Source organism: Meles meles, chromosome 14 (genome assembly GCF_922984935.1).
Source record: "Meles meles chromosome 14, mMelMel3.1 paternal haplotype, whole genome shotgun sequence".
NCBI classification, from domain to species: domain Eukaryota; kingdom Metazoa; phylum Chordata; class Mammalia; order Carnivora; family Mustelidae; genus Meles; species Meles meles.
The window spans coordinates 59,579,744-59,723,922 of NC_060079.1; positions in this window are offsets into that span (position 1 = coordinate 59,579,744).

The window sequence follows — 144,179 nt, forward strand, 5'->3', positions numbered from 1 at the left end:
GATCTCATGGGTCATGGGATTGAGCCCTGCATCAGGCTCCATGCTGAGCACAGAGTCTGCTTGTCCCTCTCCCTCTGCTCTTCCCATGACCATTCTCTCTCTCTCAAATAAATAAAATTAAAAAAAAAAAACTAAAACAAGCAATATTCAGAAAAATAGTATTTTTTTATACTTTTAGCATGTGTTAAAAAACTTATGCGTAGCACAAGAAACAGTTGACAGAGTGGAAAAAACCTAAGGAATGTGATTAAATATTTGCAAATAATTTATCTGGTGTTTATTTAATATACAAAATACACAAAGAACTAATGCAACTCAATAGCAATAAAATAAACTGATTAATTGATGGCAGAAAAGCTGAATAAACATTTCTCCAAAGAAATGTTGGCCAAATCCAGATGGCCAACAGATATGTGAAAAGATATGTGACATCAGTAATCATTAGGGAAATGCAAAATGAGATATCACCTCACACCTGTTAGAATAGCTATCATCAAAAAGACAAGATATAAATATTGACAAGGATGTGGATAAAAGGCAACCCTTGTGCACGGTTGGAGTATAATGTGTATAGCCACTGTGAAAAACAGTATAAAGATTTCTGAAAAAAATTAAAAATAGAACTACCACATAATCCAGCAATCTGTACTTCTGGGTATAGATCCAAAGGAAATAAAACAATATCTTAAAAATCTGTTTGCTCTCCCTTGTTCATTGAAACATTTTTCACAATATGGAAACAATCTGAGTCCATGAGTGAATGAAAAGTTGAAGATGTTGTATATACAAAGAAATACTATTCTTCCATGAGAAAGAAGGAAATGTTGCCATTATGCTAAGTGAAGTTAAACAGAGGAAGACTGCATGCTCTAACTTACACGTGGAAACTAAAAAATGTCAAATTCATAAAAACAAAGAGTAGAATGGTAGTTACGAGGGGCTTTGTAGGGGAGGACATAGGGAGATGCTGGTCAGAGTGTACACACTTCCAGTGATAAGATGAATTCTTGTGATCTAATGTACACCATCATGATTTTAGTTAATAATGCTATATTTAATATTCTTGTTGCTAAGAGAGTCGATCTTACATGTTGTTTCTACACACACACACACACACACACACACGTACACATGCAATTATGTAAGGTGACAGAAGTGTTAGCTAATGTTATGGTAGTAATAATCATTTTGCATTATGGTAGCGTACCAAATAAGCATGTTGTACACTTTAAACTTACATTATATGTCAATTATAGCCCCATAAATCTGAAAAAAAGTAGTAGCAAAGACCTCAAAAACAGTTTTCAGGAACAAATATGAAATCAGTAATCAAACACACAATTTAACCCAAACATTGATATTAATGGGCTAGGCAGTTATGCAGACAACAGATAAAAAGCACACATAAATTTTCAAGGTAGCAGAAAAAGCAAGCAGGGTAGAAAGAGAAGGTAAAAAGCAAGCTCCTTTGAAATATGGAGCCTGAAGAGATCCTCTGAATTGTGGGAAGGTAGTCACTAATCACGTTTGATGGGATACTATTCAGTAGGCCTAGTGTAACCTCATTAACATTGATATGTTCTTTGGGCCTGGGAGAAGACTTTAATAATACTGTGACTTTCTTCAGTGAGTCAAGTTTTTGTCAGTTCTGAAACCAACTTCATTTTTGGAGCCCTTTCCTAACAAAAATACTGAAAAGTTGAATGCAAAATGAGATGAAGATCCTTAGATATGCTCCTGGCAATGAATCATTTTTGAAAAGACACTTTCTTTATCAGTTATTATATCAAAGAGAATGCGAGAGAGCCTGACCATTTACCTAGGGTTGCAAGAGGCTATGTAAGATTGATCATTATTCTGTTTGATTTTTGAATTGTCTAAGAACTTATTTCTTCACTAGAGAACATGTGTATGCTTTCTCTAATGTCTTCTAAACTTTGTATATATCCAGTGTGATTGAATTTTTATGGTTGGTGTACTTTGAGGTTTTACAGTACTTTGAATGATAAGACAGACACTGTCAGTTCCACAAAGCATTTAAGAGAGCAGAGCTTTTTTCCCCCAAATTAATGAGACTTACTATGGTATAAGAGAAATTGGCTATTCTGAGAACTAAAGCAACAAATTAAGTCTTTCATGCCCATGTTTTAAGTTCCTGTCAAATGAGTCCACAAAAGATAAAATTAAAGGAAAAGAAGTAATTTTCAGATAATTTCAGACTGTGAAGGCAATCAAAATACTTGTCATCCTGTCAATACTATGTGTTACATCTAACAATTGGAACTGTGGAATTAAGTATTTTAAATTACTAATCATGCATATTCACTAAACAGCAGCAAATATTTATTTTATTGAGCACCTATTCTGTAACAGCTACTTTAACAGAGGTTGCAAAAAAAAAAAAAAAAAAAAAAAGAAAAGGGAAAAGAAATGCCCCCCCCCCCCCCATTTATGGAACTAACAAGTGGAAACAGATGTTAAATAGCCGAATATCTAGTAAGGCTTATGGTTATAGTTGCATTGGAGAAAAATAAAGTAGGAGAAGAGAATAGAAAGATCTAGAGGATAGCATTTGAGCTATATTTTAATATAGGCAAAAAAAAGCTTCCCTGAAGATATGGAATTTGTGCAAGACTCAAAAAAAAAAAAGAGAAAATGGGTCTTGCAGATATTCAGGAGAAAGGGTTTCTAACCACACAGGGCAAGATCCACTGATGGCAAAGACCAAGGCTCAATTTTATAATGTCAGTTATAGCATTGGCAAATCTTTGACCTTTAACTAAATGCTTGCTTAGTAGAGGTAAAAGCCAATCTGCTGTCACTCTTCAGGAATTGTGATTGTTATTTTACTTGTATTCATTTTCCTCCTAGACTCTAAATATCTTGAAGCTAGTGGATCTTCCTATCTTCCTATCTTTAGCATCTTTCCAAGTTTGCCTGGGTCCTGCATATAATTAGTTCATGTTTTGATGTTTCAGCATTTCCTTTAAAATAGAGTTCCTTTTCTATCCTTCCATTCGCTCAGGTCAGTTTTTGCTCAGTTTTCTCAGAATTTTTAAACTGTGTACTATAAATTGATCTCTATCCATTACCCACCCCGCTTATCCCCATATTGCCAAATTGGTCATAAACACTTGCACTTGAGGCTTATTTATAATATCTGTAAGTGTATTAGAAAAATCAGTAAGTCTTTTCACATTGTTTAAACATTACCATATTTGAACAATAAATCCTATCCTTATCCTGCTTAAACTTATTCAAATATCTTGTCACAAGTAAAAGGGTCTTCTCACATGTTTCCCTGCATGTATCATGTGTGTTTTATATTGATAAATTTCTAATTTGAATTACTAAGCCCTCCTGCATATAATAACAAGTGCTGCAAGTACTATAGACAGAGAATAATACATTTGATACTTTCCTAGTCCCTAAGATCAGGTCCAGAGGTCTGTATAAACTGAAATACAGCATTTAGGAGAACTTGAAAAAAACAAAAACAAAACAAAACAAAACAAAAACTAAAGCAAAAATGATCATCACGATCCATAAATGTCTTTAGATAAATCTGAAGAATAAACTGAGTCATAATAGGTATTTCCTGTTTTGGAAATAAAAACTCAAGAGAAATGAAACCCACTTCTACCATTCCAAATCATTTATTCAGGAATTTTCTGAAGGGATCTTGATAGTATGGCCTCTATAGAGGTCTTTCTTGAATTTTTTACTACTTCAAGTGATAAAAATTGAGCCTACCTGAAAGAGAAAATTTATTCTAATGGGAATCATTAGGAATATAGTAGATACACATTAGGTGAGAAGTAATAAAAAATGTGCAAATATAGAGATGAGAGAAGAGGGATGCTAATTAACAGAGAATGTGAATGAAAGTACTGTAATGGGAAAATAAAGATTGTTTTCATAAAGTAGCTGGTAGTCTGTTTTTGCCCACAACTGGTAAGTTAGATAAAGCCCAAATCATAAGAAGAAATAATTCTGGACATAGTGCTTGTAATTATCTTTTCAGGAACTAGGTAACTATTTAACGCGAGTTAACCTTGTGGCATAAGTGGGAAATACATTGGTAAAAGCGATCTTTGAAAACTACTTCAATAAAAACTGGATTTCTAAATCATTTACCTATTATATATTTAACTTCATTTCACACCATTAGGAAGGCATTATCTCTATTTTAAACATGTAAATATGTGTACGTGAATAAAGACTACTTATTTTTAAATATATTCTTTGATGTCAATTTGCTGTTAATTAAAAACAATACATTATTTAAATACAGTGTACTGTTAAGAAAAATGGTAAATATGTATTTTGAAATATAATTACAAAAATAAATATATGACAAAATAGCACAAAGAATATTAGGAGTGCATAGAATTAACTGTTATAAAGTCACATTACATGTGAAGTGACATAATATTAATTCAATGTATATTGTAATAATTTAAGGATTTGTACTGTAATCCTTAGAGAAACCACCATAAATTTTGAAAAAAGGCAAAGAGAAATCATGAACAGAAGTGAAAAATAGGGCAAACATTAAACTATAGATTTACAAATATATCAATACTTACATTAAAATAATGGATGTAGTTCTCCAATTATAAGGCAGTGATTTTTAGATGATTTTTACATTGAATAGAAAATCCAGGATTTAGTGGATCAGGATACAGAGCTGTTGAAGTAAAAGGATGTAAAAAGATATACACACATTAGGCATAAGACAGCTTGTGAATCTGCTTTGGTAGCAGAAAAAAAATAGTAAAGAAAGAAGATAACCAGAGAACGTGAAGCTCATTTTGTAATGATTATAAAAGATCAATTTATCTCTTTCAGAATACAAAACAGAGAGAGTGCATGGTAACATGCATGCTGAATGTGTAACTCTTCAGATAAATACATTTATGAACTTTCCTAAATCAGTTCCTTCTCATGTAATTTATATTTGCAAATTATTTTCTCTTGCTACGGTAGTTGCTATGGTAGGCCGGCAACTTTTTTTTTTTTTTTATTAATTTTTTTTTTCCCTTTTTATTTATTTTTTTTTTTTTCAGCGTAACAGTATTCATTCTTTTTGCACAACACCCAGTGCTCCATGCAAAACGTGCCCTCCCCATCACCCACCACCTGTTCCCCCAACCTCCCACCCCTGACCCTTCAAAACCCTCAGGTTGTTTTTCAGAGTCCATAGTCTCTTATGGTTCGCCTCCCCTCCCCAATGTCCATAGCCCGCTCCCCCTCTCCCAATCCCACCTCCCCCAAGCAACCCCCAGTTTGTTTTGTGAGATTAAGAGTCATTTATGGTTTGTCTCCCTCCCAATCCCACCTTGTTTCATTTATTCTTCTCCTATCCCCCTACCCCCCCATGTTGCTTCTCCATGTCCTCATATCAGGGAGATCATATGATAGTTGTCTTTCTCCGATTGACTTATTTCACTAAGCATGATACGCTCTAGTTCCATCCACGTCGTCGCAAATGGCATGATTTCATTTCTTTTGATGGCTGCATAGTATTCCATTGTGTATATATACCACATCTTCTTTATCCATTCATCTGTTGATGGACATCTAGGTTCTTTCCATAGTCTGGCTATTGTAGACATTGCTGCTATAAACATTCGGGTACATGTGCCCCTTCGGATCACTATGTTTGTATCTTTAGGGTAAATACCCAGTAGTGCAATTGCTGGGTCATAGGGTAGTTCTATTTTCAACATTTTGAGGAACCTCCATGCTGTTTTCCAGAGTGGTTGGACCAGCTTGCATTCCCACCAACAGTGGAGGAGGGTTCCCCTTTCTCCACATCCTCTCCAGCATCTGTCATTTCCTGACTTGTTAATTTTAGCCATTCTGACTGGTGTGAGGTGATATCTCATTGTGGTTTTGATTTGTATTTCCCTGATGCCGAGTGACGTGGAGCACTTTTTCATGTGTCTGTTGGCCATCTGGATGTCTTCTTTGCAGAAATGTCTGTTCATGTCCTCTGCCCATTTCTTGATTGGATTGTTTGTTCTTTGGGTGTTGAGTTTGCTAAGTTCCTTATAGATTTTGGATACTAGCCCTTTATCTGATATGTCGTTTGCAAATATCTTCTCCCATTCTGTCAGCTGTCTTTTGGTTTTGTTAACTGTTTCCTTTGCTGTGCAAAAGCTTTTGATCTTGATGAAATCCCAATAGTTCATTTTCGCCCTTGCTTCCCTTGCCTTTGCCGTTGTTCCTAGGAAGATGTTGCTGCGGCTGAGGTCGAAGAGGTTGCTGCCTGCGTTCTCCTCAAGGATTTTGATGGATTCCTTTCTCACATTGAGGTCCTTCATCCATTTGGAGTCTATTTTCGTGTGTGGTGTAAGGAAGTGGTCCAATTTCATTTTTCTGCATGTGGCTGTCCAATTTTCCCAGCACCATTTATTGAAGAGGCTGTCTTTTTTCCATTGGACATTCTTTCCTGCTTTGTCGAAGATTAGTTGACCATAGAGTTGAGGGTCGATTTCTGGGCTCTCTATTCTGTTCCACTGGTCTATGTGTCTGTTTTTGTGCCAGTACCATGCTGTCTTGATGATGACAGCTTTGTAATAGAGCTTGAAGTCCGGAATTGTGATGCCACCAACTTTGACTTTGTTCTTCAATATTCCTTTGGCTATTCGAGGTCTTTTCTGGTTTCATATAAATTTTAGGATTATTTGTTCCATTTCTTTGAAAAAAATGGATAGGATTCAACAGTACATTAAAAGGATTATTCACCACGATCAAGTGGGATTTATTCCAGGGCTGCAGGGTTGGTTCAACATCCGCAAATCAATCAATGTGATAGAACACATTAATAAAAGAAAGAACAAGAACCATATGATACTCTCAATAGATGCTGAAAAAGCATTTGACAAAGTACAGCATCCCTTCCTGATCAAAACTCTTCAAAGTGTAGGGATAGAGGGCACATACCTCAATATTATCAAAGCCATCTATGAAAAAACCCACCGCAAATATCATTCTCAATGGAGAAAAACTGAAAGCTTTTCCATTAAGGTCAGGAACACGGCAGGGATGTCCATTATCACCACTGCTATTCAACATAGTATTAGAAGTCCTAGCCTCAGCAATCAGACAACAAAAAGAAATTAAAGGCATCCAAATTGGTAAAGAAGAAGTCAAACTATCACTCTTCGCAGATGATATGATACTATATGTGGAAAACCCAAAAGACTCCACTCCAAAACTGCTAGAACTTGTACAGGAATTCAGTAAAGTGTCAGGATATAAAATCAATGCACAGAAATCAGTTGCATTTCTGTACACCAACAACAAGACTGAAGAAAGAGAAATTAAGGAGTCAATCCCATTCACAATTGTACCCAAAACTATAAGATACCTAGGAATAAACCTAACCAAAGAGACTAAGAATCTATACACAGAAAATTATAAAGTACTCATGAAAGAAATTGAGGAAGACACAAAAAAATGGAAAAATGTTCCATGCTCCTGGATTGGAAGAATAAATATTGTGAAAATGTCTATGCTACCTAAAGCAATCTACACATTTAATGCAATCCCTATCAAAATACCATCCATTTTTTTCAAAGTAATTAAAGTTTTTATCTCAGCACAACACTGCATATGAAAATATATTTTATGAAGTAAAATAAAACAAATATATGCATGATTTCTTTAATGTATATTTTAAGGGGGGAAAGATGAGGATTATAATCCGTTAAAATAAGATTGCCATAATTTATATTGCAACCCTAATATATATAATTTAACCCTGGTGTGTGTGTGTGTGTGTGTGTGTGTGTGTAGGTAGGTAGAGTGAGGTAGAGAAATCTTACAGAATTTATAAAGTTTATAGGTAATGTTATGAGTGAATAAATAAGGGAATCAATCAATAAAAACACCTGTTGGATTTTTAGTAAATGCTCTAGATTTTCAAATAATAAACATGGTAACAGTATAATGTACAGTATAGGTTAAATTTCACCATAAAATGGTATTTTGATGAATTAGTAAAATAAATTTATCTCTCTGTGTCATTGGTTTCTTTTTTTTTTCATCTTAGTCAAAGAGAAAAAACTCTACAAGTTCTCAAAAGAATTACAGCCATATCATTAACAGAAATTATATTCTACAGAAAGAATAATGTGATGGGAGAGTGTGTAGAGGATTTACATACCATGGATAATCACATTTCTCTACAAGATTGTAATCAAAGTGCCTCCCTTGAATACATGTATGTTTTTGCGTAATATTTCATCTTTCTGAATCAAGCCACAAGGTATAAATTTCATTGTTTCCAGTGTTTTCATAATATAAAATTCCTTGGAGCTTAGTCTATATATGTTTTGAATTCTAGCTATGAAGCTACCTGTTTCAAACCTGTTAAACAAATTTTAATAGTCATTGAAGGATTTCAATCAAAATGATGAAATGACTATACACATTTGATTTTACTCTCATACCTAATGTAATTTAATCAATATCAATAGTAGGTAACAGGAGAAACATCAATTGATAATTTAATTTCTCAGGTAAAAGGAAATGGGATCAAATAGTAAAATGATCAAGAAAAATATATAAATATATATCTAACATGTGTATTTGATATATATATATGATGTGGATATATATATATATAAAACATACCCATACATATGTATATGTATATATACATGTATATATACATTTTATGTATATATATGTTATGTATATATGTTATTTATATATATATATATATATATATATATATATATATATATATATATAAATGATATGGATGAGCTTCTTCCTTCCTTTAGTGGGAATCAGTAATATTTTGGAGTCTTTCCCTAACACACCTGTGGTCATATTCATAGATGCTTCTTAAAGATATACATTTGGACTGTCTGTGGCTCAGTTCAAGCTGGAGAAGGAGATTTGATCAAAACGTCAGTCCCCCTGAACATTTTTCTGCAGTTATTTACACTGATGATATAGTAAGTTCCCCACCTGTGCTTTGTCTATTGGCTCTGAGTTAGAACTCTTCTGCTCTTTTACCTACCTGAATAGTATCCCTTTTCTGAGTATATTTTGGAAAGAGTTTTTCTCTAGGTATTATATTTTAAATTTTTTCTTTTATCATAACTCCATTTGATCCCAAGGTGTTCTTTGAAATTACCAGTATGTTGTTAGTAGTCTTTTTTCCTCTGTGGGATTTTTATGTTGTTATTATCTTCGAAATACATTTTTGTTATGGATTAGTGAATAAAAGCATGGGCAGAGAAATGGCCAGATGTGAAAAATGGGTCATCTTGATCCAATACCAAATAAGTATGTTTAAAAAGACAAAATTTAATGTAAGTTAAAAGGAATGATATAAAGTGTATATTCCTTATAATAGCTTCTTATGCACTTTTGGGATATCTATTTTATCTTCATAAAATATTTTGGTGTGATTTAATTATTTCCCTCAATAATTTACTGTCTCCTCTATGCTTTATTTTTCCTGTAATTTAATCTCAAAATAAAGTGAAGTCAACACAATCTATTCCCAAGTGGAATTGTATTAGTTTTCATGAAACAAATTAACAGCTCAGCTTAGCTGAGTCTTACTGCTTGATCAATTATAATACTATTTGTATATGGAAAGTGAATAACTGATGCATTATCTGTGTACAAGTTCCAGCCTCATTATCAGTAACTCAGTTTCTGTGTTAATTGGTCCTACTTTGTACCATGCCTGGATTCCCTGCTAGTACTTCCAATCATAAGTACATTTTCTATTCTTTTAGCATCAGGATGCATGTTTGCTAGCGTTATCTCTCTTCAGTGTCACCTACTTAAAAATCTCACTCTTACAGTATCTATAACAAGTTTTTTACCAACCAGTGCCTCAATGCTAACTGCCCTCCTCTGTTTACTTTGTCATATTATGTGCTATCATATTCCCCAATAATTGTTAAACCCCTGTGTACTTTAATTCAGAACTTACAGAAAAACCTATGTTGGTACACATCCCTGCTTGTTCAGCCTTATGATATATGCTGTATGTATCAAATGGTATCCAAGAGTGAAAAGTCTACCTATTGAATATTCTGATATTTTCCAAAAATTAAGTTATGGAAAGCATCATAGTAACATGATGCATGCTGCATGTATACATGTACATTTCATGGTACATTATATTCTATACATATAAAAATTCTGCAGTTTTATGATGAGATGTATTTATAAAATTATATTATGTTTCTTTAAGTAAAAATTGCTAGTGAGATTTTCATAAGCTTTCTGTTAGTTAAGCACATTAAAAACAATTACATGAATAGATTCCATTCAGAATGCCTTCTTCTATAAACTGGAGATTTTTCTCTTTTCCGGTCTGGTGCTGCTCTTGACTTTCAGCTAAAGTCGATGACTTTCTTTAGTGATAATTAACTTGATCTGGTTTATCCAAGCTGTTTTTTATCTTTTCTTTCAAAATAACACGTGCAAAGTATTTCTCTGAAGGTAAAAATCTCTTTTGAATCTGTGATCTGATTTTTTCCCCATTAACAAGGTGACTGTCCTACTCTGAACATATTTTACTGTAATATTACCTGATTATTGAATGTATTTTTGTTTAGCCATTAAACACTTTTTATTGTGGTAAGAACAATAAATACTAAATACTCTTAACTACTAAACTAAACTTATACTAATGACATATATATTATATATATACACATATATATACTTTCTCTCTAGATATATAATTATTCTTATAAATAAACTTATACTAAATACTCTTAACTATTAAACTTAACTAAACACTAAACACTAAATATTCTTAACTACTTTCTAAGTGTACATTTGTTAACTATAAGCACTATGTTGCACAGCAGTTCTCTAGAACTTATTTATCTTGCATAATTGAAATGTTTTATCTGTACTATTTATTGTTTATTTTATATATACCAGCAAGATACTGGTCTCTTCTTAGTAACACCTCATTGTTCTGCAATCAGTCTTTGAAGACCACTAAAACTCTATCTCTTGAAGATATCTTTGAAAACCAGTAAAACTCTGTAATCCCAGATGATCTGTGTAGTATAACTCAAAGCTGGGATGATTATTGACTTTATAAATAAAGATCAGGACAGTATTGTGTATGTTGCAAATTATAAGGAATCTGAGATTTTATGCTGAGTACTAGCCAGCAATCTCATGAATGAGAACAGAAGACACGAGATTCCTGGGTCAGAGATAAACAACTTTATTACTCATTGTGTAGTAATTAGAATAAGTTTGTGATGGTACCAATTCCCTTGGACCCGAAGTTCCTGGGCTAGGGGGTGGGGATGAGGAGTCCAGAATCGCTAAGGTCAGTACTGTGCATGCTGTTGGTTTGCATCACAGTTGAGGAACCCCAACTAAAGATTCCAAATCTTTTGTGATAGTCTGTAAACAAATATGCCTGACATATGCACCAGAGGGAGCCATTGTCTTCATTATACTGGAGAATAAATAATCCTTCCTTTTGCTCCAGTGGAAACCCTTTCTATTCAGTCCATGGGTATTCACTGTACACAAATTCTTGAAAAGATAGTAAATCTGTGAAAAAAAGGGGGGAGGTGGTTAGTGCCTTACTTACATGGCATGAAGAAATACAACATAACCAATGGGAACAGTCTTTCAGTAGTATGCATATGTTCTATGCTTCTATCATAGCATATATTATCTTATACTGTAACTATTTAGTTGTGTTTCTTTTTAATATTAATGGTTATCTATTTCTTTACTTATTTTAATTCCTGAGCATCTGCAACTGAATTTTTTAAAGTAAGTGATCAATATTATTAAGTGAATAAATGCAATTTTATCTAGTTAAATTAAAATGAGGAGTAGGAATATAGTAATTTCAGTGGCAAAGTAGCCTGATTTCCTTTATCTAGAACCATTTCTGTTCTGGCAATAAAAATAAATACAAATGAATTTAGCTTTTTTACACTGAAAGTTGTGAATATGAACAGACTTGGATTTAGAAACAGCAAAAACCATGCAGTTCCAAGAGCACATAAGAGTTGTACATCCTGTGGCTTTTTTTAGTTCTGAAGAAAGTGGTTTCTTGTGAAAGGGATTGGTAGCTGGTTGAGTGCACTGATCTCTAATGACAAGAAGATAGCATCAGTTCATTTCCTGAGTTTCAAGAATGAGAGGAAGAATACTATATGTAACACATAAAGGTAAATCATATCCTCTCAGTTCAGGGCACAGAGTTCTTCACAGGCTTGTCTTCCGTATTTTCCTCTAGCTAATCTAAACTGAACTACATGCATTACAAATATAATATCCTGCTTCTATAGCCTGACTCAGGATTTTTTTTTTTTTTTTAAGATTTTATTCATTTATTTGAGACAGAGCACAAACATGGGGGAGGAACAGAGGGAGAAGCAGACTCCCTGCTGAGCCGAGAGCCCAATCCTGGGATCCTGGACTGATCCTGGATTGATCTCAGGACCCTGAAATCATACCTGAGCCAAAAGCAGACGTTTAACCAATTGAGCCATCCAGACACCCCCTAACTCAGGATTCTTCACTAAACAAAGCAGCCCTTCTGTCTCCAACAGGCTAAGTATCTTAAAGGTTTAGTCAGAAATAAATTTTCTTCATTCTAAGAGAAGCTCATCTCCAAAATTGGTAGGTGAGCTTCTCTTATGGAGTACATTATTCTTTTTTCAAATTATAAATATTTGCCTATGTGTCATATCTTTATACTAGACATTAAGTTGCAATAGTAGTGGTGCAGAAAATGCACAGTGAAGACTCCAGTGAAACTATGTCCCACTCGAAAGTATATTCTTCTTTTTTTCTTCCACCCAAAATAACACTGGGAATAAGTGTTCTACTTGCCAATTAATGTGAAGAATCTTCAATTTCCATGAATTCTATATTAAAAAATTTTTTTGAATATGTAGAGAAATATAGTAGATTTGTGGGGAGCTAAAATAATAAACACTATAAACACTCAATTTAGCTATATTATTCTACAACTTTTTATTAATCTAATTAAAAGCAATCCTTTTTTTCTTTAGCTTTGTATGGTATCTGGAAAGAAGAAGTTCAGTGATTTTTATAAAATAATAATTATTTCAAAAATGGCAAATATTTCTATAAACAATGAAAGGCAGTGGATTAGTTCTGCCAGATATTTGAATATATTTATAAACTATAATCATATATAAATGTTAAGGGGTGTCTGGTGGCTCAATTAGTTAAGCTCTGACTCTTGATTTCAGCTCAGGTCATGATCTCAGGGTCATGAGATTGAGCCCTGCATCAGGCTCAGTGCTCGGCCTAGAGCCCTTGAGATTCTGTTTCTCCCATTGCCCCTCCTCCTGCCTGTGTGTGCACATGCATATGTGCACTCTCCCTTTCTCTCTCTCTTTCTAAAATAAATCTTAAAAAATATTAAATGGTATTTAGAATTTTTAAAATCAACATATTATTCAATAAACACATTAATAGAAACCAGTATATGGATATATATCATATAATATGCATTTATATATGAAATATTTATAGATGACAAAGGTGGATTTCTAGTCAATTAATATTAAATGGATTGTTAGTATTTGAGGCTAATAGAAATTTATTGCTATAAAGATTAGTCTTATCAAATTCTTTATCACAAAATAAATTCCAGATGGATAATATATTTAAATATAAGAAGTATAAGAAGAAAGTCTTTTCTAAGCAACTCACATGATCTGCAATTGAAATGAAAGAAAAAATATGTGTGTGACATATACACAAACATACACACCCTCAAAAAAAAAAACACAACAGACCTTGTGTTTCATAGGGAATATACCATGAAATCAGAATAATTAGAACTAATAATAATTTAAAATGCATGTTAAAAGAGTACTCTCCCTTTTTTATTATGATATAGAATAAAAATCAATCAAAATGGACTGTGCGTTTTCAATCTGAAGATATCCAAAGCATATTAAAATATATTCAGCCATTACTTGACAAACAAAACAAAACAAAATAACCAAATTGAGCAGTATTTAGACATGTTGATATTATAAGGAAAATTTATACAGTGCTAGCTAAAATTCCTACAATTTCTGGATATATGTGTGTGTGTGTTTGTGTGTGTTTGTAGATACAATCTCTCTCTCTCTATATATATATATGTGTGTGTATATGTGTATATATTTTAGTATGCATGAATGGGCAACTGGTTAAATACATCAAAACTAATATTTTTTTAATTTTTTTTTATTTTATTTATTTGACAGAGAGAAATCACAACTAGGCAGAGAGGCAGGCAGAGAGAGAGGAGGAAGCAGGCTCCCTGCAGAGCAGAAAGCCCCATGTGGGGCTCCATCCCAGGACCCTGGGATCATGACCTGAGCCGAAGGCAAAGGCTTTAACCCACTAAGCCACCCAGGCGCCCCAAAACTAATATTTTTTAGCAATTTCCAAATGGTTAGAACTTTTTCTAAGCTTATTATTATTCTTATTTCATTTATTTTCACAATAGTCATTCTGACTGATCTTAGCAGTATCCCAAAAAATTACAGATTTTAAAACAAAGGCAGTAAGATTAAATCATGGTGAAACTGGTAAGAGATTAATTCTTAGTGAAACTAATAAGAATACCCATACAGACTGATTCCTGAATTCCTGCTCCTTTTTATTATATTTTATGGCACATTTAAGGTACATCAAAACAATATGGTAATATTCATCATTAAAAATAATAGCCTCCTGAGTTAACCTCTCTCTCTCACACACACACACACAGAGCAAGGCACTAAACTTTTTTTAAACTTTTGTTTAAAATAGAACATGCAGGTTGGGTGTGGACTTTTTCTAGAAGAATATATAATCATGTACATAGTTTGTAACTCTGAGGAAGAAGCTGGAATGACTGGGTACCAGAGGAGAATGAGTGAGGAAAAAAAAAGAAGTATACATGGTTATAGTGTATTTATTTTTAACTATGTTATTATGTGAAATTTTCTTAAAAATGTGCACACTACAAATATGAAATAAAAAAGGTAATTCAAAGAACAAAATTTTAATAAAACAGCATATATCTTGGTGCCTACTATTATGATTAATGACTAAATGTGTAAAATGGGAATATAATTGGCTCTTTGCTTTTAGATATTCTTTAAACATTTCTTTAAGCTACATTTAACATGTAAAGCTTTATATTTTGTTAAATTATTTTAGTAAAGAAACATATGCTGAATAATGAAACATGCTCTTATTAGAGTTATGCATATAGGGAAGGATGGGAGATGGATTTTCCTCCTTAAGTAGAGTAGAATCAATTTATTGGCTGCCTATTATCAGAAAAGAAGAAAGTATTGTAGCTCCCTATGTGAAAGATATCATGTAGTATTTGTCCTGTGTTTGGCATACTTCACAAATCATAATATCTTCTAGATTTATCTGTGTTGCTGCAAATGTCAGGCTTCCCTTCTTTTGAAAGACTGACTTGTATTCCATTATATGTATATGCCATATTTTTCTTATATTAAATAGTCACCCATAGAGACAAAAAGTACAATATTGATTGTCAAGGACTGGAAAGAGGGGGATTAGGTAAAGGGTACAAGGTTTCAGTTATGTAACATGAATTAGACCAAGAGATCTAGTGCCCAGTATAGTACTATAATTATAGTGAATTATATACTTAAAATTTTTTCCTAAGTCAATATTACTTTGCAACCAAAATTCAGACTTAGGTTTATATAGACTTTTTAAAAAAACGTGCTTATATTTCTCAAAACTAACCAAGTTAAAACAAAAAAAAAAGTTTTTTGGGGAAAGGGCATCTGATATGACCACATATCCCTAGGTAATGTGTTAAACTGGAGTCTGTTTCAAATCACTAATTGTACAAGCAGTTGTTGTTGAGAGAGGGGATATTGTTCCAAGTGCTCAGATATCTTATTTCCCAAGAGAGTTATTTGTAGGATAGTTGAGCATCAAAGGCAGCAGTGAGACCAAAGTCATTAAAATTACTTGTTGCAAATAAAAATGGCTTGTGACCACAGCACTTTCTTTTTATATTTAACTTGCATTCATGCTTCACAGACTTCGTTACAGTGTAATTTGGGAGTCTCAGCTGTCCCATTTAGGGTGTCCACTGTTCAATTTTGTAAATCAATGAGTTTCCTAAATGTTGATTGCAATACTCTAGGTTAACATATGACTACAAAATGATCATTTCTACATTTTTCATTTCCAGGATAAATGAAACCACTGGTTTCTCGCCTTAGAACTCTTAACACTCCTTCCCTTTACTAATTGTATGATTGTGCATATGGCTAGGCAGACTTTTGGAAGAAAAGATTTTTGCCTGAGTGATTACCATTTAATTATACTTTAACAGCATGCTTCCTTCTTAAGAGTCACATTCATTGCTAAATCCTGTCTTATTTTCAGCTTTTAGGAAATTAACACTGAAGTAAAAGCAGGTAACGATTATATAGAGTCCTAAGTAAACTTGCTTGGAAATAGGGATTGTTCGAAGACTGAAAAGCTTCTGTGACCCACTGGATTGAATGTTAATGCTTGTCATCATTTTAGGTGCTATGCCAAAAGGGGTGAGGATATCAGGAAAGAGTCATGCAAATGGGATATAATACTTAAGACCCCCAGGTATTTGCCTTGTGAAAGCTGCTGCAAGAATTCTCTATCTGTGCCGTGTGTAGCAATGCCAACCATTGCGTTTATGTTTTATTACCTCAAGATAGTGCCAGCTCAAATTCATGGCTTTAGTTGCTACATAGTCAAAGCCTTTGGGGTATTTCCAAGAAATAAAATTTAAAATATAAATACAGATGAAAATCTTAAAATGGATACTATTTATTGCTTAATTAACATAATTTATCTTGCTTAAAGGTGATCTTAGGCAAGTCACACTACATTATGTGTCTCAGTATTTTAATTTGAAAGTGATGGCAATAGTAGGTATCATTCCTTTGAATTATTTTAAGAATTGAATATGTAATAAAAACAAACTTAACTCTTTGTAATGTGTTATCATTGTTACTGTGAAACAGGTCTCCCTGTAAGTACTTTTTTTACATTATGATCTATATGTTTACATTTACATATAAACATGTATTTGTATGTAATATAGATAATATATTTACTTATATTTATTTACCTTTTGCTTTGTAGAAGAAAACATTACACATTTATTAAATATCTTGCTCAGGAGTGGTAAGATACTATTAGTGTCATTATTACATCATTATTACTTATTACTAAATTATTACTTGTTACTAAATTATTGCTATTAGATATATATTAATGTATTCAGCGTTCATTCAGCAACTACTGAGTGCTAACTAGATGTTTGGGACTGCTAATCTTAATGCTTGAAATATATCAGTCATGTTACTTATGTACTAGCAAGGAAGGATAGATAACTGATAGTCAATGTAATACAATGATATGATACGTTGACTTTTATGTGTATTAGTTACATGGTGTCAGACATGTATCAACTGATTTCACTGTTCTCTCTGACTTCTGATTAGATTCAGCCAATGGGGAGCTCCTGCAGATTATAGGGAAAGATGGGGAACAGATGAGGGTATTTATTCCTTCAGATTTTCCCTCTGGATCTAGCTCTTTACTTTGGGCTGTGTCCCATGACGAATGATCACTATGTCTGCCAGCACTTCTAACATCTCTGTGATTCTTTCCATTTTCTATAACTATTCTTTTGTCTTGTGCTTCTGAACTTATTGGTTTTAATAATGTAGTTCTATACCATAACTTATAGTTCTGTCCACCTGAAATTCCTTTGTAAAAAGTACTTGCATGAAATTCCTCTGTAATTATATAATGTAATAATAAGGCATGTTTTTCATGTTTAAGGTCTTAATTGATACTAAAATACAGGAAGTAAAAGTTATGAGGAGAAAAAAAACAATGAAAAAGTATAGAGAAGTGAGGCTGATGTGGAGTGTTGGGGCCATGTTGCAAATTTAAATAAGTAGTTGAATAAGTCTTACTGATAAAATGGTTTGCAAGCTAAAATAGGAGTAGATGAGGACATTAACTTTTCATTTCTCTTATGAAAGACCATTTCAACTGCAGGGAACAGCTGGTGAAAGGGAGATCTAGGCAAACCTAGAGGACCAATGGTGTTTGGAGGTCAGAGAGATGAGACAGGAAGTCAGATTATTTACAACTATACATGCCATTTACTCTGGAAAGAATTAAGGGTACGCACATTTTGGCCCAGTGAGTAGTGTGAACTGACTTATTTTTAAAAGGATCACTCTGACTTTTTTATGAACCCACTGTCGGTGAACTAAGGTAGAACCATAGTGACCTCTTAGGAGGCAAGGATAAAAATGAGAATTTATACAAATAAAAAATAATTTCATTACCATCTTGGGAAGTTTCAAGTTTTCATTCATTCCCAATAGTATTTTATTGGTGACCAAAAAAATGGCAATGTAAAGAATAAAGCCACAATGAAACTTGGCTAATAGGAGATAATAGCAGATAATCAAGAGTGTGTATGTTGATCTCTACTTCTTGAGGCAGTGTCAACCATACAGAATAAATGTATATGGATATTTGTGTAAAGATATTTCATTTTATCTATTAACGGGTTAAATATGTGATTCAACATGTGTTGAATCATTGTTAATATTTGTTTATAAAAAAATGACTGTATTGCAGCTAGATACACGTTCACATTTTAACATGTTGATCTCCTTGAGGATATACCAAATAACAAAGGAGATTTAAAAGGATGATGTTCACCTGAAACTAATAAAACACTATATGTTAATTTTACTTCAGTAAAAATAAAATAAAATAAAATTAAATTAAATTAAATATGAAGTTAAGCATCTCCAGTAGTAAATATGACCAGTACTGATCTCTTAAATGTTAGAAGTTTTGGTGTGGAAGCAGTGGTACCTCAGTAACATTTCATGTATTTCAATCACCAGACAAGTACTGTATTCATTTCTCATCTTTTCTGAATTAAACATAGACACACACACACACACACACACACACACACACACACACCTCAATATTTATATCACATAGCAATATATTTTATGCTTCCTTAATAATTTTTAATACTTTTTCTCATTTTATATTTATAATTAATGATTTAAAGTAAACATTTTGATACTACATTTTAATTATATGTTCATTTTACAATCCAAATTATTTAAATTTTTAAAAAAGATATTATTTTAGAGAGAGAGTGAACACATATATACACAGGGGCTCACACGCATATGGGGGGAGGGATGAAGGGAGAGGGAGAGAGAAATCCAGGCAGACTCTGTGCTGAGTGCAAAGCCCAATGCTGGGCCCAGTTTCACAGCCCTGAGATCACACCTGAGGCACAACCAAGAGTCAGATACTCAGCTAACTGCATGACCTAGGTGCCCCTACAATCCAATATTCATAACATATATTGAAGATGTATACTTGAATATAAGCATATAATTTGTAAAAGCATAAAATGTAATGAAAAATGTAATTTACCAAGAAATAAGTGAAAAGTTTACCCCCAAATAATTGCAAAATAAGATATGTTCCTTGTTTTAGGGACTTAATCTAAATATCAAAAGAGGGTAAAATTTAAGTATATGTTAAGTCATTAAGAATATGTACTACTGAGGCGCCTGGGTGGCTCAGTGGGTTAAAGCTTCTGCCTTCGACTCAGGTCATGATCTTGGGGTCCTGAGATCGAACCACACATCGGGATCTCTGCTCTGCAGGGAACCTGCTTCCCTTCCTCTCTATCTGCCTGCCTCTCTGCCTACTTGTCATCTCTGTCAAATGAATAAATAAAATCTTTAAAAAAAAAAAAGAATATGCATTAGTGCTCTTATGATTTTTTTTTATTTTACCCTTTAAATTTATGTTTAAATGTTCCATTTTTATTTTCTTATTTTTATTTGTTTTCTTTTTTTAGGGTTTTATTTAAATGTTGCTTGTTAACATAGACTGTAATATTCATTTCAGTAATATAATTTTATGATTCATCACTTTTTTTGTTCTTTTTTTTATTTTATTTTTTTATTTTTATTTGTTTATTTTCAGGATAACAGTGTTCATTGTTTTTGCACCACACCCGGTGCTCCATGCAGTACGTGCCCTCCCTATTACCCACCACCTGGTTCCTCAACCTCCCACCCCCCCGCCCCTTCAAAACCCTCTGGTTGTTTTTCAGAGTCTATAGTCTCTCATGGTTCATCTCCCCTTCCAGTTTCCCTCAACTCCCTCTCCTCTCCATCTCCCCATGTCCTCCATGTTCTTTGTTATGCTCCACAAATAAGTGAGACCATATGATACTTGACTCTCTCTGCTTGACTTATTTTGCTCAGCATAATCTCTTCCAGTCCTGTCCATGTTGCTACAAAAGTTGGGTATTCATCCTTTCTGATGGAGGCATAATACTCCATCGTGTATATGGACCACAACTTCCTTATCCATTCATCCGTTGAAGGGCATCTTGGTTCTTTCCACAGTTTGGCGACCGTGGCCATTGCTGCAATAAACATTGGGGTACAGATGGCTCTTCTGTTCACTACATCTGTATCTTTGGGGTAAATACCCAGTAGGGCAATTGCAGGGTCATAGGGAAGCTCTATTCTTAATTTCTTCAGGAATCTCCACACTGTTCTCCAAAGTGGCTACACTAACTTGCATTCCCACCAACAGTGTAAGAGGGTTCCCCTTTCTCCACATCCTCTCCAACACACGTTGTTTCCTGTCTTGCTAATTTTGGCCATTCTAACTGGTGTCAGGTGGTATCTCAATGTGGTTTTAATTTGAATCTCCCTGATGGCTAGTGATGATGAACATTTTTTCATGTGTCTGATAGCCATTTGTATGTCTTCATTGGAGAAGTGTCTGTTCATATCTTCTGCCCATTTTTTGATATGATTATCTGTTTTGTGTGTGTTGAGTTTGAGAAGTTCTTTATAGATCCTGGATATCAACCTTTTGTCTGTACTGTCATTTGCAAATATCTTCTCCCATTCCGTGGGTTGCCTTTTTGTTTTGTTGACTATTTCCTTTGCTATGCAGAACCTTTTGATCTTGATGAAGTCCAAAAGACAAACAAAAAACAGACAAACAAAAAGACTGATAAAAGTATATGACAAGAGAAAAAATATATATATATGTATATAAGCAAAATAAAAAGGAAGAACCTCATCAGAAAGAAGCCCAAGTATAAGATTTATATATTTTCAGGACAAACACAAATTCACAGAAACACTGGCAGAAGGAAAAATTGGGAGAGTGGTTATAAATTCTCAGTGTGGTCAAGGAAGGTTATTTTGATTCTTCCTGAATGTATCTTGATGTTTTTGTTAAGGGACTCAGCTTTCTTTCCTTTCTTTCATAAATGTGTCAACTTTCCTTTCTTTCATAAATGTGGTGTATCACGTTGATTGATTTGCAAATACTGAACTACCCTTGCAGCACAAGAATAAATCCCACTTGATCATGGTGAAAGAGAATTTTAATGTACTGTTGGATTCAGTTTGCTAACATTTTGTTGAGTTTTGCATCCATGTTTATTAGGGATAATGACCCATAATTCTCGTTTTAGTTGGGTCTGTGTGTGGTTTTGGAATCAAGGTAATGGTGGTTTCATAGAATGAGTTTGGAAATTTTCTTTCTACTTTTTGGAATAATTAAGGAGAATAGGAATTAACTCTTCTTTAAATGTCTTTCCCTGGGATGCCATCTGGCCCTGGACTTTTGTCATTAGGACATTTTTTATTAATGATTCAATTTCTTTTTTTTTTTTTAAGATTTTATTTATTTATTTGACAGATAGAAATCACAAGTAGGCAGAGAGGCAGGCAGAGAGAGAGGAGGAAGCAGGCTCCCAGCTGAGCAGAGAGCCCAATGCGGGGGCTTGATTCCAGGATCCTGGGATCATAACCCGAGCTGAAGGCAGAGGCTTTAACCCACTGAGCCACCCAGGTGCCCCTAATGATTCAATTTCTTCGCTAGTTATTGATTGGTCTTTTCACATTTTCTATTTTTTCTTGTTCAGTTTTGGTAGTTTCTATATTTCTGGGAATTTATCCATTTCTTCCAGTTTGTCCAATTTGTTGACATATAATTTTCCATAATCTCTTATAATTATTTGCATTTCTATAGCATTGGTTACATTCTCTACTCTCTCATTTGTGATTTTATCTATTTGGGTCCTTTCTCTTTTAATAAGTCTAGCCAAGGGGTTATCGATTTTATTAATTCTTGCAAAGAACCAGCTCCTGGTTTTGTTGGTCTGTTCTACTGTTCTGTTGTTTTATTTTGTTTTTATTAATTTATTTCTGTTATAATCTTTATTATTTCCCTTCATTTGCAGGTTTTAGGCATCATTTGTTCTTTTTCTAGCTACTTTAGATGTGAGGTCAAGTTGTGCAGACGTTTTTCGTGCTTCTTGAAGTGTGCCTGTTTTGTCATATATTTCCCTCTTATGTCTGCTTTTACTGTATCACAGAGGTTTTGGACCATCATGTTTTCATTATCATCTGTTTCCATGTATTTTTTAAAAATTTCTTCTTTAATTTCCTGGTTGATCCATTCATTATTTAGTAGGATGTCCTTTAACCTCTATTTATTTATATTTATGGTCTTACCAAATTTTTTCTTGTTGTTGATGTCAGGTTTCAAAGTATTGTGGTAAGGAAACGTGGATGGAATGACCTCAGTCTTTTTCTGGCCCAATTTCTGACCCAGTGTGTGATCTATTCTAGAGAATGCCTCATATTCATTTATACACATATTCTGCTGCTTTAAGATGAAATGTTCTGAATATATCTAAGTCCCATCTGGTCCAGTGTATTATTATAAAGCCATTGTTTCCTTTTTGGTTTTCTGCTTTAGTAATACATCCATTGGTGGGAGATGTTAAAGTCCCCTACTATTCTTATATTATTATTACCAATGAGTTCCTTTATCTTTGTTATTGTTTTGTATATTTGGGGACTCCCAGGTTGGGGGCATAAATATTTACCATTGTTAGATCTTTTTGTTGGATATGTCCCTTTATTATGATATAGTGCACTTCCTCATCTTTTGTTACAGTGCTTGATTTAAAATCTAGTTTGTCTGATATAAGTGACTATTCCACCTTTCTTTTGACTTCCATTAGTCAATTTTTAAAATTAGTAATTTTAATTATTTTTATTATTTTAATTTTAATTAAATTAAAATTAAATTTTAATTTTATTTATTTTAATTAAAATAAAATGTTAATTATTTTATTAATTTTAATAATTAAAATTAGTAAATTTTTCTTCTTTCTCTCACTTTTAATCTTCAGTTTCTCTCTCTTTTTTAAAAAAAATTAAATATTTTATTTATTTATTTGACAGAGAGAGATAGTGAGAGCAGGAACACAAGCAGGGGAGAGTGGGAGAGGAAGCACACTTCTGGCTGATCAGGGAGTCCAATCTGGGGCTCGATCCCAGGACACCCAAGGACTGAGCCACCCAGGTGCCCCTAAAATAAGTCTCTTGTAGGTAGTCTATATAGATATGCCTTGTGTTTTTATCCATTCTGATCCCCTATATCTTTTGATTAGTGTATTTAGTTCATTTGTATTCAGAGTAATTCTTGATAGATAAGAGTTTAGTGCCAATGTATTATCTGCTAAGTCATTGTTTCTGGAGATTTTCTCTTCCTTCTTGACTTCTTGCTTTTGGTCTTTCTCACTCAAGGAGTCCCCTTCAATTTTCTTGCAGGGCTGGTTTAGTGATCACAAACTCCTTTAGTTTTTATGTGTTTGGAAAACTCTTTATCTCTCCTTTCTATTCTGAATGACGGCCTTGCTGGATAGAGTATTCTTGGCTGCATATTTTTCCCATTCAGCAAGCACATTGAATATATCATGCCATTCTCTTTTAGCCTGCCATATAATCTGTAGAGAGGTCTATTGGTAACCTGATTTGTCTTCCCTTGTAAATTAGGGATTTATTTTCTCTTGCTGCTTTTTGCTTTTTTGCTTTATCTCTATATTTTGCAGATTTAACTACAGTATATTTTGATGTTGGCCTGCTTTTCTACATTTTGATGAGAGTTCTCTCTGCCTCCTGGATTTGGGTTCTTTCCCCAGATTAGGGGAGTATTCAGCTATAATTTGCTGAAATAAACTTTCTGCCCTTTCTTCCCTTCTCTTCTTCTTCTGGGACTCCTCTGTTAATAATGTTATTACACATGATGGGATCACTGAGTTCCCCAAGTCTACCATTATCCAAGATTTTTCATCACCTCTTCTTTTCAGCTTCATTATTTTCTATAATTTTATCTTCATATCATTTATTCATTCCTCTGCTTCTTCAGTCCCTGTGGTCATTATATGCAGTTGTTTTACAGTCTCAGTTATTGAATTTTGCATTTCGGCCTGACTAGATTTTAGGTCTTTTATTTCTGTGCTAAAGGACTCTCTAGTGTCTTCTATGCCCTTCTCAATTCTAGCTAGTATCCTTATGATTGTTGCTTTAAATTCTGGATCAGTCATATTCCTTATATCTGTTTCCAGTAGATCCCTGACCATGACCTTACCTTGTTTTTTTTTTTTTCTTTTGGTCTTGATCTTTTCATTTAGGTCTGTGTCTTTCTGTGTGTTAGGAAAGCCTGATGTTTCCTGTTGCTTAGAGTAATGCCGTAATAAGGAAGAGATCATGTACTGTCCAGGGCCTGCTGCATCAGGAAATGTCTGTGCACTTCGCACTGTGCAGGAAATGCTGCGTGCACTTCGCTTCTATGTTTTATCTGCTCTTTCCCCTAAGTCAGTCATCTGCAGAGTTTTCCTGGCATGCTGTGGGGAGTGTTCCGACCTTGGCCAGAGTCTGGTGAGTTTTAAGTAGGTGTTCTCTGGTCTGCTTGCTAAAAGAGGCCTGATGCTATTTCAAATATAGCTGAAACTTTATAGACTCTCTGGTCAGGAAGTGTAGTAGGTGAAGGAGGTTTGTGCTGGTCTTCCTGGGAAGGGGCCTGCTACGCTGGCTCCCAGGCTCTCAGGAGCACTAGCCCGAGAAGAGCAATACCTAGAGCACAGGGGGGGCAGGGTTGGGTATAAGCATTTATGGAGCCATTCTTGGTGCTCTGCTGCTTACTGAAATTAGTTTATGCTAAGGGGCAGGGAAGAAAATGGCACCCTCCAGTTCCTTTGTCCCTGGAAAAGCAATACCACCTCTCTCAGATGCCCTCCAAGTGTATCCCAGTGGATCCTCACATCCCACTGTCTGCTCCCTGGGCTCTCTGCCCTCCTTCTCCACCAGAGCACTGCAGCATCCACCAGACTCCACATCTACTACTCCATCATCTTAGCTATTCCCCCTTGAAAGTTCCATGTGTTTTTATTCTACTTCTCACAATATTTTTTCTAGATTTTAATTTCAAACTCTTCTTATGTATTTTATAAAGGGTAGTAAAAATATTTAATACCAATAAAATTAAATTTTCCTTATATGTAATAGTATAGAGATGTTGATGTAGATATATAGAGACATGAATAGATATATTGATATAAATATACAGATATTTATAGGTATGTTTGAAGTACCAGGGAAATGTTTAGGTGTATAGCACAATTATTATTTTAATACTTACTGATTATGAGGGAACAGAAGGCAGGCTGAGGACAAAGCAGAAGCTGACACCCCAAAACCACCCCCTCATGGGATATATGTGACATTCCTCAGGCACTCCTGGCTGCCCTAAAGCCAAGGAAAGGAAAAACAAATAGTTGACTTACAGAGATCACAGTCCTGCAAGACATGATTCTCCCTCAGTTTACAGGTGTTTTAGCAATCTACAAGAACAAAACATTTCTATCAATAACCTAGCTTCCAGAGGGAATGTAGGTACAATTAAATGTCCTCATAACCTTCAGCCCATGGATAGATACTTGAAGCAAGAGCAGAGTTTAATATTCCTCCAGGAAGCTCCCAACTACCTTCATGTTTATGCCTTGCTAGAGGGAAAAACAGTCTTAACTTGACAATGACATGGCCTCTGAATCTTGTGAGTCTACTTTAACATATGAAATCCTTTTGAAAACTTCCCATTTCCTTTCCTTCTGCAACCCCATAGTGTAGTATCTAATCAGTTACCCCTCATAATGCTGGGACAGCAGCTCTTTCAGCCTTTGGTCCTGTCCGCATGCTTTAGTAAACCACCTATTTGTACCAAAGACATCTCAAGAATTCCTTCTTGGTCATCAGCTCCAGACCTTGTCCCACCAAACCTCACCTATATTCCAAAACCCCATCATTTAGCACCCAGCATGGGGCTCTAACCCACAATCCTGAGACCCTGAGATTAAGAGTCTCGTGCTGTACTAACTGAGCTACCAAACTTCACCTATATTTCCAAAACCACATCACTGACATTTTAAGATTATACATTTTTTTTTAAGATTTTTATTTATTTATTTGACAGACATAGATCACAAGTAGGCAGAGAGGCAGGCAGAGAGAGAGGAAGGGAAGTAGGCTCCCCGCTGAGCAGAGAGCCCAATGCGGGGCTCGATCCCAGAACCCCGGGATCATGACCTGAGCCAAAGGCAGAGGCCCAACCCACTGAGCCACCTAGGCGCCCCAAGATTATACATTTTATATTTAATAAAATACCATGTAGATAAAAGGATGTTAAAACCAGCACAGCAGCTACTAGTGTGCTGTAGGATAACTGAAGATATTATAATGAGCCTACTTTAAAATTCTCTACTGATTTCCATATGTACTTATTTTGAGCATACTGGATGGTTCTCCAACAGTTCAGAGTTAACATCAAAATTTTTTTATTGATAAACTGAAATAGGTTTTTGATCTTTGTAAACTATCAGAGGGGAAACATTCACACTGATAATGATAATACTACATTCTGTATGATTACGTGTTCCTTGTAAACAATAACCTTACTTTTTCCTATTTGGATTTATCAGTGGCTTGTGCAGTAATTAGCTAATAAATGTCTTTGAAATTAAGTCTAAGTGAATTGAAGTAATTCAACAAAGACTTATTAAATGCTTTCTTCTTGCCATAAACTTGGCCAGACAATAGACATATGACTGTAAAACAGACAGTATTTTTTATTTACCATAACTTAGGAAAAAGCATTCACACAATGACGATAGAATAAGATAACATTCCTTTCAGTGTGCATTTGCAACATGCAGGAAAGAAGGAATTCATGAGTCAAGCAAAAGGTCAAGAGACATTTTAGAGTGATTATCCTTGATCAAGGGGTACCTGGTTTAACAAGAGCATTGTGTTTTTTAAGGTTTGTTAGGCAAAGAGAATGATTAGGCTAGGCCAGATCTTAGAATCTTATAGAATCTTGCATAGTACAGTAGTAAAACTTTAAATCGTGGGCTTTGGTGTTAGGGAAACCAGGACCTTCATCACGACTTCTATTTACCATCTTTAGGAACTTCAGTTTCTTCATTACTAAATTGAAGATACACCTTAGTACATTAGTGAATTAGAGGATTAAATTTGATATTATGTGTAAATATCTTTGTGAAGTGTCTTACTCAGAGAAAGAGCTAAAACTTTATTTTTAGTAATTTCAACATAATTCTTTTTCTTATCATTTTTATGTACTAATGCTTAGAACTTTGGACTTGTTTCCATAGAAAACATGAAAAATGTTTTATGTAGAGGTGGGACAAGTTTAGGTATATGTTTTAAGTGCCAAGGATGCTTTATAAAAGAAGAAATAGGAAACAGGAAGGTATAGTTAGAAGTTATATCAGGAACCTAGGTGAGAATAAAAATCTGTCTTTCAAAATTAGATGAACATTTTTAAAAATACAAATCCTTGAGTTTAAGATTTAAAAATTGATATATAAATCATTTAAGGAGATTATTTATGATTATACTATAATGCAAATAAAATTATTACTTGCTTGTTTTGTTTTCCTTTTATGATAAAAACATAAGTCTTATAAGTTTCTGAAACTTACTGTAAAAGTCATACAGGAAAACCATGTAATCATTTGATTATCAATCCTACACCTTGCTTTTGGTAATCTCTCACTCCTCTTTCATCTTTTCTTTCTTTTTCAGTACCCAAATAATCTTTGTTCTGAAACACCATTTTGCATTTGCCTTACTGCTTGGCTCTAGCCAAATATATAACGATATTAAAAGTGCAGCTTAATTTGGCTCCAGATGCTTCACTTTGAGTATCAAACTGCTACATGTAGCAAATGTTGCTATCTGACTTTGAAGGGCTCTATGGGAGAAAGACTGACACACAGATGGATAGTCATATAGGCAAACAGATAAATAGATTTGTACACAGAAACAATATATGCAAAAAGACAAGAGCATGATATATAATTTTAAATAGATATATGTGTACACATGTCACTCTTTTTTAATAAGATCTCTATTGTGCTTTGTTGGCTAGATAGCTACTTAAAAAATCAGTGGCCAGGGATGCCTGCATGGCTTAGTTGGTTAAGTATCTGTCTGCAGTTGGCTCAGGTCATGATCCCAGGGTCCTGAGATTGAGCCCCACATTAGGCTCCCTGCTCAGTGGGGAGGCTGCTTCTTCTTCTTCCCTTGCCTGCCTCTTCCCCTGCTTGTGATTGTGCACTCTCTCTCTCTCTGTCAAATAAATAAATAAAATCTTAAAAAAAAGAAAGAAAGAAAAAAATCAGTGAATTAATGGATGAGTGGAAAAATGGAAATAGTAAGGTATTTGTATTTTCTCTAAGATGCATACATAACAAGTATCCCAACTTCTTACCTATTAGAATCCACAGGAGACTGCTTCATCACACAATAATATTTTTTTTATCACACAATAATATTTAAGTATTTGTTGATATGTTAACATTTCTACTCATGGTAATGTTTGAATTTATATTTCAACTTATAAAAGTAAGGGAGGACACACCATAGTCACTGATGTTATTCTGATATTTTCCAATTTTATTTTTCTCTTTTAAAATTTGCTAGCCCAGTAGGCATATTCAAATCAATGCTTACACATTACGTATTTATGTATTTGTTTATGTGTTTATATCTGCTTTATGTCAAAAGTTTCACTCGAACTTTTATTATAAGCATACATTAGTGTCATTAATTAGTCTACTATTATAAGGCTGTTTAATGTATATATGTATAATGGGATAATTATATGCATATGTAAAACATTACATTTGTTAATAGTTAACAAGTATCCATCTCCATCCCAGGACTCTAGGATCATGACCTGAGCCAAAGGCAGAAGCTTAAGTGACTGAGCCACCCATGTGCTCCTCCTATTCATTGTGATCTTTAGGAATGTACGCCAAACTTGTGATAGGATCTACAACATTTTCTTAATATTCATAACCTGATGTTAAATAACCAAATATTTGGTGCATACTATATGTTATACCTTATGGTAATTGCTTTCAATAATAAAAAGTAAATACAGTACTTATTAGGAAGGATAGAACACATGTATACACATACACAGAGAAAGATAACTAAATGAGAGTATATGTAAGTGTGTAATACAGTGAAACAAGTAGGTCAAAATCTCTTATCTTTTTCACATCAAAGTGTTGGATTTATTTCAGTATATTTTGAGCACTGTTTATAAATAAGGCACTATTCGAATATAAAAAATTTCAATGCATATTTTTTACTAAATCTAATACATACTGTTGATTTTGAAACCATTTATTTAACTCATTAAAGGTGAGTTTCTAAAAAAAATAAAAAAATAAAATAAAGGTGAGTTTCTATTGCCAGTTACTTCTAAAGTTTATTTCATATGCAAGTTTCTTTATATTACAACAAATGTTAATATTTTTTAACATGACAAGAAAAAATATAAAAATGTATACTCAACAGTTGCCAGCTTAAATATATATACTTAATCATTTGTAGTAACCTAAAATGTATTTACAATTAAAAAATCATTTTTACATTAAATTCACATATTATTTAATTAATATATTTATTTTTATATAGCTTGCATTGCAAAACTAACATTAGAGAAATAAATTATACTTTAAAATAATGTCAGAGTTATCATTAGTTATATCTATAGGTTTTCATCTCAGAGTGAAGATAAGTTACTCTGTTGTAATAAGAAAATATAATATGCTGGTTGTTCTACAAAGAAAATTACAAATTTGTGTTTGTTTTCTAACATCAAATAAGCAATTTAATAAGAGGAAATGGGGAAAAAATGAACAGGAAGATTATATCCAAGTCATGACTGTCAGAAATTCCCATTTTACTTCCTAATCTACCCAATGTTCTGTGAAGAGAGCTAATGTTCAATCCTAATCATAATAGTGACAGCCATCCAGTCTTGAAAGGTCTGTACACATAAAAGATAAAGGGCAAATCAATCTTCATACAATTTCAGTTCTAGGATATTCTTGGATGGGACAGCAAATCATGCTCTTGTCTTCATTTTGGTTTTTATGTTGCTTTCCTTCTGAAGTTAGAAACTATCTGTAGTTATCCAGTATTTTGGAATTTTATTAACATGAATAAATATGTTCATTTTTACATGGATTTGGAGCATTCCTATGTTTCCATTCACATAATTATGCAATTTAAAACCTCATTTATTTATTTGGTAATATAATTAGTATTTGCAAATGGAATTTACAATATTTATTACTTTGTAAATCATAATGGTTGCATTTATTATTGAATGTTTTCCAGGCACTGTTTAGAAATAATTATAGCTAAAATGTGTTTCACTTCTTATTTATGCAATGTCCATTATTGTGAAATAATTCTTCAAATTAATTGAGACTCATGGCATTTTCAGCAACAGCAGCACTTTCAAATCAGCAGTTACAGTTATCTTTGAAATAATAGTGAATCTTATGAATTAAATAATTCCAAAGTGAAGTGGGAAAATATCCAGAAAAATTAATTTATAAAGAAATATGTGTGTCCAGCTGACAAAAACGTATTTGAGTAACAAATACCTATTCCAACTAAGATAATGATAAATGCTTATTTTCTCCCATCACATTTACAAAATAATGCCCAAAGTCAAACATAACTTGGAAAAATACTTTCATACAGTTTTTAATGGAAATGTATAGATAGGTAGTGATATTTTATTTACAATATGCATGATCTGTGGAAATGTAACTATAATTTGACTTTCTGAGTTTAATATAAATACATACTTTTTCAAAATAGTGGAAAAATAAATGTACAAGATGCTTACTGCAGCATTGTTTGTAGGAACCAACATCTGGAAAGTATTGCAAAACAGTTGATGCATGTAATTTTTTGGTGAAAGCCTATTTTGCATGAATAATACAGTAGTTAAACCATGCATAAATAGGTTCTGTGCTTATGGTACATTCTTTGAGAAATATATGTACCAGCCAAAGGAAAAAAATAAGTTGAATGAAAGTTGTAATAAAGAAAGCATATGGTACTCTAGAGGCTATGATGTGGATATCTAATCTGGTAGAGCTTCTTGAGAAAAAAAAATAATGGTTGATTTGAGTTCTAATGAGTAAGAATTTTTGGGGTGAAATGACCTGAGACATAAGAACTTCAGATATACTAAGTGACCGAAGAAAACTATATACAGAATATACTAAGTGTTTAAAGAAGACTAAGGTGAAGCAAAAGTGTGTAGTAATAACACAGGGGAAGTAGCTAGTATAAATGTAAAGAAATGCACAGAGCAAATAATTAAAATAGATTATCTGCAGGATGTAATGACTGATTGAATATTAGGAGTAAAGAGAGTTAGCAGCAAATTGTTTATTTCAGATTTCTGTCTTGAATAACTTGAAAGATTATTTATAATATAGAGAACAATGGAATAGGGGAGGGTTTTTTGGTTTGGTTTTTCAGATGTAATGAAGAAAAAGTCTGAGCTCAGTTTGATGTTGTGTATTTGATATGCCCAAGAGCCATAAAAGCAAATGTGTCTTACAGACACCTGGATTTTTCTGAAACTTAGGAGAAATGGTGACATATATAGTATATATTTAGGAATCATCCATATAATTGAAAACATTAGAATGGATCAAATCAGCCAAGGGATATGACAATAAGAGCACCTGAAATATAAACCTGATAATTTTCCTTACTTAAGGATTTCATAGAGGAGGAGGAGAGTGGAGAAAGAGGAGGAGCAGCCAATGAATAAGGGAATGATGTTTTTAGAAAGTCAAGGTTAAGATTATTTCAAGGACAAGTGTGCTAAGCAGTGTCAAAATTTTCCTCCAAAAAATCAGGGTTAAAAAAATAGAATCTAGAGCTGAATGACCTTTAAAAACATTAGTTAAAGAAATAGAAGTAGTTTCAATATGTGATATGCTCAGGAGTCATAAATGTGTTTAGTTAGGTGTGAGTGGCAGATATAGAAATGCGAGTAGGAAGAGACACAACTCTTGATATATCGTGTCAGGAATAGAAAAAAAAAACACATATATATATATATGAACATATAAAAGAATATATAAAAGTGTTTGGAAACTATGATGGAAGGTGAGAAAGGTTTTTGTACATGTGTCTACTGAAAGAAGCTGGATAAGAAAAATCAAGTAGGGGCGCCTGGATGGCTCAGTGGGTTAAAGCCTCTGCCTTCGGCTCAGGTCATGATCCCAGGGTCCTGGGATCGAGCCCCACATTGGGCTCTCTACTAGGCAGGGAGCCTGCTTCCCTTCCTCTCTCTCTGCCTACTTGTGATCTCTCTCTCTCTGTCAAATAAATAAATAAAATCTTAAAAAAAAAAAGAAAAATCAAGTACAGTGAATGCCTGGATATACAGAACAAAGGAAACAATATATAAGATTGTGAGTGAATTAGATGAGAATATATGGAAAGTGAAATGCCTCTCCAATACAAAAGAAATGCCAAAGGACACAATGGACCTGGGTTCCTGGTCATTTGGCAGATATAACAGGAGAGTCTGTCAATCCAGACTCTCCTATTTTTATTTGATTGTGTAATAGAAGGCCATTTCTTCTGTTAAAAATAAGAAAGAAAGTAGGGTTACCAAGTTTTGCAGAAGCTGGAATGGATTTCAAAAACTATTGTAGAAAGATCTGTGTCATAGAAAAGTGTTACAGTGATTAAGGGCATTGTTCAGTGACCATTAATGGTCAGTGACTCTGAATTTATGATGGAACCAATTCACGTAAACAGTGCACTAAATCCTGCATTAGGTTAGAGAAGTCAAATCATTTTAGGAAAGTTTTTATTCTGCATAGATATATGCTCTAAATGTAGAAGAATACAGGAAGTTTTAGGATACTGGTAGTAAATGATAAAATCACAAATATATGGAATCTAAGTAAGCTAAAAAGAAAAAAGAAAGAGCAAAATACAGGGGTGTGATTGATAAGAATACCTAAAGAGTGATATTTCTCTCTCTTCTGTGTGAAATAACTGAGAAAAGCAAAGCACTCTGTCTAATGGTAAAAATAGCCTAGGAAAACAAGGATTTTCCATTTAGTGTTGCATATGCAAAATTTGCAGAAACTTCTTGGTAGATGTTGGATACATGTATTTCATATAATTCAGTAGTGACCTACAAGTTAAGGGTCAATTGTGAAAGCTGACCTATTAAATTTTCTCTTGATATTTATGTGTGCACTTTATTCATATCAGTTGGCAGCTTCTAGTAGACATGAGAATTTAAAAAAATTTATGGGCTAATGCTGGATATCTCATTTGTGGGATAATACTGGGTTTCTTTTTCAGGCAGTCTAAATATAAAAATAAAATCATTTTTCCACAACATATTTGAGGAACAACAGAATTGGGAAATATGTGAGTAAAGAGGTGTCTCATTGACTATAATTTGCATACGTATCTGGAATAGGCAACACTGATTATTTTTGTCTCATGTTTTGGAGAGCCAAGTTCAATAAATCTGAAACTTTCACAGAAGTGGACTTAAAAAATAATTAAACAGATAAGTATGACTGACTTGGAAAACATGAAATGCACTGCCATCAAGTCATACTTTTGTATTGTTAACTGGGAAGCAAAAGATGAATAACAGTATGCATTACATAAAATAATTTTAAGAAAAAATGATAGTAACAGAGGCAAAAAGTAAGAGACAATAATGTGGAGATATGCAGGGTTCAATAAATAATCACCCTTCCCCTCACCCAAGTTCAGAATTAGTTGAGAGGTAGACAAATTATTTAGACATATGGGAAATCAAAATATCAATGTTATCATTTTGATAAAACAAAATGGAACTTTAAATATAAGGTTTTTTTATGATTTTATTTATTTATTTGACAGAGAGATAGAACACAAGTAGGCAGAGCGGCAGACAGAGAGGGAGAAGCAGGCTCTCCACTGAGCAGGAAGACTGATGTGTGGTTTGATTCCAGGACCCTGGATTCATGACCTGAGCCAAAGGCAGACACTTAAGCAACGAGCCAACCCAGGTGCTGCTAACCATAAGTTTAACAGATCTGGGGAAACAGACAAAATGGTTTGACATCATAGCAGGAAAATTTTTTTTTGATTAAGGTCAAAATGTGTAATACATAAAAAATTTATAATTTATCTATATTAGTAATAACTTATTACTGACACATTCTGCAATTAGCGAAGAAGTGAAAAAAGTTCTAAAGTGAGAAAATATTTGCAACATACAAACAATAGAGATTTGATATTTAAAATGTTTAAATAATTCCTACGAATTATGACAGTGTAAAAGAAATCTAATTAAAGACTTTCCTTCTAGCCACTATAAATAAACACATTTTCCTTTGAATTTTAAAATGTTCTTTAATTCAGTGACTATTGGATATTTTTTACATGCATACACTTCAAACATGAAATTTTAATAATGTCATTTTCATACAGTCAGCTTTGAAAACAGATCCTCACTAATGCAACTTCTAAAAAATATACTTCAGGAGCAAAGGCCTGAGACTGAAAACAATTATGTTTCATAATTTCAAGAAATATAAAAGTAGAATTTCTTGGATGTTTATTTCAGACACTGATATTTTTTGATAAATGAATCATTCTTTTTTTATTTATTTTATTTTATTTATTTGACAGAGAGAAATCACAACTAGGCAGAGAGGCAGGCAGAGAGAGAGGAGGAAGCAGGCTCCCTGCGGAGCAGAGAGCCCGATGTGGGGCTGGATCCCAGGACTCTGGGATCATGACCTGAGCGGAAGGCAGAGGCTTTAACCCACTGAGCCACCCAAGCGCCCCGATAAATGAATCATTCTTTATGTCTGTGATTAAATTTTCAATTTGGTTATATTTATATTGAAGGAGCTAAAAATCAAACACAATTTATTAAAGAAATAATGCAAACTTCCTCAAGAACTTATCAATAAAACTTCCGCTTTGAAAATTAAGTATAATACATCTTATATTTGTATATAATATAAATTTATATATACTACATATTACATAAGTAACATTTATATATTGTCTAACAATGTGCACTTATATCTCTGTGTGTATATATCTGTTAACTTACATATACTATAAGTAACATATTTATATAAGATTTAACAATGTGCGTTTATACATGTTTGATACATACAAAATGTCTGTTTTTAGAAAAGACAAGAGAATTTATACTTTTCAAGAGAGTATTTTACTATTTTTTTTCCTTTAGTTTTATCTCACAGTTATACAGATTTGGGGGTAGTTTATGCACAAACTGTTACTGTTAATTGGAACCTATTAATAAAAGAAATTAAATTATCTCATAGTATGTGGAAAATAGTTTTCTATTTATAATAAATAGTCAAATGAAATGAATAATTATTTAAATAACCAGTCAGATTTGGGATCTTTAAATATTGCAAATCTACAAACAATTTGCAACAGATTATTAACCATACTTAAAAGAACTTATTAATTTTCTGTGGTTGTGTTTATACTACAAGTGTGACATTTTTTTAAAAATATTTTATTTATTTATTTGACACAGAGAGAGGTCACAAGTAGGCAGAGAGGCAGCCAGAGAGAGAGGGAGAAACAGGCTCCTCACTGAGCAGAGAGCCTGATGCGGGGCTCGATCCCAGGGCCCTGAGATCATGACCTGAGCCGAAGGCAGAGGCTTAAACCACTGAGCCACCCAGGCGCCCCTGCATGTGTGACATTTTGAAAAGTTTTTGCATTAGTCCTGATTTTCAATGAAAAGTTACATTTATCACTGGCTTGAAAAAAATTTAAAGGGAATTTTTTTGTGCATACATCAAAACTCTGATAGCCAAAAGGGCTTGCGAACATGTGGGTTATTTATTCAAGATAAATGGTTGAATCTCAGGACTGTGAAGTTTGTGACTTTTTTTTTTTTTATCCGTTTATTTGTTTATTTACAGCATAACAGTGTTCATTGTTTTGGCATCACACCCAGTGCTCCATGCAAAACGTGCCCTCCCCATTACCCACCACCTGTTCCCCCAACCTCCCACCCCTGACCCTTCAAAACCCTCAGGTTGCCCCAACCTCCCACCCCTGACCCTTGTAAACCCTCAGGTTGTTTTTCAGAGTCCATAGTCTCTTATGGTTCGCCTCCCCTCCCCAATGTCCATAGCCCGCTCCCCCTCTCCCAATCCCACTTCCCCCCAGCAACCCCCAGTTTGTTTTGTGAGATTAAGAGTCATTTATGGTTTGTCTCCCTCCCAATCCCATCTTGTTTCATTTATTCTTCTCCTATCCCCCTACCCCCCCATGTTGCTTCTCCATGTCCTCATATCAGGGAGATCATATGATAGTTGTCTTTCTCCGATTGACTTATTTCACTAAGCATGATACGCTCTAGTTCCATCCACGTCGTCGCAAATGGCAAGATTTCATTTCTTTTGATGGCTGCATAGTATTCCATTGTGTAAATATACCACATCTTCTTTATCCATTCATCTGTTGATGTACATCTAGGTTCTTTCCATAGTTTGGCTATTGTAGACATTGCTGCTATAAACATTCGGATACACGTGCCCCTTCGGATCACTACGTCTGTATCTTTAGGGTAAATACCCAGTAGTGCAATTGCTGGGTCTTCTCTGCATGCTCAAAAAACATCTGAGAGAGCCTTTATCTCTCATTTACAACAGAACATGAGTCTCTGCACAAATAGTGTGAAGACTTCGGCCAGGGTCTAAATTGCCAGGATGTAGAGGGCAACTCCAAATATGCCGATTTGTCAAGACTGAGAGACTTCTTGAAGTGCCTGAGTGGCTTAGTTTGTTAGGCATCTGACTCTTGGTCTCAGCTCAGGTCTTAAGCTCTGGGGTTGTGAGATCATGTAGGGGGACAACTAGGTATCTTCCTATAGTTCATATCAGATAAAAAATTAATTAAAATTGTATCATATGCTTAAATGTAGGAATTAAAACTATAAAACTCTCTGAAGAAAATATGGAAATAAATCCTTGTGACCTTGCTTGGCAACTGATATAACAATAAAAGCATAATCAGTAACGAAAATGAATTTTATATCATCAAAATTAAAAATATTTTTGTTTCAAAGGACACTGTAAAATTATATAATGGGAAAATAGATGTCATCAAGTATAAAATATATATTATCAGATATGTTATCTATTAATATATCAGATATATTTATGATATCAACTATACTTATCAGGTTCATATCATACATCTGATAAAGAACTGGTATCCAATATAAGGTATTCTCATAACTCAGAAGATAAGAAAATACAATTTTAAGAATGATCAAGGATTTGAATACACATTTTTCCAAAGAAATATATAAATGCCCGAAAAGGACTGGAAAAAGTGCTTGGCATCATTAGTTATTAGGAAAATGCAAATCAAAACCCATGTAACATGTCATTCTCACTAGGATGACTGAAATAAAATTTTGAAAAAGTAAGTTTTGTCAAGGAGAAATTAGAACCTTCACAAATTGGTTGTGAGATTTTTAAATGGTAACAGCTACTTCGAGAAACAGTTGGCAGTTTCTTACACTGTTGAACATAAATTTATGATAAAATCCAGTATTCCCTGCCAGGTATATAACCAAGAGAATTTAATATTCATGTCCAAACAAAAAACCTGGACATTAACTACATTACATAAACAGCAGCATTTATAATATGCAAGGGGCAGAAATAGTCCAAATACCCATCAACAGATAGATGGGTAATCAAAATGTATATATCAGTAAGTGGACTATTATTCAGCAATTAAAAGGAATTAAGTACTGATAAATGCCACAACATATACAGATTTTGTAAGCATTTTAAGGAAATTAGTCAAAAATCACATACTGAATGGGATTTATATGAAATGTAATTGAAATTTATAGGAAGTACCAAAAATGAGTAAGTCCATAATGGCAGAAAGTAGATTAGTAGTTTTCAGGGACCAAGGACAGGGGGCAATGGAGCATGAATAAGAAAAGTACAGAATTTCTTTGTGCAGTTATAAAAATACTCTGAAATCAGAGAGTGGTGATGATTATACAACTCTATCAAAAATCAAAAAACAACTGAACCATAAACTTTAAAGTTGGATTTATGGCATATAAATATCCCAATACATCTTCTATTTAAGTAAGAAAACTCTATGAATGTTGTAATGCATTGTCATAAATAGAAATATGTCAAAATATCTTTTCTATGGAAAAAATTATGGTTTCATTTAAAGTCACTTGCCAATGCTTAAGATTGCACATGCTCTTACCTAACAATGCATTTGCTTATATATTTATACTTTAAAAATTTGTATTCAGTGAACAAGGGTCACTTTGCATTATATATTTATTTTGAGAAAGTTTTGTTTCCTCCTGGAAATTACTATTTATTATAAAATTGTGTTAGTTATATACCTGAGTAGCATAAAACAAATGCACTCCTACATCTTTAACATTCTTGTTACATGACTTATCACATTATCCACTTAAAAGTATAAGAATGTTGAATTAAAATGAAGCTGAGTGTTGAGAACTTTGGAAAATGTCAAGTTGTTTTGATGTAATGTGTTTTGCACTGTTATTCTATTCACTACACTGCTATGGAGCTTAGTAAAGTCACTGATGCTTAGCAAGGTAAAAGTAAGAATAACTTCACCCCTTAGTTATGTAAACTCTGTAAAGTCTGTGAGGAAACAGGATGTCGCATGAAACAAAGCTAAAATTCATGAAAATTGCAAACACTTGTCAAACAAAACAATTCCAAACTCATCTAAAATGAGATTTTATTCAAAATTGCAATAAGCGTGCTTAGACTATAGAGTCTGTAAGCATCTCTAGATCGAACAGAAAAGGATTATTAGGGAGAAGAAAACAGAACTAGGAGAAACATTGGTGGGTGTAAGGCAAGGAGGTGGGCTGAGCAGGTGGAGAATCCATGATTTTTCTACAGGAAATGTACCTCCCTTTGGTCAGCCAGTTCTTAGAGTGAACATTAAAACAGGGCTGTTTTGCACCTTAATGCTTGTTTAAACTTGGGCCAATCCAGAATTTAGGGGCCTGTGAAGTGAATAGAAACCTGATTAAGCTTTATGGAGCCAAATCAGTCATAGATAGTAGATAATTGCAGTCACTTGGTCAGTGTCAGTTATGTTCAAGAGTTAGTTACGAAAGGCATAGAAAAATAACAGTAGATACCAACTATTCCCTGTGGGGCAGTCTCTAATTATGTTTATATAATTACACAAAAAATTATCTATGTCTCCCTATAAATTCTGCAAAATATATGATTTTGCTGTGGCTTATCTCACTGTGGATAATCTTTAAGTTATTTGTTTCATTATTGAAGCACACTGTCACCTAATAATAGCAATAATTATACTTTCTAAGAATATGAGTCTGCAGTCAGAAAAGTCTGGTATTCCAATTTAATTCTGTTCAGCACAACTACTAAGAACTTTAAGTGAGTTGACTTAGTTTTAAATCCTAATTATATAATTTTAAAATGATTTAAAAACATCTTTCATACCTCATTAAAATGCTTATTTCATGAAACAATATAATAGATCGGAGAAGAAAGTGAAAGAGGGAGGGAGAAAAATTATACCTTTCCTCGCCTTATTTCAAACTTTATTTGCTTTTTTTTTTTAAGATTTTTTTATTTATTTGACAGAGAGAGAGAGAACTCACAAGGAGGCAGAGAAGCAGGCAGATAGAGAGGGGGAAGCAGGCTCCCCACTGAGTAGAGAGCCTGATGTAGGGCTAGATCCCAGGACCCTAAGATCATGACCTGAGCTGAAGGCACAGGCTTAACCCATCGAGCCACACGGCACCCAAACTTTATTTGCTTTTTAAAAAAGATTTTATTTGTTTATTTGACACAGAGAGAGAGAGAGAGCGCACAAGCAAGGGGAGCAGCAGAGGGAGAGGGAAAAACAGGTTCTCCACTGAGCAGGGAGCCCATTGCAGGGCTAGATCCCAGGACCCTGGGAATGTGACCTGAACCGAAAGCAGCTACTTAACCTACTGAGCCACCCAGGCACCCCTATTTCAAACTTTATTAATGGGCGAATCAGTATTTATCAAACTAAATACTACATTCACTTTGAACATCTTAGTCAAATAGGGAATTGTCACAGTGTGAAACAAATACATCTTCAAACTATTTATGATTTTTCTTTTTAAAAAATTTATATTCTTTAAGAATCTTGAAAAATATGTCCAAATATTTTGATAGATTTTCTGTAAAACATTAATAAGCTTGATACTGCTTTAAAATTAGCAATTAATATTTTGATTTAAAATCTCTAATTGTAAGATGACAATACATTATTCAATTTGCATTTATTTTATTAAGTTTTTAATTATCAATTGGCACATCTTTTGTTATTTTTTCTTTTACTAACTTTTGACATTTCATTAGTTGAACTTAATACTATTATGAATTCATTGACTTGTTTATCAAATGAAAATCTTAGTTTTGCCATTTACGCATATCTTAAGCATATTGCCCAACCTATAGTCTTTGTTTGATATTGGGGTTAGGTACATGTAAAAATTGCTAATAATGATGTGTTCAAATTGGTAGGAACTAGTCATTTTTATTTCTGCTTTAATTTCCAAGATAAATGATCACACATATATTTTGTTATATTTATTTAAAAAAACATTGATATGTGCATATACTGATAGACAAACACAGATACATGTGCACATATAGATTGGAGTAGGGGGAGAGAAAGGAGGGAGGGAGAGGGAGAGGGTTTGAAGCAGGTAACCATTTGAAGATGCTGTGGGGAAATTGATACCATTATTTTCTCATTTTTAAGTTATCAAAGTTGAGGTTATAAACACACACACATATACATGTATATATAATGTATATATGTATATATCAAACATTTTGCATAATATATTTTTATATATCGCACATTTATATTATAGACATGTGTGTGTGCATGTGATAAAGGCAAAGATTTCTTACTGCTTGTATTTTCCCATATATCAGTATAAACATATGAATGTATATTAGTTAAAGCACCTACTTGAGAATTAGGTATCCTAGGTTAAAATTCCAGCTCTGATGCTTACGTTTAGGAAATTTTTCTATAGACCTGTTGCATTTCTTCACAGGCTGTGATTGGAGACATAGCACTTTGAGACTATTTTTTCACAGATGTATGTATAACCCCAGAAAGTGTCTCTCTTCCAAACAAAGGTCACATTTGCAAACTCTCTTGGAAGATTAGAGATATTGTCTCCTTTTAGAGAAAAAGACTGTCATACCTACTTTCCCATAGTTTTGTAATAGAAACCATGTATATGTAGTCATCTGTCTTGAGGCGTATTTGTTGTCCTCACTGGACTTTCTGACAAGAGGAATTAGAAAAAAATATGCTGAATTTCAAATTTTTGCTATGCTATGACTAATAAAGTGTTTGGTTTCTGACCTAGGAATCTAATATCTTTGACCAGCCTCCATAAACTTGTGTTAGACTAACTCATTCTCTGATAAATAGGATAAAATTTTAAAGCCTTCACAGTTGTTAACATTTACTAATTCTATAACTTTGGGCACTGTATTAATTTATTAGGACTGTTGTAATAATATATTATAAAATGGATAACTTAAAACAACAGTTTTATTTGGTCATTGTTCTTGAAGCTGGAAGACTAAAGCTAAGTTGTCAGTAAGCCCAGGCTCCATGCTCTCTCTTACGCTCTAGGTAGAATTCTTCCTTGCCTCTCTTTAGCTTTTGATGATGACTGTCCATCCTTGGTGTTTCTTGGCTTGTGGCTGTATCACTTCAATTTCTGCCTCTGTCATCATAGCATTATCCTTGTGTACTGTGTCTGCATCCAAATTCATCTCTCATTATAAGTACAGCAGTCATATTGGATTAAAAGTCATCCCACTCCCAATTACCTCTACAGTGACCCTTGTTCTAAAGAAATTCACATTCTCAGTTACTGGGGTTTAGGTCTTTACCATATGTTCTTAAATTTTGAACATAATTCAACCCATTATGAATATGTTACATTATGTCTCAGCATCTCAGCTGCCTCATCTGTAAATTGGGAATGATTGTTATCAACATGATGAGATTAAGTGAATTCTACATAAAATTCTTTGATGAGTACCTGTTAGCTATTTAGCTGTTGTTATTACTATTATTGTCATCACATACACATATGTGTACATAACTGTAAAAGAAATATTATCAGTTCTTCCTTCTGGGAGGATGGAGATAGTGAAAGCTATCAATTTAAAATTTTATTAACTGTAAGTATATAACATTGTAATTCACAGTATATTCTTGATGTCATAATTTTGAATTTATACTATAACTTAGTATAGTAAAAATATGCATCTATAAAGTGAAACCTTGGCATTTAACAGCCTAAGGAAAGAATAGGGATTTTGAATATTAAAGTATATTACACATACAGATAGGAATTCTGAGAGCTTTAGAAAATGTCAAGTTGTTATGCATTGATTAAAAATTATTGATGTAGCTCTTGACAAAACAAGTTTAGCAGCACTTGTTAAAACTCATAAAATGTGTAATAAAACTAAGTAACAATTATGTAAATATGACTTCACTTTAGTATTACTCAAGAACATTGTAAAATAATATCTAGCATCTCTCAATTTCAAATAATACGTATTTTCAAATTAATCATCACTAATTACTAGGTCTCATTCTTCTACCCATTTTAACAACAAACTTGCCTGATATTCTGGAAAATAGAACCCTTATTTTCCATAAAGAGAATTTTCTTAACCAAATGTACACATTGCCCTACCAGTCAATAAATGTTAACCCTAAATGCTACTGTGTCTCAAGCATTTCACTTTGATTTTAGATCATACCATTATTTAATACACAAAATCACTATCCCCCCACACTAAAGATGGTCACTATTCACACATGCCTTAAAGCTGAAATATCAAGATATCAAAAAATAAAAACAATCATTCATCCACATTCCCAGCAGAAATAATTACGTATATCAAGATGGAATTTGTAACCAGGATGTTTTGAGAGGTTGCAATTGTAGTTCAGATAGTCATTTTATATGATTCAGGTATGTTAAAGGAAAAACACATTTAAATGGTTTCTGCCTACAATATGAGTTTGCCAGATAAAGTTATGTAGAGAAAATGTTTACCTGATGGTAGAAGGTATGTTTTATCAATATTTGGAAAATGACTGGCATTCAGGACTAATGTGTTCTGGTGCCTTTCTTTAGTACCACTGGAAAAGCTATTTTAACAAATAAATTTAGATAATGAGAACCAAATCTATATGGAGGAAGAAATCAACATTCCATTTACTCAACAGTTATTTAAGTATTTGCACCTATATCAAAGCATATATGATCAAAATTATAAGTAAAATATTGCTTTGACATATAAGAGACATACTTTCTTACAAAATCACTGGATTCTAGTTCAAGTAAAATTGTCCTAATCTATTAATCTATTTCTTCTCTTCTTTCAGGACAGTTATTCTTTTTTTTTTTTTTTTTTTTTTGACAGACAGAGATCACAAGTAGGCAGAGAGGCAGGCAGAGAGAGAGGAGGAAACAGGCTCCCCACTGAACAGAGAGCCCGATGCGGGGCTCGATCCCAGGACCCTGGGATCATGACCTGAGCCGAAGGCAGAGGCTTTAACCACTGAGCCACCCAGGCGCCCCAGGACAGTTATTCTTATTTACCTTTGATCATCTAGGTTATATGCCAAGCCACTACCACACTAACTTGTGTTTAAGTTAATGTGTAATGTACAAATAATATATTTACATAATACATACTATATTAACTATTAATATCTCCATTGGTTTAATAAATGTTAAAGTCCAGAGTGCAAAGTAGTAGTATTATATTTTATAGCCCGATTTTTTTTTAATTATTTTACTTCAAGCACTGAAATAGCTGCCTATGAATGTGTTACTCTTTCCTTAAGTATTCTGAAAGAGTATACCATGCCAAAAATAAGAATGTAATGAGAAAATAAGAATAGGAATAGGAGTAGAATGTCAAAGAACCTTTCTACATTATCAAGCAAATGAATAAAACCCTTCTTTAAGGCAACTTCTTGTATCACATTCTGAAATTAACTCTGTACCTATCAATTTCAATTACAGTGCAATTATTATTTTAAAAATTCTTCACTGCTAGTCTCAGTTTCATGTGCCTCAATTTAATATTTGTAAAGAAGCTCACATTTTGTAACTCTTTACTGAAGCCATATACTTAAAATTGAATCTGAATGAGTCATTGGTTAAAAATATAAATAAGCCTTATGATATTTAGAAAATAATTCTGTCTGACATAATTGCCACACCATTTGGGTTATCATTATTTCTAGATTTCTAGGTGAAAGTAAAGACAGTTACCACTAAAGGGGAAATCTCAACATTTGAAATAAGAATATCTGAGAAGTTTTGAAGGATTTGAAAAAATATGGACCTCTAAACCTCTCTGATAATGCTTTCTACTGCGATTTACATTCTTAAGAAAACTGAGAATCTTCGGAAGGAGAAAACTAAAATTTCTGACATATTTCAAGATTTTTTTTTTCTCATCTTTCTCATCTCAGTCACTAAGTATTTAATAAATACATTTCTGGGGATAAAATGATGAAAAGGAATTCATTAATATTTTTGAGAAATGTGTAGATGTCACTTTTTGGGAGATTTTCAAAGTAGAAGAATGAAACTTACTGTTGAATCATATTCAAAGTACATTTATTGTGTAAATTTGGGTAACCAGCTGTGGTTCTAATTGTTTTATGGTGTGGTTAATAAAACTGTGAATCAAATGTTGACTCCTGGCATGAAACACAAAAGTAATAGGAAATACTTTACATGAAGAGAAGTTAATTCAAAGATATCAAGAAATCAAAATGATACCTACCTACTTCAGATTTTACCTAACAAGGTCCATGGCATAAGGCATAAATTGATGAGAATGTCACAGTAATCTTGGAAAAAAAAAAAAAAAAAACTTCCTAGTTTTTAGTACACAGGAAATTATAGCCAAAAGAAATGATACTGAGGTAAGATCCATAATCTCAATGAGTTGAAGGGGTCACTAGACTTAGTGCTAGTAGTTATGCTAAGAAACAAAGTGCACAAAGTCATTAAAGAGGCAGCAACAGTGGTTCGGTAAGCTGGTTTTAGGGAGTGACCTAAAACACAGAGCTTCTTGACTATAGATAATTGATGCATTTCCAAAAAATAAAAATTACAGAAAGCCTGCTAGTGTCTTAGTTGAGTTGTCTAAGCTAATACAAAATAAAAATCACCAGATGTAGACTTAAAAATTCTTTCTGATAGAGCATATACTTTCCATTTGTTAAATTGATGCTGAGACATATCCAGTGATCACAACTTATATAACCTATGAGAATTTACCAGACCTTTGCCATTATCAAGAATTAGTTAGAAGACAACCATGATCAGGTAATGTTGCCTAGCTATGAGATGGTAATTTTTTTTTTCTGTTAATTCCAAAGGATTATACCAAGACTGCTAGGAGCAAAGCAATAACCCCAAGTAGATACAAAAATAAATATAGTCTTATTAAATAATCTTGATATTTTTATAACAGTTTTTGGTATAAGTATAATAATAATTTTAAAGAGTTTTCATCTTTACTTTGCAAATTAAGACTTAAGAAAAATCATTAAAAAGTGTTACAAGAAAATTATATTAAATGTAGACTATATTGAAATTTTCAATATTTTTATTTATTTATTTACAGCATAACAGTGTTCATTGTTTTGGCATCACACCCAGTGCTCCATGCAGTACGTGCCCTCCCTATTACCCACCACCTGGTTCCTCAACCTCCCACCCCCCCTGCCCCTTCAAAACCCTCTGGTTGTTTTTCAGAGTCCATAGTCTCTCATGGTTCAACCCCCTTCCAGTTTCCCTCAACTCCCTCTCCTCTCCATCTCCCCATGTCCTCCATGTTATTTGTTATGCTCCACAAATAAGTGAGACCATATGATACTTGACTCTCTCTGCTTGACTTATTTCGCTCAGCATAATTTCTTCCAGTCCTGTCCATGTTGCTACAAAAGTTGGGTATTCATCCTTTAATTTTTATTTGGTATTTGAATTGAATAAGTGATCATTAAAATTAAAACACCTGTGGGTGATCCTTTCCATGTACAAAAAGCTTATATCTCAAAATACATAAATACCCTTTGCATCTTCCCCTAATGTTCCTCAAAGAGCCATGCAGGTATTTGTCCTTAGTACTCTGTGTAAACTAAAAAAAAAATGAGGAAACTTTATGGACTACTGGAGAGTTCAGTCAAGCTAATGATTTTTTGAAATTTCAAGTGTAGTATGTGTCATTTAGACTAGAGGAGATATAGAACCACGTGAGAAATGAATTCTGATCTAATTTCACCGTGTTTTATACCAGATATAGCCCAGTAATGTTCCAAGATTATTTCTCAAGAATTTGATTTTATATTTGTTTCACACATATTTAACAATGAACATAACACTTGTATTGGTTTGGAATATTCAAATGCAATAGTGAATCTCCCAAGAAATCTCATTAATGAGTGCCACCATAAAAAATAAGTGAGATTTGTGTGGGTTGTTCCTACTCTATCTCTTTTCAATTACCAGTTTGGCAAGTGTGAAAATGGATGGATTTTAGAGAATTACTAAAGATGGTAGTAAGTTAATCAAGTGGAGACTTCCATATTGACTGCTTTTGTTTCTTAATCCATACTAAATGTGGCACAGATTTGGCATGAGGTAGCGACTAAAATATGTGAATTACATTTCTAAAATAAGGATAAGCATTCACTATAGCTGTTATTTTCCCAACATAAAATTGCCTTTTTAAAAATTGAGTTTACATTGACCTGTAGTATTATGGCATGATATTCTGTAATTTACATATCTATAGGTTTTACATTTTAGTCTCTGAGTTTTCTTTTTATTCATATTCAAAATATTCATTTATGAATATTTTTGAAATAAATTATGAAATAAATTTATGAAATTTATTCATATTCAAAATATTTGAATATTTTGTTTATCTTTTTTGTTAAGGTAGATTCTTCATTTATATATTCATTCAAAATATATTTACTGATTACTCACTATGTGTTCATCACTGTTTTTATTGCTGGAGTTACATGGACCTGACTTAGGGAACTTAAATTCTTGTGCTAACCAAATAAAATAAAGAAATAAATAAGATTTCATGTAATGGTCAGTGCTATGAAGGAAAACAGATCAGAATTAATAGTGAGGGACGTGTGCAGAAGGCCACATGTTTCTTTTACAAATCACTAATATCTTCTCTGCAGAGGTGACATTTAAACAAAAACTTAATTTGTAACAGCTGGAAGAGAAAGCATTTCATTTTAGAAGGCAGCAAATATAAAAACTCTGGGGTAGAAATAAGCTTGGAGTTTTCAGGGGAGAAACAGAAGCTGTTGTAGCTGTAGCTATAGCATGTAGGAGAGATATTTTTGAAGAAGTAGGTAAAGAAGATTCTAACAATGACTTTGGGGATTTTTATAAAGGTATGTCCGCATGTGTGTCTGTGTGTATGGTTCTGTAATGTATTAATCTAATGTGGCGTGAAGACATTAGAGAAGTTTGATCAAAAGCGTTATAAATTCTGCACAACATGACATCACACAAATTATTTTAGAGAATAGACTATAAGAAAAATAAAGTGGCCCCTGGGAAATGAGTGATAACAGAATTGGAATAAAAGGTAAACAGATTAGTACAGGTCAGGGATGCTGATACCTTGGGACTGAGTTTGGTTATTGAAGGTGGTGATAAATTGTTAAATGGGGGAAATGATTTTTAGTAGAACTGACAGGATGAGCTGATGGATTGTGAGCTGTGAGATGAAAAAAAAAATCAAGGATGATTTCAAGGTTTAAGTTTGTGTATTAAGGTGAATAACAATATTGTCACTAAGAAGGGAGAAACTAGAGAAGGAAGTTTGGGAGTCCAAGTATCATGCATTGGATATGTTAATTGGATACATTGATTTTATAATGCTTGTTAAATAGCCAAATGGAGATGTTGCACAGTAGGTAATTGGAACGTTTTGAATTACAGAGGATTGCAGCAGCTCATTATGTAGATTTGGAAGTCCTTCATCCCTAGATGGCATTAAAAATCATGGGATTGAATGAGATCACAGAGTTACATCTTGGAACACCCCAACTACAAGCAACCATGCACTCTTTTCTTTGTCCATTGGCTATTATTGCCCGTCTTCAACAGAACCCCCAATACTGTATATTCTTGTTGTCAAGTTCTTTCTCTGTTGTGCTCTTCCTTAATTCATTTGGCTGTCCATGGATGATACTACTCTCTTTCAGGCTTTTCAGGTGGTGATTGCTTTTCTTCACATGTCACAAGTTTCTGCACGAAAATAATCTGTCATTTATCTGAGATAAATGTTCAAGAGAATAATTACTGGGTGTTATGGTAGCTCTCCTTTTATTTATTTATTTATTTATTGCTCCTTTTATTTTTTTATTTTATATATATATGTATTTTTTTATTTCTTATTTTTAATAAACATATAATGTATTTTTATCCCCGGGGTACAGGTCTGTGAATCGCCAGGTTTACACACTTCACAGCGCTCACCATAGCACATACCCTCCCCAATGTCCATAACCCCCCTCCCCCCTCCCAACCCCACCTCCCCCCAGCAACCCCCAGTTTGTTTGGTGCAATTAAGAATCACTTATGGTTTGTCTCCCTCCCAATCCCATCTTGTTTCATTTATTCTTCTCCTATTGCCCTAACCCCCCATGTTGCATCTCCATATCCTCATATCAGGAAGATCATATGATAGTTGTCTTTCTCCGATTGACTTATTTCACTAAGCATGATACCCTCTAGTTCCATCCACGTCGTCACAAATGGCAAGATTTCATTTCTTTTGATGGACGCATAGTATTCCATTGTGTATATATACCACCTCTTCTTTATCCATTCATCTGTTGATAGACATCTAGGTTCTTTCCATAGTTTGGCTATTGTAGACATTGCTGCTATAAACATTCGGGTGCACGTGCCCCTTCGGATCACTATGTTTGTATCTTTAGGGTAAATACCCAGTAGTGCAATTGCTGGGTCAGAGGGTAGTTCTATTTTCAACATTTTGAGGAACCTCCATGCTGTCTTCCAGAGTGGTTGCACCAGCTTGCATTCCCAACCACAGTGTAGGAGGGTTCCCCTTTCTCCGCATCCTCGCCAGCATCTGTCATTTCCTGACTTGTTAATTTTAGCCATTCTGACTGGTGTGAGGTGATATCTCATTGTGGTTTTGATTTGTATTTCCCTGATGCTGAGTGATGTGGAGCACTTTTTCATGTGTCTGTTGGCCATCTGGATGTCTTCTTTGCAGAAATGTCTGTTCATATCCTCTGCCCATTTCTTGATTGGATTGTTTGTTCTTTGGGTGTTGAGTTTACTAAGTTCCTTATAGATTTTGGATACTAGCCCTTTATCTGATATGTCATTTGCAAATATCTTCTCCCATTCTGTCAGTTGTCTTTTGGTTTTGTTAACTGTTTCCTTTGCTGTGCAAAAGCTTTTGATCTTGTTGAAGTCCCAATAGTTCATTTTTGCCCTTACTTCCCTTGCCATTGGTGATGTTCCTAGGAAGAATTTGCTGCGGCTGAAGTCGAAGAGGTTGCTGCCTGCGTTCTCCTCAAGGATTTTGATGGATTCCTTTCTCATATTGAGGTCCTTCATCCAATTTGAGTCTGTTTTCGTGTGTGGTGTAAGGAAGTGGTCCAATTTCATTTTTCTGCATGTGGCTGTCCAATTTTCCCAGCACCATTTATTGAAGAGGCTGTCTTTTTTCCATTGGACATTCTTTCCTGCTTTGTCGAAGATTAGTTGACCATAGAGTTGAGGGTCTATTTCTGGGCTCTCTATTCTGTTCCGTTGATCTATGTGTCTGTTTTTGTGCCAGTACCATGTTGTCTTGATGATGACAGCTTTGTAATAGAGCTTGAAGTCCGGAATTGTGATGCCACCCACTTTGGCTTTCTTTTTCAACATTCCTTTGGCTATTCAAGGTCTTTTCTGGTTCCATATAAATTTTGGGATTATTTGTTCCATTTCTTTGAAAAAAAATGGATGGTATTTTGATAGGGATTGCATTAAATGTGTAGATTGGTTTAGGTAGCATGGACATTTTCACAATATTTATTCTTCCAATCCAGGAGCATGGAACATTTTTCCATTTCTTTGTGTCTTCCTCAATTTCTTTCATGAGTACTTTATAGTTTTCTGCATATAGAATCTTTTTTTTTTTTTTTTTAAGAGAGAGAAAGTCAGGGGGTAGTGCACAGAGAGGGAAAGAGAGAATCTTTTTTTTTTTTTTTTTTTTAATATTTTGTTTATTTGACAGAGAGAATTCACAACTAGGCAGAGAGGCAGGCAGAGACAGAGGAGGAAGCAGGCTTCCTGCTGAGCAGAGAGCCCGATGCGGGGCTCATTCCCAGGACCCTAGAACCATGACCCGAGCCGAAGGCAGAGGCTTTAACCCACTGAGCCACCCAGGCGCTCCTGCATATAGATTCTTAGCCTCTTCGGTTAGGTTAATTCCTAGGTATCTTATAGTTTTGGGTGCAATTGTAAATGGGATTGACTCCTTAATTTCTCTTTCTTCTGTCTTGTTGTTGATGTACAGAAATGTAACTGATTTCTGTACATTGATTTTATATCCTGACACTTTACTGAATTCCTGTACAAGTTCTAGCAGTTTTGGAGTGGAGTCTTTTGGGTTTTCCACATATAGTATCATATCATCTACAAAGAGTGATAGTTTGACTTCTTCTTTGCCGATTTGGATGCCTTTAATTTCTTTTTGTTGTCTGATTGCTGAGGCTAGGACTTCTAGTACAAAGTTGAATAGCAGTGGTGATAATGGACATCCCTGCCATGTTCCTGACCTTAACGGAAAAGCTTTCAGTTTTTCTCCATTGAGAATGATATTTGCGGTGGGTTTTTCATAGATGGCTTTGATAATATTGAGGTATGTGCCCTCTATCCCTACACTTTGAAGAGTTTTGATCAGGAAGGGATGCTGTACTTTGCAAATGCTTTTTCAGCATCTATTGAGAGTATCGTATGGTTCTTGTTCTTTCTTTTATTAATGTGTTGTATCACATTGATTGATTTGCAGATGTTGAACCAACCTTGCAGCCCTGGAATAAATCCCACTTGGTCATGGTGAATAATCCTTTTAATGTACTGTTGAATCCTATTGGCTAGTATTTTGGTGAGAATTTTTGCATCTGTGTTCATCAAGGATATTGGTCTGTAGCTCTTTTTTGGTGGGATCCTTGTCTGGTTTTGGGATCAAGGTGATACTGGCCTCATAAAATGAGTTTGGAAGTTTTTCTTCCATTTCTATTTTTTGGAGCAGTTTCAGGAGAATACGAATTAGTTCTTCCTTAAATGTTTGGTAGAATTCCACTGGGAAGCCGTCAGGCCCTGGGCTTTTGTTTGTTTGGGGATTTTTGATGACTGTTTCAATCTCCTTACTGGTTATGGCCTGTTCAGATTTTCTATTTCTTCCTGGTTCAGTTGTGGTAGTTTATATGTCTCGAGGAATGCATCCATTTCTTCCAGATTGTCAAATATGTTGGCGTAGAGTTGCTCATAGTATGTTCTTACAATTGTCTTTATTTTTTTGATGTTAGTTGTGATCTCTCCTCTTTCATTCATGATTTTATTGATTTGGGTCCTTTCTCTTTTCTTTTTGATGAGTTTGGCCAGGGGTTTATCAATCTTATTGATTCTTTCAAAGAACCAGCTCCTAGTTTCATTGATTTGTTCTGTTGTTTTTTTGGTTTCTATTTCATTGATTTCTGCTCTGATCTTTATGATTTCTCTTCTCCTGCTGGGTTTAGGGTTTCTTTCTTGTTCTTTCTCCAGCTCCTTTAGGTATAGGGTTAGGTTGTGTACTTGAGACCTTTCTTGTTTCTTGAGAAAGGCTTGTACTGCTATATATTTCCCGCTCAGGAATGCCTTTGCTGTGTCCCACAGATTTTTGAACCATTGTGTTTTCATTATAATTTGTTTCCATGAATTTTTTCAATTCTTTAATTTCCTGGTTGACCCATTCATTCTTTAGAAGGATGCTGTTTAGTCTCCATGTATTTGGGTTCTTTCCAGCTTTCCTCTTGTGATTGAGTTCTAGCTTCAGAGCATTGTGTTCTGAAAATATGCACGGAATGATCCCAATCTTTTGATACCGGTTGAGACCTGATTTGTTTTTTTGTTTTTGTTTTTTTTTTTTTTTAAAGATTTTATTTATTTATTTGACAGAGAGAGATCATAAGTAGGCAGAGAGGCAGACAGAGAGAGAGAGAGAGGGAAGCAGGCTCCCCGCTGAGCAGAGAGCCTGACGTGGGACTCGATCCCAGGACTCCGAGATCATGACCCGAGCCGAAGGCAGCAGCCCAAACCTGACCCAGGATGTGATCTATTCTGGAGAATGTTCCATGTGCACTAGAGAAGAATGTGTATTCTGTTGCTTTGGGATAAAATGTTCTGAATATATCTGTGATGTCCATCAGGTCCAGGGTGTCATTTAAGGCCTTTATTTCCTTGTTGATCTTTTGCTTGGATGGTCTGGCCATATCAGTGAGGGGAGTGTTAAGCTCCCCTACTATTATTGTATTATTGTTGATGTGTTTCTTTGATTTTGTTATTAATTGGTTTATATAGCTGGCTGCTCCCACGTTAGGGGCATAGATATTTAAAGTTGTTAGATCTTGTTGGACAGACCCTTTGGTATTATATAGTGTCCTTCCTCATCTCTTATTATAGTCTTTGGCTTAAAATCTAATTGATCTAATATAAGGATTGCCACCCCAGCTTTCTTCTGATGCCCATTAGCATGGTAAATTGTTTTCCACCCCCTCACTTTAAATCTGGAGGTGTCTTCGCGTCTAAAATGAGTTTCTTGTAGGCAACATATAGATTGGGTTTTGTTTTTTTATCCATTCTGATACCCTGTGTCTTTTGATTGGGGCATTTAGCCCATTAACATTCAGAGTAACTATTGAGAGATATGAATTTAGTGCCATTCTATTTCCTGTAAGATGACTGTTACTGTATATTGTCTCTGTACCTTTCTAATCTACTACTTTTAGGCTCTCTCTTTGCGTAGAGGAGCCCTTTCAATATTTCCTGTAGAGCTGGTTTGGTGTTTGCAAATCCTTTTAGCTTTTGTTTGTCCTGGAAGGTTTTTATCTCTCCTTCTATTTTCAATGATAGCCTAGCTGGATAGAGTATTCTTGGCTGCATGTTTTTCTCCTTTAGTGCTCTTAATATATCATGCCAGCTCTTTCTGGCCTGCCAGGTCTCTGTGGATAAGTCTGCTGCCAATCTAATATTTTTACCATTGTATGTTACAGACTTCTTTTCCCGGGCTGCTTTCAGGATTTTCTCTTTGTCACTAAGACTTGTAAATTTTACTATTAGGTGACAGGGTGTGGGCTTATTCTTGTTGATTTTGAGGGGGGTTCTCTGCACCTCCTGGATTTTGATGCTTGTTCCCTTTGCCATATTAGGGAAATTCTCTCCAATAATTCTCTCCAATATACCTTCTGCTCCCCTCTGTCTTTCTTCTTCTTCTGGAATCCCAATTATTCTAATGTTGTTTCATCTTATGGTGTCACTTATCTCTCGAATTCTCCCCTCGTGGTCCAGTAGCTGTTTGTCCCTCTTTTGCTCAGCTTCTTTATTCTCTGTCATTTGGTCTTCTATATCACTAATTCTTTCTTCTGTCTCGTTTATCCTAGCTGTGAGAGCCTCCATTTTTGATTGCACCTCATTAATGGCTTTTTTGATTTCAACTTGGGTAGATTTTAGTTCTTTAATTTCTCCAGAAAGGACTTTTATATCTCCAGAGAGGGTTTCTCTAATATCTTCCATGCCTTTTTCGAGCCCAGCTAGAACCTTCATAATCATCATTCTGAACTCTAGATCTGACATATTATCAGTGTCTGTGTTGATTAGGTCCCCAGCCTTCGGTACTGCCTCTTGTTCTTTTGTTTGTGGTGATTTTTTCCACCTTGTCATTTTGTCCAGATAAGAGGATATGAAGGATCAAATAAAATACTAAAAGGGTGGCAAAGACTTCAGAAAAATGCGCTGTAACCAAATCAGAAGAGACCCCAAATTGTGTGGGGGAGAAAGGGGATAAATAGAGGTTCAGAAAGAAAAAAAAAATTTAAAAATAAAACAATAAAGAAAAAATATAAAAAAGAAAGAAAAAATATATATTTTAGATATACTAGTCAAAAAACGTTAAAATAGAAAAGGGTAAAAGTTTTAAAAAATTTAGTAGAAGAAAAGAAAAAGAAAAAGAAAAGAAAAAAAAATTGAATTAACCGTAAGACTAAAGAATCATGGGGAGAAAGCCATGATTTCCGTGCTTTGCTTTCTCCTCCTCTGGAATTCTGCTGCTGTCCTAGGTATTGAACCTGCTTTCCTTGATAGATGAACTTCGTCCTGGCTGGATATTTTGTTGATCTTCTGGGGGAGGGGCCTGTTGTAGTAACTCTCAAGTGTCTTTGCCCGAGGTGGGATTGCACTGCCCTTACTGGGGCTGGACTAAGTAACCGGCTCGGGTTCGCTTTTGGGAGCTTCTGTTCCCTGAACGCTTTCTGTAGAGTTCTGGAGGATAGGAATGAAAATGGCGGCCTCCCAGTTTCCGGCCCAGAGGAGCCGAGAGCCCAGGGCCCCACTCCTCAGTGCGCCCCCAGAGGACAGCACCCAATCACTCCCGTATCCCCAGCTTCTAGCCGCGCTCCAAGCTCACCGAACCTGCGACCAGTTCAAGGTAACCCCGAGCTGAGAGTTCAGTCCACGGCTCTGTCTCTGTAGCTGGCTTCTCCATTCTAATACCTGCGAGCTCTGCAACACTCAGACACCCCCGATCCTTCTGTGACCTTGCGGGACCTGGGGCCACGCTGACCCTGCGTGGGCTTCACCTCGCTTTAGCCTCTGTCTGGAGCAATGTCCCTCAGTGGAACAGACTTTTAAAAGTCCTGATTTTGGGGGCGCCTGGGTGGCTCAGTGGGTTAAGCCGCTGCCTTCAGCTCGGGTCATGATCTCGGGGTCCTGGGATCGAGTCCCGCATTGGGCTCTCTGCTCAGTGGAGAGCCTGCTTCCCTTCCTCTCTCTCTGCCTGCCTCTCTTGTGATTTCTCTCTGACAAATAAATAAATCTTAAAAAAAAAAAAAAAGTCCTGATTTTGTGCTCCATTGCTCCGCCGCTTGCGGGGAGCCGGCCCCTCCCCCCATGGTCTATCTTACAGTCGCTTTGGATTCACTTCTCCGCCAGTCCTACCTTTCAGAAAGTGGTTGATTTTCTGTTTCTAGAATTGCTGTTCTTCTTCTCTTTGATCTTCCGCTGGATTTGTAGGTATTTGCAATGTTTAGATAAGCTATCGAGCTGATTTCCTGCTACCAGATGTAGTCTCAGCCTGCTACTTCTCCACCATCTTGACTTCTCCCGCTCCTTTTATTTTTAAAAGGAACTGCCCAGCTGTTTTTTAGAGTGACAAAACATGTTATGTTCCAATCAGCAATGAATAACAATGTCCAGTTGCTTTGCTTTCTTACCAGCATTTAGTGTTACCACTTTTTATTCTAGCCATTCTGTTAGGTGTGTAGTGATACCTCCTTATGATTTTATTTACATTTGTCTATGGGCTAATTCTCTACTCTAAAAAAAAAATCAACACTTTCTGGCATTCTTTTTTAAACATGTATTATTGAAGTTTAGTTGATATACAAAGTTGTATTTGTTTCAGGTATACAACATAGAGATTCATCAGTTCTATACATTACTCAGTGCTAACCACAATAAGTAGTGAAATTGTTACAATACATTTATATCTGCTTGTTTGCCAAACATTATGCAAAATGTCTGTCTGTATTGTCCATCCATATTCTGACTGAATTTTTATGTTTTGAATGTTAAGCTATAAGATTTCTTTATGTAATCTAGATAATGGTCTGCTGTGGTCTGAATGTTTTTGTTCTCCCAAAATTCATATGTTAAATCCTAATCTTTGAGGTGATGGTAATAGGAGGTGGGGCCTTTGGGAGGTGATTACATCATGAGAGCCTAAGTATAGGCATACTTCTACCATAATCCAGTCCTTTTAGAGAGAGGTTTTCCCTCCCCTTCTGGGACTAAGTCAATGCCAACAGCCTTCTGTTGATGTCACTTGGTAAATTAATCAGAATACTGTTCCCAAGTTGAATGTGATGGTTCCAGAGTTCAAAGAGGTCTACAGAAAATCTGCTGCTTTCTTTTTGGGATTAGGTTCAATTTATAATAATTTGTTCAGTACTTTGAAGGGGATAAGATACATGTTCCAAATCACTATGCACCTAAAAACTGCTCCTGATGTTATAGTGGTTATTGAATCTTCTTAGGGGTTATATCCTATCCTCTGGGACCAGGTGTCCTACTAGTCCTTCCATCATACTTGACACTTGTTTCTTATCCATATAGAACAACATTTTATCATCCATTTAATGGACCGATATGATAGTCTGGAGGATGTACAGAAACTCTAATTCCCTTTGCACTAGGCTCTTCTAGAAAGCAAAAGAATTAACATTTCCATTGGGCAAAAATGCAAATCTATACTCTTATTTATTCCAAATGAATCCAGAATGTTTCTGGAACTCCTTACTGATAGTGATGGGAAATAAACATTGTCCTGCTCAATGACCCCTTACCCATATTTCTAACACCCCATCTTAATTTGCTAAAGATGCAAGTGGACTATTAATGGGATGTTAGAGGATATTTCTAATTTTTTATAGGACTGAGAATTATGAATTAAACAGGGATAAAATAGGGAGCATCATCCATTTTTAAGGGTGACACAACTCTCTCCATTCCCATTAGGATATATTATAATTATTTAAAGTACACCCTTGGTTGGCATGAGGGATAATTCCAAAGTCTTCTACTAGGCATCTGTCGTTACAGTAACTGTTAACCCACAGACCAGGGACTCGATGTGAGGATTCTGCCAAACATCAAGTATGCTCATTCCAATAATATAGCTTTCACGTTTCTCTGAACAATGTGTTTCCTTCTCATACCAATTGATATGACAGTATTATTTGGTGCAGGCCATCTTATTCATAAAGTTTCTAGTTATGAGTTAGCTCTATTTCCTGGTGTATATGTGTTTGTGTTGATAAATGTTTCATGGAAGAATTCACCCATATCACTAAATTCTTCCTTATCTGACATTATGGTCCACTCCGACTCACCGTTAGGATCAAGTGCTACACATGATCTCCCAGCTCGTAAGTGTTTGCTGGCTAAGTCTGCAGCCTTATTGGGGTGTAATCCTTTCCCTCCCTTATTTGGTCCAACACTTCTGCAATCTTGTTTTAATGTGATCTAATCAAAGTGACTGGTCAGAAAGAGAGATAGGAGTAGATCTGGAAGGAGTGTGTATTTCCTTGCAAGGCACAGACAGTTGTGTGTAAGGGGTAATAGCCTCTCTTTTAAGGAAGAGTGGGTCATTTTTGTGAGAATAAAGGGTTTAGAAAGGTACCATTTCAAAGTTTTTCAATCATGAATCTAGATTTCTCAATTCTAAGTCTCATAGATGCACTCCTTCCCACCCAGGGTTAAAACAAGCTAAGCCAAAACCTTGGTATTGAAGAAGATGATTATCTAGAGCAGACCCAGGCTGGCAGGACTCAGTAGATAGAGAGAGCGAGAGACAACTAGCCCTTTCTGCTTCCGTAAACAGGCTTCCCACCCCAGGCTCCCTGCACTATGTTCCCTCCTAAAGCAGCCCCCCTACTCCCCCAGTTTAAACCGAAATACCAGCGGCCAGCATAGCCCTTGGAAACTGTCTCCCTGTACCTCTCTATAAAAACCCTGTAACCCTGCTGCCTGGGGTACAGAATTTCCAGTGCCAGCTCATTTGGGTCCTCCGGTGTCAAATAAATCCAAGTTTTCCTGCTTCAAGTGTCTCTTGGTTTCTCGACGGTCTCATTATTTTCCACAACATTTCAACTGGCTTGAAGTGGCTGAGAATTTGTCCTTTTTTGGAGCTAGGCTACTCCTATAAGTAAGTCTCGTGCCTCATACTCTAAATTTCTGTGAATCCACCACAAGGTGACTATTATTATAAGATGTCACAATAGCTTCCTGACTTTCACACTTGTCTTTAATTGGTTAATATTCATCATTAATCTTTTTTATTGTTTTTCTCCAGTTCATTAATGACACCCTGCATGGGAATAATTCCATTGTTCTCATAATAGTCACTTCCTATACTTTTCTTCCACCTTCCATTAATGTCCCATACCAATTTGCCATCTGTGATATTTTCCACAATTGCCTTGATCTTCTGGGTTGTGAGTTTTGATTTACCTACTATAATTAATGGGATCCATATTTACAGCATGTTTGGTAGGTGATACAGCTCCACATTTCCCACTGAAGTTCTGTTCTTTTGAGCTACTGTTGGAAACAGTTATAATAGAGCAGTTTCTTTGAAAAATCAATGTCAGAATAGAAATTTTGGGGGGCACCTGGGTGGCTCAGTGGGTTAAACCTCTGCTTTTAGCTCAGGTCATGATGTTGGGGTCCTGGGATCGAGCCCCACATCGGGCTCTCTGCTCAGCAGGGAGCCTGCTTCCCCCTCTCTCTGCCTGCCTCTCTGCCTACTTGTGATCTCTCTCTGTCTCTCTCTCTCTGTTAAATAAATAAATAAAATATTTTTTAAAGAAATTTTTGCATAGGAATTTTATTGGAGATTACCCTCAGGATGGAGACATGTATATGATTAGAAAAAGGAAGAACAGGGCAAAATGAAGAATAGAACTGCAATGCCGTTACAGCAAAGCCATCAACAAATGCTACTAACAACTCTGGGGCTGGGATGACCCTTCTGGATCATCCTTCCTGAAGGCAGGGAGATAGCATGTATACCAATATGAATATCAGTTATTGGATAGGGCTGACCCCTAGTTGGGACTTTGGCTGTGGGAAGAGGCACTTTATTAGGCGGAGGGCAATTTCCAGAAAAGGACCTACCTGAGAGTCCTCAATTTCCAAAACTCTCAGTAGCTGGGAGAAAAAGTATCTCAGAATTGCAGTGTGGATTTTCTAAATGAACCATTGCATTCACTTCCCCTATTAATGTCCAGATTCCTTGCACCTAATTGTTACTTAGCATCTTTCTGTCTACTGTTAGTGCAGGCGTTGTTCTTGATTATTTCAGCAACTACATTAACAATCTACTTGTCAGATAAGATGGCTTATGCTGCACCAGCAATATGTCCCAGATCTTAGTGGCTTACGTAATTTGGATATATTTCTTATTTGTTATGCATGTCCAGAATAGATGGTTAAAGTGCTTTTCTCATCTTAATCATTTAAGGGCCTCAACTGAAGGAGAATAGTTTTGCTTAGTATTAGGTTGTTATAGCAATCAATTGTTCATTGATTCTTAAAGCTTCCACTTTGAAATGCAATCTGTTATTTTTGCTTGTTCTTCATTGAACAAAGAAGCTTTCATGGACTTAGAGATCTTAATAGGAGACTGAAATGTATTTCTACTATGTACCCAGGAACCATAATAGCCATTTGATCCTTTAATAGTCCTAATGACTAAAACAATATTTAACACCTCTGAGGTTAGTGTCTAGTCTCCAAGTTTATCTTTTAATTTCCAATAACTTCTTATCTTTCTTAGTTTAGCCACTCTCTACTATGGTAATTATCCAAGATCTTTTTATCACTACTAATTTTAATTCCATAACTTTAATTAATTATATATCCCTAACCAATTTCATAAATTAAATTTATTTCTAGTAATTATATCACCTCCAGAATTTTGATTTTAAGTTTTCCTTTTTCATACTATAACATTCTATCTTTAAATTTTACATAATCTAGTACAAACATGTCAGCATTCGTATATCCTCTCAGGATTTTCAGATTATTCACTCTAACTTCTTATCCAACTTCTATTCCATAAAACAAACAAAGATTACCCTATGGTATACACATTCAATTATTTTGCTACTCAGTCTTTTCCCTGAAATCTAGGAAAACCCCACCCACATTAGTTCTGCAAAAGCAAAGCTGAAGTTCTTGTGGAAAATAACAACAACAGCAAAGAACAGAGTTTTTATTTTTTTTTAATTTTTTTAAATTTTTTAAAGATTTCATCCATTTATTTGACAGACAGAGATCACAGGTAGGCAGAGAGGCAGGCAGAGAGAGAGGAAGGGAAGCAGGCTCCCTTCTGACCAGAGAGCCCAATGCGGGGCCGATCCCAGGACCCTGGGATCATGACCTGAGCTGAAGGCAGAGGCTTTAACTCACTGAGCCACCCAGGCGCCCCAGAACAGAGTTTTTAAAATTTTAAATGTAACTACAAATTTTAAGTGCTTATTAATAAATGAAACTAAAACATATATATTTCTACACAATAAATATGTAAAACAAATTTGATTATTGCAAATGCATTGTGATGAAGTTGTTATCACAAATATATAGAGAGGATTTCTATACAGGTATAGGAATATTAAGTAACTTGTTTCAGATAATAGTGAATGGAAAAACACAATTTCCTTCCAAAGTGAATTTATCTAATTCTTGATTAATAACGTTTCCTTAATAAAGTCACATCCACTTCTCACGTTCTACTTTTTAAAAAATTAGTCTACAATATCTGCTGCCTTCTCTCAATTTCAACCAATTACTTCCTCCCATTTCACAAAGAAAATAGTTGTACATCATGGGAGAACAAATTCATATTATCAAATTTATACAATGTATACAGTCTGTTTACTTCTGCACCTATAATGTGTTGCCTGTATTCTCATGATATATCTAGTCCTTTCATTGGTGAAATTTCACTCTCTATTGAGGATTCACGGAGTTTCTTGTTGCTTTTCCCTCCATCCTTTATAATATATATATATTTTTAATTTTACTGGATTAGTCCCTTTACCTCTATTGGATCAATCCTTTTAAGCTTAAAGGTGTACCCTAATATATCACATTAAAAGAAAAAGACACAAACATTTATCTTGATGATCTATCCTTATACAACTACCACATATTTCTCTGCTCCAGTTTTCAGCAAAAATATTAAAATGGTCTGTAAACATACTACTTCATTGTCTTAATATCCCAGTAAGGACCCAGTAAGGAAAAGCAAGAGCTGAGAGTATTGTTCCTACATATTTTGTTGAGGAAAACAGATTTTGCTTTCAGAACTAATAATAAATACTTTTATGACTAAGTACAAATTTTTCATTCAATAATTGTAAAATTACATACATTATTATAAGCAAAATAAGCAAAATAATAGCATCTTTCCATAATCAACATTAAGTATTTAAAAACATGATTCAGAGTATCATTCATTGTATTCAGAAAATATACATATTAAAACTCATTATGTTCCCTACTCAGAGTGCTTTTAACACCTTTTCCTTAGGGGAGAGATCTTATGTTCTACATACTGGTGTAATGGTTTTGTTAAATTAACATTTGTTAAGTGAAGCATAGGGTGCCAGATGGTGAGTCAAAGTTCAACAGAAGACCACAAGATAAATTGAAACAGAGAAATTTATTACTGTTAAGTCCTGGAGGAGTTATATGGCATGACTTGAGAGGCAACCCAGGAAGGTCAGGGCAGGGTGAAGGCAACAGAGTGGCAGGGTATGAGGCATGGGCATTTATTAGGGCCTGTTGGTGGCGTGCTTTGGGGTTCCTGGACTAGGGACAGATTATTCAATGCAAATCAAAAGACTGAGGTTTTGGTCAGCTCTATAGGGATCTTATCTAAGAAGTACACAAAGGAAAGGCTCTGGGAAGCTAAGAAGACTTTTGATCACATGGACTTTTGGAGAAATCGTATCAGCAATTTACATTTGCTTGTGACTTTGCAGGCTGCTCTCTAGGGCATATGCTAGCATGAGGGGCTAGTGCTGAATTAAGATCTCTGTATGTAGTTTAGCCAAATAAAATGGATAGCTTAGATAACCACAATAGCTTGGATAAACTTTCAGCTGTAAGGGCCTATTTAGCCAGAGCAGCCCCACCTCTGTTGAATAGCCATTTTGTTGTTTATGCAGTAAAACTTAAACTGACCCCCCCCCCCCAACTTACTTGAAGGCAAGTCCTGGAAACCAGTCTCAGGTGGAGATAACAGCCTGAATGCAGGGATGGGTCAGGTCAGGTGGAGACATCCAATCAGTGGAGTATGCATATTGTCTCGCTAGCTACCAAGGAGTGTGGGCCCTACCTTTTGGGCACCTTTTGGGAGCCAGTTCTGACCAAGGTGATAGGCTAGTTCACATAGCTACTATGGGGTGAATTGTAGTTCAGTTGGCCACCCATGTGTGACCTAGCATGACTGTGCAACTCTCTCTGTGTGTTGCAATCTCATTGGCCACCTGTGTGTGGCCAGGCTCAACCACAGGACCGACATGCCCAGTACACTATCAGGAACTGAACCCGGAGACACAGAGTCCACACCCCTTATTGGAAATCCCCGAAACAACACATAAGTACCATGCTGTAACCAGATCGGGGGTCCAAGTCCCTGCTCCGCTGTGCTGGGTATATTTGGACCCAAGCTTGAGCTTGCCGAATAAACCCTCATGTGGTTGCATCGGTGTTGGCTCCTTGGTGGTCTCTTGGACATGAAACTTGGGCACAACATCAACAATTGGAAAGGCAGGTAAAACTAATTTTTTGAGAAATATTAACTGTAACAGGGATAACTGACACAAAATAAGCCCATATTTTCAAAAGGGAGTGAACTGTTTTCTAGATTAATTCCATAAAGCAAGCAGTCAGCAGTTACAAAACACATTGGAAGAAAGACAAATCTTGATTAAAATCAGCCACATAAGGCTGTTCACCAAAAGGAATTTCTGGCTTTTGTATATGCACAGACCATAAGGTTAATAGGGCCATCAATCTTAGAAATAATGTATTAGCATCTTAGAATGATTGATACTACTAGTATTCAACCCAAGGGAAACATGAATTCAAAGTGTCTAAGAGGAAAGACAATTATTTTTCATACCAATGTAGTATTGCAGCTATTTATATGTTGAGCAGGAACTACAAGTTGAAAAATCTTATTGTGTAGTACTGTTTAAAGTAATGCATGGAAATATTGGCCCAGTTTATATTTCTGAACATGGTGGCATGGTAATTCCCAATTTAAGAACACATATGGATATATTCATATATAGATAACTGGATTTAATCAACCCTGCTTTAAAAATGCAGTCCAGAGTATAATCATCGGAATAGGATAAACAAACAAAGCAGTGCCTTTTATAGTCTGTGCTATAAAAGAAGCACATTCATGTCTGTGTGTGTTGCAAATGGTGGGATTTAAAATCAGACACTTAACCCAATATTTAAAATGAACAACTTTTTGAACCTCAAATATTGAACTAAAAAAGGGTGCAGTATTTTTAGCCAGTTGGAGTCAATCCGGCATTAAGGAAGATAAATGTAGCATTGAAAATAGAACAGTGCTATGCTAAGCTGTGAAAACTGAAGCACATGCTTGCCGTTTTTTTAATTGGCTTATTTTCATCTTTCTACTGAATCATTTTAAACTTTTAATGGATTTAATATCTGATTCTCTTGGAAGGAAGACTGCTAAAACTTCAGTTTTACATAATTACATAGTTTTACATAATTTACAAATTGTATCTATAAATGTTATAAAGCCATTCTATCCACCCAACTCCTTATGTTCTATGCTACTTATTGAGCACTTTATCTGTACTGCTTTGGGTTGTTTCAAACAGTTGAAATTTATCTCTTCTGTGAAATCCTAATTTTTTTGAGAATGAAAATCTAATCATCCTTTCATCATAATCCTAAAACAAATAAACGTTTTCTAAGCACATGCTCTAAGCCAGGTTATGAATTAGTTGGTAGGGATTCAAGGCTAAACAGTGGTATAAATTTTGCTTTTTAGTGACAAACAAGTGCAATACTGACTATATTTATTGCTGAACTGTAGTCCTATAGGAGGGGAATCAGATAAAGTAATAATGCATATGGTATTTTAAAGGCGTCTTTAAGGGTACTTTGGGATGTATGACATTAAAAGTGTTAAACATTTTGGTATCTTTTATAATACTCAAAATGGAATTACTCAGTATTTCTCATGAAATGCACAATGATGGACAAAATATCTTTGTTACGACGTTGTGGCTATGGGTGACTCAGTCCATTAAGCGTCTGCCTTTGGCTCAGCTCATGATCGCAGGCTCCTGGGATGGAGCCCTCTTTTGGACTCCCTGCTCAGTGGGGAGTTTTCCTTTCCCTCACCCTCACCCTCTGCCACTGTGCTCATGCTCTCTCTCTTAAATAAAGAAATTAAATCTAAATAAATAAAGTTGTGAGAAGGAGGACTTCGTGATTTTCACAATTTTTGCCTTTTTGCCAACAGCCTTATCACATTACAAAGCTATAAATCACTCATACTTCTGGCATACACCCATAACCACCTATATATTCCCATAAACACCTATTACCTTTTAGCTGTTCTTCTGTTAAATAGCAGAAGAGTATGGTTAAAATAAGAAATGAAATTAAATGCAAGCAACAAGTACCTTTATAAGTTATTCTTAAAAGTTTGAAAAGATGTTTTTAATGAGAAATCATTATTAGCTAAATACCCAAAGACTTTATGAAAATTTATGTTGGTCAGAAACTTTTCTTTTTTTGTAAGATGCAATTCCTCATACATTTGTTGAATGCGTAAGCTATTCTATTTATAAAAAAAAAAGCAACAATTGAACAAACAATGCCTACACCATGTTAAAAATATTAGATTTGGAAATAGCTTTCAAGTGTTCTCCAGCTATAATTATTTACCTTCTAAAAAGCTGGTTTATTCTTTTTTTTATTATGTTCTTAATTTAAGACATGCAGTGTAAATTTTATCTCCAAATGATCATGCATGCTTTCATCTTTATTGCTTCTGAAAAAGTTTTAATACTATTCATAATTATAGGTTTTGCAATCTTAAATATGAATTAACTTAAATGCATAACTGAAAATCTGATATTATTTCTATAGGCATTTATGCTAGCAGAATAAATGGTTCCTTGATATGCATTACTCTTCTAGTAAATATTATACCATTTATATTTTAATTGATTTTAAGAGGAGCATCTTGAAAAAGTTACATTATTGACTCAGAAATATATTTCCAAAACATTAAATAATACCTGATGATTTTATCTACTAATATGTCCTGCATTTCTTATTTTTTTTAAAGATTTTATTTATTTATTTGACAGACAAAGATTACAAGTAGGCAGAGAGGCAGGCAGAGAGAGAGGGAGAAGCAGGCTCCCCGTTGAGCAGAGAGCCCGATGTGGGGCTCAGTCCCAGGACCGTGGGATCATGACCTGAGCTGAAGGCAGAGGCTTTAACCCACTGAGCCACCCAGGCACCCCTGCATTTCTTACTTTTATTTTAAGAAATACGTCGATGAATAATTAAAACATACCTTATTGGTGTAGTTGATATTTTCTCTGTAGAAATTTACTGGTGTTATGGATACTTCCATGTTATACTGAAAATTCATATTTTTTTTTCAATTGGACACTGTGTTGGGATGGATTGAGATGTTCTATTACTGTAGGAAAATCTGACACACAAAACAAATAAACAAAACATAGTGCCAGTTCAAGGTGGGGAATGAAAAGAAGTTGATGAAGCAAAGCAAAAATATTGTCTAATGGGTTAGAAAGAAAATATGAAATCAAGAAATATGGTCAGGTCACATAGTGAAGAGGCTTCATGGAAAAATGTTATTTTTGAATCAGACATACAGCATTTGAAACTGAGCTCTAAGAGTCTGTTCAAAAAATGCAAATTACCTTTGATTTCTCATTAAAAATAATGTATAATAGTTACTACTGAATGAAGTAATGCCTTAGCTATACATTGCACAGTGGTAGATGCATACTAGGTCCTCAATAAATATTAGTTATATCCATGTCTTCACAGTTGATGGTGCTATGATCTGCAACAGTTAAAAACAATTTATGTGATTTAAAAAACAGGATTACTAAGAAGAGAGACAATGTGAGTAATCTAGAGTAGGAGCTTTCAAAATTTAAGTGTAAAAATAAAAATTATTGTGATACTTACTCAAATGGCGCAAACCCAGAGATTCAGCTTCGGGTGGTCTAGAGCAATGCTGCATAGGCATCTGGGTTTTTATTAGGTCGTCAAGTGATTTTGTGATGAGAAAAATTGAAGTTCCATAGCCATTGCAAGCTCAAGTTTCCTTGAAAGATCAAGACTTTATCTGTATCTGAAAGAAGAGCTTATTATGTGGAACAATCTAATATTTGACTTTATATCAGTATTTCAGTATTTCTCAATCATTTCTCTCAAACTTGAAAAATAGACACTTTTTTTAAAAGATTATTTATTTAGAGAGAGTGAGAGTGCACAGGTATGTGTGCCAGTTGGGGGAGGGATAGAGGGAGACAGAGAGAGAGAATCTCAGGCTGACTCTGTGCTGAGCAGGGAACCATTATGGGGCTTGATTTCACAACCCTGAGATCATGACCTGAGTTGAAACCAAAAGCTGGATGCTCAAAGGACTTAGCCATTCAGGTGCCCTGAAAAATAGACACATTTCAAATAAATACATTTTGAGGGGCTCCTACCTCTGTCCAAAATGCATTATCAGTGACCTGATTTACCTTTCTATCTGAAATATCTGAAAAACAACAACTATATATCTTTATCTCTGTCTTTATTTCTATTATTTATATCATCTATCTCTATCATTATTTATCTGTGTCACCTTTATGAACATATGCAATGGTTTTCAAGACATCAGATGACAATGAGTAATGTTTTTTGACCAATGAGAAACAAACAAGATACTTCACTAACTGCCTTGGGAGAATCCCCATGCTGGGGCAGAGAAGGCAAAAGCAAGACAAGACTCCAGAGAACTCCATGAATTAAGTTGAAGAGATAGAACTAAAGGTTCATAAAGAAAAATGGGTCTGAGAATTACAACTCAGATTACTGGAGAGAGGAAATCTTTACAAAGAGATAACTCTGGGTATCTAAATATAATCTGAATACTGATAAGCCCAAGTGTTTGAGAAAACTATCCAAAGATGAGTTAAAAATAAAATCTGAAAAGATTAGAGAACAGGGCCCAGTGTTCATACAAGACTGCAAAAGTGCCTATTCCCACCAGCTAGACCAGGCAAACTTAATAACTTATATGATATTGGATAGAATACTTGCTTCAGAAATCAGGAATAAAATGCCCTATACAGATCATTATTTTAGACACACCTAGAAAATCATAAAATCATAATGAACCTGAACACTCAAACTCTAAATTAATTATGTCCCAGAACAAACCTTACAAATATTTATAGGAAAAAAATTTTATGCAACTCCTAAAATGGTAAAATCCACAATTCTCATGCAAATTTTACTTATTCAAATATCTGCAGACACTGTGTTCATATAATAATATACATGGTATCATGTAGACCTTGCTTGGTGCAATCAAGTAAATTACATAGCAAGTGCTCTTTCTTTACTTTTTTTGCATATATCATTAGGTCACAAATTTGTATGCATTGTGTGAATTTGATCATAAATATACTATACACTGATATCTTATAGACATAAATAGTCCAGCTGTGATTATCTAGATAAATATTCACAATATGTGTGAACATTGCCATCTAAATCAAAGCATATTTGGGCCCCAACACTTTAAAAAACAGTAATTGTGGAAAATATTTAAGCAAGAAATTAAATTTTCTGGGAGATGGACTTATATGAACCACTTTTGAGAATATAATGCATTTATAGTGAAAGGTGATAACACCTCATCTAAAAAACTGGCCACAGAGAAAATATAACTGTTCAAAAACAGTTTATGGCTGTGATATTTAGAGTAAGTGGCATAAGGAGAAATCATTTCAGAAGTGAAGGTGATAAGCTCTTCCTTATCCAAAACAAAATCATACAATGATCCTTGTCTTCCCAATTTCTTCCCAAAGATATTTTTAATGAAAATTTAAATAGTCAACTCAAATCTTCTTAGTCAGTTATACTTTGTACAAAATGTAGGGAGGTATGGAAAACTATATTTTTACATGCAGTATTACATGTATGCAAATCCTCAAATTGCACAGATATAAGAAATGATCATGACCTGAATAGGGTATGAAAAACACTAAATGGACATATGACAGTGTACTAGTTGATAGGACAAAGGTTGTAATCTAAAACAGTGTTGGGATGATTGAGACTGTGTATGTTGAGATACTTGTGAGAAAAGAATGAAATGCACTATCATTAAGGACTATCTGAAACGTAAGAAACAAACTATGGCTACCTCATAGTGTTGGGAGAGGAATATTTAATGAAATAAAAATAAGCAAAATAATAGTTTTTATCAAATTTCACAGAATATTTTAGTGCTAAATCCAGCATGATAGGCTAACTTTTATGAGCATCAAAACATATAGGCCCATTACCCTATATGATTTTACCATGAAATCTTTGGGGCAAATCCAGTGTTTAAAGTCTTGGGGCGCCTGGGTGGCTCAGGTCATGATCTCAGGGTCCTGGGATCGAGTCCCGCATTGGGCTCTCTGCTCAGCGGGGAGCCTGCTTCCCCCTCTCTCTCTCTGCCTGCCTCTCTATCTACTTGTGATCTCTCTCTGTCAAATAAATAAATAAAATCTTTAAAAAAAAAAAAAAAGTCTGCCTTTGGCTCAAGTCATGATCCCAGGGTCTTGGGATCGAACCCTGCATCGGGTTCCTTGCTCCGCAGGAAACCTGTTTCTCCCTTTCCCATTCCCCCTGCTTATGTTCCCTTTCTCTCTCTGTGTCTCTATCAAATAAATACATAAAATATTTAAAAAAATAAATAAAATAAAGACTTCATGTACTCAGTGCAAAGTATCTTATTATAAGTTATATTACACACTTGATAAATTTTGATTATCAGTTTGTATGTGTCTCTATATATCTGTTGATGTTGACATTGATGAGAAGTAAGATAATGCTAAGTATTTGAACAAAATGATGAGCAAGTTTTGACTGAAATGTAAAGAATTTAAAATTGTTCATTCAATCAATATAAAATATTCTAGTTTCTATAGTCAGATAACATAAAGATGTGTTTAAAGAAGGTTAAATATTTTAACATAGGTAATATTTAGGAACTTGCATCATCAATACACTGAGGCATATTTCTTTCTTTTCGTATTTAACCCACTAACTCTTTCTATAAAAGGAAAGAATTTACATCGAATACATGTTCTTCCTGATGGATTTAAAGTTTTTTGAACCGCAGGAAAGCAGCGCACTTTTTGGATGACCCTGGTAATTGGCTCATATAATGACATATTCAATGATATGCATGCTGTGAAATCCCTGTTTCTTGGACTAACAGCAGAGAAACCAAAGGCTGCAGGTATCTGGTATATCAAGAAGATTGAATATTTGCAAAGCTCAAAAGAAACTAGGGATTTTGAGAAATTTGTATATAAATATGAGTTTGTGTATTTACTTTGTTAAGAATCTTCAAACAAACACAAATACACAGCAAGGTTCATAGACTTAAAATTGGTTTTAAAAATCTATGTTATTTCTTGGATTTCCTGTATACCTATTCATGACTATCTTGAATTTGCTGAGATAGCAGTATTTACCAGCAAGTCCAATGTGTTTTTTTCCAGTTGCAATATAATGTTGGTCTTGTTTGGACTGATTTACTAATTCATCCAAAGCATGATGCTGACTTTTGTAAAATGATCATTACTTCATATTGCCAATGAATTTAAAAATGTGCTAAAAGGAAATCTTTGAGATGTGTTAGTTTTGAAAGTTAATGTATGACATTGATTTACAGGCAGCTGTGAATTCAAATGTGTTTATGATCACAACACATTTCTTATAAAATAACGTGCAGTATTGCTGATTAAGTAACAATTTAAATAGGTTGTTTTCTAGCATCTCTAACTACCACTCATTGAAGAATTCTCATAAAAGTCTCTTACAGCACATCAATTTAATTATCACATTTTGATCAAGTCAGTCAGTCTCCTTTGGAATTAAAATCTATTCCATGTGCAAAACAGTTATAAAATGTGTTGTAAGTGATGCCTTAAAGGAGCAACTCAAAAAGGGTCATAATAGGACCCTATTAAATATTTGCTTCAATTATTTTTTAAAACATGATAGGTTATGTAAATGTCCCAAAATGTTTTTAAAAAGCCTTTAATTTTTTTCCAAAGTCTTCTTTTATCAAAGCCTGGATTCAAGTTTGAATGTTGAATGGGACTTAGTACTAGAGAAGAAAAAGAACTTTTTTTTTTTTAAGTAGAGGCAACATTCTAAGTAAAAGCTCAGCAGTGGGAAGTAATAGCAAGGTCTTTGTAGAAAATATTAGCAAAATTGACATAGCTAAAAGTGGAGTGAAATGAGTATGGAGAAGCAGATATGGAATTTAAGATGGATAATAAATGACCAGTATACTCAATGACAGATTATGTACTTTTAACATTATTTTATGACTGAAAGATAATTTGGTCATTTGAAATGGGAAAATAAAATTATTAGAATTCTAGCCACAGTCTGAAAAATGGACTAATGGATGAGCAAAAGACAGCCAGAAATATCATACATTTATTTATCACACCAAACTTCCTTCTGCCCAGAATTTTTACTTTATCTATCTTAAGTTGGCATTATGAGATATATGCAGATATAATGCTATTTAGGGGGTTTTAGGAATTCTGAGGCTATTTGTGTATATTATAGAATTAAACAAATGAAAAAAATATATATTGTTGGTTCCAGAATTTCCTTGTATGTAAAGGAAGTAATGCATAAGGGGAGGCAGGGAAAAATCCTGCTACTGTAGAGTAGAATTAAAACTATCCATACAGTTCTATAAACCTGTGAATTGTTTACTGAAAGAACCTAGAAATGATGATAGTCCACTAGTGATGAAAAACCGTAGTACACAAATCTTAACTTCTTTTATTTTTATTTTTTATATATTTATTTATTTATTTGGGGGAGAGATTGAGAGTAGGGTCAGAGAAGATGGAAAAGCAGGCTTTCTGCTGAGCAGCATGCTGAATGTGGGGCTCGATCCCAGGACCCTGAGATCATGACTTGAGCCAAACATAGACACTTAACAGATTGAGCCACCCATGTGTCCCCACAGATCTTAATTTCTAAGTAACATTTCTCATAAAAAGGATAAAAAGGAACAAGGGGATTTGAGTAAAATGGCTAGTTTCAAAATTTAGTTGGGGAAAATATGTGAAAAACCAGCAATTTGTTTTTCAGAAAGGAAGAAAGATTGTGTGTATGTGTGTGCATGTGTGTAATACATATATTCATTTACTATTTTATACTTTCATGGTCATTTATATTAGGTGTTTAACTAAATGTTTAATTGAGTTGAAAAAGAGACTATGGACTCTGAAAAACAACCTGAGGGTTTTGAAGGGTCAGGGGTGGGAGGTTGGGGGAACAGGTGGTGGGTAATGGGGAGGGCACGTTTTGCATGGAGCACTGGGTGTTGTGCAAAAAGAATGAATACTGTTACGCTGAAAAAATAAATAAAATGGAAAAAAGAAAAAAAAAAAAGAAAAAGAAAAGATAATGTGTGTATACATATGGTTGATATACTCCGTATATCATGTTAGGGTGGAATCTTGGAACTGAGAATATTTTGGTCTTCTCACCATTTAGGCATTAGACCCTGTGATTATGTCTGTCAATCTTAGGCAGTGTTTCATGTTCCTCCAAATCTGCACTCAATATCTTAAGAACTAACTAGTATCAATTTCCCTGGCTATTGATCACAGTCACCCAGTTAACATGTCATAGAGGTCACATGTTCCTTCAAATGATATGTAACATTTTGTAATTTTTATTTGCCTTCTATTAAAGATACTCGATCTGCTGCAGTATTGTAATAAAAAATTCCCATATTTAGGGGCGCCTGGGTGGCTCAGTGGTTTAAGCCTCTGCCTTCGGCTCAGGTCATGATCTCAGGGTCCTGGGATCGAGCCCCGCATCGGGCTCTCGGTTCAGTGAGGAGCCTGTTTCTCCCTCTCTCTCTGCCTGCCTCTCTGACTACTTGTGACTTCTCTCTCTCTGTCAAATAAATAAAATATAAAAAAAAAAAAAAAATTCCCATATTTAAATCCATATATTAAAGTGTGAGTAATTGGTGTTGAATAAATAAAATATAAGTTTCAAAAGAGAAAATTCTGAAGGGCCTCCTAGAACAAATGATAAAGGGGCCATAACAAGCTAAATTATTCTGCCACTACTTTCATGGTTCTTAACTATTCTTTCTCTTCCTTTAATGCATATTAGAAGGCAACATGTTCTATTGTGGGGAAAATTATATTTCTTTTAAATCTGTGATATTCAATATTGTTCCCATAAGCTTGAACTAGACATTCTTTTTCTCCTGTTCTATAGGTTATTCTGTGTGCCAATAAAATAAAAATCTGGAAAGTCAAATGCTCTTACTTAATTTTTATTATTTTAGGACTCAAAGACCCAGTGCTATTGGGAAATGGATACTGGTACGTGAACATACTATTTTATCTTAGCTAAAGTGGTGCACATGTACACATGTGTGCACACAACAGAAAGAAGTGGGACTGGGGAAGAGGAAATAAGTGGAGGCACATGTGGAGAATATAAGTAAATCTAATCTCTGTATTGCATGACCGCAATACTGTAGATCTGGGCTAACTTGAGTTTCTGTGAATGTTTTAAGATCTAATCTGGAGTTGGGAATTAATTACACAGGGATAGGCTTAGATTAATTATGTTACAATGATTTTCAGATGGTGTAAAGTGCTTCCTTTTTTCAGTCTTAGCTCTCTTATCTCTTCAAACGAATGGGTGTGTTCTAGGGCTACTGGCTATTAATACCTACTTCTCAGATTTAAAAAAAGAGAAAAATATTAGACTTCACTTAACTTTTGACTTTTCTAAATGGAAGTGATTGTTTTTTAATAAAACATTTTCATTGCATCATGTACAAACGTGTCAAAATAATTGAAATTGAAAAATTTGCTGATTGTGAAATAGTTTTGAATATCAGGAGTATAACAATGTCAATAAAAAGTATTATAATCACTGTTTTGAACAATACCTGTCCCCAGGGGAAGTTACTTAACAAAAGCCTAATCTACTTGGTTATTATCATAGCATGACTTATTTAAGGGAAAAGAAAAAAACCCAAATCCAAGCTACGTTAGCAATCCTGTCTTAGCCAAAAGGGAAGAAAAAAACTGGGAAACACATGAAGTTGAGTCCAGAGGCATAGGCTAACTAAAAAACTGAGAGCATTCCATAGGGCTATAGAATAGTTCCCTCCTACCATAAAAAAAATCGTCCTGTAAAAAAAACAAAAAGAATAGTTCCCTCCTGACACATCCCCAACACAGTATTAAAAGTCCATATATATTGGGCGCCTGGGTGGCTCAGTGGGTTAAGCCGCTGCCTTCGGCTCAGGTCATGATCTCAGGGTCCTGGGATCGAGTCCCACGTCGGGCTCTCTGCTCAGCAGGGAGCCTGCTTCCTCCTCTCTCTCTGCCTGCCTCTCTGCCTGCTTGTGATCTTTCTCTGTCAAATAAATAAATAAAATCTTTAAAAAAATAAAAATAAAAAAAAGTCCATATATAGTAACTCTTTTTACCCAGTAAGTCATGCTCTGCTATCATGAAAAAAAAAAATATATATATATATATATACAAGGTTTACCAAAAGGCAAAAAAACACAACTTCAAGTGACAGAGCAACTGTAAGTACCATACATGACAGAGATGTTAAAATTATCAAACTGGGGCGCCTGGGTGGCTCAGTGGATTAAGCCGCTGCCTTTGGCTCAGGTCATGATCCCAGAGTCCTGGGATCGAGCCCCTCATCGGGCTCTCTGCTCTGCGGGGAGCCTGCTTCCTCCTCTCTCTCTGCCTGCTTCTCTGCCTACTTGTGATCTCTCTCTCTGTCAACTAAATAAATAAATAAAATCTTTAAAAAAAAATTATCAAACTGGATATTTAAAACAACAGTGTTTAAACAGCTATGATTAAAATGGCATAGGCACTCTAATGGATAAAGCAGACAGCATGCAAGAACAGATAGGCAACATAAGCAGAGAGATGGAAATTCTAAGAAAGAACCAGAAAGAAATGGTGGAGTTAAAAAACCACTGCAATAAAAATGAAGAATGCCTTTCATGTGTTCATCAGTAGACTGGATACAGTTGAGCGGGAAAATAATCTGATATGGAGGATATATCAATAGAATTTTCAAGTGAAATGAACAAAGACTGAAAAAAATGTAACAGAATATCCAGTAACTTTGAGACAACTACAGTAGGTGTAACAAATGCATAATGGGGTACAAGATGAAAAGAAAAAAAGGGACAAAAGACTTATTTGAAACATTTCCCTGAATCTCAGACACTAAACCACAAATTAAGAAAATGAGAACACTAAACGTGACAAATTTTAAACTACATTTTAACTAAACGAAAATGAAAATACAACTTAGGAAAGCTTATGAGTTACACGAAAAGCAGTACTTAGAGTAAAATTTATAGCATTAAATGTATATATGAGAAAACACAGGAAGATCTAAAATCAGTTATCTAAGATTCCACCATAGGAAACTGTAAGAAGAGCAAATTTCATCTAAACTAACCAGAGGAAAATAAATAATAAAAATTAAAGCAGAAATCAATGAAATAGAAATAAGAAATAAATAGGGAAAATCAACAAAACCAAATTGTCACTTTGAAGAGATCAATCAATAAAGTCAATAAGTCTTGAGCCAGGCCAACAAAGAAAAAAGAGAGAAGACACAAATTACTAGTATCACAAATGAAAGAGGGTGCATCACTGTACATTCTATTAACATTAAAAAGATAAGAAAGACATATTGTGAACAACTCTATGCCTACAAATCTGATAACGTAGGTGAAATAGATGAATTTTTTTTTTAAGATTTTATTTATTTGGCAGAGAGAGACAGAGCAGAAGCAGGAGGAGTAGGAAAGGAAGAAGCAGACTCCCCAGTGAACAGTGCAAAAATTCTCAACAAAATATTAGCAAAATGAATCCAAGTATATATAAATTACATACTACAGACATCTGAGATTTATCTCAGGTGTGTAAGTTACGTTCAATATTTGAAGATCAATTAATATAATCATCATATCAAGCTAAAAACAAAAAAATTATATGATCGTATCAATATAAGCTGAAACGCATTTGACAGTATCCAACACTCACTCATGACAGAAACTCTCAGTAACTTACTAAAATATACAAATAACTCTTAAAACTCTACAATAAGAAAACAAACAACTTGATTAAAATTTGACCAAAGACTATAGCAGACCCGTCACCAAATGGCAAATAAGTTTTTAAAAAGATGTTCAATATTGTATGCTATCAGGGAAATGCAAATTAAAATAATAAGATACCATTCCACACTACGTATATTAGAATGGCCAGAACATGGAGCACCGTCAACACCAGTCGCTGACAAAGATCTGGAGCAAGAAGAACTCTCATTCATGGCTGTTAGGAATACAAAGTGGTACAGCCACCCTGGAAGACCTTAAGGTGGTTTCTCACAAAGCTAACCATACTTTTATCACTTGATCCAGCAATGAACTACTTGGCATTTACTCAAAGGAGTTGAAACTTATGTCCATTCAAAAACCTGCATTTGTTTATAGGATCTTTATTCTTATTTAGCCAAGTTTGTAAGCAAGCTGAGCCAACAGATAAACTGTGTTGTATCCAGGTAATGGAATATTATTCTTTGCTAAAAAGAAATGAGCTATCAGGCCACAAAAAGACACTAAGGAAACTTAAATGCATAATACTGAGTGAAAAAAGCCAATCTGAAAAGGTTATATTCAATATGATTCCAAATACTGGGTGACTTTCTGGAGAAGGCAGAACTATGGAGACCATTAAAAGATCAGTGGTTGTCAGGTGTTAGGGAGGAGGGAGAATTGAATAGATGGGAGACAGAAGATTCTTAGATCAGTGAAAATACTTTGTCATAATGATGAATACATTTTATGCATTTGTCCAAACTCAAGAAGTGTGTACACCAAAGCGAACCATTATTTAAGCTATGGACTTCAGGTGATAATTATGGGACAATGTAGGTTTATCAGTTGTAACAAATGTACTATTCTAGTTGTGGATGCAGAAAATGGGGGAGAAAATATGTATGTAGGAGTAGGAAGGTATATGAGAAATTTTTGTACTTCTCTGCAGTTTTGCTGTGAACCTAAAAGTTCTCTAATAAAATAAAGTACTATTTTAAAAAGTATACTAATTAAAAATTCATTTCATTACTCATTTCTGAAATATCTTTACTAAATATTCAGTCATTTTTGTACTTACATAATTACGACAAGGGTCTTCAGGGCAAGACAGTTTAAATTGCTTTCAATTTATTAAGGCCAATTAATGAACATAGAAGGAAAGTAATTAATTGTAATTAGGCTATTAGCAATTGTGACAAACAGTACAGTTTACCTCAAATTATCAAGTAAAGGATAAAAGAGAAGGGGGAAAAGAAAATAATCTAGGATTAATTTATGACAATCAGAATGACTACTTCTGTTAGTACAGTGATATATTAGCTAGGACATAATTTTAGTATATAATAGAAAACAAAACTTGACTGTGGCTTAAACAGAATTGAATTTATTTTCTCCAGTATAATATCCTGGATTTAACCTGTAATAGCCCTTTTAAGGTTTGTAAGAAATCTCTATAGCAAAATGCGATCTAGTGCTTTTCCACCTCCTGTCATGATGCTGTTTGGGTTTTAGTGTGATGTCTACATCTGTGTTTTACAATTTTACAAAATGGAACTATGTTAACCATACTCCAGGAACTTGGATAAGTGAGAGAGACATGTTTTATTTCCTTGATGAAAACAGCATGGAAATTGTATACATCATTTTAATATAAATATATCTCATGCATTATTTGAACATACTTATATTAAAATATTGGAATAATACATTTGTTGCTTATCTGAAATTCCTGCATTTTATTTGGTCACTGTATTCATCTCCAATTAACCAGAATTTAGCCAAAACTCAACTAGTTTAAGGAAGACTAAAATGTGTGAGGTTATCCCAGATGATCTTGCAGCAAACGATAAATCAGGGATTCTGTGATTATAGATATTGAAAACAGAACTGTAGTTTCTAGCAGTGATAGCTCCTAGCACTGATATTGGCCATTTGTAAATTCAGTTTTTTTGTAACAGACATGAAGGAATTAATGATAAATGAATGAATCTGACTGGGAAGATAATACCCACACTAATTTTTGGTTTCCTATTTTTAAATCCCACTTTCCTTAAAATTTACAGGTTTTTATCACTTAACACTATACAGAATCCAGATCTATGTCATGAGGTCCTCAGGCCTGACAGCCACTGATTTGGGAACCATTTAATTCTTAGGTGTTTAACAGGTTTATCTACCCTGTTTTTATATATTGGGCAAATATGGAACACAAATGTTAGAACAGATATTTTAGTTTCTCATCATACTTACTAAAATTTTAGTTTGTAATTCAACTTTGATAGATACTTCATGAGGAAACACAAACTAATCTACTTAAAGAGTTCATAATATTAGTTTTAGCCATGTCATTTAGAGGCTTAGTTGTAGAAAGATTAACATTCAGGTTCTCCCCAAAGTCAGTATGACAGCCCAGCTCCCTCTTAAGACTCAAAACTTTAGTTTTCCAATTTCATTCTTCCTTTTGTGCCAAACTTTGCTTCTGATCCTTCTTAAATTGTTTTAGTCATAATTATGACTGTTATTTTATCATTTAAAAGAAATTTATTTATTTATTTGACAGAGAGAGAGATCACAAGTAGGCAGAGAGGCAGGCAGAAAGAGGAAGGAAAGTAGGCTCCCTGCTGAGCAGAGAGCCTGATGCGGGGCTCAATCCCAGGACCCTGGGATCATGACCTGAGCTGAAGGCAGAGGTTTAACGGACTTAGCCACCCGGGCTCCCCTTATCATTATTTTTTAAAGGTATGGTCTACAGTAAATTTCACATTATTAAATTCATATTACATGTTACTAAATTCATATCAAATGCTTTGCATTCCATTTCTGTCATTTAACATATTTATTCTCTTAATTACTTTTATTAATAAGCACACACACCCTTTGTATTTTTAGGAGAGAAATTATTTTAAGAATATTGAACCTTGGGTCACCTGGGTGGCTCAGTGGGTTAAGCCTCTGCCTTTGGCTCAGGTCATGATCTCAGGGTCCTGGGATTGAGCTGGGCATCAGGCTCTCTGCCCAGCAGGGAGCCTGCTTCCCCCTCTCTCTGCCTGCCTCTCTGTCTAATTGTGATCTCGCTCTCTGTCAAATAAATAAATAAATAAAATCTTTAAAAAAAAAAGAATATTGAACCTTACTAAGTTAAAGAAAACGTCCTGAATAATACCAAATACCAAAGTCCTAAATAATGCCAAAATTTTTTCTTCTTAGGATTATTCTACTGATCACTACTCCAGGTATAGCTTCTTTAATTAGCCAGCCCTGTCTTTTCCATCTATCAAATCACTCAAAATATACAATTTACTTATTCATTGTTAAATTTGTTGTGAAGTAATACTTATTTAAAATGGCAGAATTGAGGGGCACCTGGGTGGCTCAGTCAGTTAAGTGTCTGCCTTTGCCTCAGGTCATGATCCCAGGACCATGGGATCAAGTCCTACATCAGGCTCCTTGCTTAGTGGGCAGCCTGCTTCTCCCTTTACCTCTCCCCTGCTTTTTCCCTCTCTCTCTCTCTGACATATAAATAAATAAAACCTTAAAAAAAAAAAAAGAAATGGCTGATGGAATATGTGAAGCAAAAGATATATTATTCTTTGGAATATCTTTCATACCAGACTAGCATGAAACTACTGAAGACTATGAGGATCAAATTTTAAGGATTCAATTTGAACAGGCTTCTGCTGGCTTAAGATGGAGTGATTTGAGCTTCAGAAAACTAATTTTTTTTATTGCAACAAAATCAACCAAAATTGGTTATATTCATGAGTTCCTGAAGATAAAATAGAAATTAATGCCCTTTTTACAGAATGATAGAAAACCATTCATTATGTAGACAATAAAACAAAGAATCAAGCATTTTTCCAGATTTCCCTAGATCTGCTCTAAACTGTATTCCCTATAAAAGATGAGGGAAATGTCCTTTTGTAAATACATTTCAAACAATCAGTGAAAAATAATGATAAAATTAGAATATCACCATTTTTGCAAGCTCCATCAAATAATAGCTTATAGTATTTAAGCCTCAATGGCTGTGGAAATCTAAACAAGAGAGAGAAGCAGATACCATGTATCATTATATACTTGCCAACTCTGTCTATAATCTTGCTAAAAGGGTTGAACTAGAGTTTGATCTATCTCTTCATATAGTTGCCAAGTTGCATGAAATCCAGAGTGCAGAGATATGTGTTAGAACTTCACCGAGATTATTCATCATCAAAACCCGGAGTTTGGAAAACTGTACAGGTCAAACAAAATAGCCAAGTTTCTCCAGAGATAAATTTTAAGAAAATAGAAAAGTTGAAAGGAAAACCTATAAAGTAAAAAAGAGAGATATGAAGCTATGTTAAAATTTTTAAATGAGTAAGACTAAACTCTAATGTCAGAAGATGCACCTTTGTGTGATAATGTTACCAAAAATGCAAGGAAATGAAAATATAAAGTCCAGATAATGGCTAGTTACTAGAGGAGGGAATGGTCTGTGATTGACATGTCTCATAGGCAAGGGCATCTGAAGTGGCTACCAACATTTTCTCCTTAACTTAGTGAGAGCTGCCTTACAATACTTGATTAAGCCATATATTTAAATTGTTTGATTTTATTTTGCTGTATTTTACTTCATAATAAATATATATACATATATACATATTTAAGATTTATTTATTTATTAGAGCGATAGAGAGTGTGCATGCAGAGGGGCAGAGGGAGAGGAGCAGACTCCGCTAAGTGTGGAGCCCTATGTGGGGCTCAATCTCAAGACCCTGAAATCATGACTTGAGCTGAAATCAAGATTTGGATGCTTAACTGACTGAGCCACCCAGGGACCCCCATAATGAATATATATTTTAAAGTTATTTTGGAATTCAGTGCTGAAAAACATAAAAATTAATTCTATTTGTTTGATTCATTAAAAGGGATTTACTCTACAAATAGAAAACTGGGGAATAATGTTAAGTATTAAAAGCAGATAAAAAGCTTTGCACAGAAAAGGAAAGTCAACAAAACCAAAAGAGAACCAAAAGAATGGGAAAAGATATTTGCAAATGATGTATCAGATAAAGGGCTAGTACCCAAATCCTGTAAAGAACTTCTCAAACTCAACACCCAAAGAGCAAGTAATCCAGTCAAGAAATGGGCAGAAGATATGAACAGACATTTCTGCAAAGAAGACATCCAAATGGCCAACAGACACATGAAAAAGTCCTCAACAGAACTCACCATAAGGGAAATACAGATCAAAAAAACAGTGAGATACCACCTCGCACCCGTCAGAATGGCTAAAATTAATCAGTCAGGAAATGACAGGTGTTGGCGAGGATGTGGAGAAAGGGGAACCCTCCTACACTGTTGGTGGGAATGAAAGCTGGTGCAGCCACTCTGGAAAACAGCATGGAGTTTCCTCAAAAAGTTGAAAATAGAGCTACCCTACTACCCAGCAATTGCACTCTTGGGTATTTACCCTAAAGATACAAATGTAGTGGTCCAGAGTGGCATGGGCACCCGAATGTTTATAGCAGCAATATCCACAATAGCCAAACTATGGAAAGAGCCTATATGTCCATCAGCAGACAAATGGAGAAAGAAGTGGTGTGTGGGGATGCTTGGGTGGCTTAGTTGGTTGGACAACGGCCTTCGGCTCGGGTCATGGTCCTGGAGTCCCAGGATCGAGTCCCACATCGGGTTCCCAGCTCCATGGGGAGTCTGCTTCTCCCTCCGACCTTCTCCTCCTTCATGCTCTCTCTCACTGTCTCTCTCTCTGGAATACATAAATAAAATCTTAAAAAAAAAAAAAGAAGTGGTGTGTGTACATAAAATGGAATATTTTGCAGCCATCAAAAAACAAAATCTTGCCATTTGCAACAGTGTGGATAGAACTAGAGGGTATCGGGGCGCCTGGGTGGCTCAGTGGGTTTAAAGCCTCTGCCTTCAGCTCAGGTCATGATCCCAGGGTCCTGGGATGGAGCCCCACATCAGGCTCTCTGCTCAGCAGGGAGCCTGCTTCCTCCTCTCTCTCTCTGCCTCCCTCTCTGCCTACTTGTGATCTCTGTCTGTCAAATAAATAAAATCTTAAAAAAAAAAAAGAACTAGAGGGTATCGTGTTAAACTAAGTAAGTCAATCAGAGAAAGACAATTATCATATGATCTCACTGATATGAGGAATTTGAGAAACAAGACAGAGGATCATAGGGGAAGGAAGAGAAAAATGAAACAAGATGAAACCAGAGAAGGAGACAAACCATGAGAGACTCTTATCTCAGGAAAAAATCTGAGGTTTCCTAGGAGGGGAGGGGGATAAAAGGAATGGGGTGGCTGGTGATGCACATTGGGGAGGGTATGTGCTATAGTGAGGGCTGTGAATTGTGTAAGACTGATGAATCACAGACCTGTACCCCTGAAACAAATAATACATATATGTTAATTTTTTTAAAAAAGTTGTGGCATAGTTGATGAGAAAATCATATCAGAGAAATATTAACTCAGGTCAAGTTATTGGAAGGAGTGATATAATTCATTAGTATGCATATATTTTCAAGTTCATGTGTATATTGTTCTATTTTTATATATAAAATGGGCCAAAGGAAAAATACGTGTCATGAATATGAAGATGCTCCTAGAATAAGCACATTTTTTTTTACTTGCGTCTTAAACTTGTTAAGAAAAAAAACACTTTGCTAATATGACTAATTGGAATTATTTGAGTATTGGCTTTTATGAACGTGTATATGGGTAAGATAATCTTATTTCAAATATATATATTTGAAATATATATATATTTATTTATTAATGGATGAAAGCTAAGACTCTCAAATGCAACAATATGGATTCAATGATTCCTAGTGGGGTTATTCAATATTCTTCTAGTTTTCTTTTGTATACCGATTAGTTTATGTTGATTCAAAACCCCAACCAGGGTTTTATGAATTTTCAAGTTATTTTCCCAGAAACCTATACCTTCTCAGAGACAGAGTTTTGAATTATATTTTATATTAGGTTTGTGTTATTTGTGATCTCTTTATTTTCTCTGAAGAATATTTACACTGTCTCTGCTATTATTTCCTATTGGAACTTTAGTGATTTTTTAAAGTTCAGCTTGAGCATGGAATGCCAAAGACATGTTTTTATTCAGAAAATGTTTAAAAAGAAAGATAAATAAGAAAAAAATCTATATCTCACAGTTATTCCATATGTTAAGGGCATTGTTAAATAACCAACATTCAACCAAATAAATTTTAAAGATATAATTAAGTTTTATTGAGTGATTCATGAATCAGACAGCATCCCATCTAACAATACAAAAAAAGCTTCAAAGGCTGCAGAAAGGCAACAGTTTTTAAAAGCAGGACTGGGAAGACATTATTGAAAAAAGGATTGTGTGTGGTGAGACTGCCTTTCTTTGAGAGATAAAGGATTTATTGAGGTTAACATAATCTTCCATTGGGAATTAAGCTAGCTTTTAAATCTTGGTCATCTTAGCATAAGTGACTTTATTCTGGATTGATTGATTGATTTACCAGAATTAAAGTGAGAAATAGAATTGATAGGGAGAAACATTCGACAATACAGACTATTTAATGAAAGATTAAGGTGAATAAATTGATAAAATGAAATGACTTTGAGATGTTGAAGAAAAACTGAGAAAGCTTGTTAAACAGTAAAGCTTTGAGCCCCGCGTGGGGCTCTCTGCTCGGCGGGGAGCCTGCTTTCTCCTCTCTCTCTCTGCCTGCCTCTCTGCCTACTTGTGATATCTCTCTGTCAAATAAATAAACAAAATCTTAAAAAAAAAAAAAAGAATATTTCATACTAAGAGTGTACATATTGATCAGTATTAAAATAAATAAATAGAGTATGTTTCTTTTTTCTTGTTCAGACACCACAGGTAGCATTAGAAATACCGATTAGATATCTAAGACATTCTTAAAACTCAAGTAGATATCTCATTTGCATAAAATAAAAAATCACTTGGGGCACCTGGGGGCTAAGTGGGTTAAGCCTCTGTCTTCGGCTCAGGTCATGATCTCAGGTTCCTGGGATCGAGCCCCACATTGGGCTCTCTGCCCAGCGGGAAGCCTGCCTCTCCCCTTCTCTCTCTACCTGCCTCTCTGCCTACCTGTGATCTCTGTCTGTCAAATAAATAAATAAAATCTTAGGGGCGCCTGGGTGGCTCAGTGGATTAAGCCACTGCCTTCGGCTCAGGTCATGATCTCAGGGTCCTGGGATCGAGCCCCGCATCGGGCTCTCTGCTCTGCAGGGAGCCTGCTTCCTCCTCTCTCTCTCTGCCTGCCTCTCTGCCTGCTTGTGATCTCTCTCTGTCAAATAAATAAATAAAATCTTTAAAAAATAAATAAATAAATAAATAAATAAATAAATAAAATCTTAAAAAAAAATCACTTGTGCCTAATGTTATATCAGTCTGTGGGAGATTAGTTTTTTCTCATAATTTATTTCCACTGTTTATTCAGGTCATTTTATTGGACCCAGATATTTCGTGCCTTCTAGCATGAGCCTTTAAAGTGCAAAGACAAGAAGGACTATAGCAGTAAATTTGTTGCTCAGACATTCTCTCATTTACCTTTATTCCAGTGGGTCTGCAATCAAGCCTAGGAATGGTGGCTTTAGTTTGAAACTTTTGGTGGCTTTAGTTTGAAACTTTCTTTAATTGAAATCTATCCTGAGGATAGATGAAACTTATAGTAATTATTTTATTAATTTGAACATACAGTCTAATTTCCATATTTATTAATTATTTATTATAAAATATATTTTTACAGAAATCTGTGCCATAGTATCGTAAATAGGCTATTGAATTTAAGGGATGAAATTTAATATCTCAGTGTGTCTAAGACTGATTATATAAATTCATATTAAGGGGACCATATAGTTTTCCTATTGCAACTGTAACGAATTACCACAAATGTAGTGTTTGAAACAACACAAATTGTTCTCTTATAGTTCTGGAGGTCACAACTATTCCTCCTTGAGACTCTAAGAGAGAATCACATCTTATGTCATTTCTAGCTTCTAGAGGCCAGCTGCATTCCATGGCTTGTAGTCTTATCCTCTACTTCAAAGCCAGTGTAGTATCTTTCAATTTCTCTCTTTCTTTCTACTTCCATTGTTAAATCACCTATTCTCGGACTCCCATACTCTTGCCTCCCTCTTACAACTACACTTATTTATTTTCTTTTTTTAAGATTTCATTTATTCATTTGACAGACAGAGATCACAAGTAGGCAGAGAGGCAGGCAGAGAAAGAGGAAGGGAAGCAGGCTCCCCACTGAGCAGAGAGCCTGATGCGGGACTCAATCCCTGAGATCATGACCTGAGCCAAAGGCAGAGACTTTAACCCACTGAGCCACTCAGGCGCCCCTACAACTTCCCTTATGGTTACACTGGGCCCACCCGGATAATTCAAGGTGATTACCCCATTAAATATCCTTAACTTAGGTCTACAAAGTTTTGTTTTCCATGTAGGACAATATATTCATATAATATAATCTCCAGTTCTTGGGGGATAAGGATTTAGAGATCTTAAAGAGGCTACTTTACTTTAATGAATGTCCCTATAAAAGTTTACTAAACACTTTAAAATGTTCTGGGTAATAAAATATACCCCGTCTCTAAGCTGGGAATAGTTAAGCATGACCTGTAATGATCTAGAGACTGAGTTTTTAATCTATATCCAGGATGAAAGGAAACTCTGTCACGGCTGAATGATCTTGAGTGATAATGTAGTCCTTAGTCTATTCTAACTTTTTCGTAGCTAGGAAATACTAGTTTTTCCATTATAGCTAAAAATAGAGGCATACAGAAATAAATGACCTTTTATAGGATTTCCAGGCGCAAAATACAATTGAGTGGCAACATGAAGCTTTGGAAAGCTGAGAAAAGTTAGGGTGAAGTAAGTAGATTGTCGCTAATTGTATAAAGTATAATACAGGTGTGTTTGGTTATAAAAGAGCAATTTCAGGAAAAATGTCAGACTCATAGAGACTTAAATAAGTGGGTTAACAATCATATTTTTGTTGCTATAGAAAATAGTTTTATAATATGTACTTTAATTCAAGTTTTTACCAAGCTACATAATGAGGAAGGAATGTAAAAAAGCAAAACTAAATAAAAATACTCCATTTAGACAATTTAGCTAGTAAAAATGTATTTACACACGAAAAATATTCCATGAAACAACAAAAAGTTGCCTAGTAATATATTAAAATGTCAAGAAGTTTATATCTTAAAAAATCCATGAAAATAAAAGTTCATATAGTGTAATCATCTTCAGCCGTAGTCACATTTAAAAATGTTTAACCCCTGTGGATATGAATTATAGAATATGATATGAAGGTAAAGTTTCCTAAAAGTACTGTTTTATAATATTAGTATCCAGATTAATGGATGTTTAATATCAGGCTTAAAACCAAAAACTAAAAAACAAAAACAAAAACTAAACAAAAAAAAAAGCCAAGAAACTATATGGGTTTAAAGCCTTTTATTATTTTAGGTATGACTTATCTTACTGCAAAATTAAACAAGACTTTTCAAAATATTAATTCACCATGAATTTAAAAATTACTGGCACTATCGAAGTGACTCTATTTATCCCGTATCTGATCTCTTGTCCTAATGAGTCCAAATCCACTGTGTAGTAGGAGGAAGAATTAGTCCAGTTAAGAAATGTTTGCTAATCCAATAATCAAATAGGAATTCCTAGTAACTTAGTCTCTACTTGGGTGACTGAGCTAAACCTGTTTCTTCAGAAACCTATTGCCTCTCCCTCTTTCTAGCCAAGGCAGAATCTTGTATGAACTTGAAGTTCAGATAATTTGTGATAGCAAGAGTAGGGAAATGTGAAGAAGGTTGGATACTTGAATTAACATGATATTCTCTCACTCTTTCTGAAATATGTTTTGATGTGAATTAATTAGTTTGTATCACTGGGTGTTAATTGGTTACAGTTAATGATCCTAACTACTTTCAGGGATTTCATGATTTTTCAGGGATTTCATGGTCATTTGCTCTCAGTTTCAAAGCTCCCAAATGCTAAAGCCACTTTTTTTTCAGTGCCAACCTCTTCTGGTCCATTGACAATCTAAAACGAAAAAGGTGTATGTAGCCTGCAAACAATTACCCAGGCTTGCAGGAAATTTTTGGTGATTTGATCGGCATTGGTAGAATGGGAGTTTCTTCATCACTCCTGTTCTCTAGCACTTCTGTTTGTGCCTCTCTATTAGTGTCCTGCACATACAGGGTGTGATTGAATGCAGGGCCACTCCCAGAGACACACATGCTCTTATTAATCAATCAGAGATGCCTTGATATTATGCATTATAGCAATGCACTTTAAAAAAATGGACTTAATTTTTCCATTGTTGCCTCTTTGGAAATGATCTTATATTAATTATTCATTGGGAACAAAAATTCTTGATATTTTGAATTTTTGATGTTTTTATTTTCCCCATTCAAAGACACAATAAAAAAAAATCAAGAGAAGCCCATATTAACTCTGATAATGAAGAGAAGGAAGTAGGCATTGCAAATTGAGAAGAACTGCTGGGAAAAAATATGCCTTTCTGCAAGTAAAGAAGGAAATCAAGTAGAATGAGATAAGGAAGCTGTTTGAGCAACACTCGGATCACTGATATTGCATAAAGAGAATGGAAAAAGGATTAACAAAGTCACTTTTGTCCACCTAGAGTCAAACTACTTACTGATAAGATAAAATTTCAGCAAACTACAATCTAACTTTGGTTCAAGACAATGCTCTGATTTCCTGAAAAGAGCTTCTGACACAAACTAGGGGATATAGAAGATAGAGAGAATGAAGCACTATTGGAAGAACTCATTCCCGGAAAATGCAGAAAGATTGCTTGTTTTTCATTGGTGGTAACATTCATACAAAAATGAAGGAAAAAAAACAACTCAGAAGCACAAATGACTGTAACTGGAAGCCTGGGAGAGGTAGAAAGAGCAATTTATAGAAATGTTGAGGAAAGGGATTAAGAGAAGGATTGAAATACAACCTATAGGTATAAATGAACACTTTTAAAGCAGTAATATCCATAAATAACTATAGATATAAAGCATATATCTGTGAAGAGAAAAATAAAACGAAATGAATACAAATGGTGACAACTTGCCAGCATACCTAATTCCTTACATTCATCTCAGGTGAAACATGGAAAGTGGAAGCGTGAGAAAACATTTTCAGTGCTGAAATAAAGTTCTCTTAACAAACCATTTCATAGTTCTTTTTAAATTGTTAATATTGCATTTTTTGCCCATTAAATATAGACAGGGCATTGATGAATATCTCAAAGATGAGTCAGATAAGGACACTTGAAGGAATTTATAATTTAGTGAGATACACAAATAATTACTGTGTTTATCTATCATTTACCTACCATAAAATAAAAAAAGGAAGATATAAATAAAGGCGCCTGGAGACATCTAAAACAGAAAGTTTATTGTGACTAATCTCAGCATCTATCCAACAAAGATGGCAACTTACCTGACATGGAGTTATAAGTCTCTGAATACTTGTATTAAAATTAAATTAAAACCTCCAAAATGGAACTGTACTTAAAAATCCAGTACCTGAATTCATCTAAATGGAAAAGTGTATTGTGACTAGCATCTCAGCATCTACTGAGCAGATTGCAACAGACATGACATGGAGTCATAAGTCTCTGAGTACTTGTATTAAAATAAATTAAAACCTCCATAATGGAGCTGTATTAAAAATCCTGGTTTGTGAAACTGAAATCAGATTTTTTTTTTTTTTAAAGATTGTATTTATTTATTTGACAGACAGAGATCACAAGAAGGGGGGCACCTGGGTGGCTCAGTGGATTAAGCCGCTGCCTTCGGCTCAGGTCATGATCTCAGGGTCCTGGGATCGAGCCCCGCATCGGGCTCTCTGCTCTGCAGGAAGCCTGCTTCCTCCTCTCTCTCTCTGCCTGCCTCTCTGCCTGCCTCTCTGCCTGCCTGTGATCTCTGTCTGTCAAATAAATAAATAAATAAAATCTTTAAAAAAAAAAAAAAAGAGATCACAAGTAGGCAGAGAGGCAGATAGAGAGACAGGAGGAAGCAGGCTCCCTGCTGAGCAGAGAGAGCCCAATGTGGGGCTCCATCCCAGGACGCTGGGATCATGACCTGGGCCGAAGGCAGAGGCTTTAACCCACTGAGCCACCCAGGCGCCCCTGAAATCAGATTTTTAATTTATAGTCATTTGGTTTTTAATCTATCTTTTAGCCAAAAAGATATAACTCTAATGTTATGCAAGGTCTCTCTTTCTGAAATCAAACATTTCCATCTATTTTATCATGTACCACATATTTTCCTTGTAACTCCTAGATTATAAGCATCCTTAAGTTGGATAAAGTATCTATATATTTCTTCTTTCTTCCTTCCCTCCTTACCTCTTTCCCCTCCTTCTCTTCTTCCCTCTTTTCCTCCCTAACTCCATCCCTTCCTTCTCCCTCCACACCCACCCTCCCTCCCTTCCTTCTTTCCATTTAAAGGATTTAAAGCAGTTTCAGGTTTACAGAAAAATGAGCAGAAAATAAAGAGTTTTTGTATCTCCCTTCAATCCATGAGCTCCCTCTCATTTCTCCTATTTTTTAAAAAGATTTTATTTATTTATTTGACAGACAGAGATCACAAGTAGACAGACAGGCAGAGAGAGAGGAAGCCTGCTTCCCCCTCTCTTTCTGCCTGCCTCTCTGCCTACTTAAGATCTCTGTCAAATAAATAAATAAAATCTTTAAAAAAAAAATAAAGTCTGGTAATGAAAGGTATTAAATGCTATGTTCAAAGTTATATGAGTGAGCAAAGTTAACACTGCCAAAGGCAATTGGCTGGTGATTTGAGAATGAAAAATAAATGTTAGGCAGTTACAAATGTCAAAGGAAAGAAGGAGGGGGGTGTTTCACCAAATCTTAAAAAAGCAAATTCTAGGGGCTCCTGGGTGGCTCAGTGGGTTAAAGCCTCTGCCTTCGGCTTGGGTCATGATCCCAGAGTTCTGGGATTGAGCTCGGGCTCTCTGTTCAGCGGGGAGCCTTCTTCCCCCCCTCTCTCTGCCTGCCTCTCTTCCTGCTTGTGGTCTCTGTCTGTTGGGTAAATAAATAAAATCTTCTAAAAAAAAAAAAAAGCAAATTCTAAACTAAAGTAAACAACACACAAACTTTTTTGAAAATATAAATTTAGACAAAATGTTTGTAGAATTCAGTTGAAGTGCCTGATTTTCTATATAAAACTTGAAAATTCTGACACATCTAGTGTGAATGCCACATTTTTAATAACATAGCCATATCACACTCTGCTATTAATAAGAATTTTATGAACTTGGGGTGCCTAGGTGGCCTAGTTATTAAGTGTCTAACTTCATTTCAGGTCATAATGCCAGGGTCCTGGGATGGAGCCCCTGAATCGGGCTCCCTACTCAGTGCGAAGTGTGTTTCTCCCTCTCCTAGTCCCCCTCCTTGTGTTCCCTCTCTTACTGTGTCTCTATCAAATAAATAAATAATATCTTAACAAAAAAAGAATCTTATGAAAAAGTGGCCCTATATAGACCTCTCTGTTAAAATTTATAAGATAATATATTCAATGACCTTTTCAAGTAAACCTATATCCTTACAGTTCATGTACTGTTTGAGGGAAATTTCTATTCACTTGCCCCAGATTTATACATGGAAATTTTTGTTCCAATCAGTCCATTTTTTGGACTTTATATTAAATCTTTCCTAGTTCCTGACCTGACTGGTGTGTTATATATTGTTTCATGTTCCTCTGGGTGGACCCAAGCTACAAACAATGGAGATATATTTTTCATTTGTTTTTCCTTTACTCCACTCCATTTTCAGGAAACTGCAAAAATATACCCAGTCTCTTACACCAAGAGTTCCCTAAGAAGGGCTGTTTCAAGCTTTAGGATGAAGGTGGATATTCATGTGTTCAAATATAGAATCACTTTCTCCAGTTAGCCTATGAAGGGTGGCAGAATATGCTACTCCCATATATCCTAGTTTGGTATCGGATTATTTTAAGCAAAAGGGACCTGAGAATCATCAGGTACAGGAAGATCATTCTAATTTCCTTTTCTGTCTGAGAGAACAGGAGATAAAGACTCCATGTGAAAGAAGCCCTCCCCGTACCAAGAGAAAAGAAACATTCTTTGACAGGGAGGCAGATACTAGAGAAAATTCTGTACAAATGGACTTCTTTAAAATAATTCTTATCTTGCTTTAGTCTCTCCACATAGTTACTTTTCCATAACTGCCTCTCCTTGTTCAACCTAGTATAAAAGGATCCAGATTTTGCCACTTCCTTAGATCTTCATCTCCTTTTGAGAGCTCTTGTATCGCACAGAATTCACATGTGTTCTGTTAATCTTTCTTATGTCAATTTAATTCTCAGGCCTAGTGAAAAACCCAAGAAAGGTAGAGGGAAGATCTTGATTCCCTTATATCTATCAGTACATTTCTACTTGCTTGACCCACTATCTCTCTACTGTTTGTGACTAGGAAGAAAAACAATGGATTGTTAGTCATTGCATCTTGGTAATATAATGTTCTTGGTGTCCTAATAAAAATTACTCTTGGGAATTTTTAGTAAGAATACCCTATGTTAGAATTTTTAATGTATTCTTTAATTCCTATAGTTTCATTCAATTAACTGTTGATCTTGAAAATATTTAGATGGGATAATGGAATATAAGACTATATATTCATGTAGACAGAACTAAACTAATTATATTCACTTTTCTCCCTGAACTTAGTATAGATGAAATTAAAAATAGGGTGACAAGAAGTCCTACAAAAATGAGAAACTAAATTTACTTTCAAGGTGTGGCTTTATGAAATATTTTATTGTAGTGATACAGATATAAAACTTCAGATCCAGACAGATCCTTGGTAAATATTCAGAAGTCACCTAGATATAATTTACTACCCTTAGGAGTTGTGACCTATAATAACAGAAAGTGACAGAGGGAGATGGGAGTGGAGGGAGAAAATATTTAATCAATTCATAAAGTAGAAATAGGTTGCTGCAGAATTGTGTAAGGATGTAAAATATGATGGAATTTCACCAAAGTGTTACCATGGCCAAATAAGAAACTTTAGATTTTAACACTAGTAAACATAAAAATCTGTCCATATGATAAAGGTTGGTAAATAATGTTTTAATATGTGTGCATGTGTCAGGAGAAATTTAGACATGTTTATGTCCCTAGCTGAAACTAGATAAGGTACTGATAAGACTAAGATACTGATATGACTTGAACACATGATTATGAACAATAAGACCACAATCATGGTCCCAGTTTAACTGGCAGCAATTAAAAAAATGGGTCATTTCTGTGTATGTGTGTGAAAGTTATCACCCTTAACAGAAATTATCTGCACTTAAGTACCCTTAGTAACTTGAACTGTTAACCTCAGTTCACTTTTGTTAATTTCAATTTACTTGGAATATTATATCATTGAAGTTAAGAGATTTTTTTTTTTTTAAACCCTGGAAAGGGTTAGAATAAAATGCAGATATGATGATGTAAATCATTTACACATTAATGATATCTTTTTGGTTAGGGATAATATCTGTATTTGGAATAAAAATGTAATGAATTAAAATAATTACCTGTCTTAAACATTCAGAAAATTTACTTTGGTACTTCTATTTAAAATGTGTTACTGAGTGATAGATTTTACACTTCATATTTTATTTAAAAGTTCTATGAAGCAGCACATCAGTAGCTCAGTTAGCTAAGTGGCCTACTTTTTTTGTTTGTTTTGGTTTGGTTTTGTTTTTGGTATAGTGTCTTTTTTTTTTTTTTTAATTTAAATTTAGTTGGCCAACATGCAGTAAGTACGTCATTAGTTTCAGATGTAGAGTTCCATAATTCATCAGTTGTGTATAAAATCCAGTATTCATCACATCATGTGCATTCCTTAATGCCCATCATCCTGTCATCAGAGAGGAAGCATCCAACTTTTGACTTTAGCTCAGGTCATCATCTTGGGATTGTGAGATCAAAGCCCTGCATCCAGCTCTGAGCCTGCTTAAGATTCTTTTTCTCCCTTCCCCTCTGCCCCTCCCTACCCCCTAAAGCTCTCCCTCTCAAAAAAAAAAAAAAAAAATCTATGAAAATTTTACTCTCTGCAGGCAACACTGTAATGTTGAGGAAAACTTGAATCTGTTTATAAATTTACCTTATTAAATGTAATATTTGGATTAAATTACTATGATTAAAATACCAGTGACTGAGATTTTAAGTGAATTTCATGTTGATTAAATAAATTTTAAAATTCCAAGTGTTTGATTCTGTCAGAGTAAATTGTAGTACTTTATTTACTCCTTTAGAGAATTTGTGATTTTTTTCTTTCTTTTCTTTTGAAATTATATTTTATTAGGCTTTGTCTCCTTAGAGAAGTCAGTGAAACTAACAACACCAATTACATCGTCTATAAAATGAGACTCTTAAATCAGATAATATTTACATGACTGCACTAAAAGTAAAAAACAAACAAAAATGTGAGGACTGTAATCCAAAGAATTAAATCTGTTAAGGGACGATTAAAAAAAATCGTTAAATCATATTCTCAAGCACGGCTAAGAAGAGATTGCTTCCTGCAGAGAGACAAGAACTTAATGAGAAGGGACGCCTGGGGGGTTCAGTCAGTTAAGCGTCTGCCTTCTGCTCAGGTCATGATCCCAGAGTCCCGGGATCCAGTCCCTCATGTTGGACTCCTTGCTCAGCAGGAAGCCTGCTTCTCCTTCTGCCTGCCGCTCCTCCTCCTTGTGCTTGCTCTCTCGCTCTCTAACAAATAAATAAATAAAACCTTAAAAAAAAAAAAAAAAGAAAGAAAGGGAAAAAAAGAGCTGAAGGAGAAGTTGTGCAATGCTAAGGGTCCTCAGAGTCCCCGCCCAACCAAAGAGGAGAAACCTGACTGAACACCTTGGTCATTCAATTGAAACCAAAATAAGGCCACTTTTATCTCATCTTTTTGGAGTTTGAAGTAATGTCTTGCTAGTGTTTGATATACATTTCAGATATGAATTAGGACTGCTCTTTTATCAGTTGGACTGTGATTGATTCACTTCTCATTCAGTAAGATAATTAAAATGATCAATTTTCCCAGACTTTAGAACATTTCAATGTCTGTACCTATAGTTGAAGATTGTCTAACTTTACAAAAAATTTTGACTCTGAGTTTGAATATTTGTTTTTATACATGTGCATTTTATGTTCTGTTCCTGAAAAATTATCAATTTAAATATTTATAGATAAAATACAGAAGATTTATTGTCATGATTCTAAACATTTAACCTGATCTTTAAAATATAGCTTAAAATCCTAGAAGCTAAAATAGCTTTTATAAGAAAATTTGTAGGAAGTTTCTGGTAGACACTGGAATGGCTTTAGGTATTCATATTTGAGAAGCTGAAGAAAACAAATAGTCTTCAGGTTAAACACACACACATATACACACATGCACATAAACAGGGCATAATCATTAGCATTCAAATGTAAAGTTCCTTATAATTTCATAGAAATCCAAGTATTTCAACTTCCAACTGCCCAGCCAAGGCATTCTTTGGTGATTTCTCATTAATTGAAACAATTTTTTTTTTTTTTCCTGAAGAGTTACTTATACATACCTACTAAAGAACAGAATTGAAGGCTAGAGAAGATTAAGGGTCTATCTTCATGCCTCCAAATCTTCTATTCAAAATTTGTGTTACTTTAATGTTTTTAAGTTGCTTTTTTTCATTACTGTGGATTATGTTTACTGTTCTGATTCTTAATAATGTTATTATAATCTTATTTTAAAAATATTTTCTTGGGGCGCCTGGGTGGCTCAGTGGGTTAAAGCCTCTGCCTTCAGCTCAGGTCATGATCTCAGGGTCCTGGGATCGAGCCCCGTATCGGGCTCTCTGCTCAGCAGGGAGCCTGTTTCCTCTCTCTGTCTGCCTCTCTGCCTATTTGTGATCTCTGTCTGTCAAATAAATAAATAAAATCTTTAAAAAATATATTTTCTTTTAATATTTTAATTTGCATTTTATAATGATTTAATTATGTTTCATGTATTTGAAATATATGTTAAATTCAGTTGTCTGAAATCTGTGAGGAGTCAGGAGATGTTTTTTATTAGACTAAGGTGTTGGATTTAAGAGGAAACAATCTTCAAAATAAAAGGCTCCTGTGGCTTTCTATTCCTCAATTTAAGGGTTACTCTTGACTTACTCTTCCAGTCTATGGCAAATACTTTCTCCATTAGTTTTCACCAATTTGTACTTCTAGAAATCTGGATTTTCTTTTTTTATTGATCCATGTGGATTTCCTAACCTGACTTTAGTCTCTACTCTTGAGCACAGCATACCTGCAATTTTGTACAGTTCTGTGCCTGGCCATTTTTGTTAGTTTGTTTCCTCATATCAGTATCAGTATTACTTTCCTACTGCCTTTGTAGTGAATTGCCACAAATGCAATAGCTTTAAAAAACACAAATTTGTTGTCTTACATTTCTGGAGACTGGCAGCCCTAAATTAATTTCATTCAGTAAAAATCAGGGTGTCAACAGGGCTGGTTCCTTCTGGAGGCTATGAGAGAATAATTCATTCTCTTGTAGTTTCTTGTAGCTTGCTGCATTATACTGTTTGTAGACCATTCTTAATTTTCAAAGTTTATGCTCCAATAGCTTCCTCCAACATTACATTACCTTTCTCTCTCTTCTACGCATACTAGATAATCCAGGATCGTTTCCTATTACAAGACCCTTAATATGTACACCCATTTAAACTTAGAATGAGACAAGGATTATCCCCTATCCAGATTAGTTAATATGATCCTGACCAATGCTTAAAAGTCCTGACTTATTTGTAATACTTAAAGTTCCTGGCTAATGCTGTAAAGAAATAAAAATAAAAATAATAAGGGTGTTAGAATGAGAAAGGAAAAAATAATCAGTTATTATTTGAAGAATGTCTGTAAAAGCAAGTATAGAATCATCAATGTCTTTAAAATTAATGAATAGGAATCTGTAATACCAATTTAAAGTCAATATTATTTTACTTTATCATTAGAGTCAATATAATGTAATTTTTAAAAAATTTGGTGCATATTCTGCCATCTCACTAAAGTTGGAATAATATTTTGAAAAATTCCTCTTCAGGCCCAGAATACAAATAAGACTTGATGGATATTAGCATGAGATCTAACAGGTTGATGTAAAAAAGAAAACACTTTTTATACTCCAAAACTTGGTGTTGGTGCTTAAGTACAGTGATAGCTGAAGCACATTGTCAAGGTGTGCTAAATTACTTTGGTTATTGTATGGATTGTATTATATGTCATGCCCACAGGTATTCCAGCTACCACTGAATATCATCCTATAGATTCTACAGGTCCTAGACCAGATGCATGGGCATCTCCAGCTCTGTAGCAAAGGATGCTGGTGATTCTTGAATTTCTCCTGTGTCACTGAGAGACACATGCAGGTTCATTAAGTATGTTCTTCCTCATCCTTGTAAGTTATGCCTCATCTTTATTGCTTCTGTTTTGTCCTCATTGGTCTTATTTTGTCTTCTTCCCTTTTTCACATCCATCCTTCCTTTAGATGCTGTCAGCTGCTGTCTTGGATGAACTATAGAATCTTCAAACCCAATGTTATAAGCAGAAACAACAGCCACCAAAATACTTTTCAGTCAGTCCCTACTATTTTGTAAGAGTTCGTATCTGCACCAGAGCTCTTATTTTATGTTATTCGTGTTGGTTCTCTGATAAAGTTTTGATAGACAAATATACTTCTTACTAGAGCAATAAAAACAATAAGAAACTAGAACCTAAAAATTCATATAGTCTCAGAAAATACTAAAATATTTTAAAATAACGGATAAGGTAAACTTTGTATAAATGAAACATCCCATGACATTGAAAAAATGACATTATATTTTAAACATTCTGTTTTCCCAGTTAATTTTTAAATTCAATCCTATTTAATAAAAATTCCATTTGGTTATATATTTAGAAACTTGGTAAACTGTTCCTAAAATATATGTGGAAAAATAAACATTCACAAATAGCAAAGTCAGTTATAAACATAAAATGTATAAATAAATTTCTGTACCAGATTTTAAGACATTTCACAAAACCATAGCAATGAAAGCATGTCACCATTTAAGGGTCACAATCAAGGTTTGACTGCATACATTGTGAGTTGAAGTAGAAGTGTTGTGAACACTATACCTCATGTGTATCACATGAGGGTTGCCTAATTTCTGTCTTTACAGACATTTTAGTCAGATATGTAGTAGTGATTAAGCCAGTGTAACATTGCTAATCAGACCTAAAATCAGTATTTTCAGTTTAATTCATTTTTACATTTTATAGTTTTCCATTCCTGTTGTACAAAACTAACAAGAGTTTAGTAGCTTAAAAAACCACAAGTTTATTTTAGTTTACATTTCTGTAGAAATCTGGCATGGGTCTGCGTGGACTACAATCTAAGTTTTGGCAGGCCTGCATTCCTTTTTGGAGGGTCTAAGTAGAGGCTATCCACATTCTTTCCTACATCATCAAAGGCAAAAACATGCCTCTCTGTGACTATTCTTCATTAGTCTTATTTCTTTGTGACTCTGAACTCAGCCAGAGAATGACCTCCCAATTTTAATGACCCATGTGAGTAGATTTAACTCTTCGAATAATTCAAAATAATTTCCCCACTTCTATGTTCATAACATAATACCATCTTTTTGCTATGTGAGGTAACTTTTTTTTTTTTGGTTCCAGAGATTAAGATGTAGACAATTTGGAGGAGACTTTATTCCACCTATAACACATGTTGTCAATTAAAGTGATGAAATGAGTAGCTATATGAATAGGAAGACTAATCTTTGAAAGTTCCCCACTGTGATCTAAGAACCCTCAGTGTTTTTAGATCTGTGGATTTTCTCCCACTGTAGAGGAGTGTGAAGTCTCTTAATCTCCCATTGTGTGAAGTCAAGTTTTTGACCAGAACCTCTGATCTTGCTTTAACCAAAACTCTTGTGAGATGCCATCTACAATTTTCCTCTAGGATTCCTGGATCTATTACCATATTACCACAGTAATATTTAAAGTGTAGGGCCTAATTAAGACTGATAATGGGGACGCCTGGGTGGCTCAGTTGGTTAAGCGGCTGCCTTTGGCTCAGGTCATGATCCCGGCGTCCTAGGATTGAGTCCCACATCGGGCTCCTTGCTTGGCAGGGAGCCTGCTTCGCCCTCTGCCTCTGCCTGCCCCTCTGTCTGCCTGTGCTCTTTCTCTCTCTCTCTCTCTCTGACTAATAAATAAATAAAATCTTTAGGAAAAAAAAAGACTGATAATGAATAATTTAAATCATAGTTTTATTCCAATTTATACAATTTTGTTTTCATTAGAAAGATCTTTTTGTATATGGATAAGACTGATGGTCGCCTTTAAATAGTGTTGATATAAACTTAAATGATGGGAGTGTAATATCAATAATGCAAGCTCTCAAGAAAATAGCCAAATAAATGAAATTGATCATAGGATAGGGTGTGAGTATGTTAGAGGATGGAAAACCTGATGAAGCGAACAAATGATTGGAATGTACTTGAATAAGCATACTGCAAGTTAAGAAGTTGTACTTGGAAGACAGCTTGTTTTTGAGTTTGTGACTTTGGAGATGAATGGTTTGAACCATGAAAAATTAAAGTTCAAGACTGATATGGGTTGTTGAAGGGGAATGGAAGAGAAGGATGGATGGATGGGCTATTTTCATGGATATTTAAATAATGTATGTTAATGAGAGCTGGTTTTTTTTTTTTATTAACATATAATTTATTATTAGCCCCAGGGGTACAGGTCTGTGAATTTCCAGGTTTACACACTTCATAGCACTCACCATAGCACATACTCTTCCCAAAGTCCATAACTCAACCACCCTCTCCTTCCCTTCTCTCCCCCAGCAACCTTCAGTTTGTTTTGTAAGATTAAGAGACCTTTATGGTTTGTCTCCCTCCGATCCCATCTTGTTTCATTTTTTTTCCTTCCCTACTCCCCAAATCCCCCACGTTGCCTCTCAAATTCTTCATATCAGGGAGATCATATGATAATTGTCTTTCTATGATTGACTTATTTTGCTCAACATAATACCCTCTAGTTCCATCCATGTCATTGCAAAAGGCAAGATTTCATTTCTTTTGATGGCTGCATAGTATTCCATTGTATATATATACCACCTCTTCTTTATCCATTTATCTGTTGATGGACATCTAGGTTCTTTCCTATTGACTATTGTGGACATTGCTGCTATAAACATTCAGGTGCACATGCCACTCTGGATCACTACATTTGTATCTTCCGGGTAAATACCCAAGAGTGCAATTGCTGGGTCATAGGGTAGCTCTATTTTCAACTTTTTGAGGAACCTCCATGCTGTTTTCCAGAGTGGTTTACACCAGCTTGCATTCCCACCAACAGCACAGCAGGGTTTCCCTTTCTCTGCAACCTCACGAGCATCTGCCATTTCCTGCCTTACTAATTTTAGCCATTCTGGCTGGTTTGAGGTGGTATCTTATTGTGGTTTTGATTTGTATTTCCCTGATGCTGAGTGATGTGGAGCACTTTTTCATGTGTCTGTTGGGTATCTGGATGTCTTCTTTGCAGAAATGTCTATTCATGTCCAATGAAAGCTATTTTAATAGAGTAGAGAAATCTGATACAGGAGCTTAAGCTATCAAAGGATAGAGGGTTAGCAGAAGGTAAATCAATACTCCTTATATAAAGGTCATGGGAATGCAATAGAAACATCACATGATACTCAGAGGAAACAGAATTTTTATCACATGATGGGAAAACATTATTTGAAAAATAGTGTTTGGAAGCAAGGGCAATACTAGTGCCACTTCCATACTCTGAGTTATATATAGCATTAAAAAAAAAAAACTTTTAGGTGGTATGGAAAATAAGAACCATAGTGATAGTAATAGGAGGAATGTTCAGGGAAAACCATTGTCGATCATCAAAAGATGTTTCAAAGTAGCTTCTGGTATCAGTTGGTCAGTTGGAGGAAAAGGAACTATTAAATACATCTAAATGTACAGATCATGCTATAGGAAATTTAAATTAAGTACATAACTACCAATATGGTACAGGCACCAAACAATCAGAAAAAATGCTGAATTAAAATGACCAGTAGAGCTATATTCATTTTTGGTAGTTGAACTATAGTGTTAGAGTTCTGTTCTAGAAATGATTGATGGGAAATTTGCATTTAAGACAATGTCATGGGGTGTCTGGGTGACTCAGTCCCTTAAACATCCAACTCTTGATTTTGGCTCAGGTCATGATCTCAGGGTTGTGAGATCCAGCCCCTCGTTGGGCTCTGCACTCAGTGGGAAGTCTGCTTGAGATTCTCTCGCTGCCTCTCCCTCTGCCCTTCCACTCTCTCTCTCCCCATTTCTAAAACAAAACAAAACAAAACAAAAAAGTTAAAAAAAAAAACAAACAGTGTCATAAATAAAGGAATACCAGGCATGGATATTGTAGTGGAGAAGGGAACACACAGGTTTGGGTTGATGAAACTTGTATTAACCATCATCATATGGTGTTGATAGCTACTATTACTGTTGCCATTTGTGTCAACAGAATGCAAATACAATAGTCAGGTCGTTTTTTTCTCTTTAGAAGCATCTAGCAGTAATTTTAAATAAAACCACCCAGAAATTTCTGGGGAAGTTATTTCCGTGGTGATAAAAAGGAAAATTTCAAAGGCCTATTTATTGATTGATGGGGACTAATAGCTGCTTCCCTGATCAAAATATATGAGAGATTATCTTATCTAAATATTGAATATTTTCTCTAACTGCACTTCATGTGTGTGTGTTTGAGATAGAGAAAAAAATGAGAGAAAAAGAGAAGTTAGGAGTATGAAGAATTGGATGGTTTGGTTTTTTAGCTTTTCTATTTATCAACATGGATTCTGTATTCTTATATCATCATTTTGAGCTTTTGGAGTCATCTGTGAAAACCTTATGGTCATTAGTACTCTTCTGTACAGAAGATGACATTCACTGTAAAGCCCAAATCCTAAGAAGGCAGCACTATTTTTGGAAAAGTGTTTCTGTGCAGATCTGTGTTTCTATCATGTTTCCTATGAAAACAGCAGGAATTTTCACCCACAAGATGATTCCTGTGCTGTATATAATTCTACTGTTTTTAGAAAGCATATTTGAAGCAGCCTGTCTCAGAGACAGATACCCACTGAGAGCATAGCAAATACAGTTTCACCTATTATGTTGGATTTACTTCTGTTTTCTGGTCCTCACTATTAGCATTAGTGTCTAGTGCCCACACTTACTCTGAAGGCAAAATGAGTCTAAGAAAAATGAAGCCAAGATTTGATTTACCATTCAGCATGTCCATCTTTAGAGATCATCTTAACTGGATTCATTTATTGACAATTGATACATGCCAAAATGAGGCACATATCATATATGTCTGCTTAAAGAAAAGGAGAAAATATCTTTTAAAAATTCTAAGACTTATTCAGTTTTACAGTATGCCTTTCAGCTCTATGTCCAAGAAGTTAATAATTCTTAGAGACTCCAGTACTGCTGGATGACTTCGGATAAACGATTTCTAATTGGTATAGGGCAGTTGGTACTACTCTAATGATTTTGTCCCTTCACGTATTTCAATGATAGTTTCATATCTGCATTCTTCTGCTGATACTAGCACATCTCTGCTTAACTGTCTCCTACTTCCTTCAAGAAATTTAAAATCATTGGGCAGACCCTGTATCATTCAAGTATGTTTGCACTAAAAAATTCTTCAAAGACACACATTCACACATACAAACACACACATGTATCTTTCTCTGAGGGCTCGCTCTTCTTCCAGTTTCTCTTTCTGGTTTTCCTGGTCAAATCCATACCTATCCCATTTAAAACCTTTTTCACCACATTAGATCTATTGCTCTTTTGCTGTTTAAGCTAATCTAGAAATATGCTCAGGCTTTCTCACACCACACACAAAAAAATGAACTCTCCCATATCTCTGTACCCTGGATAGCTTACCATGAAACAGAAGGCACCATTTTTTAAATCTGTGCTCACCTCCTAATATACTTCAATCTGAACTCTTCCTTTGTCTTTTGCATAATATCTTAACAATGTTATTATTGATCTCATGATTTGTTATTCCATTAGGCATTTTAGACTCTGAAAATGTCTGCCCCAGTTCAGTTTCTTCTGTTTGTCTTCACTTTTCTTCCTCTGCCTTCATCATCTTTTAATGTCTGATCAGAAATTTGTCTTTAACTTTTCCTTTTTTAAAACTTTTGACATATAGTCAGTTACTCTTTCTTGTTTTGCTACTTCATTACATAATAGATTAATCCCCTTATCTGTGTCCTGACTGCCTGTGATGGTCAATTTTATGTGTCGTGGAACCATAGCTAATACACCACTGCTCCAAATGATTACTGCAACTCCCTATCTGTATCCCTCCAGTTTTTCCCCATTAAGTCAATTTGCTTTCCTGCCAGCAAAGTCTCTATCTTAAACACAATCTGACCAAGTCATTCCTGGTTCAAAGGTTTTTAGTGGTTTTCATTCCCTTTACGATAAAATACATTCTTTTTAGTACATTTGAGTTGCATCTATTTTCATCTCTAGCACCTCATTATGCATTTCTGCTACTATGTACATAATCATTATGTAACAGTATTTATATAATTTGCTTTACAAACACATTATACTATCTGTGGCTTTTCTTATTTTACCCCATCTGTCTGGAATCTCCTGTCCTGCTTTTGTCTCAACTTACTACTTTCTGATTCTAACTACATGGATCCTTATTATGCAAGGCTTGCTTGCTTGAGTGCCACTGTGCATTGAAAAAAAAAGTCATAATAAGCAAATGTTATTAAATGGCAACTGCTAAACGAGACCTCTCCAAAACATCTTTTTTTTTTTTTTTCCCAAGTATGATTTCTGTTCCTTACCTGTAACATCAGTCTGCTTGTGAATCAGTCACTTGCTTATTCTGGGAGTTATAGTAAATATACAGTTTAAGTCATATGCAAAGTAAAATTACAAATACAGCTCCAAAACAGAATTTCATCAAGAATATGAAAGAGTGGTCCTAGAGAAGGTTTAAAAGTCATCGTGAAAGAAAAAAATTGGAGAAAATAACAGGTAGATACATTTAAAAAAGAAGGATAATAAAGTTCTTTAGACAATTGAGGCCTCTCTCGATTATTTCTGGAAAAAATAAAGTTTCCTTTATGATTTTTATGAAAAAATCAAACATGAAATACAAAACTTGATAACATTGTTTTACACTGTAATGTTAAAACAATTAAACAGATCATCACAACTAGATTGAGACTTTGATGCAAGAATCAAATATATAAATATTTAATCAAATATAACTTTCATTAAATGCATGAAAAATTCAGTAAGTTTTTGCAATAATTTTTAATTTTACTGTTTACAATGAATGGTAAATATATTTTCACTTTGTAATGAACTTCTGTTCCTCATTTTAATTAAAGAATTTTTTTTTTAGGTTTCAGTGAAGCTTGATATATCCCCATATTGAGTTTCATGTACTTTTATTATTCCTATATGTATCTGTTTCCCCTACAAACATGTGTAAGCTTTTAGATGATAAGTTAATATTACATTTTTAATTTAAAAAATGATGTCTAATACAGGATCTGGGACCTAATAGTTATCCAAATAAAATCCACTAAATAGAATTCAAATAAGTCTGCATTGACAGCGTGATCAGGTTCAATATTTGAAATTATTTTCTGGTAGAGGAGAATGGCATAAAAGCATTACACTCACTCATCACTCAGAAAATAACCAATAAGAAAAATACGGTAAATGGTAAATATCAGGCACAGAGAAGGAAGGAATGGAAACAAATAATAGTTTGTAGCAAGAGAAAAAGACATGAAGAAGCTTCAGCTGTTAGTGTCATATTTTGAGAATGGAGGGATATAATGGATACTACTTATAGACATCACATGTTTTGCTGATTCACACTCAATACATATTCATACAAATGTGTATAATTTCAGACTTACTATGTTCACAAAATATCCTTTTAGGAAAAAATGAAGTAAAATGACTATATTAAATATTTTAAGAGGGCTGAAGTTATTCTCAAAATGATGTTATAGGAAATCAGACAGAAATCAAATACTTCTTAGTAACCTGTGGGAAAATATTTGCACATGTTTCAAACTTCACAATGAGGTAGGGGAAAAATTCACAAAATTTTAATAAAAGATCTGAAATCTGAAATGGTTATGTATTAAACAATATGTTATCATTGCCTGAGTTTGAAAATTAGGAGACTGGTTGTTTTTTAAATTTTTTTTTAAGACTTTTATTTATTTGAGAGACAGAGATCACAAGTAGGCAGAGAGGCAGACAGAGAGAGAGGAAGACAGAGAGAGAGGGAGAAGCAGACTCCCTGCCGAGCGGAGAGCCAGACTCGGGGCTCGATCCCAGGACCCTGGCATCATGACCTGAGCCGAAGGCAGAGGCTTTAACCTAAACACTGAGCCACCCAGGTGCCCCTGGATTGTTTTTTAAAGGCGGATCATGACTGTAATAGATTCCTCAACAATCTTATCATAATGTTTCTATTATAGTTATTGTAGTTTTTATCAAAAACACTGAGAATGCCTTGCTAACATAGGATTTAAGAATTTAATAGTGGCAGATCAGTGCAACACATGTACAATGGAAATAATTAGGCTGCTAATGCTTCAGATTGTAGGTAGTTACCTAGAGGGATAAATAAAACTTCTACTATATTTCCTTTAAATGTATATTGTTAGAACAAAAACCATAGATTTTATTGCAAACACTATACTCAAGACATGTAAAGAATCTACATAAGCATTTGAAGACCTCAAGTATAGGTGTATATATTTCTAGTATGCATATAATGTATTTGTTGTAGAGATAGTATTAGAAAAAAAATGCATTTGGAGGCCTTGTTTTCAATATCTACACCTACTTATAACAAACCTCTTCAGATAAAAAAGAGATTTTTCGGGGCGCCTGGGTGGCTCAGTGGTTTAAGCTGCTGCCTTCAGCTCAGGTCATGATCTCAGGGTCCTGGGATCGAGTCCCGCATCGGGCTCTCTGCTTGGCAGGGAGCCTGCTTCCTCCTCTCTCTCTCTCTCTGCCTGCCTCTCTCCCTACTTGTGATCTCTATCTGTCAAATAAATAAATAAAATCTTAAAAAAAGATTTTTCAGTAAATTATAAAACATAAATTTTATGATGCACAAACTATTAAAAACTATTAATTTGTAAAAATGTAAAAATGCTAATATATATATATTAGCTCAGATAATGTTGAGAGTAATTTGACTGTAGTATTTAGAAAAATGAAAGAAGGGAGGGAGGGAAAGAGGAAAGAGAGAGACAGATAGGAGAGTCAGTGCTCAGGCGGGAATAAGAGAAGGAGGAAGGGAAGGCCTAAGGAGGGAGATAAGGAGGAAGAAGGAAGAAGAGGAAAGAACAAAACAATTTTCAGGGCAGACTACCCAATGCAGAGAGTAGATAAGGATATTATTCATAAATACTTGATGAGTAGATCAAAGAACTCCTTCCTTGGGTATAGAATTTGAGAACTTGTGTAAATATTAAAGACTTTCACTTAACCATTACCCATGTGAGAAACACATTCAGAGTGTAGATAGTGTAGATACATTGAGTGAGCTTCCCCAAGTAGAGCAGCTCCTTGAAGAGCTTTTGTGTGCAGTTCAGCAGTGAGGGATTTTCATACTGTCTACTTAAAAGTCCAAAAAATTTAGACCCATTCTATTATCCATGAATGGTCCTTCTGGCAATAATAAGAGAGGTAAAGGAAAATAAGAACACAAGAATCAGTAGTACAGTCCTGTTCCCCAGTGTCCCTGCTTTCTCTCTCCCTCTCCTCCTCCCTCCTTCCCAAACTCTCCTCTTCTCCTTACCTCCCCCCTTCTTCTTACCTTCTTTAAGGAGAGTTCTAACCTTTCTTTTGTTTTGCAGTGGGCATTTTTGGCAATATGGTAAAGCTTACGGACGTCTTTTCAGAATAATGTTTTAAAAAACACAAAAATACGTGGGTTGTATAGGGAAATAATTCTGTTAACATGTAATTTAAATTTTTGTTAATATGGAAATTTATGTTCTTCTATATTAGTGCATATAATATAATGAGTGTCATGATAAAATACTATAATTTCAAAGAAGTGACAAGTTAAAATGATTTTTAGGGCTATATTCAACAAGTGTATAGTAGTATATAAATATCTAGGACATCTTTTGCTTAAAAATGTCATTGTATTCCTTGTACTGATACAGTTTCTGATTGAGATTCATAATTAGAAGAAATGTTAGATTTCAATGAGAAGGTAATAAAAGTATAGACATTTTTTTTTTCCTCATTCAAATCCATGAAATCTTCACATTCTACCCAAGAATCCTTTACAAATGTTTGGATCATACTGGAGGGCCAAAGCCAGGAGCCTTTCTTGTGTTCTCTGCATGGTTTGGACATGGCTTTTGGGTAAAACTTCCTGCTCAAAGTTATATAACTTAGGTATTAAAAACTCAAGTACCATATAGATATTTGCACATTTGATTTTGTTTTTATTGTTTCATTTTGCTTTCTAGAATCCAGATCTCTCTTCAGAGTAAAAATAGCTAAAACTGTCTCATGACACTGAAACTCTTTTCTCTGTGCTTTAATAAACACACAATCTAAATGAAACACTGATATTCATTCAGTTAAACCACAAAAGTGTGGTATCTTAATGCTTATCCCTCCTTAAATTTGTAGTGATTGAAAAAAGTGATCCTTAATTTTAAAAAAAGTCATGAGAAGATAGATACCTTGCTTTTTAACTTGTGTTAGTCATTGTACATAAATCAAAATATAGATATAAATTCCAGATACCTGGTCAACTTTTCGTTAATATGATATTTCATTTTCTATGCTCAAAATAAAAGTAAACAATTAATTTTCATAATGCATAACATAGTTAAGAGTTCATTGTAAATGACAGCTTTAGATGAATGGGAAGGAATAAAAATTACTAGATATAGGTCACTATCAGCATAAATAAATTAAAACACAGGAATTGAGCTTTATTAGACTAGTTAAAATCATAAACTCTTAGAAAATTTCTCTACTTGTTGTGCTTGATCATTCTGGGTCATTGTCTCTCTCCATCATTGGGAAAATGCACTGCACTAGTGAATCTTGCTCTAGATATATGGTTAAAAGAAGACTGAGCTTATTATTGATTTTCAAGTTTATTATTTTTTAAGGCTGTGCTCTATTCCCTAGGTCCTATCCTGTCACCCCCTTCGCTGCCCCTGTCCTACCCTCTGGGTTTGGATATGCTTTTGCCCTCTGAACCTTGACCTTGCTTCCACTCCTCCCTCATGGTCTTGGTCTGGCTTCTCTGACTGGCCTGTCCCAATTATTTAATTTTCATTTTAGTGGCTTAAAACATTTATTATTCCACAGTTTTCTGTTGGTTAAGAATCCAGTTGTGGCTTACTTGGGTTCTTTCCTTCATATCTCTGAGAGGCTGCAGTCAAGACATTTACTGAATCTTTGGTCTCATTTGAAGACTTGACTGGGGAAGCATCTGCTTACAAGCTTTCTCATGTAGCTGTTGGATTGTTGATCTTAGTTCCTCACTGGCTGGTGAGCCGGAGGTTATACTTAGTCCCTCACTCCCTGATAAAGTGGTCCCATTTATCAGGGAATTATGTAAGAAGAACTATAGAAAGAATGTTAGGAAGATGGAAATATCAGTCTTTTATAACTTACCTCAGAACTTACCACTTTCATCACATTTTATTCAGTAGGCCCTATGTCCAGTCCATACTCAATAGAGGGTATTACACAAGGTGTGAATTAGGAGATGAAATATAGTATATATACTAGTTGGCATTCTAAAATGGCTTTCAGTGACTCTTCCTACTACATCTTATGAACACACCTGTGTTTAAACATTACCTTTTTTAATGTATAAGTTTGTAACTTTTTAAATCATTTAATCTCACCATTCTTCAATTAAATGCATATTGTAAGTCAAAGGTCATATTTTCATAACTAATACAGATTCATGGAGGGATGGGATTCATTTTAATAAAAAGTCTCTGGTTGTAGAATAAAACAAAACCTACACAATTTAAAGTAAAAGTCATTCTATTCAACATGTTGTTTTTATTGTCCCCCTTAACTTTATCTTATTAGGAGCACCTACATGATTGTTGGGAAAATGTCACAGCAAGGTGGGAAGAGGCCATCTAATCTCTTGTCCTTGGTTGTCATACTTCAGTATCCACCAGGTTGTCCATCTTTGTATCTGGTCACTCATGCTATTGTCAACTTAGATGTTTGCATTCTCACATTGTCTCTATATTTCTTTCATTCTTGCATGCACTTCCACATTCTACTTATTATAACTACAAATTCTCTCCTTTATCTTGGCTCTCAGTGTCATATTCTTTCAGTTAAAAGGAGAGATCACCTAGTTCTTTTTTCCTTGCTGGGCTGTACAAGGACTACATTTGCTTTCTCTTCTTCTGCTTATACACTGTACGTAACCATCTTAAATAACCTAGACTATTTGTATTTTAGCCTGGATGTTGTTTCTTCTTTGTGAGGTTTACCTGTTCTCCTATATTTTAATTAGAAAATGAGGCTCTTATAATAACCCTGTTGAGCAGATTTCCCAAATAGTGCCTTTTGTTTGTTCCATCTAAAAACTATTCTTTAAAAATCTAGCTTCTTCTCTCTCTACTCCCTGCTAGTGCTCTCTCCACTCATGCTCTCTCTTACTATCTGTCTCTCTCTCTCTCAAATAAATAAAATCTTTTTAAAAAAAGTAAATTAAAGCTTTTCATGAGGAGAGTGGCAAACGCTGTCTTAAATTTAGTATGTGTGTGTGTGTGTGTGTGTGTGTGTATACACCATATATATTTCCATATATATATTTCCATATTCTTAACCTCCCTGATTCTATCTGTATAATATTAAAAGTTAAGAGCTTCTTTCATTCTCACAAAAAACCAAAGTCTAGAAGGTCCAGAATGTCTAGGGGCAGAAAGTGGCATAGAGTGAAAGGAATGAATGAAAATGAAAGCTCATTAGTTAATAGATCAAAATCTTATTCTATCATTATATGAGAATAATTTGTAAATTCTGAAGCTACACACACACACAAGCACACTTAATGATGTGCTATACACACAAATATAATTGGACTATTGGAATTATATACTATTTTTTTTTTTTCATTTTATTTATTTTTTCAGCGTAACAGTATTCATTCTTTTTGCACAACACCCAGTGCTCCATGCAAAACGTGCCCTCCCCATTACCCACCACCTGTTCCCCCAACCTCCCACCCCTGACCCTTCAAAACCCTCAGATTGCCCCAACCTCCCACCCCTGACCCTTCAAAACCCTCAGGTTGTTTTTCAGAGTCCATAGTCTCTTATGGTTCGCTTCCCCTCCCCAATGTCCATAGCCCGCTCCCCCTCCCCCAATCCCACCTCCCCGCAGCAACCCCCAGTTTGTTTTGTGAGATTAAGAGTCATTTATGGTTTGTCTCCCTCCCAATCCCATCTTGTTTCATTTATTCTTCTCCTATCTCCTACCTATTTTTTAACATAAAAAGCCTGATCATTAGCCATATTTACATTGGTAATGCTTCTCAGTCATCTTATAGTTCAAGTTGTAAAATTCTTGTTCTTTATTCATACAAAACCTGAATTTTTAAAATAATACACCAAATTTATTGATTTCATTATTTTATCATCATAAATAATTATATTTAAGCACATATACAAAATTTGAGAGATCAAATTATATTAGCAACCTATTTCAGAGAGCAAAAACAAGGCATACAAATCATGCACTCATAATTACTGCTAGTAATATTTGATAACAATAGCATTTTATCAAATGTATGAGTTGTGAGGTTCCTGGGTGGCTAAGTCAGAGTATCTGCCTTAGGCTTAGGTCATGATCCTGGAGTCTGGAATAGAGCCCTGCTTCAGACTTCCTGCTCATCCAGGAGTTTGCTTCTCCCTCTGCCCACTCCTGCTCTCTCTTTCTCACTCTCTCTCACAAACAAATAAATAAAATATTTAATAAAAAACAAAACAAAACAAAAACACACAAATGTATGAGTTTTCAACTAAATGATGAAAAAAGTGATGGATTACAGAAAAATCTGAGCACCGGATATTGTATCGAAGTTTTGAGTCCCTATATTATATATCTGAAACAAATATTACACTGCATGTTAACTAACTGGAATTTAAATAAAAACTTAAAAAAGAAATCATTGGAGTGGGCTGTGAGAGGTTAAAAAAACTAATCAAAATATGTAAGCATATTAAGGCAATAATAAAATCTTATATATATGAAGTAGTAAAAACAGGCACAAAAACAGTAATATAACATAATCTCATTTTAATTGCAATTCTATTTGTTTACTTTATGACACTGTAGTTTCATTTTTTTATATGGGGAATGACACTAAGTTACCATTTTATTAAACTGTGGGTGTATATTTATGTCAAGCAGATATTCACATTACTGCTGACCATTTAAAAACCTCCATATAAAGTTTTTAAAATACCTTATTATTTTAATGGAAACTTGAAAATATCCTAGACATCTGCTCCTTTACCTTACATTTTGGAATATGATTCATTTCTAAGGGGAAAAAATTCAAAATCTTTGAATTGTGATCTACCTTTCCTTGACATAAAACAGAACATAATAGATATTGTACTTCCTGCAAAGACTGTGCTTCACCCTTATTAGAATATCCATGATTTTCCTGGCACCAAACTCCTTTCTCTGTGGCTGTTAATTTGGACTATAGTCATCTCTTTGTCAAAGTAATTACACTGGAACATTACTATGGAAGAGTCCTATGATATCACAGGGAGCAGACACTTGGAGAGACAAGCAAAATATAATTTATATTCCAGAAAACTATATGTGATCTAGACTCATCACATTTTATAAGAAAAACATGTCATGAAAAATTTATTAAGCTTTTTTAAAAGCAACATATTATTAACCCTCTTATTAGCTACACTGAGTAACTGTTTCAAAATAAATAATATATTCATAAAATTTCTAACACAGTAACAGTAACTAATATTTAATAGGTGGGTAATATATATAGCTTTCTCCCTTATCCATTCTCTTATGTTGATTCAAATGCCAAGTTATCTCCTAGATGAGTAATTTGAAATTTTTCCTTAAAGTCAGCAATTTTTTTTTTTTTTTTTACCTTAGTTTGCCGATCATCAATTCTGAACCTCCCCGTCTTTGGGAAATAGGGGCTACATCTATCTCATTACTCAATTTAAACTTCAGAGTTGTCACTGATGACTCTTTGCGCAATTTAAACTTCAGAGTTGTCACTGATGGCTCTTTTATTCTTCAAATTTTTCCCCTACCAATTAACTTATCAATGATACCTCATTAATCAATCCATTTTACCCTACCTCTTCACTGTAACTACACAGAACAAATCATCATGATCCTCAGCCTGGACTATAGTGTATGCTATAACTGTAACAGTTTGTATATTAGTCACCTCAATAAAGTGATTTAAAAAATCTTTTAACATCTCTCAATGAAATGAATGGTCATTTACCATAGACAAGACCCACAAGATGTGGGTCCTATCTGTTTTTATAACTTTATGTCTTACTAGTCTCCCCTTTGTGAATAGATGTGTGTGTGTGCATGTGTGTGTATTTTGTTTTGTGATGATAACCAGCTCTTTATTTTATTCACATTTTGTTGATTTTACGGTATTCAGCCAGGGATACCTTTCCCTGAATCTTTGAATGTCAGGTAATTTAGACAGCTTGTATCTCAGTTTAAATATGTACTTATACTCATTGTATACATAGATATTAATCACAATATTAATTATAATTGCCCATCAAATTTGAGTAGATAAAATGAAGTACAATCATTAGGTGAAAAACTATAAAGCAATACAAATAAATGAAAACATTACCATTCAATATAACATACATGAAAGCCACAAACATTGATTAAAGAAGGAATTCACAAAATAATGTTCTATGAATCTACTTACAAAACGCTGAAAACTAGTAAAAATTCATTATGATTTAGTATTGTGTCTACTGGGGAGGAGAAAGAGCATAGTGATGGGAAAGGAGGATAAGGAGACTATTGTGGTATGCAAGTAATGGATTTATTGAGCTGCAAGGAGTTTACAATGATGTGTTCACTTTGAGATAATTCATTGAGCTTATTTATAATTAGTGGGATTTTTCTGTATGGAGGTTACGCTTCATCTTAAAAGGTTTATTAAAATGACTAGTGTTTAGGTAGTTAGCAAAGAGAATAAGGATGTCAAACTTGATTAAGAATACATGTTTTTGTAATTAGTTGGTAGCTACAAAATTCATGTAAAGGATAATAGGAGGATGTTTTCAGTGAGCGCTAAGATGGGGCTGTGAAGAATACTGAATCCTAAATTAGGAGTATACTTATACTTATACTTACAAATACTTATACTTACAAATATTATTCCATTTCACCAGATTAAGAAATTGTCCTAAGACATAAATTAATTATTCCCTCCTAGAGAAGATAGTTATATAATTCAAAAATGAAATTGATATATTAGTGATTATGTCAGAAGTCAATTATCAGGCCTAGTTTTCATTTGCACGGGTGTCTCTGCTTTCTCTCTTCAGCATAGGCAAAAAACTAACTGTGCCTGCGCTGCAGGCAGGATCAAAAAGTGTCTTCACTTATTGAACTAAACTATGCCCAGATCCTGCACTCTGTCAGCAATCTACCTTTTCCACATTGTCACTTATGGGGAATTCCATAGACTTTCCATTTCAGGGAATGAAATCTTGGAGACCACTGTTTACATTTTGGTAGACTTCTGTTCTCTTTTAGTTTAACTCTGTATTTAATATGGAGAATGACTATCTCATGATTTTATAGTGGATTAAATCACACTGGTTTCTTGGGATTTTCCTCCCACCTCATTTGACATTTGTACTTTACCCAGTATCTTACTGTGAAGAAGCTCATCAGGTTCCAGTCCTGAGTTTTCTTTCCCTTCCAATCAACCTAACTAACTTCCTTCCTTCCTTCCTTCCTTTCTCTTTATGCTTGAATTATCTCATCCATTCCTGAGGTTTTACATACAAATCCTAGGCTGATCTCCCTGGATTGTGACAGATGTTTCACACTTGTAAAATTATAATCATAAGCCATAAATATCTTTAATTTAGCCTTGATGAAATTTGATTAACACCATATGCCACATGCCAATGGCAGAAAACTTGACAGGACACAAATGCTTTTGAGAATTCAAAGCACTTAACCATTAATGCTTATTTGGATAGAAAAGTAAGCATGTTAATGAATATTTACAGACCAGTTATCCTACAATTCTATTTAAGTTCAATGTGTTATCTGTCTTGATATCCAAAATATATATTTATAATCTATTTTGATAACATCAAAAACATTTCTGTAACATCAGTGTTACTTTTTTGTTTGTTTTTAACTTGTTCTAAGAACTGTTTATAATCTTATAATAAAGAATTTAAGCTTAGAGCTCACTTAGAGTTGTATCTGTTTTCCCCATACATGATACATATTAGAAAGTGACACTGTGATAACAGTACATTAACTATAGCCTCAAGAATCTATTACAAATAAACTCAATAAATTATTTTAATAATTACTATCAGTAACATTGCTGAAATACATTTGTCTTTTAAAAATCCCAATATTAAATTATATATGTATGTTATATAAAATATATTAAATTATATATGCATATGTAGATATGTAAGCATACATATATACAATTATTGATATTATAAATATATTTCATGTATGTGTTCGATTTATCTGTGAATACATGTCTACAGATATATAGTTATGGGGTTGAATAACTTACTTAATATTTTAATCTAGTTTTTTACTAATCCTCTAAAGGTTAACCTATTAAAACTCCATAGTTTGCTTCCAAAACTTCCTTAGCAAATATCTCCCATTCTAGTAAATTGCATTGGCATCTATCCAGTTAATTAGAAACCTAATAATAACTCATCCTTGTTTCATCTTTCTCCTCCCTCATCCATTCCATTAGCAGTTCTTGCCCTGTCTCATTTTTATTTGACTCTGCATTTTACTGCAATTAAGCTAATCAAAGCCACCATACTCTTCTACAAACTGCTTTTATTCATGTTCCATTCAGCATTACCCATCTGCAGGAAGTCATCTTAAAAATATTTATATATGATAATGTTACTCCCTTTGTTAAATCACTGGATGATTTTCATTGTTCTTTTTAAAGTCTAAACTACCTACCCTAGCTTTTAAGATTCTACCTTCACCCATTTTTCCAAAATCAACTTCCACCCTTCACTTGGTAAGCTCTTTCTGTCAAAATACCATAATTCTGTTCTCTACGCATCAAGCTCCTCTATTCTTTATAATCCGTGAACTCACTGTTCTGTCTTAGAAATACTGTTTTACAATATTCTGAACATAGTTGACTCCTATCTTATAGTTATCAGTGTCCGTGTTGTCTTCTGAAATTGTAGCTCACTGCAGACTGCAGGCATAATTTGAGTGAGTCTTTTTCTTTCACTCTTTCCCTTAATACTTACTTTTTTTTTTTAAAGATGTATCTTTTTTAGTGAGCAAGAGAGAGGAAAGGCAGAGGGAGAGGGAGAAAATCTCAAGTAGACTTCCCACTGAGCTTGGAGCCCAACTTGGAGCTTCAGCTCTGGAACCTCAGTTCATGATCTGAGCAGAAATCAAAGGTAGGATGCTTAAAGGACTGAGCCACCCAGATACCCCTCCCTTGATAGTTACTTTGGATCTAATTTTGTTTTTTGCTTTTTAAAATTTTCCTTTAGTCATACTAAAATTTAAGCTCTTTCAGGACAAGAAGGCTTTTCTCTCTTTGTTTCATCATCATTGCTAACACCTAGCAAAGATACTATCATACAGTAGTGAAGGAAACCAGAATTTGTTATCCTCAAATTATTGACATTAAAGGTTCTTTTAAACTGAAGGCAGTATAAAGAAGCAGCAAATACAAGAAAAGGGCCCTCTACTCTCTCCCTTTTTGCATAAGGAAGGGTGTAAATTTTCCCTCTAGTGGAGACAGATTCTTAACAGCACAGAGATGGAACCAGAGGAATCTGCAAACATACTTTACTCCAATTGTCTCCTACCTGGCATTTCTCTATAAATGTATTGTTCTTTGTTGAAGATGTTATATAAGCTGGAATTTTGAGCTCCCACTTTGTGTTACTTTTTGTTTAGGTTTCTCCTGTATGGTGTCCACTGCACTTGTTAATGAAGGGTTTTTCTCTTACTAATCTTTTTGTTACAGTATCAGCCAAAAATCTAAGATGAAGTTTTTTCTCTCCTATAGCAGGTGTCATAGTTTCCTATCTCTGTTGTAAGAAACTACCACAAATTTAATAGCTGGAAAACACGAATTTATTACTATATAGTTCTAGAGTTTGAAAGCCCAAAATGAGTACAAATGGGCTAAAGCCAAGGTGTTAGCAGATAGGGCTGCATTTTTTCCAAAGGTTGAAGGGAGAGCCCATTTCCTAGACTTTTCCAGCTTCAAGAAGCTGCCCACATTCCTTGGTTCATGGCTCCAGTCCTCTGCACTATGTCTGGATCAACATTGAATTGAGTTATTCATCACAGTACTGTCTCTCTGGTCGTTTCTCTTTTGCTTTCCTTTTCCACTTATAGGGAACTTTATGATCATATTACACCCAGCTGGATAATCCGGGATAATCTTCCCATCTCAGGGCCCCAATCATCAACCTTAATTTCATTTGCACCTTTAATTCTCCATTGTCATATAGCTTTACACATTCATATAAATTGAGAAGTAGGACATGTATATATTTGGAGGCCCATTATTCTGCCTTACCACAGTAGGTAATGGTTAAGTCTGTTTTGTTTTTCAGTGAATGAAGAAGGGATAAGATTTTCCTTTAAGTACCCATCTATTAACTCTTTGCTATGAATGTTTGAATAGGTGAATTAGGTTACATTGTGTTACCTTTAAGCATATCTTCAGAATTAATAAAATTAGATTTTTACGAAATTTGCTTTTTACTTAAAAATTTTTTATTTGACAGTGTTCTCCCAAATAAACAAAAACAGAATTATCCTAAGTGTATAAGGCAACATAGTGCTGTGGACACGTTTTGGTCTTGGAGAAAAAAGAGCTGAAATTGAAATGTCCCTGAAAATTATTCAAGTGACTATAAAATCATAGCCAACTCATAAAGAATTTCCTTTTTTAAAAAATATTATTTACTTATATGACAGAGAGAGAGAGAGCACACAAGGAGGGGGAACAACAGGCAGAGGGAAAAGGAGAAACAGGCTCCCCTAGGAGCAGGGAGCCTGATGTGAGGCTCCATGTATGTGGAGGATCATGACCTGAGCCGAATGCAGACACCTAACTGACTGAGCCACCCAGGTGCCCTTCATAAAGCATTTCTATTTATAAGTCTCTTAATACGCAAAATAGGGATATTAATCATTTTTAATACTTCAGTTCTGTTTATGGCAAGTATTTTTCAGAGGGTAGGTGTCAGTAACTACTATTAGTTTCAGGAACCCACAACTATACGGTCAGTTAATCTTCGACAAAGCAGGAAAAAATGTCTAATGGAGAAAAGACAGTCTCTACAACAAATGGTGTTGGGAAAACTGGGCAGCAACATGCAGAAGAATCAAACTTGACCGCTTCCTAAAGCAACAGTTTCTACGCAGTTAGTGACTTGGCAGGTTGTGTCTGTCAAAAGTACACTATAGAAAAAGTCACTGAAAATATTATTCCAGTTCTCTAAAACCTGTTCTTTCTTCTCAAATGTTGGTTTCATTTCCTTTAAACATCTGCTCTGAAATAATTTACCATTTCAGCTCTGTTTAACTTCTAGCATTTGTGACTCATTCTGTTTTTCTTAATCACTTCCAAAAAGGAGTCATAATCTCCCTCAATGGCTTGGGGGAGAGGAAATAGAACACATTTATTCCTTTTCATCACAATTTAAACTGGATACAAATCATGTTCATAAAAATAATTTTCAAATGATGACAAGTTAAAACACTTATTTTTTAATTTTTTAAAAGATTTTATTTTTATATTTATTTGAGAGCAAGAGAGAGAGCATGAGAGGGGAGAAAGTCAGAGGAAGAAGCAGACTCCTTGCTGAGCTGGAAGCCCAATGCAGGACTTGATGCAGGCACTCCAGGATCATGACCAGAGCCGAAGGCAGTCACTTAACCAGCTGAGCCACCCAAGCACACTAAACATTTATTTTTACATCTCCTTTGATAAAAATATATTGTATCTATATGTTTTTAAAAACTTCAAGGAGACAAATGTTATAATTTCTATGTTCCAATCCAGTCCTCTTTGTTAGCCTTTTCATGTGAGCTGTAAAACATTTTCAGTGCCATTAAAATAGCTTCCCTATGTGGGTTTGGGTGTTTTTACTACCTGTACATAGACAAATACATAAGTTTGTATTTTCACTATCTTTTTTTTTTTAATTTTTTTTATTTGTTTATTTGTTTATTTACAGCATAACAGTGTTCATTGTTTTAGCATCACACCCAGTGCTCCATGCAGTACGTGCCCTCCCTATTACCCACCACCTGTTTCCTCAACCTCCCACCCCCCCCGCCCCTTCAAAACCCTCTGGTTGTTTTTCAGAGTCCATAGTCTCTCATGGTTCATCTCCCCTTCCAGTTTCCCTCAACTCCCTTCTCCTCTCCATCTCCCCATGTCCTCCATGTTCTTTGTTATGCTCCACAAATAAGTGAGACCATATGATACTTGACTCTCTCTGCTTGACTTATTTCACTCAGCATAATTTCTTCCAGTCCCGTCCATGTTGCTACAAAAGTTGGGTATTCATCCTTTCTGATGGAGGCATAATACTCCATCGTGTATATGGACCACATCTTCCTTATCCATTCATCCGTTGAAGGGCATCTTGGTTCTTTCCACAGTTTGGCGACTGTAGCCATTGCTGCAATAAACATTGGGGTACAGATGGCCCTTCTTTTCACTCCATCTGTATCTTTGGGGTAAATACCCAGCAGTGCAATTGCAGGGTCATAGGGAAGCTCTATTCTTAATTTCTTCAGGAATCTCCACACTGTTCTCCAAAGTGGCTGCACTAACTTGCATTCCCACCAACAGTGGAAGAAGGTTCCCCTTTCTCCACATCCTCTCCAACACAGGTTGTTTCCTGTCTTGCTAATTTTGGCCATTCTAACTGGTTATTTTCACTATCTTTAAATGTGAAGTTTATTTCACTTTATCTGTCCTGTGCTTACTTGTTTTATATTTTAAGGGCCTGTTTTCTCAATTGTACTTTTAAGTTGCTTTTTTCATATTTGAGTAATAAATATACACAGTGTTAAAGTCATGTAGTGCAATGAGCTTGTAAAGTATCAACAGCGAGAGCGTCTAATTGGCTCAGTTGGTTAAGTGTCTGCCTTTGGCTCAGTCATGATCCTGGGGTCCTGGGATCGAGTCCTGAGTCAGGCTCCCTCCTCAGCAGGGAGCCTGCTTCTCCCTCTCATGCCTACTGCTCTGCCTGCTTGTGCTCTTGCTCTCTCTCCCACTCTCGCAAATAAATAAACACAATCTTTTTTAAAAAAATCAATAGTGCATGTTTACTGGCTTCTTTTTCTCTGAAAAGCATCCCACTTTCTAGAGGCACTACTTTTCATTGTTTTAACTCTTGTCATGCACTGTTGCCTCTTTATTTACCACGTCATACATTATCATTTGGGTTCCAATTATAGAAGATGGGGATTGTAGTTTTCTATATTCTTAGCACTTCCCTTTCATAGCCATGACAACATTTTCCTTTGAAAAGAATATCTTTTTCTAACATTTTTCCAAAGAAGACATCCAGATGTCTAACAGACATGTGAATAGTGGTTCCACATTACCCATCATCAGGGAAGTACAAATCAATACTATGATGTGACATCACCTCACTCCTATCAGAATGGCTAAAATTAACAACACAGGAAACAATAGATGTTGGCCAGGATGGGGGGAAAGGGGAACCCTTTTGCACTGTTGGTGGGAATGTGAACGGGTGCAGCCACTCTGGAGAACAGTATGGAGGTTCCTCAAATGGTTAAAAATAGAACTACTCTACATCTCAGCAATTACACTAGTAGGTATTTACCCAAAGAATACAAAAATACACATCAAAGGGGTACATGCACTCCAGTGTTTATAGCCAAACTGTGGAGAGAGTCCAAATGTCCCTCAACTGATGAATGGATAAAGAAGTTTTATATATATATATAGGATATATATCCAATGGATATATATATATCCAATGAATAAAGAAGTGATATATATATATAAATACACACACACGCATATACATATACACACACAATGGAATATTACTCAGCCATCAAAAAATGAAATCTTGCCATTTGCAACAACGTGGGTGGAACTAGAGTGTATTATGCTAATTGAAATAAGTCAGAAAAGACAAATACCATATGATTCCACTCATGTGGAATTGAAGAAAGAGAACAAATGAACATACGCGAAGGGGGAAAAGAAAAAAATGGAGAGAGAGAGAAACAGGTGATTAGAGACTCTTAACCATAGAGAACAAACTGAGGGGTGATGGAGGGCAGTGGGTGGGGGATTTGCTAGATGGATAATGGGTATTAAGGAGGGCACTTGTTATGATGAGCGCTGGGTTTGTTTGTAAGTGATGAATCACTGAATTCTATTCCAGAAACCAATATTGCGCTGTATGTTAACTACCTAAAATTAAATAAAAAAGAAAGAAACAGAGAGAAAGAAAGGAAATTGTAGGCCAATATCGCTTATTAACTGAGAGGCCAAAATCCTGAATAAAATGCTAATCATCCAGTAATTTAAAAGGATAGCCCACATACCTCAGAATTCTCTCCTAATCTTTCCCAATTTCTCTTCAGCACTGAAGCAGTCATTGCTGGAGTTTCTTTAACTACAGATGATTTATATCTATTCTAGAAGGTGTGGCACCATACCATATGCATTTTTGGTTGTCTAACTTTTTCATTCACTATAATGTACTTGAATTCACCCATTTTGTGTAAAGCAGTAGTTGGTTACTTGTCGTTGCTGTTGCTGACTAATATTTCCTCATATGTATATATCATTCTCTTGTTAATGGATATTTGTTTTCTGTCATGATTAGTTATAATGAATAAAGGCATTGTGAACCTTAAAAAAAAATGGTTAGTACAATGCCTCATCCATAGTAAGGGAAATATAAATGGTACTGCTTTGTATTATTCTTATTGTTGTTATTCACATATGTATGTATACAGCATGTACCAAAAGAAATATAAAATGCATATATATTATATGCATATATTTATTATGCATATATATTATCTATAATACTATACATATTAAATTTACATGTAATATTGGCTACTTATTATAGTAAAGGAGAATGCTTCAGTTGCCTGAGAAATTTCAGAATGTGGTCTCTGCAGTTATCTCTGATAATCTCAGTGTGGTTAATAGAAATATTTAGATACTCAATGTTTCTGAAATGTCTAAATATCTACTGTTAAGTTATGACTAGCTTTGGAATACAGCTCAGTGAATTTGACCAATTTTTGGTTGAATAATTGTTTAGTCTTTCAAACTATAGATAATTAAACAGATTCTCTATTTTTTTTAATTAGTGTCCAGGGTATAAAAAGTGTTATTTTGGTTATATAAATACAAATCTTTACATTAACAGGAAAAAATAACCTTTTAATTAATATTTAAGAATCTTATTTTATAGCTAAGATTTTAATATTCCAATGACAGTTTAGATGCATAATTTCTCCTTAAATACATGTTAACTTTCAGAACATACTAGTATCAAATTTGTAAAAGCAAAATAATAATAAGAAGAAGGAGGGAAGAGGAGAGGAAGAAGAAACATGGATTTTTTTTCTATATTTACTTCTCTCTTTTACATAAATTTCATTATAACTAAACTGTTCTGTGATAACTTGTTTTATAACTTATAATAATGTGTGTAGTCTCTTAAACGAAAAGGTACAGAAGGTTAAAGAGCTCTTCTGCTTTCAAAAAATATTATTTGCATATTTTTAGCTCTTAAACTATTAGAAAACCTTGTTAATGCAAATTAAGACCCAGAATAGAAGATAATGATTTTCTTATATTACAAAATGTGGAATATTATAGAATTCTATTGAAATGACTGTATTATAATTTAAATAAATTCCACATTTTGAGTCAAATTTTGTTCTGAGCAAATTGAAAATACTGAAAAACTGTTTCTACAATTGCTCCCAACACGTATTTAAAATATTTGTTAATTCTTTGAGGATTTCCCTTCAGGTAATATAGACATTAAGCCAGAGATGCTAGATTTTGCAACATTATTCACAATGGCATGAATAATGGAACCTAGCATATGAGATGTAAGGACTTTGAGACTTCTTTCATCTTTCCAAATTCTTAGAATTGGAAACATAATTTTCCTGATAATACTTTGGCTAAGATTTCTTCTTGCGGGAAATTGAATCAAACAAAGGACCTAATGATCAGGGGTTCTTCCCAAAAATCTAGTGGCTTTCCTTTCAATAAACTCAGTCATTGTAAGCATCATATATACAGAGTTTCCAATGAATCTTTTGGGTAACATTAAATATAAAAGAGTAACCAAAAATCACCTACATTTTGAGGAAATGTCCCAGTATGAAACAATGATAACTAAAACTAGCAAACAAAAAAAAACACAAAAAAGTAACTCATTGGAAATACAGAAGTGAAATATCTGGAAAAAGATTCATATCTCTTCATTATGTCACAGATATAATCTGTGACATAGACAAGAAATATATACAAAAAAAAAAATCAGAGACACAAAGCATAGTTCCTAGAAAATAAAACAAAATTGTTGTTCCTATTTTTTAAATAACTGTTTTTGGAAGATATATTTTAAAAGCATTCCTAAAAGTAGAACGAAAAACATACAGCTATGATAAAGAAGGGAGAAATTATGTGATATTAAATAGTAAATCTACATGTTCAACAAACTTTAGAATAATAAATTGAACAAAATCATGGGAAGGAAATTATCCAAGAAAATAAAATATAGAAGTCAATTTTGAACAACTTTGGTCTCTACTAAATTGTCCTTTGGATGTTTGGCACAATTAATTAAAAATAAAATCATAGATAATGCTTTAAGATTCTGATTTCAAGTGTTTTGGATGTATACTCCGAAGTGGGATGTCTGGATCACGTGGTAGTTCTAATTTTAATTTCCAGAGGAACCTCCACACTGTTTTACAAAAGACTCTACCAATTTATAATCCCAGCAACGATCTACAAGACTTCCGTTTTATGCCACATCCTCACCAATACTTGTCATTTTGCTTATTTTCTGTTTAATCATAGCCTTTCAGACAGTTGTGAGGTGATATCTCATTGTGGTTTTTTTTTTCTTTTTTTCCCATTTTATTTATTTTTTTCAGCATAACAGTATTCATTGTTTTTGCACAACACCCAGTGCTCCATGCAAAACGTGCCCTCCCTATTACCTACCACCTGTTCCCCCAACCTCCCACCCCTGACCCTTCAAAACCCTCAGGTTGTTTTTCAGAGTCCATAGTCTCTTATGGTTCGCCTCCCCTCTCCAATGTCCATAGCCCCCTGATTAGTACTGATATTGAGCAATCTGTCATGTAACTCTAGGCCATTTGTATGTCATCTTCAGAGAAATGTATGAGTTTCTTTTTTCATTTTTTAATCAAGTTGTTTTTTTGCTAAAAATATATAGTTTTAATTTTAATGTAGCTTCTGGTGTATGATCTTGGATTTAGTGAAGCTGAAGCAGAAAAAATTTATGTCCCCACTATTTATAACAAAATCACATTCCTTTTACTATTTCTAAGGTAATTATATGAAAGTTTAAGCTTTAATGTAATTTAGGAATCCTTAAATATACTTCAAAAATAAATCTTGTTTAATAAAATAATTACTGATTTATAATTATAACTGGTATTTATGGTCCATGCATAGATTTGAGACTCTTAAGGAAATGGCATAATGACAACTTTATCCCATAAATCTTAGAGCAAATAAATATCCAAATATGCAGGAGGAGAACCTGAAATCAATCAAAAGCAAGGTGGTTCATTTAAACAGAAAAGTAAGTAAGTTTCCTTCACATTTAGTTTTGCATATTTTATGAAGCAAATGAGTCCTTAAATTTTTAAGCATGTATGAATGTTGCTTTTGATCTTTGTGTATTAAACATTTCTATATAAATTATAACTGGCAAAACTAAGAACTTCTCAATTTTTTGTTTGTTTGTTTCCAACTAGCCCACTAGCTAACCCATGTTTGTTGCTTACTTTCCTTCTTTAAACAGCTTTGCTAAAATGCAGCTGATATACAAAAAAAAAAAAAAGAAAGAAAGAAAAAAAATCCTGCACATATTTAAAATATACAACTTAGTAATTTAGGGCATAAGCATTTATCTATGAAACCATAACCACAATCAGGATAATAGATATATCCATTACTGTTAAAGTTTCCTTGTGCCTTTTTGTTTTTTATAGTAGTTTGTGTGTGCATGTGTGTGTGCATGTGTGTGTATTTTGTTTTATTTAATTACTATTTTTTAATTTAGATTCAATTAGCCAAGGTATAGTACATCATTAGTTTTTGATATAATGTTCAGTGGTTCATTAGTTGAATATAACATCCAGTGCTCATCATATCACATGCCCTCTTGAATGCCCATCACCCAATTTTCCCATCTTCCCATCCTCCTTCCTTCCTGTAACCCTCAGTTTGTTTCCAGAAGTCAAGTCTTAGATGCTTTGTCTCACTCTCTGATTTCTTCCCATTCAGTGTTCTCTCCCTTCCCCTATGTACTTGTTTTTTAAGAACACTTATGTTTCCTACCCTCTTAACAATTTGGTAGGTGCACAATGCAGCATTCTAAACTATTAGCACTATATTTACAACAGATCTTTAGAATTTTCTCATTTTACATAACTGAAATTATATACCTGCTGAACAAGAACTTATCATTTTCACCTTCTCCCAGCCCTTGGCAACCACGGTTTTATTCTCTGATGCTATGAGTTTGCCTCTTTACCTTATATAAGTGAAATCATGTAGTTGTCTTGTTTGCAACTGGCTTATGTCATTTAACATATGTCCTCAAGGTTCATCCATGTGGTCACAGATGGCAGGATTTCCTTCTTTTTTAAGGCTATTTTATGAATATTGAAGGAATATACCACATTTTCTTTATCCATTCATCTGTGAATGGAAACTTAAGTTGTTGCATATTTTGGCTATTGCAAATAATGCTATAATGAACATGGTAGTACAGATATCTCTTGAAGATCCTGATTTCATTTTCTTTGGATATATACTCAGATGTGGCATTGCTGGATCATATGGTAGTTTAATTTTTAATTTTTAAGGAACCTCCATAATGTTTTCCATAATAACTGCACCACTTGTGGTTTAGATTTGCATTTCGCTTATGATTAGTTATGTTCCACCATTTCTTATATACTTTTGGCTGTTTATATATTTTTCTGGACAAATACCTACTAAGGTCCATTTTCCATTTTATAATCATGTATTTTTTCTGTTTAGTGAGAAGTTCTTTTTTTTAATATATTTTGAATATTAGCCCCTTATCAGATATATATTTTGCAAACTTTTATTCCTATTCCATGGGTTTCCTTTTTGCTATTAAAATGTTGTATGCGGCACCTGGGTGGCTCAGTGGGTTAAAGCCTCTGCCTTTGGCTCTGGTCATGATCTCAGGGTCCTGGGATGGGCCCCACATTGGGCTCTCTGCTCAGTGGGGAGCCTGCTTCCCCACCCCCCTGCCTGCCTCTCTGCCTACTTGTGATCTCTCTCTGTCAGATGAATAAATAAAATCTTAAAAAAAATGTTGTAATACTTAAGCATCTTTAAGACATAATAGTTAGGTGTAGTAAGCTCACATAAAAGGCCTTTTTTTTTTTAAGATTTTATTCATTTATTTGACAGAGAGATCACAAGCAGACAGAGAGGCAGGCAGAGAGAGAGAGAGGGAAGCAGGCTCGCTGCCGAGCAGAGAGCCCGACGCGGGACCCGATCCCAGGACCCCGAGATCATGACCCGAGCCGAACAAAGGCAGCAGCTTAACCCACTGAGCCACCCAGGCGCCCCCATAAAAGGCCTTTTAAATCAAAATGAGATTTACATGAAGGACTAGGAACTTGTAATTGGTTTAAATACATAGTACCCAATTATTTCCAGTTCTGAAACACAACTCATCCTAAGATAAAATTGAAGAGTCTCAAATTTAGAGAGTTTGGATAACTTTCAACTGTCATTTAAATAACTGATGGAAATATGGATTGAAAAATAAACCATAAATCTCCCTGACTGGTGAAATTTTCTCAATACTTAAACTAATGTAATGAATAATTATGAATTATGGCTTACAGTCTGTGATTTGTGGCCCCAAGTTGAATAGTCTTGCTACCACATGAACATTCATAATAATGAAAAAGTCATAAGAACTGTTCTTAAGTCATGAGTGTTTCAGGAATTCATAATACAATCACAGAAACAATTTTTAAAGTTTTAATTTCTTTAAAAGCCTCTTAACCTTTTTATCAAACAAGGAGATGTATAACTTCAAGTCTCATGTCAGACTCATTTTATATTACCAAACTCTGAATTGTTTAAGATATATAATAATAGGGTGCCTGGATGGCTCAGTGGGTTAAAGCCTCTGCTTTCAGCTCAGGTCATGATCCCAGGGTCTTGGGATTGAGCCCCGCATTGGGTTCTCTGCTCAGTGGGGAGCCTGCTTCCCCCTCTCTCTCTGACTGTCTCTCTACCTACTTGTAATCTCTGTCTGTCATATAAATAAATAAAATCTTTAAATATATATATATATAATAAATAGGTAAGATTTTTAGCAGAAATCACATTTATACAGTAAAATGATTTATAAAGCCAACTGGTATATAAATGGCCTGCTTAGATCTGATTCATTTTGAATTTTCTGAACAGATACAGGTGACTGAAAGTTTTGATTCATCCCATTTTTGACACAGACCATTCATTTCATTATAAGCAAAATCTGTGAGATAGGCCTTCAAATGGATATTTAGTCTCACTTTGTCTTCATTTTTATTTTCCACTGAGTTTCAGGCATTGAGTTAAGGAAAGGTTCCACTATCAATAAAATAGCTAGGAATCAGTCGAAGAGCGTATACTTCATTTTTGTGGGTAAAAATAAAAACTATGTTCTGAATTGTAGGCAACTTAAATTATAATTAAGTGAAAGAAATTAAAATTCACTTTTTTAGGGAAAACTAGTGAAAGGAAGGAAGAAAAATTTTTAGAGTGCTTGATTACAAGAATTTTTGTGGTTTCAACTAAAGACAAGAACAGATCAGAGTTAATGACCCCAAACCAAGATCATATAAGTCTGAGACAGGACTGAACCTGATTATAAAACAATTGTCAAAAGACGGTAATTAAGTAAGAGAAATTTCTCAGAGTTAGTCTGGAATAACTTGAGCTTAAAATTTTTTTTATGTTACTTTCAAATGATTCATTAAGCTATAGCAGAGCACACACACACACCCACAAAAACTATAGCAGAGCACTTCTGTATGAATATAACTGATCATCCTGAAAGGATGATAGCAATACCATCTTGAATATATGTGTATTAATAGTATAGTAAGTATATATTTATTGAAATAACTTATAATTAATGGTATTTTTAATCTTTTCTGAAATTAGTTACAACTTAGAGGATCAATAAAATATCAGAATATGATAACTTGCAAAGAATAAAACTAAGCGGTATCACTCTACTTTTCATAGTATCATTTGAATCATTTTTCTTTTTCCCATTGCAGAAACTAAAGAGACTAAAGAAGTTTTTCTTTGTTTTCTTTTTCATTTTTTTTATTTAATTCTGTTTTGTGTTTGGTGACTAGATAGGGTTTTTAATCTCCTAGGAAAAATTAGAAAAATCAGTCATTTAAGACAATAAAAATAGCATGGTTTCTACTCAGAGAGTGTCCCCAAGTAATCATTCCTGCATAATACTATTTTCTTCAAGGTAGTGAGAATTCTATAACTGATGATTTGGGTATGGAAATATTATGTACTAATAACAGTGCATGGCCTATTATCATGTGATATCTCCTGCTGCTTTATAATTAGCTCTGTGCATGGTTTGGACAAGTGGCTGTGTACTTCACAGACTGTTCACCAGGTAGACTATAATGGCTCCTTGGGAGCCAATTAGTTGGGACTGTCAAGGCCAATTTCAGCAGTGTTTAGTTTATGGATTATAAGCCAAAAGCTATAATTGTGACAAACATACAGAAAAGTTGATGTGATAGAAAATAATATCTGCTTTGACAATATAAATTCTTTTCCATTCATGTTTGTTCATTATTGTAACAAAGAATTATTGCTTAGAAGTCTAAGGTTTTGAAATTGTGGAATGTTTAGCTGACAATGAGTAGTAACTAACAATTCTTATTTTTTTAGGATAGAATCTTAATTTTGAATGAAAATAAGAGAACAAAGGGAAGTGAGCTTTGTATTTCCTTTGGCAAAGACAATAATAATAATACCTGTTAGATAGGGGCGCCTGGGTGGCTCAGCGGGTTAAAGCCTCTGCCTTCAGCTCAGGTCATGGTCCCAGGGTCCTGGGATTGAGCCCCGCATCGGGCTCTCTGCTTAGCTGGGAGCCTGCTTCCCTCTCTCTCTCGCTGCCTGCCTCTCTGCCTACTTGTAATCTCTATAAAATATACATATATATAATGATACCTGTTAGATATATTAACAGTTTAAGAATTAAATTCAAGATAAAGCAAGCAGCACAAAAATAAGTCCTGTTTCATAATACATTTTTGTTATTTTGTGTTTTTATTTCAAAACCAGCATTTTCCACAAACTTGGGGTCATTCTGTATGAATGGTAAGCCTAAATTTTGCATAAGACTGCACTAGTGGGATATGACAATTATGTATATTAAGCAAATATTTTATCAACCCCTTTCCTTTCTAACAGCAAGAAACTGATCCATGAATGTTCTCAGTCTTCCTCTTTATATTACAAATGGAGAGAGGACATACCTGCAAACCAGACACCACTCTATTCATAGGGAGAATATTAACACCTACATGATGTGAATTAAGTGCTGACACAAGGGCCAGGCAGCATCAAAAATCCTTTATCGGGCGCCTGGGTGGCTCAGTGGTTTAAGCCTCTGCCTTCGGCTCAGGTCATGATCTCAGGGTCCTGGGATCGAGCCCCGCATCGGGCTCTCGGTTCAGTGAGGAGCCTGTTTCTCCCTCTCTCTCTGCCTGCCTCTCTGACTACTTGTGACTTCTCTCTCTCTGTCAAATAAATAAAATATAAAAAAAAAAAAATCCTTTATCAAAAATCACCACATCTAAAATTTCCAATATTAGACCAATTTACAGAATAAAATATTGTCTTAGAATGTTTCTTATGAATGCAAAGTAGAAACAGTGTACAGGCAATTTCCTAAAGGCATTGTTGCGTATTTTAAAAGAAAATGGTTAAACTGTTGACTAGTTAATATGTATAGGTCAGCTCTATTACTGAAGTTACAGAGAAGACTTTCCATGTCAAATATAAACCAAAGAAGTAATGTGATACATATTTACATATGAAATAGTCAAAATGTGGATTTTGGGATGCCTGGGAGTTCAGTTCATTAAGCATCTGCTTTTAGGCTCAGGTCATAACCCCAGGGTCCTGGGATGAAGTCTGCATCAGGCTCCTTGCTCAGTGAGGATCCTGCTTCTTCCTCCGCCTGGCACTCCCCCTGCTTGTGTACTCACTGTCCCGTGCCCTCTCTCTTTCTCTGATTCTCTCTGACAGATAAAATAAATAAAATTTTTTTTAAAAATGTGGGTTTTGTTATAGCATTCAATTTCGTAAATTACTAAAATTGTGCAAATTACTATACTTTAGTAATTAGAATCTTATCTAAGAAGTTTCTTAGAGTAATTTGCCTATTATGAACTTAATTTCTGCAAATAAGGAGACACATTTCATTTCTTTAATCATCTTCTACATTGTAAGACAGCATGACTATTTTTACAAAGTCATATATTATTTTTATTTTTCTCTAAAAGAAATTTATTAATAGTACCATGAATTTCATAAAATTCAGTAGTAACGACACAATTTTCCTGGGCAATATTCTAAAAATTTTCCTTCAACTTCCTCACTCTTTCATTTCTTAAATAATAATTTTTAAAACAATTATGATACAGTCGTGTTATATCTAAAACAGTTTTTTAAGTACTAATTTTGGCTATTGACAAAATAGAGAAGACAATACATGTGTGGGTCAGTCATATAAATTGTATTATGTTTTAAAAATTATGTTTGGAGTTAAAGAAATAAAAATTATCAGTGTTTGCTTGTTACCATTTAGACATGACAAAAACCAATATTCCTTAAAAGAATAATACCCCAATTAAAATAATACCCAAATTTTGTCATTATATATTATTCTGGTTATATGAATTTAATTTTACAGAAGGAATTATGATGCATGAATTTTAAACTTCTAATTATTAAGCCAGTTATACTTATTCAAATATTTGTGGACAAAGCCAAATATAAATTAATAGTGGTAAGTTGTATTTTATTATTACCCTGTATTTGGATTTCAGTAAAGTCATTAAAATGGTAATAAATAGAAAACAATTATTGTGTTATTAAGATATTAACAGATATTAAGAAGTATACCTGAATTGCAACTTTGAAGTTATGAAGTTTGAATTATACCTGAATTGCATACTATGAAGTTATTGGCTTAAGACATGATGCACCAAGATATGCAATATCTTTGTGCACAAAGCAAAACTGCATAAATTGCAAAGAACTAAAAGAATGTGTAAGGTCTACTTTAACAGTTAATAACAAGAATATACCTAAAAACCCAAATAGCTTGGAAATTGAGAAATACATTTCTATACAAACCATGGGATTAAAAATATATCAAGAAAAATTAAAACAAAAACATTGAAATTGAATAATAAAATCATAATATTTAAACAGGTATTATAAGCTACATTGTGCTTGATTTTGAGTGACAGCTGGAACATTTTAATATTGTAACTTAAAGTGTTTATTTGAAGTTAGATTTTTTATTAGTACTTCTTTTAAGTTGAGGCAGCTCTGTATTTTAATTGAGTTTCTCATTTGAAAATTTGGGTAAAACTATTTAATACATAACAGCAAGGAAAACATTTTGCATTTTTTATTTTAAAAAATAAGTGAACATTGTTTTTTTTCTTTTTATTTTATGAAATTATAAAGTGTTAATTATCACCTTTAAAACAATATAGTTTTGGGGCGCCTGGGTGGCTCAGTGGGTTAGGCCACTGCCTTCGGCTCAGGTCATGATCTCAGGGTCCTGGGATCGAGTCCCGCATCAGGCTCTCTGCTCAGCAGCGAGCCTGCTTCCCTCTCTCTCTGCCTGCCTCTCTGCCTACTTGTGATCTCTCTCTGTCAAATAAATAAATAAAATCTTAAAAAATATATATATATAGTTTTTATTTTATAGGCTCTTGTTATGATTAGCAGACAGCTTAAGAGTTGAGTGAAACCATGCATCAGTTATTTATTTTTCTTTATTTATTTTTCTTAAATATGTATGTTCTTTATTAGTTAGCAGCAGGAAGAATGTAGTTGTTGTAACTGAGTCATTAAAAATAAATACCTGGGGTGCCCGAGTGGCTCGTCATTAAGTGTCATTAAGTGCCTTAGACTCAGGTCACGATCCCAGGGTCCTGGGATAGAGTCCCACATCAGGCTCCCTGCTTGTGTTCCCTCTCTCGCTGTGTCTCCCTGTCAAATACATAAATAAAATTTATAAATACATACATACATACATACACACATACTCACAAATTGTACCCAACTACCCTGATAACAATCTGAACAATCAGCTGGCATGTGCATTGTAACCTAGTTTGCCTCGTGCAGCCTGCCATCATGCTCTTGAGACTTTGAAGTATCACTTTTAATGTTGAAATTGCCATAGTGGTTTTAGGATTTTTAAATGTAGTATTGCTAGACAATATTCTAAAAATGAACATATGAATTAAAATTAATTCTAAAAGCTGATTCAAAGTACCAGTAAGTGGCATACTTTTACCACCTAAAGTCTCTGTAGGTTTACTCATATTGAGCTATTGTTTGCAATTTGATAGTCTTGATATCTGTTTAGAATAATTGTAGCATATCAACTGAACTCTGCTGAGTAAATCATTAGATCTTGATGTCATTATATATTATATTTATTAGGTTTTTATTCAATTTTATTAAACGCATCTTACTGACTTTGCTGATTGGGTTACATTGATTTCACTAATATTTTTCGTTTTTGTTCATGAATGTCACTGAGTGTGTTTATGAATAAAATTGGTTTTAGGGTCTTTTGATTGACCAGGAAGATGTATCAGAAACACCACTAGTAGGTTTATTTTAATGGCACTGGGTCTTTTTTATTGATTTAGTTTTACTTATTAAGAGCTATTTTTCACTAGAGAGTCAAGTCTCTAAGAACTATCAATGACAAAGGCATCTGAGTAATTAAAATATTAAGAAAGAAAGCAGGTAGATACAATTAAACATTATTCAATATATGGCTAATTTTTTGAAGAGTTAGAATTTTCTCTGGGATTTTTCCCAGTTTTAACACTTTTATAATACCAGTTTTAAAAGATAAGCCATTTGCTTGTCAGGTATTTTGGCTCTGTGGGCTACTTAAAACCTCACAACATTGAGAAAGAGATGCAAGTAAAATGTTCCATCCAATGGGAATTAAAGTTCCTGATTATTCTTAGTGCAGAGATTTAATTATCTTTAAATTTTAACTTTAAATTTTAAATCATTCGTATTTGAGTTGTTTATATACTTGTGCACAATTTGCCTTATTTGAAAGTAAAATTGGGCATATTTTTTATGGTCTTTTTTCAAATAAAATGAAGTTATTTTGTTGTCTTCACTGGGTTTGAAAGTATTCTGCCATAGTAACCCAGGAGCTTCCCCTAATGACAATCATAATTGACATACAAGTGTTCTGGTAACAATCCATACAGTTAACCAGCTAGTATGTGCACCTTGTACCAGGTCATTTCTATAGTCTGGTGTCTGACACTTGAGTTTTCCAGGTATCATTTCTGACACAATGACCTGTGTCATAGTGGCAGATTCTGACAGCATGAATCCTAATAGACTATGAGCATCCTCTCTTGGAGCTTATTACCAATTACTCATATGAAATATCTACAAAAATGCAAGTTCATTATTCATTCATCTGTCAATGGGCATCTGGGCTCCTTCCATAATTTGGCTATTGTGGACATTGCTGCTATAAACATTGGGGTGCAGGTGCCCCTTTGGATCACTACATTTGTATCTCTGGGGTAAATACCCAGTAGTGCAATTGCTGGGTCATAGGATAAAGAAGACATGGTGTATATATACAATGGAATATAATGCAGCCATCAAAAAATGAAATCTTGCCATTCGCACTGACATGGATAGAACTAGAAGGTATTATGCTAAGTGAAATAAGTCAATCAGAGAAAGACAGTTATCATATGATCTCACTAATATGTAGAATTCAAGAAACAAGGCAGAGGATCATGGAGGAAGGGAGGAAAAAATGAAATAAGATGAAACCAGAGAGGGAGACAAACAATAAGAGACTCTTAATCTCAGTAAACAAATTGAGGGTTCCTGAAGTGTAGGGGGGTGGGAGGGATGGCATGGCTGGGTGATGGACATTGTGAGAGTATGTGTTGTGGTGAGTGCTCTGTATTGTGTAAGACTGATGAATGACAGACCTGTACACCTGAATCAAATAATACCTTATATGTTTAAAAAAAAAGAAGAAGAATGTAAGTTCACTGTTTCTGCCCTCAGGCTGCTTACCATCCAAAGGCTTCCTGATTGCTCATTAGTCACTGTGCCTAGCACAGCTCAAATAAAAAGCCTTCTGGTGGCCTCTGGTAGACCAAAACTGATATTAAAAAAAAAAAAAAAGATGAGAAACACACACACCTTAGAGATGTTACCACTAAGGAGATGAGCTAAGAATATTCAGAGTTATGGACAATAATACAAAAAGAAAAAAATAAAAATTATTATTTATAAAATTTAGAAGGGTGTCCTACATTTTTCAGGGAAGGGGTGTCCAGCTCTTTTGTGTGCTGCAGTGGCTTGTCATAACTGAACCATGGCAATATTAATTACATTGGAGAAAAATTAACCAATCCATATTAGCAATTAGCCAGTTGGAGAAAGTCTTGTTTTTGGCAAAGATAAAGCTGACTCCCATTGTGAAGTTCTTCTTTTTAGTTTTGTCATACATTATATGATTTAATTGATTTTTATAAACATCTTTGATTTATAATACTGTCTCGAGCTTAAAAAATAAAAGCAAAATATCCTCTATTCCTAAATTCCTGTCTTAAAGCAGATTTCCAAAATTAGTTTCTTTAAATAAAAACTAAAATAAATAAATAAAGTAATGTTATAAATCTTAGAAAGCAATATGCAAATAAACAAACATATTTTAATTTATTTCAAAAAATAAAATCCTGTGTTCTAAACCCCTTTTGGATGAAAACAGTATTTATCTTTTTTTCTTTTTTCTACTAAAGCAAAACTTGAGTAACATAACTTTAGAGTTTTAAAAATAATCTGCAAGATTTTTCTTCTTATTTATCAATTTTTTTTTAAGATTTTATGTATTTATTTGACAGAGAGAAATCACAAGAGAGGCAGGCAGAGAGAGAGGAAGGGAAGCAGTCTCTCCGCTGAGCAGAGAGCCCGATGTGGGACTCGATCCCAGGACCCTGAGATCATGACCTGAGCCGAAGGCAGCGGCTTAACCCACTGAGCCACCCAGGCGCCCAAAAATAAAGCACTGACACTAATTTTAAATAAATTATTTCAAAGGAGGGCAGACCAGTAGTATATCCAAAGTAACAACATAAAGTTAGTGTAATATTCTTCCAGCGTGACAAGCGCATAAGAATAAAGATGAATTCAGAAGAGTTTAATAATAAAGATGCAAACACAAAAATTTTCAGCAAAATATTAAAACAAACTCAATAATATGTAAGAAAAAAAGTAATGCATCATAAAAAAGAGTTTTTCTCAGGAATGAAAATTTGTGGTAGCTTTTGTTTATTTAACATTTATCTATATATTTTAGAGAGAGAGAGAGAGAGTGACCATAATTAGGAGGAGCAGAGGGAGAGGGAGAGAGAATCTCAAGCCGATTCTGAGCATGGAGCCTGACACAAACGAATTTCACAAGCCTGAGATCGCATCCTGAGCCAAAACCAAGAGTTGGACGCTTAACTGACTGACACCTATGGTAGCTTTTTAAAGAAATAATAGAACTCACACTTATAAGATGAAGGAAATAATTCACATTTACAAGATGAAAGAAAGAATCATATGATCATCTTAAAAGGGAGGAGCATTTGACATAATTCAATATCCATTTGTGATCAAAATTCTCTATTAACTAGGAATAGAAGTTCATTTTCTTAATCTGACAAAATGTATCAACAAAAATGTTATAGCTAATGTCATATAAAATGGTGAATGTCTAAATGCTTTCTTTCTAAGATTCAGAGGAAGAAAGAAGTTCTGCTCTTACTCCTTATAGTCTGTGGGGTATCTGGGTAGCTCAGTTATTAAGCGTCTGCCTTTGGCTCAGGTCGTGATTCCAGGGTCCTGGGATGGAGCCCTGCAGAGGGCTCCCTGCTCAGCGGGAAGCCTGCTTCTCCCTCTCCCACTCTCCCTACTTGTGTTCCCTCTCTTGCCGTTTCTCTTTCTGTCAAATAAATAAATAAAATCTTAAAAAACAAAAAAACAATGCAGTCGTGACTCAGCAATCTTACTAGTGACAACTAATATAAAGAAAGAATGAATAATGGGGTTTTGAAATATTTTCTGTATTCTTCTATTTTCTATGTGTGTGTAATAGTTATCTAGTAAATATATAAGAAGAAAGATAATAGCAACAACAATAAAAATAGAATCATGTTCAAAATGGTCATTAAAATAGATTATAAATGGTTTAGAATTAGAGAATGCTTATTAAAAACTTTAAGAAGAATCATCTGCCAAGAAGGGAAGACTGGTCTTACAGAACTTGTGTTCACATTAATTTTTCTATAAAGAAATTATCCAAATATTACGCATTTGTAACAAAATCTGTCAGAGAAAAATTGCACCAGACAAGTCAAACAGGCAAGGCAGACTTTATTCAAGACTATTGCAGGAAGGGATAGAGATTTAATTTAACTCCAGAGAAACTAAAGGAAATAGAATTTTTAAGTGCTAGAGTGAGGTCACGTAAATGTAATAAACCAGGTTAGAGGTGAGGTTTATCAATGTAATTAGGCACGTGTGTTTGCTAATTTGCCTAGAGACTGAAAGATTAGGCCACTATTTTCCTCAGCGTTTAGGTGAAAATAGATGGCTCCTCCGTCCCTGGGAGAGATGCTTTTGGGTTGTAAAACTGGCAAGAGGTCGAGAGAACATTTACTTCTTAAAGGGGCAGAAAAATATTTACAATTGCAAATTTTCTAAGATAAATGCTTTAAGAAATATGGTCTGGAGACTAGAATTGGTAAAAAAAAAATTAAATTAAATTTTTAAAGGTTTTTTTTTTTTTTTTTTTAATATTTTATTTATTTGACAGAGAGAAATCACAACTAGGCAGAGAGGCAGGCAGAAAGAGAGAGAGGAGGAAGCGGGCTCCCCGCAGAGCAGAGAGTCTGATGCGGGGCTCGATCCCAGGACCCTGGGATCATGACCCGAGCCGAAGGCAGAGGCTTTAACCCACTGAGCCACCCAGGCGCCCCTAAATTAAATTTTTAAAAAATGAACAAAATCTTATGTAAATGTTCCTTCTGAAGGGAACCTTGAAGCTGTCTGGGTCAAAACTCCAACTCACAATTTGGTCATCTGTTAATACATTCCAGATGAAATGGAGATGAGAGAAGACTAAGAGTCTTTCTTCATTTAATCATGGCAAGTGTATGCTTCTTACCAGAGATAAAGTGTACAGATTTCAGCCTAACCTGTCACTTCCTATTTTGAGGAAACCTAGGACATAAAATTGTATTTTAACAGAAAGACAGTTGATCATCTCTCCTCTCCCTATAGTTGATAGCTAAAATTCCACCTTCAAGCCTTTGTTTTATATTGTATACTTGATATAAATATTCAGTTTAGAAAAAATAGAGCATAGACTAAGGACTTTGTCCTTGAAGAAGGAATTTTAAAAATACAAGTGTGTACAAGGTGGAGGATCAAAAAAGGGTGCAAAACAGGGCGCCTGGGTGGCTCAGTGGTTTAAGCCTCTGCCTTCAGCTCAGGTCATGATCCCAGGGTCCTGGGATCGAGTCCCGCATCGGGCTCTCTGCTCGGCTGGGAGCCTGCTTCCTCCTCTCTCTCTCTCTCTCTGCCTGCCTCTCTGCCTACTTGTGATCTCTGTCTGTCAAATAAATAAATAAAATCTTAAAAAAAAAAAGGGTGCAAAACACATATGATAATATTTACATTAAGTTAAATTCTTTATGCCTCCCTCTTACATGAAAAGTTTTTCACTCTTGCATGGCGCAAAGCTTGAGCTACGTCCATTCTGAGTCATATGTTAGGTTGTAACCGTCAGAATTTCTTTCAGAGTTGGCAAAATTCAATCTCATTACCTGACCTATATTCCCCTAGGTTTTTCAGATGTTCTATTTTCTTCGTGCTACATTAGTCTTGAAGAGGATAAAAATTTTTCACTAAATTGATCTCAGAGTACTAACCCTTAGGTTTATTTTTTGACTCAATTTGTTTGAAGTCAGCAGGTAGTAGAAGCCTTTTATTTGCCAGAAATACAATGACACTATTCATAAGAAAATATTTAGGATTTCTTTAATGTGGTGATAGATTATATTATGAGGGTTAGGAGCATGCATTCTTGAATCAGGCTAATTGGATTCAAATACTTTCCCAACTGCTTTGTAATTGAGTGTAAAATAAGTTACTTTAAGCTTTCTAAGTATCAATTTCCTTTTTGTATAGAAAAATAATAACATGTGCCTTATCAAGTTGTAGTAAATGAGCCTGAGACACATTATGCAATATATGTTGAGTTTTTATTATAAATATTATCAATGTTGTTATTACAAATTCAACGCCCTATGACTAATAAGCAATCCTGGTGTACAGGGAAGAGTATAATTCCCAAGGACAATTTGGCAATTTGTTTTCTTTTGCCCAAGCAAAAGATGCATAACCTAGTGAAGACTGCTTTACATGTTTCTTATAAAGGGTGGAATAGTGCTGAACCAGCAGCTGTTGGAGTCTGGCCTGAATTAGTAGGCTCAGCAAAACTATACAAGATATTCTTTTTCTCTCCAGGAAACTCATTATTCTATACACTGCATAGCTAGTGGGGTTTTTTTGTTTGTTTCTTTGTCAGTTTTTATGTTATGTGTGACTAATGAGATGGATACTATTGAATAGAATAAATAGAAAATACATAGTCTTTATCTTCATCTATATTCTGAGTTTTACATGACTGCCGAAGTGTTTGTCCAGGGTCAGGAGATACAGTAAGTTGTTTGAATACCTTATATAATACCTAATAGAGACAAATATGGATCACTCTTTCCTAAAACTTATTATACAAAACTATTGATTCATGTTTGCTTTTTTCCGCATTTCCTCAGTGGCCAACTTTCTGACCTCCTCACCGACCAGGAGCACAGTTGTCTAGTTATCTAGTTGTTACTCTCACAATTTGTATAACTAATTTTAGAGGTGGTAGCATTGAGACATCAAGAATAATGACAGCTGGTATTTTAAGGATCCACATGAAGATCTTTCCCCTAGAGGATTTCAGATAAATAGTGAAGTAAAAAATATAGAGAAGAGGGGAAAATCTTTTCATACTTTGAAGGCTTTATTGCTATCTTCTGTGTTATAGATTTGCTTTCTGTTAATATTTATTCATCATTAAAACATTCGAAGGCAAACAAATGTACCCCCAAATATTATAGTTATTGCAGATTAACTATAATTTGAAAAATGGATAGTATCTAATTACTTTCTAAGTTTGGTAACTACGATGTAATTTAAAACATATTGATATGTTACTGATATGTGGTCTTCTCTACTACTGTGGTGTTTTAACATACTGAAGGCAAACTAGTAGACTTTTAAAAGATGCATAACAAAATGCACAAATTAATCCTGCTTCTTTTTGTCTTCAGTTTTACTCACTTGAGTATGGGTGGGCAAAAATTGCTATTTTAAAAATCCTATAAATTATAGAATGGAACCTGGAATTCCTGTAAGTTCTATGTATTTACATTACAATCATTATTTTTGTTTTGCTTTGTACTTTAAAATGTAATAATATTTTTAGAAAGCAGAATCTACTTATTTTAAAGCAGGAGTGATATAAATAGCTTTATCAGAAATATGTACAAAATATTGAAATGCATATTATTTCAGAAATTTTATGTGTAGTATCAAGATTGTTGCCCTTAATATGCAATTGATTTTTTTTTTTTTTTGCAGACTATTATTGTGAAGGCAGTTATTTAACCCTCTCTGTTAGCTTCTATTTAGGAGTGTAAATGTTTTCTGAAGAAAAGGAAGAGCCCTTTAAAGCCATTCAGTATATTCAGTAACATTATTCCTTTGAGTCACTTCACAGAATACCTATTCTGAATAGTGTCTTTAATAAACTTGAATTTGTAGTTTTGAGTTCCTATTAAAGTCCACACAGCAGGATATAGTTTTAAGTTAAAATTTTAAGGGAGAGAAAAAATATTCCCATCAACAAAAGGCCTTCCATAAACAACTTCTAGGAATCTGGCACAAAATGTTAGTATTTTCAGACTATCTAGCTTTTCTTCTTGATAACTTTTTTTTAAGGTTTATATACAGTGTATTTGCAGTGAGTTAAGCGTACACATCTTTCCATAGTTTTCTACACATAAGTGTACAAATAATTCTGTCTTAATGAAAGATGATGTTAGTTGAAAGAAGGTTTATACATAGTATAGTTTCAATCAGTTAAGTATGTCGCACTTTCCATATACTTCCACACATATGCTTGCAAGCTCTTCTTCTTCTTTTTCTTTTTCTTTTCTAACTTTTTCTTTTTCAGGAATAGAATATGGTGATTCTTTACTTACATATAACACTTAGTGCTCATCACAAGGGCTCTCCTTAATACTCATCACCCATTTAACCCATCCCCCTGCCCACCTCCCCTCCAGCAACCAGCAGTTTGTTGAAGAACCAGCTTCATGGTTTACCTCTCTGTCTTATTTTTCCCATATGTTCATCTATTTCATTTCTTAAATGCCACATATGAGAGAAATCATATGGTATTTGTCTTTCTCTGACTGACTGATTTCACTTTACATAATACACTCTAGCTCCATCCACAGTATTGCAAATGGCAAGATTCTATTCCTTTTGATGGCTGAGTAGTATTCCATTGTGTGTGTAAATGTGTATACCCCATCTTCTTTCATCATTCCTGTGTCCATTCCATGTCCATACCCCACTCATAAGTTGATGGGCATTGAGTTCTTAACATAATTTGACTTATTGTTAATGCTGTTATAAACATCAGGGTGCATGTGTCCCTTCAAATCAGTACTTGTGTATCCTTTGGGTAAATACCTAGTAGTGCAACTGCTGGATTGTAGGCAGTTTTCTTTCTAACTTTCTGAGAAAACTTCACATTGTTTTCCAGAATAACTGCCTCACTTTTCATTCCCACCAACAGTTTAAGACGCTCCCCTTTCCCCACATCCTCACCAATATCTGTTGTTTCCTGTGTACTAATTTTAGCCAATCTTACAGGTGTGAGGTGATATCTCATTATAGTTTTCATTTATATTTACCTGATGATGAGTGATGTTGAGTATCTTTGCATGTGTCTGTTAGCTGTGTGGATTCCTTTTTTTGAAAAATGTCTATTTATTGTGTTCTGCCCATTTCCTAATTGGATAATTTGTTTTTGTTTTTGTTTTTGTTTGGGGGAGTGCTGAGATCAATGAGTTCTTTCTACATTTTGGATACTAACCCTCTATCAGATATGCCACTTGAAAATATTTTCTCCCTTTCCAATTTTTGCCTTTTTTTTTTTTTTTGCTGATTGTTTCATTCTCTGTGCAAAAATTTGTATCTTGATGAAGTCCCAATAGTTCATTTTTCTTTTGTTTCCCTTACCTTGGGAGATTTATCTAACAAGAGGTTGTTATAGCCAATGTCAAAGAGTTTGATTTCTGTTTTCTCCTCTAGGATTTTGATGGTTTTCTGTCTCATATTTAGATCTTTAATCAATTTTGAATTTATATTTGTGTAAGGTATAAGAAGGCAGTCTAATTTCATTCTTCTGCATGTTGCTGTCCAGTTTTCTCAACACCATTTGTTCAAGAGACTGTTCTTTCCTGCTTTATTGAACAGAGTTCAGTATCCAAAGGTATATTCTTTCCTGCTTCATTGTGAGTCCATATAGTTGTGGGTCCATTTCTGGGTTTTCTGCTCTGTTCCATTTATGGAATTTATGTCTGTTTTCATGCCAATACCATACTGTCTTGATGACTACAGCTTTGTAATATAGCTTGAGGTCCAGAATTGTGATGCTGACTGCTTTGCTTTGCTTTTTCAAGATTGCTTTGTCTATTCAGGGTCTTTTGTGGTTCCATGAAAGTTTAGAGTTGTTTGTTCTAGCTCTGTGAAAAATGCTGGTGATATTTTGATAGGGTTGCATTAAATATGTAGATTGCTTTGGGTTGTTTAGCCATTTTAACAATAGTTTTTCTTGTAATCCATGAGCATGGAATGTTTTGCCATTTCTTTGTATCATCTTCAATTTCTATCCTAAGTGTTCTATGGTTTTCAGAGTACAGATCCTTTACCTCTTTGGTTAGGCTTATTCTTAGGTATCAGTTGGTTTTTGGTGCACTGTAAATGGGATTGATTCCTTGATTTCTTTTTCTGCTCTTTCATTATTGGTGTACAGAAATGCAACAGATTTCTGTACATTGATTTTGTATCCTGCAAGTTTGCTAAATTTGTGATTCAGTTTTAGTGAGTTTTGGTGGAGTCTTTTGGATTTTCTATGTAGAGTATCATGTCTTCTGAGAATAATGAAAGTTTGACTTCTTCCTTACTGATATAGATGATTTTTACTGTCTGATTGCTGAGGCTAGGAATTCCAGTACTATATTAAATAAAATGGATATCTGATATGAGACATCCTTGTCTTGTTCCTGACTATAGAGGAAACTCAGTTTTTCCCCTTTGAGGATGATATTCGCTGTGGGTCTTCTGCATGTAGCCTTTATGATGTTGAGATATGTTCACGCTATCCCTACTTTGTTAAGGGTTTTTATAAAAAATGGATCCTCTACTTTGTCAAATGCTTTCTCTGCATCTAATTGAGAAGATAATATAGTTCTTATCCTTTCTTTTATTAATGTAGCATACCACACTGATTTGCAAATATTGAACCACCCTTGCAATGCAGGAATAAATGCCACTTGATCATTTAATGATTCTCTTATTGTACTGTTGGAGTTCATTTGCTGGTATTCTTTTGAGAATGTTTGCAACCATGTTCATTAGGGATATTGGCTTTCAATTCTCTTTCCTATTGGAGTCTTTGGTTTTGCTATCAGGGTAATGATTTCCTCATAGAATGAACTGGAAGTTTTTCCTTCCATTTCTGTTTTTTTTGGAACAGTTTGAGGAGAATAAGTAGTAACTCTAAATATTTGGTAGAATTCCCCTGAGAAGCCATTTGGCCCTGGACTTTTGTTTATGGGGGGATTTTTGATTACTGATTCAATCTCTTTGCTAGTTATTGGTCTGTTCAAGTTTTCTATTTCTTACTTTTTCAGTTTTGGTAGTTTGTATGTATGTTTCTGAGAATATATTCATTTCTTCCAGATTGCCCAATTTTTTGTCACATAATTGTTCATAATATCCTGTGATAATTGTATTTCTGTGGGATTGATTGTGACCTCGCTTCTCTCATTTGTGATTTTATTCATTTGCATCCACTTTTTTAAATAAATCTGAGTAGGGATTTGTCAATTTCTAATTTTTTTTTTGGAAGTACCAGTGCCTGGTTTCTTTGAGCTCTTGTACTGTTCGTTTGTTTCTATATCATTTATTTCTGCTCTAATCTTTGTTTCCCTCTTTTGCTGCCTTTAAGTTTCATATGTTGTTCTTTTTCTAACTCCTTAGGTGTGAGGTTAGGTTGTTTATTTGATATTTTTTCTTACTTCTTGAGGCAGACCTTATTGCTATATACTTCCCTCTTATGACTGCTTTTGTTTGGACTGTCGTGTTTTCATTATCATTTGTTTCCATACTTTTTAAAAAAATTTCTTCTTTAATGTTCTGGTTGACCCATTCATTCTTTTTTTTTTTTAATATTTATTTATTTGACAGAGAGAAATCACAACTAGGCAGAGAGGCAGGCAGAGAGAAAGGAGAAAGCAGGCTCCCCGTGGAGCAGAGAGCCCAACGCAGGGCTCGATCCCAGGACCCTGGGATCATGACCCGAGCCGAAGGCAGAGGCCTTAACCCACTGAGCCACCCAGGCGCCCCGACCCATTCATTCTTTAGCAGGATATATTTTAACTTCCATGTATTTGTGGTCTTTCCAAAATTTTTCTTGTGGTTGATTTCAGATTTCATAGCATTGTGGTAGGAAATATGCATGGTATGATTTCAGTCTTTTTGTACTTTCTGAGGCCTGATTTGTGACCCAGCATGCAATCTCTTCAACAGATATCCCATGTTCACTTTTTAAAAATGTATATTCTATGCTTTAGGATGAAATATTCTGAATATATCTGTTAAGTTCATTAGATTCAGTGTCATTCAAAGCCATTGTTTCCTTGTTGATAATCTGCTTAGATGATCTGTCCACTGACATAATTGGAGTTAAAGTCCCATAGTATTATTATATTATTATTATTATTATTATCAATGAGTTCCTTTAGGTTTGTTATTAATTGCTTTATATATTTGGGTGCCCCCAAGTTGGAGGCATAAATATTTACAATTGTTATTTTTGTATTATATTATATTATATTATATTATTATAATTATATTATAATTGTTAATTTTGTTATTAGATCAATCTATTATGATATAGTGCCCTTCTTCATATCTTGTTATGGTCTTTGGTTTAAAATCTAGTTTGTCTGATGTAAATACCACTACTCCAGCTTTCTTTTGATGTCCATTTGCATGATAAATTTTTCTCCATCCCCTCACTTTCAGTCTGCAGGTGTATTGAAGTCTGAAGTGGGTCTGTTGTAGGCAGCATATAGATGGGTCTTCTTTTTTATGCCTTCTGACACCCTGTGATTTTTTTTTTTTTTTTTTTTGGAGCATTTAGTCCCTTTACATTGAGAGTAATTATTGATAGATATGAATTTAGTATCACTTTATTACTTGTTTCTGGAGATTTTCTCTGTTCCTTTCTAGTCTTTGTTACTTTTGGTCTTTTTCACTCAAAAAATCGCCTTCGTTTTTCTTGCAGGGCTGGGTTTAGTGGTCACAAACTCCATTAGTTTTTGTTTGTTAAGCTCTTTATCACTCCTTCTATTCTGAGTGACAGCCTTGTTGGATAGAGTATTCTTGACTGCATATTTTTCCTTTCAGCATATTAAATATATCATACCATTCTCTTCTGGCCTGCCATATATTCTGTAGAGAGGTCTGCTACTAACCTGATTTGTCTTCTCTTGTAAGTTAAGGATTTCTTTTCTCTCACTGTTTTTAGGATGTTTTCTTTATGTCTGTGTTTTGCAGATATAACTATATGTCTTTCCTTGATTTTGATGGGAGTCATCTGGGTCTCCTGGATTTGGATGTCCGTTTCCCAGATTATGGTAGTTTTCAGTTATAATTTGCTCAAATAAACCTTTTGCCCCCCTTTTCCTCTCTTTTTCTTCTGGGACTCCTATGATATAAATGTTATTA